This window comes from Gymnodraco acuticeps, unplaced genomic scaffold (assembly GCF_902827175.1).
Source record: "Gymnodraco acuticeps unplaced genomic scaffold, fGymAcu1.1, whole genome shotgun sequence".
NCBI classification, from domain to species: Eukaryota; Metazoa; Chordata; class Actinopteri; order Perciformes; family Bathydraconidae; genus Gymnodraco; species Gymnodraco acuticeps.
Window position 1 is genome coordinate 4,869,334 of NW_022991180.1, and position 144,179 is coordinate 5,013,512.

Below are 144,179 nucleotides of genomic sequence, written 5' to 3' on the forward strand. Positions count from 1 at the left end.
AACACAAATATACACTCCCATAAAAGGGGGTTCAAAATAAACACTTATATATTACAATATATATTATAAACTAAAGCTAGAGAGTCTGAGATATATTTGCACTTTTTGGTTATCAAAAGTATCAATAATTATTAATTACGGCTGCACTAGCATTCATTCTCACGATAGTATCATATGGCGATAATTTGCTAGAATTTGTTCAAATGTTTGAAAAGCTGATATCATTAAATGCTTTATTTTCTCAGTCTAAAACTCAGGATATTTAATTTATTATGATATAAATCAGAGACATCTCCACATTTGGGAGGCATAGCATTTTTCTGCCATTATTGCATGAAAAAATAAATATTCCGATTATTTATTTTTCTCAATAGTTGGCGTATATTTTTCTGAAGATCAGCTAATCATTGCAGCTATTAGTAGTATTAAGTAATACGCTCCAGAACACTGGATTATACCTTTTCCTAGACCAAAAACGTCTTTGTTCAAACCCCTCTCTCTTTCTAAACCAACAACACTTGCTTTTAATGCAGGCTATTGTTAATTGTCAAGTCTCAAACACAAACGATTCTGTGAAAAGATCAGGTATGTTATAATGAAAATCTTAAGGCTTATAACTCCATTCTATAATGTATTTGATTATTGTGTAACAGGGAGTCTTTTTCTTCCACGTTCTAATTATTCAAAGTCATTTAATACAACCCTGTGTAATAACTGTTAGTTTGGTAGACATTATCCATTATTCCAAACCACAATTAACATAACCAGAATTTCCACTGTAACAACATTATCTTCAACATGGGGATTGAAAGGCAGCTGCTGGGAGAGAAGCACAAGCCAAGAGGTTACGCAAATATCCTCCTGATAATTAGGCCAAACAACAAACAACACCCTGCAAAGCTCTCTGGCAATGGACCTGCTGTGAACTTGAAACACACACAAAGAAGCACATATACACAGAGGCATGTACACACACAAGGAAGAAGTTTACTACATGGTTAATTTGCAGGTTTAAAATACGAGTAGATTTCTTTGGATAAGCTCAGTACTGAAATTAGGTCAGATAAAAAACCATAAAGGTCTCTGAGGCAAACGGACCTCCAACAGGCAAACATTTATAAAACAAAGGAGATGGCAAATGTGCAAGCAAAGACAGGAGGACTTAACTCATTCCTGATCTGGTTTCTGTATATGTTTAGTTTTCACAGTACCGCAGAGAGAATGCATGGTGGCAGATGTAAGGTGCAAATTCCAACAGGTAAGAAGAAAAATGAAAAAACATGATACATAAGTGAGATCAAAGAGCAGATGCGACGCCATGCTGCAGTTTGGTGATGCTTTAGAGAGCACTTTTGGGACAAGTCATAACATGTCTTTTAAAAAAATGACAAGTGCCGTTCCACAAGACGCCCACCTAGGTGTTCCCAGAGCACCTGTGGGGCTCGACGCTCAGCTATGATCACCATGTCTGCCATCCCAGGAATGAGAGAGATGAAGAGAGGAGGAGCTCGAACCGGGGCCAGCGAGAGGATATTAATAGAGAGGGGTTTGACTGTCAGCTTCCCTGATAAAATAATACCCGCTTTCTTCACACTGCCATTCCTCTCCTGAATGCACAAGCAACTGCACACACACACACCACACACACACACACACACACACACACACCACACACACACACACACACACACACACACACACACACACACACACACACACACACACACACACACACACACACACACACACACACACACACACACACACACACACACACACATTTACCATCTAAACACCTCTACTGCCAACAAAGCAAAGCCTGTTTTGTTTTTTTAAATGTATGCCTGAAGTTTTCATTTGTACTGGCACTGGGGCTAGAAAGATGACACAGGCCGTTTCCTCAAAAGCATACTCTGAGCTGAGTAAACAAACATTCAGCAAAGTGACGGACAATCTAGAGATAACATTTCCCGTCTGACGGTTTGCTACACCCAGTATGAAGAGGGTAAAACAATAAGGAGCTGAGGAGAAATGTCAGTCGGGGATACAAATGTGGCAGTGGACAAAGTAGTGAACTGATTCGCGGCCGACAAGGAGGACATTCAAGGAATGTAGGGGTTGGTTTCACGTAAATCCTATCGGTAGTCGAGCTATAGCTTATTAGCATGTCATACATCCCCAGAATTCACACTTCATTGACGTGGTGGAGGAATCTAAAGGCCATATTACACCATGTTCCACTGACAACACACCCGAGGGGCTTGTCATATGTTGACCCGCACAATCAAACCTTAACCCCCTGAACCTCCAGCAGAATTAGCAACAACCCTCTGCATTTGGATTGTCTAACACATAATACAAATAAACACATCTGTACAGGGGAGAGAAGACCTTCCTTTGGGTGCAGAGACACAGTTTGTTGGGACAAAGATGCACACAGTAATTGAGCTTTCTTCACAAGGACTGTATTACTCATCCTCACACCTATTAAATGGAGTAATTATGATGGCTAATGTGCGTAGGTGTGAGAAGAAGTGATAACTCTTAATAAATACCCGAAAGGCAGAGTGAGACGTGGGAGTGTTGTGATGAAAAAGACAGTTATACAAAAGGTGTGCGGCATATAGCCAGCGGTAAACTATAAAGATCGTCACTTAAATCACACAGATTCACGGCGGTCCGTTCAAACATTGAGTTTGCCCGAAAGCAGCTGAAGAAAAAAGCGGTGGTAATGTGTGATGGCAGTTCTGACATATTTTTCAGTGGCTTCAAATCCCTTCCTCAAATCACGTAAAGGATCAACCTTCAATAAAGGGCGGTAAGATCAGATATGTTTCCTGATAGCATACAGATACAGCACCGGTTGTAACCAGCTAGGCATTTCCACATTATCACCTTCTTTTCCAGACAATTTGCCAGCTGCGAGAGCTTCCCCTTGGCTCTAAGCAAGAACACTTTTAACTTGGGACAACTACGACAAACTTAAAATAGGTGATTTAATTGACATGTCATATAACAAGTTAAGCTTCCTAATCACACTTAAAGCCAGACTTTAACCTCGGCCGATGAGATAATATCATGTTAAGCCTGAGTAGCGCAGAAAGAGGAAGAAGTGACAGAGTTTATGTGTCCTAAATCAACCTGTATGTGCTGTGTTGCTATCCTCACACCAGGCATGCAAGACAATGTTGCACAAGTAAACAGTCACAGGAGATTCTGAAATGATAAACTCTAACCTGCACAACCTGACTCCTTTCAGCAGTGCTGAGTGCATGCAATCACTCATTCTGAGGTGAGAAACAATGGCACCACCTGTTAACTGCTCAGAACAGTGACCACGTATACAGACATCTGCAGAGGTATGCTCCTGCATTCAAGCAGTGCAGCAACCTGAGGTAACGTACAACTGACTCCATGTGTGCGTTTGTGTATCAGTGCATATGTGTCTGATTTTCCCCTCTTAGCAGCTGGCATGACTGGAGGAAACATGCTCGCTAGGCTCCATTACTAAAGCCATGTTGATCCAACCCTGGCTGGGTCCTGAGGGTGACTGGCTGGGAACACAACTCTTTGGGAAGAGGAAGGGAGGGGAAGGGGCATACATTGATGGTACTGTCTAATAAGAGAACAGGAAAGGGACCATATTTCCGTGAGAGTGGGTATGACGACGGAAGATTCTAGTGTGTCATATGCATGCTACGTGCTGGAAAGCAGGAATAAACGGAAGTCAGGGAATAATTCGGCTTTGATATCAGGGCCTGCTGTTTTTGCTCTAGCTTCGTTGCGGAAAATCAAGATCATTCGAACGAATAATGAAGCAGGATGTGAAAAATCAACATATCTGGTCTCTGTAAAAGAACCAGAGCAGTGCCAAGCATCAACACATTACATGTCATTAAAATACATCTACAATTTCTATTTTGGGTTGGTCATTTCTGTTCCACTGCATCTGCTGACCCTACAAAAAACGAACAAACTCTTGTTCTGGGGAAAAGCAGCATCCAAATGAACTGTGAGGGGTCCAACCATCAGACGGACTGTTTACCCAACAGAATAAATGAAATGATAAACCGGAGCCGGGCTTGCTAGAGCGTGGTGCTAGGCAGCGTGACCGAACAAGAGGAATGCTTCTTTCGTGAGCAACACTCCCTGAGCTGGAGTGAGGGAGGCCTGAGATCAGTTAGCCCTGAAGCCTCGGACCGTCGACCCAGAAAACTTAATTCAGCCTAATTTAATCCAGTCCCGATCAGACTCAGAGAGAGAGACAGGCCCGGTTATGTTTGAGGATCCCATGAACTTCCCCTTGGTCTCAGAACAAGAAAGTGATTGTGTGGTAAATAAGTTTGATCCAGGGTTTAACTGAATGTAATTGAAGACATTTCGCAGAATCAAAGCAAGATTACGAATAAGCTGATGGTGATTTATGTTCAAATCATTCAATGAAAGTAATACTGAGCTATGTGAAATTAGTCACTCTATAATACCACGCATTTCATTGATTGTGAATGTGAGTGCCTGTCTGTGCGTGTCAGGAACAAAATGAAAGCTAACCTGAGTCATCTTTGCCAGGTCCAGTGAGGGACGCTGCTCCTGGGCATCTTCCGGCCGCCTGCGCTTCATACCGATCTTTTTGTCGTTCAGCACGCAGGGGTGGGACTTGCTCCGAGACAGACCCCCCGATCCCCTCGCTCTCAGGCCGGCTCGCCTCCCCAATTCTGGAGTAGAGTCTGGAGAGCTGGCCTCCTCCCTCTGCAGCTCTGGGAGGCTGATCTGCTCGTGGGAGAGGGACAGGGGTCTGAGGAAGTGGTGATGATGCGAGGGAGGAGAGGTAGGGGAGACTGGAGAGGCGGTGAATTGAGGGTGGGGAGGCAGTCGCTGGTTGAAGAACGGCAGGTCCAGGGCTCCCTCTATGGGGATGCTGGAACGTGAGGGCAAACTGAAGCTGGAGCTACGCTGCATGGCAGGAAAATGTCCTCCAGAGAAACCCCCTCCTCCTCCTCCTCCTACTCCTCCTCGCACACTCCCTCCACTGTGGCACCTTCGTTTCTCCACCGTCGTCCACACTCGGGAGCCTTGAGGCCTCCAAGATGAGCGGCACCCGCTGAATTCATCGGAGAACGACAGGGAGCGGCACTGACGTTTGCTCGGGGGTGCCGTGGGAGCTTGGCTGGTAGCTGTAGTGGTGTGGGGGTCAGTGGTGGGTGTGGAGTGGGGGGAGAGGGGGCCGGTCATGCCAGCGTCGCCGAGGCTGAGATCTCTTATCAGCGTGGAGATTGCCGTGGCGCTGCCTGGCGAGTTGGCCCAGTGCCAGCCCCCCGGCTCCGGCATCACATCCCACAGCCTCTCCAGACCGGCACCAGGCTGGCAGGGGGCTCTCTGCTGGACCCCACAGCTCTGACCCAGGTCCAGCCACCTGTCTGCCTCTGTAACATCCAAAGAAATACAAACTCACTCTCATGACCTCCAAATCAGCCACTTTATGTTCCTCTACATGTAACTACAGCATAAAAAACGAGTTAAAAGAAAGGCAACAATGTCTCAAAGGAACTTATAATATGTAACCACACAGACACAAACAAACAGGGACAAGCTTAAGGTCACAGGCGATGTAAGGATAAACTGGAGATTATTGTCTGGTGACTGAAGTAGGGGAGAAACTGAACATACATTATTATTATTATTATTATTATTATTATTATGAAGGGCGGTTACACAGCACTAAGTACAGAACTCCACACAAAATCATGAGCTTTGATGTATAAATTTGTTTTTGAAATGTGTCATCAATCTCTCTCCACATGATCAATGGCAGATGAACTAATTAACAATGCAGCTGCAGAGTTTTACTGAAAATGACATTCAGTATTCAATGCATTTCAAAGACATCTGGTTGTTTTGTATGAATATTATGGTACTCGACTAGTGCTCATTGTGGTACGTCGATGGCTTAGTTGCTGACAGCATGACTCAACAAGATCACGATGTGTGATTATTTTTCACATTAACAGCTGGATGACATAAAAGAGGAAACATCAGCTGTAAATCATAATGGCGCCTTACTCTATGTCCATTTATTTGATAGTTACGGACAAAAAACTGAAATCCTAGATCATGAAAGAATTGCCACTGTTCCTCAGTACAGAGCAAGTCGGTCCACCAAATGTTATAGCCGCTGTTTTTGAGTTATTGAGCACACAAACAAGCAACATTCAATCTGCTGACTATCTTGAACCTGGACCTGCAAGACTGTTGATTACAAAAACATGAACTTCATATTACAATGAGAAATCAGTGAAACAGTTGGCACGCTCTTCCACAAGTCAATTGGTCAGCAGGATGTGCTTTGGAAAGCTGTGTATCTTGCCAGCTGTCTCCCTGTCTGTACAATAGAGTCTATCACACATTTTTGGGAGATAATACACCTACAGCAAAGTGCCCAAGTGGCTTGAAATACTAAGCCAAGTGGTAAAGTCGTGAATCTGTTGAAGCTTTTGGCAAAAAGGGCCCTTTGCTGATCCAAAACCCCGTCCTCTTGGATGCCTTTCTCTAATTTTGGCATTCTGTCTCACAGACTGAAGCACGGAAATCATTGTTTTGAGCGGACAAACAATGTACGGGGGCTACAGTGACGACCTGACAGGAATGTTAGGAAAACAACTTGACAAAGGGAGAAAGGGATGAACTTCAAAAGGCCACCCTTTGAAAGCAAGAGACAAAGTGCTGGTTGAAATAACAAGACATGTGCGACAATGTTAACGTCAACATTAACAGTGGAAACAGCACGCCACGCTTCTTTCTGTAACGTCACCACACCCCCTTCTTCCTCAAAAAAAGAAAGGGAGGATGGTGATTGATAGCGGGTGCTTGAATTTACAGTAGCATGTCCTTCAACACAGGGGGCAATTACTGTAACACTAAGAGAGCCAGAGGGAAATTGTTGACATTGGCAAAAGCATATTCAATTACAGTTTACTCCCATGAGAGTGGTGTGCAACGTAGTGTGGAGGCAGGTGCACCCTGATCATGAGAGGGGGACGAGTGACTGCCAGAGAAAGGGAGAAGTGAAAGACAGTGGATAAACAATGAGACATTTATAGTGGGGGGTCCCTTTCTTACTTCAATTTATTAAAATATTTGAAGAGCAGTCTAGTAGGCTATTGCATTTGTGAAACAACGTTTTGACAAATGACCCCAACTGAACCGTCATTACGGCAGAGGAAACGAAGATAGGATTTCAATTATATATATTTAAGTCTCATTGATATTAAACTCTTTTAAGAGTGACCTGACCCAGAGGGCAGCATGACATTTTGTACAATAATAGCAAACAAAACTCACACAGTACACATGAATGAGCACAACATCCAGTTATAATGCATAAGGTAGATCAAGGGCTATCATATCGACAATCTTTGCATGTAAGAGGAAGCAAAAAAGGAATGACAAATAGAGATAACCCACCCACAGTTCCACAGGAGACGAGGGTGGTCCCTCTGCTCATGGTGTGGAGCTCACGCTGTGGAGGACAGGCAAACACAGGGACCGAACGTCAGCGAGACACAAAATAAACCAAAAAGTGCGACCTATTTGCCATTACAAGAGGATCAGAAAAATATATCAATGCCGATTTCACTTTTCAGCTGCTTTATAAAACCACTCCACTACCTAAAGTATGTAGTATATATAATCCACTACCTTTATTGTACAACACATTTTACAGTACATTTAAAAAAGCTTTTATGAGAAGATGAAATACTTATTGTTGTCTCCCTCAACCAGATACCATTTTGAAACGCTAACCTAAAGCTGCATTAAAGAATATCTTTGATGCCGCTTCAGCTTTAAAACAAATTATTTTTCATAGTCAGTTTTGTCTACACATGCCCATTTTCTAATCCGACACCTAGTTCACTTTTAACTACAGGGTGGTGGCTACCTGCACAAAGGACAAAAGGAAAATGCCATGATGCAATGCTCTAACTCAACTTAAAGTTATCACCACAACAAAACAATGTTTTCTAAGATACAACTCTAAAAAAAAAAGCTATTGTTTTGCAAAATATGATTAAATTCAACAATTTGAAACTAAAACTTCAGATCTTGTGAAAATGTAATATTAAGCTATAGGAAACCGACAACTACACCAAAGAATATATTGACAGCTATATATTATAGAAAATGTCTACAATAGTGTAGAAAAAAATGTTGAAAAAGAAAAAAAAGCAGGAAAATATGTGAGAGATTTGCAAGGCCTGCATGCTATACATGATCAGGCAAAGGTTATTGGAGTTTTCATTATATACATATCTTGATGTTAATCTTTGGTTAAGATTTGTTCTGTTGCACCTCCAGTTGAGAGGTTGAAGGAGTATTTAGATTTCAGATAGACACAATCTTTACAATGATTTAAAGTGTTTTTATAGACAGGGAGATAACAGCAGGGAGAAAGAAAGCTTTGAACGGATTATAATTTTAAGCAACTCATCTACTCTGCTATCTGTATGGAGATACAAAATCAAATGCAAATACTCGTCACTTTATGGCATGATCTCTACCAATCTCTTCAGGTTTTTCCATTCATCTGTAAGTTGTCATAGGCTTGGGGCAGGTCAGCCTTGTTTATCAGATGTTAATCAATGTACAAACTGACTTTGGACTCAGCTATTTAATGCTAGCTTTTTCCTTGCTTTCAATTTAGTGTTATGCTAGGCTTGAAAAATCCTGGACCTCTTGATACTGAATGTGAAATTGATGTGCATCTTCTCACATGACTGTGTGTACAGCAAATACATTTCAAAAAAGGCTGCTACCTTCTTTCACTGTTACACTAATCAAATCAAAAACAAAAAAGAATGACTAACTAATGAACAGGCTAATACATTGTGGTCTGGTATACATTTATTGTGCCAGTGAGTATACCTGAATCAATGTAGCATCTGTGGCTTGTCGCCACGCCCTTATGTAATATAATCACTGACCTATTAATTCTGCTGACTACTGCCTAAATTGTGAAACACTGTGCAGCTACTCACTGAAGTAAAAAAAAACAGTGTCCTTTGGGTGAAACTCAAAAACATTCCCTCACCAGCCGTCTCTCGGTGTTGTTGGACTTTACATCATTGACACCCTTCTTCTTTTCCAGTGTTTTCAAGTAAATGATCACCATGGTAGCATGCAGCTCTTTTCCAGTCTGTTTAGATGCAGGAGAAGGCCAAGGGCAGCCATCTTAGACGTGGAGCCGACACAGGTGCATTTGGGCGAAACAAACGACCTGTTGGTGACCTCCCATCTACAGTGGAGCCCTCGAGTGCTGCTGGTGGCGGTGATGGAACTAGGAGGGTGTGTCCAACACTTCAGCTGATCCCTGTCTTTAGAGGAAGGGAAGAGTAAAGTCAACAAGAAATACAAATGTACTGCCAATGGGTTCATTTCTAGGACACATGCAAAACATTGCAACATGGCTAGTTTCCACTTTGCCAAACTGAGTCAACAGGTAAGAAAGTTGGAGGATAAAGATTCCAGGTTTGGGTGTGTCGTGCCAACAGATGCACCTAAACACAGCTCAGGCATAGCCTACAGCCGTGGTAGTAATTAATACTTTTATATGTTTCACATATATACTGGGGACAACAATCTAATAAAACTAGGCAGAAATCCCTTTTAATGTACAATCAAATACTACCCCTACGTGAGGAGAAGCATGCAAACTGCAGATCATGTACCGGGCTGTTTGGTGCTTGACTGATGTCCAATAACACATAGTCTCACATAGCCATACCTATCTCTATATCACTGTGTCAGCGGGGTAGACAAGTCTGGCCCCACATATTGTCATTTTGGTATAAAAAGGCTTTATTATATTTCTTTATACCATTCACAAATGTTTGGGCGACACTCAGCACAGGATGAAGCGACGGTGCCCTTGCAAAAGTAGCGAGCGCCGATTGCAAAAAGGAGATTGACGTGTGAGATATGCTTTCAATGGCTTATACCAACACACAACATCCTACTCAGAGTAAATAAAACCATTTAAAGAAGGCACATAAATAATACAATCCAACTCATTATCTATGCAAAGAAGGTTATGTTTTAAGTTCAGTTTGTTGGTTCTTTGTCTGTTTGTCAGCAGTTTAATGGAAGAACTACTGTCCTGATTTTAGTGAAATTAAGTGTGTAACATGGGCCAAAAAAGGACCCATTACATTTGTGAGCGGATTCAAATCACAGGGTTGACACATTACTTATGGAAAATAACTTTTCCACATATTGAACTTGATGAAGGAAAGAGACTTTACACTGAAAAGAGCACTGAAAACTAAATTAACTACTGACAGGCATAGGTTTACTTCATTACGTAACAAAGTAACTCAAACAATCAGAAAGGCCAAAGCCAACTTCTTCATAACAATAATTAATGAGGCAAAAGGTAACACTAAAATAATTTGGGAACAGATTAAAACCTTACTGGGAAGCACAGGCCAAAAAAGCAGCTAGAACTAAAAGAGAATGGTAACCTAGTGCAAGACCCAAAACAACTTGCCATAGATTTTAATACATATTTTATCAACTCTGTAGATGAGATTGCACAGAACTTCCCTTTGAGAGCAGAACATATTATCAAAGTCGACGAAAGTAAGATGTCCTTTTGCATTCAACCCATATCGGAATTAAAAACCAAAGCAATTATTAATTCTCTTAAAACTTCAACAGCTAAGGACACATACGCTATGGATTCTACAATGCTTAAATCACTGCAAGATTACTTAGTCTGCCCTCTTGCCCAAATCATCAATTCATCTGTATTACATGGGACATTCCCAAGTGCATGGAAGACTGCAATTGTAACCCCCATTTTCAAGTCAGGTGACCCTCTGAACATCAACAACTACCGCCCAATTAGCATCTTACCTGTAGTATTCAAGGTGGCTGAGAAGTGGGTGTCAGAACAGCTTGTCTCCTTCTTAAACAACAGTCCATTTCAACTTCATCCCATGCAGTTTGTCTTCAGGGCAAATTATTCAACCAAAACAGCCAACTGCTTTTTTATAGAAAAGGTCAAAGCAATGGTTGACAAAGGAGGTGTTGTTGGTGCAGTATTTCTGGATTTACGCAAAGCCTTTGATACAGTCAACCATAAGGTCCTTCTGTCCAAATTGTCGGCTTTTAACTGCTCTCCATTAACACTCAGTTGGATTGAATCATACCTTACTGGTAAGCATAAGCATGTTATCGTCAATAATCGACTCTCTCCAGCTCTAGACTTAAGCACCGGAGTACCACAAGGTTCAATACTTGGTCCACTTCTTTTTTCCCTATATATTATTGACCTGCCATCTGTCTGTCCTGATGTGGAAACACAGCTATATGCCGATGACACGGTGATATATGTGCATGCCAACACAAAGCAAAAGGCTGCTGATAAACTGACCTCAGCTTTAGTGCTGATCACTAGCTGGCTACACCGCTCCTGTCTTCAGCTTAATGTCAACAAAACAGTTGGAATGTTTTTCACAAAAAGAAAATGCAACATTGTGTCAAATATAAGCATCTCAGGTGAACATATTAACATTGTGCCTCAGGTTAAGTACCTTGGAATCATTATTGACTCTAATTTAACATTCAAAACACAAGTCAAAAAAGTGACCCAAAGAGTCAAGTTTAGCCTAGCAAATTTTAAATACATAAGAAACACAATGACATTGAATTCTGCCAAATGATACATGAATGCCATGATCATGTCACATCTTACATACTGTCTCACAAGCTGGGAGCAAATTAACAGCTCCACACTGAAGCCACTAGTAACCCTGTACAAACAAACCCTCAAAGTACTGGACCAGAAACCTAACCGCTCCCATCACTGTACCATCCTCAACAAGCATAACATCCTGAGTTGGGAAGATTTAATAAAGTATAGGAACATCGTTCTGGTGTACAAAATCCTGCACAATACAGCCCCTCCACCTCTTAACTCATTGGTTACTCAACGTAACAACACCAGACTGACCACTAGAAGCTCCACACGTGGCGACCTATCAGTCCCATTCAGGAAGAGTACTTTTGGTCAGTCATCATTCTCGGTCATAGCAATACAAAACTGGAATTCTCTACCCACTCAAATCAAAGACATACATTCACATCCCACCTTCACAGCTCACTTAAAAACATGGTTCACTGAGAACTACACCTGCACACACTAGTCTGTGTTGAGTATGGCGTGAGTGTTACATGTTGTGTTACATGTTGTGATCATGGATGTTGCCCCTCGTTTCTGTTATGTGATTGTGATGTGCTATATGAGACATGTACTATATAGTAACGTGTGTTGTTTATTGTTCTCTTTTATCCTCACACCGGTATCTACTTGTCTTTCATCCTTTTTATTTTATTTTATATATTTTTTTATAACTAATGCTGTTGATATATTGTCATTTTAAGGGTGTCTATTACCATCTGGCCGGGGACAACAGCTGGAAATTAGCCATGTCGGCTAAAGCTGCACCATTTACTGTTTTTGTGACAGTTCATCGATGGGGACTGTCCACGACACTATAAATAAATAAACTAAACTAAACTAAACTTGAACTCTATAGTACTTAAAACATTTGCTTATAGTGGAGTTAGATGTTTGAGCTTGAACCATATAAGCTGGATTCTCTAATAAGTGAAGCAAAGCATTTTAACTACCCAATTGAACTATTCCGTGCAAGATTTTACTGCTGAGATAGTTGATCAAAATGAGTGCCGACTTCTGTTTTTCCATTCAACACTTACCACCATGACTCTCATAGCAACGGATCCACTCAGCTCTCCTTATAGCGAAACGCTTATAAAAATACAGTCTTTGTAAACAAAACAGGCTGCCATATGTTAAAGAGTTTCTCTACCCCAGTACATAATGGAACATTTGGCATGCCAACATAATCTACGGAACATATAGGGATCTAAACATGCTGCAACAGAAGGCCAGCTCAGCTAATCTGGGAAAAGGCATCACTCACAGCACATGACTACAGATGTGGCTAAGACGCATGGATAGAAAAGGAACATATATGGAGCTGCGGTTTCCTCATCGACTGCCTTCACCCGCAGATGGAAGAGCACGGACAGTAGCTACTGCAGTAAACACAAACTCTTAAAAACACTTAGATATATATATGCAAGGCAGATGGGCCATATGCTAAACACGCATCATCATGTCTGCTCTCCTCAATCTCTCAGATGTTAATGCATGGGAAAGATAAATGACAGGCAGGTCCATTTATGCTTACATTAGCCTTGGAAAAAAGACTACAAATGTAGAAATAGCTGCCGTGACCTTCTCTCCGTCATTAGACAACCACCAAACACACCGATAGCATCCAATTAGAGAGTACCAGCATGGTTCAGATCAACTGTTGGCTAATGACAGCTTTCTGCTGTGGAGCAACACATGAGGCTAATGGATCTTCCAGGCCTACTATGTTATCCGGCCCGTGTAACATGTGGTTTCATGTTAAGTGAGGGTGGTTGCACTTATATAACATGCTTCAGAGAGACAGTTGCAAGTGTGCACTGGGTATTAAATGAGTCTTGTGGGAGAGTAACGAGTCTAGAGGGGGGGAAAAAAGAGGGACACATCATGAAAAATAAAAATTGGACAGGTTGTTCACACAATAATTGTCATATCTAGTCATGTTGCGTTTCTTCACTTTGTCATCTCTATTCCTTCCCTCTTGTTGAGCCCCATGACTACATGAAGACTATAAATGTTTTATGTAGGCCTGCCCTAAACCAACTGCTAGCATATGACTCCTATTATCTCCATTTATCCCGGAGAGTCATTGGAGCACAACTGGGCCTCCGCAGGCGAGAGGGACTGCTGGTGGAGGTGGGAGTCAGAGGAGACAACCGGGAATGTTCTTCTTGATCAGTTTTGCCGATTACTTTACTGATTAGGGCTGACACTGAGTAATGGGCAGGCCAAAGAAGCAGCATTTGTGTGAGTGTGTGTCTTTGTTAGACAGGGTAAGAGTTGAAGAGCATGACGGTCACGTGTAAGGGTTGTTACAGTGTGCCGTTTGACTGAAGTGTGACGCGTTCCACCAGGGCTCGAACAGCTGTATTAATGCGTGTCTGTCTATGCTGACGTGTACTTGTGTGTGTGTGAAGTGGGGTCATGGGAGAGGGCAAACCGAGTGTGAATTCAACCACAGAGCCATGCTTACTTAATGATCCGACTCTTTATGATGGGGAAACCAGAGATGAATGAAGAACTGTGGCGCACTTGTGTGCAGACTCTACTGATCTGATCAGATTTTTTTTTAAAGTTTACTTTACTTTACTTTTTCTGTGTTTCTAAAGATCCCCAGGATATGATCAGGTAGCAGGACACCTCAGCCCACAAGTAGTCCCTTATATTGTACACAATTATTTAAAAAAAAAGGCAGGATTCATAAAACGTTTTAAGAGTAAAAGTCAAACATTTTCAAGTATTTTAACCAAACATTTACAGACCATAGAAACCCTGATCGTCTCATCTAAATAGATACAAATGCGATTGCAAAAAAAAAAATTCACAAAATTCCTTTATACCCACTGCAATTAATATGTAAAGTCTTTCCTTCTTACTGGCTGTTCTTTATAAATGTGCATGTTTTTGTTTAGATCAATATTATGTATTGATAGTGTGACACCTTTGGACAGAGCCATTTGAGGGGATTGTTTCAATTCAGTACTCTTTTCCTAAATAATCATGTATATTCAAATTTAAGGCAAGCATATTTCTAACCTTGAATATATAACAGTTAAAATTAAGCAATTTTTCAAACTTTGCAAGACTTTAGTTACTAGAAACTTGAAATTTTCTGGACATATGCCATGTTTTCCTAGCATGAAAATCGGCAGATAAAGTCAATGAACGCTGAGAAAGTAGTAATCTGTAGTAAGGGTGAATAATTTAGTCATGCATATTTATTTAATGTATATGTAAAATATATATATTTACAACGCCTGTCTCAAACAAATGTCTCCCGCGATGTAATGTCAGGTTTGTGCAGTTGTCATTTTACATGAGATTAAAACTAAACTGAAGAAAGGCTGCACTATCAAAATGGAAACGTGTTATTGTTTGGCCTGTTCTAGGTTCATGTAACACTATTTCACCTCCATTGTGGACTCAAATCAGATGGTAATTCAAGTCCGATGTGTGTACTCTGGGGTGCAGACAGCAGCTCTTGGCTCACAATGGCCAATGACTTAGGAGGGCACTAGAAAGGGCAGCTAAGATAATATGGCTCTTTGCCCAGGCGGTGATTTGTACAGGCAGATGAATAGAAGCCTATTTGGGGCCCCCTAAAGTTCTGTGACGGGGTGTTTGGTGTCCATCACCAATTGGCTTTGGTTACTGCATACTTGTGCGGAGCGCGTCTGGTGTCAGGACTTTGATCGGTGGCTGCAGCTGAAGAACTCATTTCATACTAATAAAATGATGTACAAAACACAGCATGGGCGATGCAAGTGAAACACCTTGTGCATATCATTTAAAAACGTTTAGTGTTAGTGTCAAACTGAAAATTGAAAATGTCTCTCTATTCAGACGTGATTTTATAACACAAGAGACTTGAGGTTGATCTGTTTTACATACTATTAATGGTCATGGGAGACAAAACTGAAGATCAAAAAGAAAGGTTTTGCACTGTCCGGTTTTTTTGTGGTCCGGAATGAATAAAAGTAAGGGCAATTATTTTGTCTAAGTCTGCAGTGTCGATTGTTAATTCAGGGTGAACACACAGCCACCCCTCTCTCAATGAGGCCGGGGTCGTAAAAATTGTCCTAGGGAGGTCAAGACATACCACTGAATCCTCTGGTCATCACCCTAGTACCCAGTGGCAAGGGAACACTGGCCAAAAGCAACACGCCATCACACCACGAGTTCTTCAGAAGTACATAAACAATGAAGAGCACATTCAGTCAAACTTTATGCGTTGTCAGTAGTCAGGTTCTGGCCTCCTGTTGCAGATTCCCCCGCACGTTTCTCTAACGACAGTGACCATCAACCTCTGCATAAATACAGTCAACTCTTAAAGTCCTACTTAATGAGAGGTTTAAAAATATTTACTTTGAAAAGGGAGCAGTTACCTACAACAACTCTGGAACGAAAACAGAGGCAGGAAACATAACTAAAAATAATTTCTTGGGAATAACCCTTCCTTAAAGTCAACCTGATAGTCCAGTTAAAGGTGGGGTAGGTAAGTTTCAGAAACTGGCTCGAGTGCACTAACATTTGAAAGTACACAGCCGAAAAGAATCCGCCCCTTCCTTCAGACTTCCTTACAGAGCACCTCCTCCAACACACATGAACGCGCACATGACGTCAGCAGACTGGTGAAAGTGGCCGCCTGTTGCTGGCGAGTCATTGAAGTACTGCTGCAATGCACGCCCAATGACGGCACGCCCAATGACGGCACGCCCAATGAGGGCACGAGATACATTTGTGCGTGCACGAGATGGAAGGCTGACAGACAGGGCGGCAATCCAATCCGTTTAGCCGGGCCGGCTAAACGGATTGGATGTACTTTTTACAGTACTACGGCTTCCACAGATTACATTTTTTTATGGATTTTTGGTCAAAGCACTTCAGATATTCATTGCTATCGGGATGTTAAGAGCATTCCATGGAATATAACAAAAAGTGTATCTCGAGCCGGTTTCTCAAACTTACCTACCCCACCTTTAATACTGCCAGCCTAGTTTTTGAGAAACGAACAAGTACAGCACACATGTGAAAGCTCACTTCCCTTTGCAGTGAACGGGTTGTGCTTCCCTTGTGGTCGAATGCTGCTGCTGAGTTGGGTGTGGAACGCAATGACTTTATTACCAAATACATTGAGTGAGACAACCACAAGTGATATCTACAAAGCGGTGTGACATTTAAAATGCCTTAATTACCATTCCTGCTTTGCCAAAAAATGATTTCACAATCACATTTAACATAAGTAACCTTCCTCATGAAATAAATAGAGACATGGCTTGTTCCCTTTATGTTTAATTATGTTTGATAGCTTTAAGAGATGGCTAACTTAACTCATGTGCTTTTGCTACAGTTACTGTCCAAAAGCAGATTAGTAATGTGCAACAATTACTACGATTATGTAATATCCAATTATCTAGCCACGCCACAAAGCATTACAAATGTGTTTTTAAATCAATCCAAGATTTTTTTGATATTTCTTTGGGTTCATTACCTGGCTTTCTTCAAATAAATCGTTGCGCAGTAGTACACTGTTTGTAGGAATTGTATAGGCAGCCATAGCAACCAAAAAAAAACAGAGGATAACAGTGACAACTGGTGATGTGGTGAAAAAAGCAGACATCACCCAAACATGAACAGCTCATCATTTCTTTATCAGGGAGTCTGTTTGTTATAGGAAACTGGACTATTGAACAGGGCCAGTTTACAAAGCTGCAACACGGTGACTTCCAACCTGCAAACACAGCGTCTGTATATTAAGGCAGCATTCAAATGTATTTGGGATCGACCCCTGGATCTCAGAACAGGACTTAGTTAACCGAAGTCTTAGGAACCCTGACAGGCGTAGGATCAGGTGTTTCAGTTTGAGTAAAGGGAGGTATGGGGCCTCTTGCCCCCTGGAGTGACCCTCGCATGCCATGACTCCCCATACATCAGGTACCCCACTAATTACACTAACCCCCCACTCCTCCTCCCTATCAATGCCTGCCTTTCCGCCTGTGGTTTCTTCCATTATCCATGAGTGCCTGTTCTGTTCTGCACACACTAAACAGAGCCTTAATCCATCAGGGATACATTACATGGGAGCCTCTAGCAATCCCAGGCAATTGCACAGCTCTATAAGGGCGACCACTCCTATATTATGCAAGCAAGTGATGTTATACAGATTGTCACTACCAATCAACGAATAAAGTGACATTATTGCCGTTACGTAATGTTCCCGATGTGGAGCTGTATGATATATGAGTTTAGAGTACGTACGGCTGGGAGAAAAAGAAAACTGTGCAGCATTCCACTGGTCCATTCATTCATTCATGAGGGGCTCAGCTCACCATATGGATCCTCTGACTGCTCAGCATAGTGTGTGTAGAGAGAGAGTAAAACAGATGCATAGATATGAGATGTGAAAGCCAACTGAAAGTGTATCATTTGTGGTGTTTTCACTGCATAGACAGCTAGGGCAGAATGTGGGATTTTATCTAAACTTTGCACTAAACAAGAATCAAATAACTGCCGCTTCAACCTACCTACCCAATTATTGAATCAGTTTATAAGTTGTAATAAGAGTGAGATGTTTCTAGATAACTCACAGATTTAACATTGGATTGCACCCCTCTTAATACTCCACTTAGATCCCCAACAGTACCATCCTACATCCACTTCTTGACTTTATGAATCAGCTGATCTGCAGCGAGTCTAATTGGTTGCAAATCTTGCTGGTGTTCAGCCTTGTGCAGTTGTTTGCTATGACCTGCAGGTGTATGTAAAACAAGCTGACGGACTTAAACACAACTACTGAGAATTAAAATATACCGCAGAGGCCAATAGCCGGGAGTTATGACACATGTCGGCATGATAATTAGGAGTTTTGTGCAAAACAGCATTGTCAAGACACATTGACTCTGTTCTCAGGCCTTGCACAGAATGAAAGCATGAAGGATGTTACATATTAGTTGTCTTTGTATGAGGAAAATATATTGCAGTTAACTGTAAAAATCCTACAACTTGGAGGACATGCAAGGTTTGCCACAAGTTTGGAAAACAGGTTCTAAAAATACAGGCCGTCTGTGCCAAACACCAACAGAAGCTTTCAGTTCTCCTTTTTTCTAGAGATTCAATTTAGGGATAGTTTCAGACTGTTTCAATGCCATCTCCGTACAACATGATTCAGCCAGGAGCTATGTGACATCTGACATTTTATGGAAAAGCCAATCCAAAGCAGCACAGGAAAATAAACAGAGATGCTAATAAAACCAAGACCCTGGGGATATAAAGTCTCATTTAGAGTCAAAACGCAACAGCAGAGGAAAATTCTTCTTTTGTTAAAGTTGATTTCTCACTATAGCCACATAGGAAAACCACAGTGGGTGTGTTGATGGGAGCCTTCCTATTGCATCCCAGAATGCTTTTCATCTCTAAGTAGAGTGTGGTGCCTGTCTTTGGGGGTTGGGGGAGTCCTTCTCTGGTGTATGTGAGAATGCCTCTTTTCTTTTCTTTTCAGCTGCATGTCTTTGGCTCTGTGGGCGTTGAGACGCCAGACTTACAAATCTATCATGTTAATGAGGAAGGAATATACAAAATGAGGGATAACAAGTATGGTGAAAACATGAAATAATAAAGTATTTGTTTTTAAACTCCCTGAATTCAAGCGGTATGAAGCGGTGTGTGTGAAGCAGTTATGATCGCAGGTCACGGAGAAGAAAGGGAAGCTTCTGAAGTGAATAGAGAGTAGCATGGAAGCACAGAGAGGCAAGGCTAACAATCCTTTTCTGGTAGCTTTGCATAATGCCTTGGGCCAGGGAACAAGTGAAAGAAAGAGAGCCACAGTATTAGTTGAACAGAAAGATGAAGCAAAAAACACGCAAAAAGTGAGATTGAAATCTACAGAAAGTCAGAAAGAAAGAAACTGACAGAGTGGAAAGTGGCAGAGTGTGTATGGACTGAGGGAGTCGTACACACAGACGGAGAATGAACCAGAGGCTCGCTCAGCACACAGCTGCCCACAGACAGAATGGAGCTCTAATAGGGCCTTTCGCCTGCAACACAAAGACGTTGCAAATGTACGCATCTTAAGCACACACTGGAGTGCAGAGCAATCCCCTTTAAAAACCCACTGGCCTTAATTGCTTCCATCAATTATGCCTATAGTTTGTCCAAAACAAGTCTACAGACCAACAGTGCAAGCCCTTTTGTCGAAGAGTACAATTGATTGATCAAAAGATAAAAGTGATTAGCAGCAACTGTGATGAGAATTTGTTACTTCTTAGTTTTTCATATAATGCACAAGTTATCAAACCTCTATAGAACAAGACTGAATGTTCCCACAACACTGCCTTACATTACATTACATAAAAGCACTTTGATCTGACATAGTTGTATGTGTGAATATATCAGATGCATTTATTCAAAAGGGCTTTGGTTTGTTGTGTGGCCGTATTAAACACTTAATGATAATGCGTTTGGATTTTGGCGATTATAATTAAGATTGAAAAAGGGTAAACAGATGTATATATTTGTCAAGGATAAAAACATTTATGAAACATACGTATTGGAATAGATATGTATGCCGTTGTTGACAGCTACAGCAAATAATACATTTGCAGGTTGATAGAAACTTAGAGATAAAATGTGTTTGTGGTCACCAAGCTGTAATCAAGCAGTTGTTTATCTTCTAAAATCCAAGCCAGGTGTGGTGGTTACCATAATCTTCCCAAAAAAGGCAGATCAGAAAATATTCAGAACAAGCCTCCTCATCCAGTAATGCATCTATCAACACTCGCTTTGTAATTAGTGACTAGAGCTGACATGTGAATTAATCTTTAAGCCGAGTCTACTTCACCTCCAACCTGAACTCCAGCATTTTCTGAGCAGGATTCTTGAGAAAAACTACAGTCATTTCCTGTTTAGTTAACCACATTAGCCAGCCATCCCCTCAAGTCAAGGACTACCGCTGCCATGGTGGCAGCAAGAAACATTTCCATGTATTTTCAATTAGGGAACCCTGGTACCAAACCAGTTTTCCATGGTATTGTGTTTATGGTGTCCACAAAGATCAACAAACTGCCGTGCAATTTTCGAGAGGGCAAAACATAAAGAAACCAACAGTTACTTCCTAACCCACATAGGAAAGGAAACAACACTGACACATAACAAGAGTAGTGCCTTGTATCCATAGTGCTCTTATTCAAAGTGCTTAGAAGGCAATAAAGAAGTTCTGAAATGAACCGGTGCTGTTCAAAAGACACAAAGCCAGCAATACATCCACCCATAGATATAAAAAGACAATTCACTTTATTGTTTATGTTTTTATCAGTATCTTATCAGTATTTATAAACTTGGGGAAACTCAGTTTTAGTTTCTTATATGTGTAATAACAATAACTCAGGGTGTACAACCCAAATGGTCATACAAATGTACTATAAACAGTGTATATTTTGATTGGACTCCAAGGATGCAGCTTTATAGCTTTGCTCTGAGAACAGAAACCAGATTGATGAGAAACAAAGTAGCTCATAGTTTAAACCTCTTTTGCATGAAAAAGTATAAACTATGCTCATATAAGTACGGCAATCAGTAATTACAGATCTCAAGACGGAAAAAAGTATGTGGTTAAGATTGGTGAGAGATATGCAACCAGGCGCTATGACTCGAAGCCCTCAAGCTGCTCTCAATCTCTTCTTACCGGTTGTGGTGAGGAGCTGTATCTCAATATGAGCTGCAAGGCACCCACACTGCCTCTCTCGCCACCTACACAGGTACTGTGACAACAGCCTGGACTTTATTACCATAAGTGATAGATGGAGGGGAGTTTGCTGGCCCACAGAGCTTAGTTAATGTGTGCAGTTCCCGCTACGGCAGGTTATTAAGTAGTAACTTTTAATGAAGCAACAGGTTTGCCAGGCTGGGCAAGGAATTTGATTTCCAAACTCTACAATAGCTGATTTAGTAAAATAAAACTTGTAATACAAACATTGGACATAATGTGACATCTTCGAAGTGTGCCACATGGCACAAAGTGCACATTTTTGTGGCTACTCTGGCTTAATGGTAGCAGATACTTGGGCTGAACACCATAATAAGTTGTTCAACAAAAAACGACATTTCTGTTTTCTGATGAATGCCCCAATGTAACCTATGAGCATGAGCAGACAAAGTAGCCTATAAACTCCACAGCAGGGAAATAATGATGCACACATCAACACAGTTATAACGATCATGTATCCCAACAAATATCCTACCTGGCCAGCAGAGGCTGTTTTAAAGTTAGCTCATCTTCAACAAAGGGAATGCGAGAGCAAAATCACCAGAAGTTTCTCGCAGTTGCAGCCGACAGTTCAGCGTCGCCAGCGCAGGACTGACCGGACTGCGAGCAGCTGAGAGCTCGCTGCTTCTTTCAGCCTTCAGCAGTCATTGTAACAATATCCGCGTACAGACAAACCATGTGGACGGGGAGGCAGGAAGAACGGTGACCGACTCAGAAACCTATTCAGCACCGAGAGTACTATGTTACTCTACATTAAAAATCTTCCCTAAGTAATACTTACATTAACTGAACACAACAAACAGTTTAAGTGCGTTTGAACGAACATCTCAAAACTTTATTTGAAACAAACAACCCCACCTTTCCCCAGTTGGTATATTCCACTTTGGTTCTCCCTCAGGCATTTACAATACTCATGTGCTACTTTGTATTATGCTTTTCATTGATGTTATTGAAGCAAATATGCGTTGACATTCCCAGTATTACAAAGACAACTACATTTACACGAATTAACCAAGCACACACAAGATCCTACCATGCCTCGTGGTTCTTCCCGTCCCTGTTGTAGTCGTAAAACAAACTAAAACAATGACCCAGACATGTGCCGAAAAAGTAAAACCGATTAACAAAAATGTGTTTTAACTGCTGTTACCAAGTCAAGCTAGTCCTTACTCAAAAAGGCAGAGTGTGAAAAGGTTGGAAATCCCTTGAAAGAGGAATTTTCCCACTTCCACTTTGGCACTCCTGTGATGGAAAACGTAACTGCTACATGGTCTGGTAATTAAATAAATCCAAGTAAAATCCTATTAGAAAGACTTCAAACATGTTTCCAGGGAGATGGGAGAGAAAAAACATCAATATTTGCAGTACACACTTGAGAGGTTAAAATGAAAGCATGGTATTCACGCTGGTAGGGCAGCCAGTGGGCTATGGCATCACGTCTGAAACATTATAGGTTGATATTATGAGTGGAATAAAAGTGTAGCTTCACATTTATGCCAACCCAAAAGCCATAAGTGCTGACGGTGGTAACAGCTCAGTGCAACCCAGCAAGATCCACCGTTTTATAGTGAATGGTAATAAAATATTTGTAAAGATTATATAGTTCCAATGTCCCCTTTAATTCAAATAAGCCCATTTTGTAAGAAAGCCAGTTTTGACTTCCTGAATAAATCAGGACCTTGCCTGGGGGTCCTAAGCAGGATTTGGTCTGAGGACCCCCCTACTTGTAAAGTGTTGCCACTTCATATGGCACTGAACCAACCTGTTTATTGTTGGTTTATTGTATTTGAAAACTGCTCAAAAAACGGATGACTTTACAAAGGCCAACAGGATTGTGGTGTAGTCTATTTCTTAACAACAGCAACTGTTCAGGGAAACTGAGCAGGCAGCAGTGCATTTAAGTGCAAGGTAACTTCAGTTCATTTAATAACTAATAATACAATAAAAACACTCAAAGATCAGCCGAACGAGATGAATTGTTTTTAATTATAGTGAACTTTGATCAAGCTAAAGGACAACATATTGAATGGAGGTTTCAATTCATGGGAAAATCTCTGTGAGTTGTGAATGTGGGCATGATATGCACATACAGGCAGGATATCCAGGGCCTTGTAAAATTCCAGGCAGTAATTATTGTAAAGCTTGCATGTGTTTACTCAACATCCACAGCTCCCATTGGACCACTGGCACAGCTTGCAATTAGGATCCTTAGTTTGACAGATATTAATGACGCCATAGAGAAAGGAAATGGCAGACAGGCTTCTCTTCCACAAAGATTGGCCTCTTGTTTATTCTTTAGGTCAGATGTTTTTAATCATGGTCCTCAGGACCCCAAGCTCTGCTGGTTTCTAGTTTAACCAATGATGTATGGGTTACTTTTCACATGACATGAAAGACGGATACAATTAACTACCTGGTAACAGACAACAGTGGTTTTCAAACTGTGGGTCAGTCCTCTCAACATGTTCCTTGCAAAGTAATTTGAGGGGCTATCAGATGTTTTATTGAATAAGGAATAAATGATCTGTACATGTTATTGTGTATCTAGTTTCCCTTCTGTAAAATGAAAACAAAAATACATGTTTTCCTCTAGGGGTAACACATCCAACAAACTGAATAAATGTATGGCTGAAATAGGACTACAGTTAGCCTCGGGAAAGTAATATTACAGTCAAATAAGTGTCATATGAGAGAGGGTAAGGAGTTTACATATGGAAGTCTCTTGATAGCAAGAACATTAACTGCAAAACTGTAAAACAAACTAAATGAATATATTGAACAGGTTCTTTAAGTTCTGAGGATGAATCCCATCTCTTTCGACTCCACTTCCAGCGATATAATTACTAACAAATAATTGCTAACAAAGCACTTATATACTAATAGAGGACAGGTTTATCTAAAGCCAGTTGAGTAGCACTTGAAATGTTTTTTCTCAATGAAGCCTGATGTACTTATATGATTCTGTTTTCTTCAAGTTTGTATCTTGTTGGTCGAACGCACTTATTGTAAGTCGCTTTGGATAAAAGCGTCAGCTAAATGCAATGTAATGTAATGAATGCAAGAAGAAGGCAGCAACAAAACAAAAAATATTTATTTAAAGAAAAATGTCCCACTAAGTTACATTGTACATCTGCTACATAACACATTGTTTATCAAAAATGAAGGAGGTATGGCATAAAAAGTCTGCAAAATGTAAAACAATTTCCTATGATTGACAGAAAACCTGCAGAATAGATGGCACAATAAAATATCCTCCGGGGACTTGTGAATCAATGTACTCTCTTGAAGATGAGTGCTGTCACACTGTTGCCAGTCTTTCCTCCAAATTGAAAACTAGGTGTAGGCAACTCTTGTACATACTCAAATCCTGTGAGAAAACAGAGAGAAAATGTGCAGTTTAAGAAATGCAAACTACCGGAACAGCAACATTTTCTTGTTGACTAGGGCTACAGCGGGGTTAGAAGAAGAACTGGGAGTCAATAACTATCCATCCACCATCTGTGGTGCTTCCTGGGACCCTGTAAAGACAGCCTGTCAGTGTGACGGATGAGATTTCAAGGCCTGTTGGCCCCCTGCAGGCTCTCTGGAGTGACTACACTGAGAGGAGTGACAGCTAGTGGAAGCTTGCCCAAATTCTGACTTTACAAGGCTGTTGTTGCCTGCAGCTTAACAACCTGCCAGGTAACTGGAGCAGCTGTTTAACTGTGTCTGCGTCTTTGACTGCGGGTCAGACAAAAAGTGTTCCCATTTTATTTAACCGATATACAACACAGCACATATCCAATTCAAAAGGTGCCCTGTGGAGATTTCTTGTAAAAAAACAAAAGTTATATACATTTGGCGTTACTCACCAAAACACATTGTGTGTATTCTTGAGCTCAAACAGAAAGTATTTTCTTCCTTTAAAATATTGGCAACGTTTTTTTAAAGTATTTCAAATCAAGGATTGTTTATAGCCGTGTTTGCTAGTTAATCTTTTTTCCATGCTTGGTTGGTATATTGCTGCATATCTTGGCATGTTATCAAGTAGCTATCGAGATTGTACTGTAGCACAAGAGTGCACTTCTATGTCAAATTTCCAAAAGGAGGGGCTATGTTTGTGTGTTGTTTTTTTTAATATCCCTTACCTCTTAACTAAAGGCAATGTTGGCCATAACAGCATCAACCAGGGTACGTTTGTACACATATTTACAGGCTCCTTGTATCAATGAAAAGTCCACTTAGCTATTGTCTAACATGGGACCCTTTTTTCTCTGATTCTGACCCAAAGCTCCTTCATTGCTTCAATTGCTAGCCAAAGTGGGTGTCCCTTTTGAACAACAGTAGCTGACACTCTAAGAGACAGAATACCAAAGTACTGATCTTTTGGGATAGTCAAAACAGACGATTAAAATGCTGCAGGTAGACAGAAAATAATGAACTAGAAACTGCTTGAGCAATGCCAAGGCTGAACCAAAACTGCATCAGGAAGGATTTGAACTAGTGATTTCGATTTTTTAAACGTCCGATTAAAAGGTTCAGGTTTACAGTAAATTACCTGTGTTATTGGGTTGGTTTTTGGAAAGGCAGTGCCTTTTATGACTGTTAGAGAACTGCATTATGTGATTACAAAAATCCTAAGCACCTCTCATCAATTAATTAACAACATTTAACATAATGTAATGAAAAAATTATCAGTAATTTACCACTCACCTTCACTAAATCGCTCTAGCAGCTGCTCCTTTGTCCAGTTACAGGAAGTGATAACGAAGAATCCTTTGTCATTGACAGCATCTTTTAGAGTTTGGACATAGAGTTTTTTGCCGTCTGTGGAGTCGTCCGGGTTTAAGCTTATTGCATCGAATGTTCCTTTGTCAATGCAGACATCAAAACCCTTTAGCTCCCCTTGGCAGTTTAAGAAATCCATCTCCTAAAATACAGAGTACAAAGTGAGAAATTAAGAAAAAGTATACCTGTTGATCAATCATAGAAAGAACACCCTAAACGTTATTCTTTATGTGTAGGGTAAATAATATGCAATGTGTGATACCTCACCTGTCAACTTTAAAGGTGGGGTGGGTAATTTTGGAGAAACCAGTTCTATTGCGCTAGAATTTGAAAATACACAACCGGAAAAAATCTGCCTCTTCCTCTCGAGCCGGTTTCTCAAACTTACCTACCCCACCTTTAAAAGTAAATTCCAACTGCTGACATGACAGCAGTTAATTCAGTGGAGGTTGCTGACCCACCATACCACCAGTGAAAGGATTCCTTTATCTGCAGAGGGCAGAGCACCAGATCCCCGGGGTGAGTTTAAGAGCCACATTCTCACTAACCATGGGTCACAAAATGTGTGATTTATGAAAGACGATCAACAGTGATTCACTAGAGACAGAAATGCTTATGTATTGTTGCAAAGTGCGAGTTCAATTTGAGTGTGAGGCTGTAAAATGGAAAACTGTGAATGTGTTGAAGGAATGCATGTGTCAAAGGAGCAGAAGGTGGAGAATTATGTAAATGGCGGAATGGCTTGGCATAGATTAGAGACAAAGAATGACCTTTGAAGTAAGACCTGTCAAAGGATCATGTGGCTGCAACTCTGAACTCTGTTCATGCACACATACACACATTATTTTTGCCATGCTGCGGCATTAAAGAAATACCAACATACCATCTCTCTAACACACACAAACACACACAACTTCTGTGCTGCCTCTGTCCAGCTAAGGTCAATATTGACTTCAGAAGAAGCCTTTCTGTCCAAGCAAAGCACACACAGTCATAGGTGCGTGATGCATAACATAGGAAATAGGAGAGGAAAACTCACTCATCATATCCCTTATAGACCGACCAGCGTTTGTACCTTGTTTTTCTTGCATATACATGTTAGAAAGATGTGTGAAATCCTGCCAATTCATTTCTGGTGGTTTATTCTGAATGGTGGGCAGACTTCCATCGCATCCAGGGACTTCTTCCTATCCAACTCTCCCACATAGTAAACACAGGAGAGTTTCCTCTAACCTTCCCAAGCCGCCACACGCTATGCTGAAGGCTATATTGCATCTTTGGCATTTGGGAATAGTGGGAAATCATTTTGTATCAATGAGTGGTTTGTGCATGGTATAACATCCACCAGATACACTATGATCTTTCGTTGCAGCACTTACATTGAGAGAATTAAAATTTAGCGGAAAATCGTGATTCATGCCGTTTACCAAGTACTATATATACATACATAGCATAACAGTAATCTATTAAAAAGTGTAAATATCACACTATTGTGTGGGGGGGGGGGGGGGGGGTGTGTGTGACAACCCTGTGGTGTATGGTGCTGTTGTAACCTGGGTTTTTCCTTACAGAGAGTCTGGAGGTGGGTCAGGTCCTGTAATCAGGAGAGATGAGACCCACCTGTGGCACCTGGTGATGGTATAAATAAATGATTGTTTTGAGCAACTTTTGTTTGGATATTCTTTCCTTTTGTTACAAACGGAGCCAGCTTGTAACAGTACGTAAACACACGTGGAAAATTATAATAGTCTAACATAGCGTAAATGCTCCAGTGGAACAAGTACAGCCATAATTTATCACCCACAAAGCCTTTACATTTTCTTGTGAAGACTGTATCCATTTGTCGCAGCCAAAAGTGTTGTTATAACATGCATTAACCCACCTTTACAGGGACATCTGTCAAATCCTCTGCTTTCAGAACATTTCTGGACAATTCTACAGACGCTGGAGAATAATCTATACCGGTCAGATTGCTGTATCCGTGTTTGGCCTTGACATGAAAAAAAACAAAATACAGCAATTAAACAACAATGCTAATCAACTGTTATAGAAAAGATAAAGTAGTTTGATAAGGAGGTCATTACAGTAAAACTAGCTATCATATACAAACTATCTATTAAAGGCTCAGATCACCTAATTGTCTCATGATAATAATGCATTATTTGAACTGTATGCTATAAGTTTTGCAGAATCTTTGTACCACACAACGATGGAGTAACGATGATCTGAAAAGCTACATTAGCAACAGTTATCACTGGAATTGTGTTCCCACGTTATATATAGACTTCTTTATATAAAAGCAAACCTCGTTCTTGATTGGGGGGATTGTGGTGACCTGACCCTTTAACAACACTCTAATGAACTGCCCGTGAAATAAAAATCATCAAAAAATATGTGTACTCTGTTCACACCAGTTCAACTAAAAAGGCTCCATTTCCTGTGCCAATGTCAAGAACGGAAGCATCTTCTGGAATCTTAGCTTTGTCCATCCAACGCAGCACACGGCTCATGCTCTCCTCACCAAACCTTTAAAAAAGAAAACACAAATAAATTAGTGAAGACATAGGCTATTGTCAGAAACCAAAAATAATGCATTCAGCACAGCTCTTACTATGCATATTCACATTTTGCATGTCACTTTTGCATGTACTGTTAAAACAAGTAGAAAAGTTGGCTTTCTTGTGAGAAATTACCATGCCAGCATTTGATACTGCGTATAGGATTACCATATCTCACCAACATCCCCAATGTCTGTGAATGTCTCAAGTTCTCTTTGGTATGCCTCTTCCCAACTGCAGGAAAAGGACAGAAGTTGACAATCAGTTAATCACATACTATTCACATGCACGTTGCTATTTTGGAAAATGACAAACTGTAGTGCAATGAACGTAAGTAAATTAGCTTAAAGGTTAAAATAAGTGTATAATATGCTAATGTTTTTGTAGCTCCTGTCTTACTTTTTAAGGACAACCACAAGACAACCCAATTACAATTCTACATCTCCAATAAACAGGAACTACACATCTGACTGTCAACAGCGCTTGTTTTATAGCTAAATAATAATATAATTGCTCTTGACACCAGATGTTGCACGTCTAGCTCTGTTTGTGCATGTTGTAGCTATGCTAACGCTAGCTGTGAAGCCTGGTGAGATTAACAAACCATCATTAGTTAACGTTAGAAACTGATCACAACACGTACTACTCTTTCGTTCCGAGTATTGAAGGTCCAAAATCGTTATCCGAACATCTGTCGTCCCCTGGGTCAGAGGCATTTCCACTTTTCTGTTCCACGCTATCAGTAGGGACTTCCATGCTGGTTAGGAGGAGACTGTCATTCGTCGCCTACAGTTCCCAGAATACTTTGCGTTGGAGGAGCGTGCTTGCAACCGCAGGGGGCGCTGGGATTGATAGGGATGTTTCCATCATGGCGGCATCCATTTCAGGTTATACTTTTAGTTCTGTGTGTTATCACAGCGCCAACAGCAACTCAGATCATGTAAGTACTCAAAATTATGCTGACAATATATTAAGGAAGTGTTGCTTAAGTATGAGTTGCTCAGTAATGTGGCTAACCGTTCATTAAAGCCTTTAATTAGTGTTGTTTTCCAGTGTCATCATCATCCTGTTGCTGGCTAGCTAGTATTGGTTGCGTCTATTTACCGGCAAGCATGGCTAAATCAGACTGTGTAGCTGCAGTGACATGAAGACCGTAACAGTATTTTAATGTTGATCTCATGTGGAATACCTGCACATCTTTGATATGTGTAGGTATAACATTATGAGACATCCACACGATTAACGTTACGTGCGTTGTCAGTAGATGAAACGGTATTGGGAAAGTTTGAGTTCCAGGAAATAGTCAGTACTCAGCTACTTAGCATGTTGGCTAAGATACCAAGTCGAGTGACTTCCGTGTGCCGGTGCTTCTAATGTCTGCAGTCACCTTCGACCTGTCATCTGATATCAGTTTAGTATGTCATTACACTGTGAAGTTAGCACTGTGAATTGTAAAACTAATCTACATTAAACTGTATTGTTTTTGTCGTTTCCGTGTTGCTCGATTGGCTTCTTAGCCACCTAGCTAATGTCAGTTTCATTTTATGTCAATACCGACCAACAAAGTGAATTGCATGCGTACAAACATGTTTATTTCTCTTTTATATTGTGTAGTTTATCGTTTAACTGTCAATATGCCGTTGCCTCTTGTCAAGACTTTAAAAGTCGACATAGACAGGTGGAGAGTTGCTGACTACTAGTTTGCCTGCAGTTAACGACTATAATAACTTCTGTAAACAAGATGTAATTATAGTTGTGTGCTTCTCATACGTTTGTTGTTGTTGTGTATGCACTCCATTGAGTTAACATCAAATCCATCTGGCTTTTTGAAATACTGTATAGTATGCCACATTACCTTATTATACAGCTGCGGTCAATGTTTTTTGTGTCTCTTTTCATTGATAAGTACATTGTTCCCGAATTAATATCCCCCCCCAAGAAGGTTAAAATGTCTCTTTCCCAGATTCCAATGCCTTGTTTGAAAGGGCTTGTTTTGTTTGACCAACAGCTGCTAAGCCTAAAGATTTTGCTTTTTTCATCACAAAAAGTAAATCCTCACATATGAGAATTCAGAACCAGTATAAGTTTGGCATTTGATAAAACACTTGTTTTCTTGTAGTCAGTTTTCAGATTAATGAGATTAATTCAGGTCTACATTAGTGCCCTAACCCCAGTTTTGTATTACCACAGGAGGGCTTCCTATTAGGAGATGTAAGGCAAGAAGAGACTGTCAGCATCACTGACGCACAGATCAGCGCGGCAGAGTTTCTCCAGGTAGTAGGTAAGCCCCAAGACACAAAACCAAAACCAAAGTGTTGTGACATCCCAGCAATAAGTAGCAACTGATCAATGCCATTTTCACTTTGATTTTGATACTTAAAGGTGGGGTAGGTAATTTTGGAGAAACCAGCTCTAGTGCGCTAGAATTTGAAAATACACAACCGGAAAAAATCTGCCACTTCCTTACAGAGCCCCTCCTCCAACACACACGAACGCGCACATGACCAATGAGGTCACGAGATAAGTTTGTGCACAGATGGAAGGCTGACAGGCAGGTAGGCCATCCAGTTACTTTAGCCGGGCCGGCTAAAATGATTGGTCGTGCTTTTTACAGCGCCACGGCTTCCACAGATGACATTTTTTTATGGATTTTTTGTCAAAGCACTTTAGATATTCATTGCTATCGGGATGTTAAGAGCATTCCATGGAATATAACAAAAAGTGCATCTCGAGCCGGTTTCTCAAACTTACCTACCCCACCTTTAAAATGAGAGAAATTAGTCATCGGAAATCCACTGGAATAGGTATTGGATTGTAATGTGCCAAAATATGTCAACATATTCAAAGTAATCGAGATAATGGACATGTACATTGTTATGTTCATATGTATTGTCCAGTTTTGTGGGTTGATTGGTTTCACTGCTTCTCAAATGTCTCCTTTAAAACTCCAGTCCACTCCACAAACATGCCTCAATGGATCTGAAAGTGAAATGTAATTAGTTGCATATAAGCAGCTTTTTGCTGAGCACTTATTCCTTTGCTTCAGTCACAGAAGTGTGCAAATGTATTGCTGATTACTAAATTATTTGAAGCGGTTGGAATAAGTCTGCTTAGTACATGATTTTGTATTGTGCCAAACTAAAACAACTGAAACAACAAGCCAATGTAAATCAGTCAGAACTTGTCTTCTTTGTGAGCTCAGTTGTACTGTTTGTGTGGCCTTATTGTCCAACTTTTGTTTTAGTCCTCTGCTTTTTAATTAGAATTGTCCACATTTTGAATATCTTTTGAATATATTGCATATATGACCTAAACGCAGGTTTGTTGTCTGTTTTTTATCCCAACAGAAATCCATAACCATGATCCTTGTGCACAGTTATTTAGGTAAGATGTGAGTTTCTATTTTCAAACGGCTACTATTATCATCAGTTATAAATACACATGGTGAAATGTGCCCGATGTGTGCAATTTGAAGAACAGAAGTAGCTTAACGGAGACAATAATGGTCAGCCAACATTTTTAGCCATGATCATTTCATTTAGGAAAATCTGACATTATCTTTGTTGAAACAAACACAATATGGCAATGCAGGATAACGTGGCATCTTACCATAGATGGTGTTTAATGCATGGAGAGAGCCTGAGATCTGAGCATGTATTATTGTTTTTGTCACTCAATAAAAATGCCTTTTTGCAGAGTAGATTCTGGCGTCTTAGTTTTAAGTCATTATACACATACAGACAATTTAAATGCATACATAAATTACCCTGCATGCATTTCAGCACAAGCTGAATTTGACATTGGACAGTAGATGGCCCCATCTGACAAAATTGGGTAAAGAAGTTGGCCAAGGCAAATGAGCAGTAGGAACACGATGATTCAGTCTGAACTTACTTGATCTGTTTCTTCCCTCTCAACAGCTTTTATGACTACGCAGGCAAACTCAATGAGGAAAATCTCAACAGCATACTTAAAGATAGGCGGAAAGTGAGTGATTTTTAAAAATAAATATATATTGTCATTTCAACGTACATTGTTGGGGAAAAAAAGACACTGATTGTTTACATTTCAATTACATTTTTATGATTATGTACCTAAAGGTTCCATTATTATTAGTGTTTGCTTTGTTCCACATGATGCATTTGTATGTGTTTCAGTCCACATATGTTTTTACTTCATCCTAAATTGGGTTGGATTGTTACTAAATGACACGCATTAAGGAATTTTTGTTATCTGCTGTCTAGAACGTCATTGGCTGGTACCGGTTCCGGAGGAACACGCAGCAGCAGATGTCTTTCAGGGAACAGATCATCCACAAACAGCTGACTGAGCTTCTTGGTGTGCCCGACCTCGTCTTCCTTCTGTTCAGCTTCATCTCCACTGCCAACAGCTCCACCCACGCACTAGAATACGTGCTTTTCAGACCTAGCCGCAAGTAAGAACTGCATATTGACTAACAATGACAAACATAGAGGTAGTTCCCATCTTGTCTCTTTATTCTAAATCCAAGATCTGGTTTCTGGACACAATTATACAAGAAGTTTCTTCATCAATGTCATGAAATTCAAAAGTCATTCAGGCCCCTTACTCATATAAACAATCCCTCAAAACTCACCTTTTCACTCTTGCCTTCAACTCCTAATCAACTAACCCCTTGCCCTTATTCCTCCTAGCTTAGCACTTTCTACTTTTGTTGTTGTTTAGTTTTACGTAAGTGCTTTGAGCAGCAGGAAAAGCGCTTTATAAATGTAATGTATTATTATTATTACATAACATCATGTAAAAGTGATGCGTGACCTCATAAGTCAGAATCCTTCTTACTAAATAAAAAAATGCTAATTTTGGGTTAAAATGATTTTGTTGTGATATAATAGTATGTTTATACTCTTAATTTCCTTAGAAAGTATGTTTTAATAGTGCTAACTGGTCATCTTTCCTCAGTAGGTTCAACCAGAGGATAACCCTCTCAATCCCAAACCTTGGCAACACGAGCCAGCAGGAGTACAAAGTCTCCTCAGTGCCCAACACCTCACTCAACTACACGCAGGTCATCAAAGAGCACGGGTAGGGTTTCTCAGCGTTCTCTTTGCTATGCACCCATGCCGCTTCTCACTCCCATTTTTAGGTTGCTCCTGTTGTTGTTTAGTCTTGCCACTGTTTGTTAGTGGTATCAGCATACATTGGTGGGTGACTGCCTGCAGGGGGAAGCTGTTATGTGACTGCACCCGTCTGCTTATATATCTGTGTCTAAACTTAGACCCATTCTGTGTGTCAGTGATCTAAACTGCTGGGAGTTTAGATCACTTTATTTAAACCACAGCCCTTTGAGTTTATCATTTATATGACAGCCTGTGGCGTTTGTTTATGATATAAAATAAATTAACACATTTACCAATACACACCTTAACTGCTCTTATGCCTTTGAAATGTTTAATATAACAGAACAAACTGGATGAGCTTGTTCTGTGTGATGTGAAGAATTATGTCTTGAATGATATAATGGATGTTAATGTTGGTTAATATCATTCCAGGGCTGAATTCTTTGACAAAGATGGCGTGATGAAGGATATCCGAACAATATTCCAAGTCTACAGTGCACTACAAGACAAAGTGCAGGTGAGCTGGCTTGTAGTGAAATAGTTTTCTGACTAGATTCCTTTTTGTTTTCCCTTTTTGTGTGAGTTTTTCACCTGTTTGTCTGGTTTTCAGGCTGTGTGTGGAGAGGTAGAAGAAAGTGAACGTGTGAAGGAGAAAATTCAAGAGGATGTGAATCAACTCAAACAACAAATTGCTCTCAGGAAACGCAAGACAGCAGAAGAGGAGAGAAGTACGTGCCTGATTCTAAAAAGTGTAATGGTGTAATTAAATGTAATATATGGTTTGAAACATTAACTTTCCTTGGATCAATAACAAAGGTCATAAAACAAAAATATATTACACTCCTGAGTCCATGCCTTTCCCCCAGGCCTTTTTTCAAACATCTTTTTGTTAAGCCAACTTGATTTCCTCAGTTTTTACGGCTAACATTTAGCAAAATAGCTAAATGCTTTACCTTCTTCACCAGTTATAACTTTCTCTCTGTTCCACAGGGCTGCGGGAGGCCCAAAACACAGACTCCCATCCCACTCCAGAGGAGAACACGGAACCCTCTGAAGCTTCCTCTCTCTCCAGGATAACGTTTCCCACCCCCTCTGCTCCGGAGCGGCCCAGTACCTCACCCAACCCTCCATCTTACACTGACCTCTTGTCCCAGGATGACTCTCTGCTCTCCTCCTCTTCCCCACCCACCAGCGCTGCTCTGCTGCCCCGACCTCAAGCTGTGGGCTCCCCGGGACACCCCCCCCCCGGCCCGCTGGGGATGGGCCTCGGGTTGGGCCTGGGGCTCGGTGCCAGCTCTAAACCTGTCGCCACTCCCAGCACCCCGTACCTTGGCAATGGGGACGGGTCAAGCTCTGACTCGTTAGACAGACAAGCTGCGGGGCAGGAAGACGACGAGGAGGATGATGACGAAGCTGAGGATAGTAGCGAATATGAGAACTTAGTGAGTGAAGCTGCTCATCTGCCAATAGCCTCTGGCAGCGTTTTAACACAAGGCAGGCCGGCTGCCCTCGGTCCGGACGGGGACGCTCGCGGCTCACAGACAACATAGAACCATGCCACAGGGTGTGTACAGGACACAATTAAGTGACGCACCTTGATAGGAGGGCATCTCAAACAATCAAAGATAGACAAATATAGACAAAAAGTAGTGCCAGTCCTGAAAGTGAAAGGCATGCACAGGTGGTGTCCCTCTGCGAGTGTTTCTTGTCTTAGTCTTATCTCCATTTTAAGGGGAAACTTTGGTATGCTTTGCAGGCTTAACAGATGTGTCTCACTGGGGGAAAATATGTCTGTCTGAAATAGGGTCGGTTTAGGTACTTCAGTGCGGATGTTTTGGCTCTCTAAATGCTCCATGCTTTCTGTATCTTTTGTTTCACATTTGCGTCACCAATTCTAAGCACCCACTTTTGCATTACCTCTTGCACTATTTGTTTGCCTTCTTTTTAAACTAACGATCGAAGAAAAACAAAAGGAGAACATGTACATTTCCAAAAAAAATGTTTAAGTAGGTAAACAATGGTTAACTTTTTATGTTTGATTTGAAAAAGAGATTTCAATTATGTAACTAGAACTCCTTGAAATGCAAATGTATCACGTTTGGATTTTGAACTTATTGGTTTTTCATTTGTATGTTCCACGGTCTCTAATTAATCATACAAAATTTACTTTGCCACTTTTTAAATGGGTGCTTTAAATATACATAATTATATATATATTTTGTCAGATTAATAATTAATCTAATTTGTTTGACAAAAATGTCAATGTCTTGTTCCTTTTTGGTTTACACTGAAATTGTATGCGCTTTGCTGCACTTAACAAAATGTAAGATTTCTTTTTATTATTGTGCTATACCAATGCTGTCATGTTGTGCCACTTGAGTAGTCCTCTTCCAGCACCCTGAGCCAAACTCGGCTCGGCTTTTGTGTGTTGTACGAGGCTCCCAGGGCAACACGATGTACTGTAGCTTTACTAACCAGATGCTTAAGGTTCCCTCCTGCTGCTGCAACACAGAGAGCTACCACTAAAAAAACTGCATCCGTCTGTTCAGGTAAAACCCTGGCTGCTACTTAGTTAGTCTCAAATACTACTGACCATGAACATATAACCTATTCAAGCTCACTTCTCACTGACTTGTTTTCTATTAAAGTCATAATGGAAGGCTGACACCCCCTGTAGTGTGTGTGAATTGTAACCTTGTGAACAACGAGCGATCACCTTCTTGTCTCGGCATAGTCGACAGCAGACCTCGTGTATTCGGACCTGGTTGGGTCAATGTTACGTGTATGGACCTGGATAATGTGATGAAAACATCATGACCTTGCTTCAACATACAGTGCCTTCCACTCAGGGCAGTTTCTATCTGCACACGGTACACATTCACAGATCTCTCTTGGGGGGTTCAATTATAACAAATGTGTTGCTTGCAATATTCGACTTCCAGCTTTTTTTTGTTGACTTTCCATCATGTGATGTTTTCTCTAGCTGAAACAACACCTCACTGCTTACTAAAGCTGGTTTCCCTTTTTTAATACTTAAACGGACAACTTTCTAAATGTATCTGCAGCTCTTGTTTGCAGCTGTGACTTTGCTTGCTCTATTATTTTTCAACTGGAATTCTAATGTAAAGTCCGTGGCAATCTGATGGATAACTGATATTTGGTATGGTGAGCATGACTGACATGCAGATGACTTTTGTTGTTGTATACATCTATCCCATTGAAGACAACGGATAAACAAGGTTTAGATCGATAGGGTGCTGGGTGAATTCCTCTTGCATGAATTGGTAGATGGACACCGTTTTGATCAGCATGGACAGATATTTGCACTGCACATGGAGAACGTCTTACATAATGATCAGCAGGTTGCACTCAAATGAAGACATTTGGTGGTGGGAGAAGCGCTGCCTTGTGAACAAGCTCCACTTTATTTACATGGCCTGTTTGTTTGTTTTTTGCCTAATTTGCCCTGATGTGTAATGCCAATGCATAACTCGGGAACTGGCACTCAAAATGTTACTTTATAATCACCCAGAGTAACGCAATCACACAATGTTAAATTAAATGACAAAATAAATGTGTTAGGAATATGGTTTCCTTTGAGTAGTGGAATATACTAAGGAAATATATAATGAATGTATAGTAGAGAAGTGGGGAGGGGTAGCATTTAAAAGGCACTTACTGTAAAAGCTTGTCTAACTTGATTGTTGTGGTGGTATAGATAAGCAGTTCTCAATGTTGGTCCTCGATCTTAATCCTTGTCCTTAGTACCTAGATGATTGCTTTTTAAGTCTCTCTTTCTGGCATCCCCAGGTATAATCCTGACTTGATGGCCAGAATATAAAACAGCAAGGCTCTGGTGCTGAGGGCTCCTGGAATGAAGCATAAGGACTAACATTGTTTCTATCCTACCTTTCAAGTTCCAACATAGTACACATATACACTTATGTACTCTTACTGTATGGGCCGTGGTGACCCTTCCCTGAGTGGGCCGTTGCAACATCAACACCTCCCTGAAAGCACAAAGTCCAGTGCACAGCTACGAACTTCTCTCGTTTATCTGGATGTGTGTACTTGGACGAGCAAAGATAATATTGTTCTTAAACTGGGAGATAATAAATAAGACATGCATATGTGATATGATGTGCCTTCGTTTTCTTATCGTTGTAAGTGGAGTACTTTTAATGTGCAAATCATTTAAAAAAAACAACTTGTATGGCTACATTTATTCTCTTATTTTGAATGTTTTTTTGCTGGTTTAAGATATTACATAAGGGTTATTTTATAAAAGAGCCTTACATGGTTAAAAAGAAATCGTAGCTTCTTCCAAAGTCTTGCAAAACCACATCCAAAATATATGTTTGGGATGTGTATTTCTATGCGCAAAATCTAGTGGTGTTTGTTTCAATGACATCACCTGGAAGTGGGACGGGCTTTCCTGTAAACTAGAGTTGCATGCATGCATTTTCGCAGGTGAACAAATGCCAAGTAATAATTATGGTGCACATCAATGTTTGTCCTCGGGTATTGTAGATGTCCGTCAATAACAACAACAATTGAGCGCTTGGAACTGTTGCACAAGCTGTCATGCATTACTGCAGACTGCTTGCTGCAGTATTTTTGTACGATGACATCACCCTGTTATCCCTTTTGAGAGGATACCACGTGGTTGCTTGGCAAAAGATGCAGCAAATTACGATGCACGAATTAAAAATAACATGTTTTTACTATAAGTAACTAGACTCATAGCATAAAAAAGGTAACATTTTGTCGCTGATATTACTATGACATTCGAGCCTGTTTTGCTTTCACTGAGCCTTTTAACAGTTGGAATGAGATACGTAGAATCTGATTGGTCAGTGTCAAGGGATACACAAAACACAACCAATCAGATTGGTTGGCAGATTCAGGTGGTAAATCCTGATCCTGCCCCTGACTGTAACACGGCCCAGAGCTCTGTGCTCTCCCTCGTAGTGTATTTTGTAGCTCTGCTTCGGTTGCTTCCCTTCCCCTGTGCCGCCATTAAAGCCCGTCAGCTTCGTGTTTGGGAGTCGGGAGAAGCATGAAGATGATTTAAAGCGTCAAAACAACCGAGCGAGGGGACGGGACTAGGGGGGATTTGTTGTTCCGCGGTGTGTATGGACCTTTAACTGCCAACTAAACGGCGCCCAAATAAGTAAATATGCGGTTAGTGTCGTCCAAGTGAGAGGAGCCCGAGTCCGGATTGGAGTGGGTTTCTCTGCCTTTGGGGGGGGCGAGGGGGCTCGCGGAAGCTCCATTTGTTTTGGCTGCAGTGGTAAACCGAGGAGTGTAAACATAGCAAAGCAAAGGTAAGCGATTACGCGATCTTCTTGTAGACTTGATAAGGGCCTCCCTCCAATTGGTACAGGCAGACAGGGGCAACACATAATCCCGTAATGGTAGCTGCTAGTTTGGCTATAATTCCTGGCTGGCAACCCGAACCACCTAGTTGTCATGTAAAATAACAAAACAGCTAGTTCGCGCCGTTGGTCTGTAAACACTTGTTATAGAGTCAGGAGCTAGTTTGTTAGGTAAGAACTGTCTTCTGTAATATCAGTGGTGTATAGTAACTAGGTACATTTACTTATAAACAAAACAGGTAATGTATGTTGTACTGAAATTGACTGCATAACACATACTTTTATATATTGATGCGATGCCAATGCTTTTTTGTACTTTTACTTGAGTAACGGTTTGAATGTAGGACATTTACTTGTAACATAGTAATCCTACAAGAACTGAGTACTTCTTGTACCTCTGTGTAATAGCACACATGACACTAGTCGACTGCTCATTTGAGTGTATTTGTTTATTTCTGGCGAATGTATGAATTGCATGCATGAAACTAGTTGCTAGTCACGAGAAACAGGTTGAACGTGACTACTTTACCTTCAAGGCAAGGTTCCCATAGTTATTTGTGTGATCTTTGCCTAAACGTGCAGCTCCGGAGGAATCGTGTCTCTGAATGTGCTGAATACCTCGCAGTGTGTTGGTAAACTTGGAGGCGTGGTATAAACACAATCAGAGCCAACTCTTCTGTGAGCTTCCCCAGCGAGTTCACTTTAGCTTATTAGCCTTTGTCTAGTAAATAATGTTCACATTGTAACACCGGCACATGTGGTTTGGATAATTCACTTTCATATGGGGGTAAAGGGCTTTGGGGCGAATTCAATTCCAGTGCATCAGTAAGTGTCTTAACCAGTCACGCGCCTCCCTGCTGAGTGTCTGGTTTCATATGTCCTTGTCTCTTGTTACCCAGCTCGGTTGTAGGGCACATTTGCCTGGTGTGTATAACTTACAGTATGTGTTTAAAGCCGGTGCCCGGTTTTAATACAGCTGCGCAGATTCACTGTTGCCATCCGGCTCCGTCCTGGCACTTTGCTTTCAGGGTTTCTAAACATTGCTCCCTTGGATTTCTGCAGCAAATTAGTGCCAGAGCAAACAGCACTGTAGATATTTTCAAGTGTTTGTCAGTAAGGCCTGAGTGCCACTGGTGGTTGTAATAAAGCATGATGTTTTTTTTTTTTTTTTAAATAGTGCATTATCTGTGAGATTTACCATTGGAAAGCTGAACTCCATATTTGAATGCAGAAACATTTGTAGTTGAATGTGTATTTGGCATTCCATCTAAGTGTTTTTCACCAAAATACCCTTCTTTTTTTCTTCTTTGTACCCTAGTGTACTGCTTGCTGTGTGATCTCCTTAAGAGTGTGTCTGCCGAGCTGAGGATCCCTCTGAGCGGCAGGAAGCCTCCCTCAGCGTCAGTGCGACGATGACCGAGCTGGTTGCCAAGTGGCCCTGTGAATACTGTACATACGAGAACTGGCCGTCAGCCATCAAGTGCACCATGTGCCGCGCTCAGAGGCCCAGCGTGGGTGCTATCATCACTGAGGAGCCCTTCAAGAGCAGCCCCCCTCTGGATGCCAGTCTGCACCAGTGGGACCCTGCAGGCCTCAGCAACAGCCCAACCCAGGGGGGATCCAGCCTACTTATTTGCCCAGACTCCAGTGCCCGACCCCGCGTTCGCATTGCTGATGTACCTGAGACTAGTAGCAAGTGGTCATGCCACATGTGCACCTACTTGAATTGGCCTCGGGCCATCCGCTGCACCCAGTGCCTGTGCCAGAGGCAACACGCTCAACACCAAAAGCATGGGCAACACAGAGCCCATCAGGGACATATCACCCAGCACCCTCGCAGCCCCACAGAATCACCCCAGAGCTCAGGCTCCGGATGCCGTCCTGCTCCCTCAGCCACCATTACAGACCCCTGTGAGGAATATAATGACCGCAACAGGCTCAACACTCATGCACAACACTGGACCTGCACCGCCTGCACTTACGAGAACGGGGCCAAGGCACTTAAGTGTGTGGTGTGTGATCACCCCAGGCCAAATAGTATGCTGGCTGAACCCATTGAGCTAGCATCAGAGCCTGAGATTCACCAACCTTCCTCAAAACGTAATGCACAGGAAAGGGACAACAGGAGGGGTGTCATTGGGCATATGGTCGGGCAAGGAGTAGGGGGCGTGCTAGGGGGGGTAGTGGGTTGTAGCAGCAGCAGCCAAAGAAGGTCACCTCCAACCTCAAAAAGGGAGTCAGAGGTGAACATGGACTTTCAGAGGATTGAAGTGGCATCAGGAGCTGGGATTGGGATTAAAGAGGAACTGGAGGTGGATTTTAAAAAACTGAAGCAGATTAAGAACCGGATGAGAAGGACTGATTGGCTCTTTCTCAATGCCTGTGTTGGTAAGTTTCAATTATTTTTATGTAGCATGTATTGCATTTTAGGTTTTTCCCTTGTGTTTTGTTATGTTATGAGGTTGGCAATGACTCATCTGAGTGATGTAAGATAGACCAACAGAGAACTGGGTGACTGTGAAATGGGATTCCCCAGAATGTGTGTGAATACTTGATATGTTTTACCCTCCGCGTTAGGTAAATGGTTAAAAACAATTCAGCCAAGTCCAGGTGATTCTGATTGGCCTCCTTTTGATGCTGATATACTGCATATGTTCAGAAATCCCCTGCATTCAGCTGGTGTAGAACTCCTCTGCACAAACAGCGAGAGCAGCCCACACTGTAGACTGGAGAATGTGGAGTGGGAGGGAGGATGAACATTTAAGAACAACTAGTGATTGTTTTTTCCCCACCATCACGCTGCTATCTCACTCTTCCTCTTGCCTTCACCATGCCTACGTATAGTTTGTTCTGAACACCCACTCAACCTCCAGGCCTTCTTCCTTATATGGATCTTTGACAGACAATTCTTTTGTGTTAATCTGACAGCAACAATTTGACAGCCATGCTTGTATTTGATATCCCAATGAAGCCCTCACAGTGATAGTCATACGGCTTTTCATTACGCTACGTTCCTTAAATCAAAGCCGGGATAATCGGGTCTGACTGTCACACAAACATCACAGTTTGCTTTAGGTCCTACACTTGGTCTATTGCTGCATGTGACAGGGTGAATTCCCTCATGCCTGTGTGGCTTGTCCCCTTGGGACCAAGTCTCGTCTGGTCAGAGTGGGTCTGATTTCTCTTTTAGCATATTCAAGTGTTGGCTTTCCTTATCTGATCAGACATCTCTCCATTGTCCCTTAGAGGAAGTGAAATCCAAGCACTGTCCGAAATCACTCTCTATTTGCCAGAAGACTCATGACATGTATTTTTGTGAAAGTGTAGGTTATTTTCATGACTGATATCTGCCTATTGTTTCCTAGTCATTTGCTCCTGGGAGAAGTGCCCATTATATATATGTTGTATATCTGTTTCCCAGGGAGGATGTAGACATATGCATATTGATTGCGTTATTTGACCAACAGCAAGAAACCCCGTAATATCCAACTGACTGTCTTTGTAAACAAAAACAAAACCAACAAATATTTGCATTTGAGGAGAATCATTTGGAATTTTTGCTTGCTAAAATCATATTTTATTACATTATTGTGAGCACACTCCTTCTCAATAAAACCTCAATGCAATGTTTAATCTTTTGCTCATGAACTGTGTCAGCCTTGAAAAGTGAAAAGTATATCTTTGTAAAGTATTTGGCAATAGCAATGACCTTCGCTCCTATATTCAGGATGACCTTATATCAACTCTCTAAATTCAACCGGTGTGGCTTACATGTGTGGTTACACCCTATCAGGAAATGCTTGGTTGTAACTTCTAGCTTTATAAATGGCTCTGGTTCATTTAGGGTCAGTGAGCCCACACACATAATAATACCACATAACGTTCCTAGCTGTTCTGTGTGACAATGTCTGATGTGAAAGAAGACTATATTCTTCTTGTTTAATTCATAATATTTGTGCCTGTAAATTAGGAAATCCCTGAAGATGTCTTTTGGAATACAAGAACTTCTGGTAATGCTATCCTGTCAATTAGGTATTGGGAATGGGTTTGAATACATCTTCACTACTTGTAAAGATTCAGCCCTCAGGACCTTAGTTCTTACATCATTCCACTTGTCTGCAGTGCAGGTTTCAGTCCGAGTGATCTTATTGTGTAACTTGAGAAACGGAGGCAGATGTCTACACTATTATAAGGGAAAATGATTCTGACAAAACATTTACATTCTGGCTTTTGCCCAAAGCAACTCACGAATAAATCCACTTTGTGTGGAAAGAAATAGTTCTAAGAAAATAAAAAAGGGTATACTCCCACTTTTGCAGTAGGAGGAAGAAATGGAAGACACAAGACAGAGATGTTGTTGTTGTATCTATGAAGCGCTGTTTTAATGTTAACTGTGATGGTCATGGTTGTTTTCCATGACAGAAAACCCCTGCTAGGCAGACACATCTTCCAGTGTATGATAGATTTACATTACCACTGACTATTGATCCTTTTCGTTTGACAGAGGTCACAACAGTCTATATTACTGAAAGAAAAAGCACGTACTGAGTGGGAGAGAAGATACCAGCATCACTTAGCCTGACCCATCCCCTATCTCCTCCTCTGTCTTTAAGTGTATGCCATTTTGCATATTTCCCACTGTTTTTGTTCTCTGAAAGATCTGTGGGTACAGTACCGGCTGCAGGGCAACAGGCACACCCACACTGTGTGTTTTTTGCAAAGTGGTTGTGATCGCTCTTCATCACACTGCGCTGCTATTGTGTAGTTCCTCTCCTCATCTCTCACAGTGCTAGCCAGCTCCACATGGCACAGCGAGTCCTTCCGCCCACTCCATGTCTCTCTGAGTCTCACTCACACAGATCATGCAGCAGAGCATTGTGTGTGGTCCTTTGACGCGAGAACGAAAGCTCAACAGTGTTTGATGCTTTCAAAAAGTACGAGAGAATACTACATGGGCCTTTACTGTACATGCTAGAAAAGGAAAGAGACACTTTGTGTTGCTGTGTGGCATTGGAATTAATTTACACTTTGTTGTTTGAGTTTATTTATTACATCATGATCACACACTTGTCGAAATAGTTTGCCCTTCAACAGCTTCTAAATGTGTATTCATCTCATTGCGTCTGCTGCCATTTTGATCGCAGTACTAACGGCTGGCATTGGTCGGAGCTTTTTCTGTGTCTAATGAATCATACGACCACCCACATATCCATGTCAGTCCACCTTTAATCAGTGTGTGCTATTGCTTTGGTTTAGGAGTTGAATCAAAGACATACCTAGCAGGACAATTCACTATTACAGCCACACACTGCATGCTCACAACCTTTGTTTCAATCCTTTTTACTTGAAGGCACAGATTAATGGCGCGGTCTGGAGCATCAGATGTGTATGAGTTCATAGGATTACTAAAGGAAAGCTTACTTGGCATAATAACTTCAAAGCAAACGACTGGTTTATTCTTCAGACATTCAAATATGTCTCGACAGTTTGAATGTCTCGTTGAATAGATCGGCGCTTCGAGTTTGTGTGCTCGTGGTTGACATAAATAGCTTTCGTCAGATGGTAATATTTGCACACTGTGCCAAAAAAGTAAAGAAAAGCAAACACCTGCATCTGTCAGATCAAACACATCCTCCAACCCTCACGCTAAAATCTAAGCCTGGAGATTAAGAGGGGGGGGGAAATATCTGGCAGATTACAACGTGGCCCCCTATTGTCTTTTTCTCTTCACTTCAAAGTCAGTGAAGTCTCGAAGCTGTTACAGCTGCCACAGAGATAAAGCACATTCTGCTCTCTAAAATGTTATACTTCATGGTTGAGTACAGAATGTCCTCTGCACACGCTTGTTCTTAAGATGAGTCATTTTTGTATCTATTGATGTGATTTTAGTACAGATATCACAGTTGTCAACAAGTACAATCCTTAAGGCTGCATGATGCAATTGAAGTAAACACATTTTAACTTTTCAGATCTTTTGATTTATTTATTATTAATGATGTTGATTTGGGTCAAATGCACAAACTGCTTGATTTTGTTCTATGTCTTTTATTAAAAAGTATTACAAAAAATGTTTCTAAATGTGACCGTTTCCCTCTCTCTTTGTCCGAAAGGTGTTGTGGAAGGTGACCTGGCAGCTGTGGAGGCCTACAAGTCATCGGGAGGTGACATCGCACGGCAGCTATCATCAGACGAGGTGCGCCTATTAAACCGCTCGTCTGCATTTGATGACGGCTTCACGCTGGTTCACCTAGCCATCCGCTTCCAGAGACAGGACATGCTGGCTGTGTTACTCACAGAGGTCAGTGCAGACAACCAACAGAGTGTGAGTCCAGTTCAGGAACCACCTGTATCAGCTGATGGACGCCGGGGAACCTTCCAAACACACGGCAACCACCAACTACACTCTGCCATCTAATATCTATACTAGGCAGATTATAGATCAATGTGGATCATTCTGTTCAACAAATGCAACATTTAAATTGTTTTGCATCATGGAAATGTGTTTTCATAATCCCATTTCGCCTGTTATTTAAAAAATAAATTCAAAGCCATGGTCTCCAGTGGAAATGACCCCCTTGAATCAGGGTTGTGATTGCAGCAGAGCTTGTTTCTGGGTCAGCGTTGATGCAGCTTTTTCTTGTGAAGTCGCTTAATCTCAACGTCCAATGAGATCAGCCCGGAGGACTGACAAGGGCAAATGGTCTGTAGAGAGGAAGGAGACACGCTCCTCTCTCTGTGCCTGCGGGAGTATGATAGCCGTTCCTTTATTTACAACGTTTTTAATCATTTTTATGAGCATTTTGATACAAATGTGGGTTCCCTGGTGTGTCTGTGCAACAAGACGGCTGATGTATGTGTGTGTTTGTCTGCAGTGTGCTTGTGCTGAGGTTGGCTGCAGCTCGCTTACCGTCACCACTGTGATCCCAGGTTATCTGTAAACACACCTCTCCTCCCACACTGTCTGTCCCAGTTCTTTTTTCTAAGGGGGTCAGTGAGTAACCGCTGGTTCATGCCCCCGAAAAAGCTCCAAAGCTGACATCTGCTCGAACACCACACATATATATACACTTCTATTCTGAGATTAGATTAGTGCAAGTGAAATTAGACCTCTGAGTCAACTGTGCCGGAAAAGGAATTTACATTTATTTTTGCTATATGTGCTATCAGCAGCCATCACTAGCTTAAGCCAAAAGGCAAATACTTTCATTACTATTATTACTTTTATTGGTATCTACAGGAAGCTTCCTTATTTCCAAATTGTATTTAAGCACCACGACATCTGAGATTCCTACCCAGTTATATTCTCTTTTAAAGTGCTTGTATCTTCCTCCCCTATACCCTCTCTGTGCAGGTGTCCCAACAGGCAGCCAAGTGTATCCCTGCCATGGTGTGTCCTGAGCTCACGGAGCAGATCCGCAGAGAGGTGGCAGCGTCTCTTCACCAGCGCAAGGGAGACTTCACCTGCTATTTTCTCACTGACTTGGTGACCTTCACCCTGCCTGCAGGTCAGCACCACAAACACATATGCAATTCTCTTAAAACAATAAGCATGACTGTCAATAGCATGAATTCCAGCAGCTGTCCCGAAAGTATGGTTTCTGGGTTTTGTGAAAACTCTGTGGTTGACAGAAACCCAGTCTAGCCCTCCCCTCTGGCTTGCCAAGTGTGTGACAGAATGCTTGTTTTGTTTACTTGTGGCTTGTGAAATTGCTAGTTGTTTGGATGCTGATGGGACATAATGCTATGGTTGTCTGATTCCAACTGTAGAAGATGGAGGCTACTCCTGGCTCACTGTTTGAGTATTGTTCTTGCATACCGAGTATACCATCACCGCAACAATGCATGTTTCTTGTTCATTACAAAGATATATAGCAATTTTGCCAATGAATGTGTAAAATGTCATGCATTCAGTGCTATTTCAGTTGAGCTTCATTGTGTGGAATAGCTATTTATGTTCTAGTATGTTGCTGGTGGTTAGGCTAAAGACTGTTGTTATGTGTTGACAATGCAGACCTTGGCGTATGGCCACTATAGAAAGCCATTCTGTTCAGTTCCACAAAGTCACTGCATTCATTTATTTTAGCTGAAGAATAAGCCTCTGTGTTGACAAGAGCAACGAGCATGCAGTGGAAGCCAGTGGCCATTGTGGAAAGAACAAATCATGGTGGCTTGAGTTGAAATGAGCCATGCCAGAAACAAAAAATCGAGTTGGCCTTTAAATCATTTCAGTTAAGAATAATAGCTAGTTAAAAAAAACCTCAGACTGTGCTCTCCGTGTCATTTCTTATAATACTCTTTTTTTGTGTCAGACATCGAAGACTTGCCCCCAGCAGTTCAGGAGAAGCTGTTTGATGAGTTGCTCGACCGAGACGTACAAAAAGGTGAAATATTTACTCTGTCCACTTCCTGACTTTGTGTTGCAGTTACACCAATCACACGCTGTGCTTACATATGGATGCAATTGCTTGGAGAAAGAGAAACCCGATCCAAGATGACTACAATAGAGGGGAATGGCAAACATTGGGAGCCCCCTCACAAACTGTGTACGATAGTGGGAATACGGACAGTGATATGTAACTTGTAATTTCCCTCTTGCCAGCACAGCGTTTTGCCTTCCTGCTTGTCACTCTGCCAGGCGCTCTGTCCTTATCGTGTGGAGCCGTTGCCTCTGCCTTAATCAGCCTAATTGAGTTTTAGGGATTTCTCTGATCCCCATTTCATGATTTCTATTTAGCCTCAGCCCACACATGTACAAATATAAACAAAAAGGCATCGTTTTGTATTCAAAACGGTTCTTTATTTAGTTTCTTGCTTGCATGGGTGTCATGTTAAATGAGTCACCTGGGCCTTATTTTTGGCACTACAATATATTTCCAAAGATACAAAAACCCTTATTTCACCTTGACTCAATGAGACACTCCTTAATCTCAACCACAGGTTTTCACTACCCTTTGAATGACACAAAACCAACATTATTTTTGATTCCCCTGTGCTAACTTGCCCCAATTAGTGACATTGCGCTACACAAGTATAATAAATGGATGTTCCAAACCTTTTCTGATGACCTAGTGACGAGCTTTTGAAAGATATTGAACAGACATTAGACTTTAAAAAAAGAAACTGCTGAATTCTTATAACAATATTCATATATTCTTTTTATATATAAGCACTTTGAGCACCAGGGAAATCGCTATATAAAACACATGTATTATTATTATTTGTATTATTATTATATAATAAAATAGAAAAAGCACCAAAATGTAGTAAGAAGATGTTTGTCCTGCTTTTACAGTGTAGTAATACAATGCCACATTGATTTGGAGGCACTGGGTTAGAGGTATCTTTGTATCTACTTGGACGTTTCCAGACTGTCTGTTTTGTGCTGTACATGTATACAGCTATTTGGACATCCTCATGTCAAGTTTTCATTCACAACAACAGTCCTTTCACATGCCATTACATGTCTTGTAACATGGGGGAAAGAAACTATGACCTTTTAACAACCTTTGCACATTTCTTATTGAAATGTAAGTCAACAAAAACACACAAAAAGAAACGCAACACCAAAGTGACACTGATACACACAAAAAGAAACCGATGAATCCTAATACACACAAAAAGAAACCGATGAATCCTAATACACACAAAAAGAAACCGATGAATCCTGATACACACAAAAAGAAACCGATGAATCCTAATACACACAAACGATAGTTACGGCTGTAACTACGGTTCTATGAGTCCCGGATGACCGCCAGAGGCGGTGCTTTAAGCACTGGATATGTCCATCGCGCGCATGCGCAGCTCGAGTACCAATAACAACAAAGTCAGCTGTGACCCACGTGACACCGGCTATATCAGCCGGTGTCGTCAGAGGATCAGTTCCCAGAATCTTCTCGCGAGCACACAAGAATTCTGAGTGACAGGGAACTCTGGCGGTCATCCGGGACTCATAGAACCGTAGTTACAGCCGTAACTATCGTTCTATTTCGTCCCTACTGACCGCCAGAGGCGGTGCTTTAAGCACTGGATGACTTATACCAACAATGTCATGAAGAATCCAAGCCCTTGCTCACCACTGGAAACAGCGGAGCTCGGCAAAAGGACCACGCCCAAAGAATGGGGAGTGGCGACATTGACCTGATGACAACTGGAGAATGTGCCAGAAGACGCCCACGACGCCGCGGCGCAGATGGTCTCCAGGGGCACCACCCTCAGGGCAGCCCAAGATGTTGAGATGCTCCTTGTAGAGTGGCATCTCAGCCTGATGGCAGGGGGTGGCCACTGGCCCCGTAAGCCTGTGAGATGGTATCGACAACCCAGTGGGGCAGCCACTGGTTAGAGGGCATAACCTCCTTTAGTGCCGCCAGGGCAAAATCAAGAGTTGCTCCTACTGCCGTATACAGGCAGTAGCCTTGATATACGCCCTTTGGGCACCCCCAGGGCACAGCAACTTCGACGTGCCGTACTCCTGAATGTCAAAGCGTGCCAGCTGGGCAGGCTGATTGAAGTGGGTTTGTGGAAGGATCCCGGGCAGGAATGCCACATTTGCCCAAAGGGCAACGCCTGAGAGTCCCACCTCGGGCATGTATTGTTTATGGAGAGGACATGCAACTCCCCGACTCGCTTCCCTGAGGCTATGGCAAGCAGAAATGCTGCCTTCGTGGGCAGCCACCTAAGCCCCACCTGGGCCAGGGGCTCGAAGGGAGGAGATGATCGGGCATCCGGCAGCAGGGGCAGGTCCCAAGCCGGAGCCCTCGGGGTGCTAGGGGGACGCTGCCGTAAAGCCCCTCTCATAAAGAGGGACACCGACCTGTGGCACCCCGCCGTGGCGCCGTCGACCCGAACATGTCGGGCAGAAATCGCAGCCACATAAATTCAGAGTGGAGTGAGAACGTCCACTATCTAGAAGGGACTGTTGTCTAAGCAACAACATACATGCTGTCCCCAAGGAACACGCACATTCTTGCCCCCCAGTTGGGGTAGAAAGTGCGTGAGTGCAAGCTGCACAGCCCGAAGCTCTAGCACGTTGACCTGGCGCGCACTCTCCTGGGCTCCCGCTGACCCTGAACGGTCCTGCCCGGCGGCCCGCTAGCAGCCCCTACACCGGGCCCAGGCTGAAGGGCCAAGAGGCGACTTCATCATGCCCCTATCGGCAGCTAGCCGATCCACTTTAGAGGACAGCCTGTTTCTAGTCCTTCTATTGGGGGGAGCACACATAGCCATCGCTCCCTCAAGTCGCCGGGAACGGCGGAATTGATATGGAGGAGGATGTGACAAGGAGAGGTGTCTGTTGGCTGCTGCCAGACGTTCCACCTCAGTGATTCTAGCCACTCTGAGCGCCCGAGGCATGCAGCTACAGCTCATGCAGGCGTTTGCCGTGAGAACCTCCCTCAGATGCTCACATTTCGTCCCCACTGACCACCAGAGGCGGCCGAGGCAGGAGGGGCAGCGGTCGTGGCCGTCCTCGGGCTCAAAAGAAGCCATACAGGCGCTACATGAATGAGCCATTCTGTAGGTAGCCAGATGCAGCGTAGCCGGGAGCGGGTGCGGGAACAAAGCCTTCACCAGCTACCTGCTTAATGGAAAGAGTAGAGCGTTGCTGCTACTCGCCGAACAGAAAGAGGGATGTAATTACACCCACGTTACTGGCAGAGGGAGCGGGAGCGAGAGCACTGCCTTCACCTTGCTGGATTAATAAACACGGCAGTTCAGCGTCTACCAGGAGCGGGGGTGAGAACACTGCCGGCTGAGTTAGAGACGAATGCCAGATGCAGCATAACCGGGAGCGGATGCGGGAACACAGCCTTCACCAGCTACCTGCTTAACTGAAAAACAAGGTAGTTCCGCGTCTACCAGGAGCGGGGACGAGAACACTACCTTCACTGGTTGAGTCAGAGACGAATGCCAGATGCAGCGTAACCGGGAGCGGGTGCGGGAACACAGCCTTCACCAGCTACCTGCTTAACGGAAAGACAAGGCAGTTCAGCGCCTACCAGGAGCGGGGGCGAGAACACTGCCTTCACTGGTTGAGTCAGAGACGAATGCCAGATGCAGCATAACCGGGAGCGGGTGCGGGTACACAGCCTTCACCAGCTACCTGCTTAACAGAAAAACAAGGCAGTTCAGCGTCTACCAGGAGCGGGGGCGAAAACATTGCCTTCACTGGTTGAGTTAGAGACGAATGCCAGATGCAGCGTAACCGGGAGCGGGTGCGGGAACACAGCCTTCACCAGCTACCTGCTTAACGGAAAAACGAGGCAGTTCAGCGTCTACCAGGAGCGGGGGCGAGAACACTGCCTTCACTGGTTGAGTTAGAGACGAATGCCAGATGCAGCGTAACCGGGAGCGGGTGTGGGAACACAGCCTTCACCAGCTACCTGCTTAACGGAAAAACGAGGCAGTTCAGCGTCTACCAGGAGCGGGGGCGAGAACACTGCCTTCACTGGTTGAGTTAGAGACGAATGCCAGATGCAGCGTAACCGGGAGCGGGTGCGGGAACACAGCCTTCACCAGCTACCTGCTTAACGGAAAAACGAGGCAGTTCAGCGTCTACCAGGAGCGGGGGCGAGAACACTGCCTTCACTGGTTGAGTTAGAGACGAATGCCAGATGCAGCGTAACCGGGAGCGGGTGCGGGAACACAGCCTTCACCAGCTACCTGCTGAACGGGAAGAGTAGAGCGGTGCTACTACTCAGCGAACAGAAAAAGGGATGTACTGTAGCTACATCTGCATTACCGGTAGAGGTAGAGGGAGCGGGAGCGAGAGCACTGCCTTCACCTAGTTGGGTAAAATAAAGAAGCTTAACAGTACACGCAAGACGTTAGCCGAGCAGCTGCTGCTATCGATCAAGCGAGATCAAGTCAAATAACACACATGTTTAAGACCAGATAACTAGCTTCTAAAGAAGAGAACAGCACAGAGCCGTAGTTACAGCAGTAACCTGGCCAGTGCTCACACGGCATATAACCGTAGTTACAGTAGTAACTATGGCCAGTACTTACACGGCTTAGAACCGTAGTTACAGTCGTAACTATGGCCAGAACTTACACAGCATAGAGCCGTAGTTACAGTAGTAACTGTGACCGGTGCCTAAAAGTGTCAGCCAAACGGCTGCCTACTAGATAATATAATATTGGGAGGATGAAATCCTCCTTAATGGCCACACATGCAGAGCACACAGCACACACAGTGAAGATTGTTCTCTGCATATCGTCCTAGTGCTAGGAGTCTAGTACTAGGAGCAGTAAATACAACGATATAGCGCTACTGCAACCATACCATGCGTTTACCGGGAGCGGGAGCGAGTTAAATAATTAAGCTTAACAGTACATGCAAGGTGTTAGCCAAGCGGCTGCTGCTAACAATCAAGCAACCAAGTCAGAACACAATGTTAAGACCAGATAATTAGCTTCTAAGAAAGAGAACAGCCCGCATAGAACCGTAGGCCATGGTTACAGTAGTAACCGCACATGCGGAGCACACAGCACCCGCAGTGAAGATGTTCTCTGCATATCATCCTAGTGCTAGGAGTCTAGTACTAGGAGCAGTAATAGTTAATAGTTAAGCTTAACAGCAAGGTGTTAGCCAAGCGGCTGCTGCTAACAATCAAGCGACCAAGTCAGAACACAAATGTTAAGACCAGATAATAGCTTCTAAGAAATAGAAAGTACTTACCTTACTCTCTGCATCTAAACGAAAAACGGGTTTAAAATATGACACTCTGGGCTTTCCATACTAAATTGAATGAGGGACACAGCCAAAGCTGGGACTCAAATGCTAATGATAGCTCGGGCACAACGCCACAAGCAGAACTTTCAAAAGAGCATAAGGGCAACTTTATGGCAGAGGAAGCGGGAACACTGTCGTCACCTGAAAGTCTAAGCCAAACAAAAAATAAGACAGCAATCAGGACAACTTGGCTGGGAGAGGGTGCGGGGACACAGCCATCACCAGCAACAAGCTGACACCGACCTGTCTGTCGAGGATCTGCACAGCGCACAGCCGGCCACAGCTCCTGGAGGACGCGTTAACGACCCGTAGCTCCGACTGTCAGTCACGAAGCTGCACGCGGCCAGCTGCTTGCAGAGAAATCCCTCAGATCAAACGTTCAAACCTGAACGCTGTAGGCTACAAAAATGTAGCCACGGTACCCTCGCGCAGCGAGAAGATGAAAGTAACTGATCCTCTGACGACACCGGCTGATATAGCCGGTGTCACGCGGGTGACAGGTGACTTTGTTGTTATTGGTACTCGAGCTGCGCATGCCGCGATGGACATATCCAGTGCTTAAAGCACCGCCTCTGGCGGTCAGTAGGGACGAAATAGAACACATCACATCTTTGCAAGCCTAAAAATAACAAAACCTTAAAGATAGTATAACATTACAAAATAAAACAAATGAAGAAAATAAGGCCCATTTCATTATTGTATGGAAGAACTGTCTCTCAGGGTGATTACAAAAGATGTGTTCCCTTTGAGGTAAAAAAAACTGTTAATACCACTGAGTTGTTGCAAAGACAAACGGTATCAAACCCCTGCTTCATCCTTGTGCAGAGCTTGAAGAGGAGTCTCCCATCATCAACTGGTCCCTGGAGCTGGCCACCAGGTTGGACAGCCGGCTGTACGCCCTGTGGAACCGCACGGCCGGGGACTGTCTGCTGGACTCAGTGCTGCAGGCCACATGGGGCATCTACGACAAAGACTCAGTGCTCCGCAAGACCCTCCACGACAGCCTGCACGACTGCTCCCACTGGTGAGACCACCGGAGCACAGATACTGAGTGTTTATAGTCCTTTAAGACTCAACCTGTGAGCATCATGGCGTGCTGACCTGCATCTAGTCTCAGGCATGTTTAGGAGACTGAATGACACAATGCACCAAAGGTAGAAAAGTGTTTTTAATTAGCAAACATCTTTATTTGGGCCAAAGGCATATATGCTGCATTTCTGTATACATTTACTGCAGACTGAACAATAGGTGTTTTTTTATACAATTCTAGACCATTGCAGTTTTAGCAAAACATGCGTGTGTCAGCCATGTTTAATCTTGTTCTTTAAACATTTAGCTTGGACTGTTTTACACAGTAAGGTTAAACATTTTGCAGGTTTAGTATTTTGGTCAAGCACAAAGAAACAGCCTTCAGTGGTCTCAAGTTATGTTTAGCTTTCTTTGGCCTTGCACGACCATGTTGGAAATTGTGATTTAGAGGTCGGGATGTAGTCCAAGAATCCAAAATCTGGATTGCCGGCTCATGCAGAGATCTGAGAGGCTTTGACTGGGGATTTAGACCAGTCGCACACATTTTAGAGGAGATTAATGCTCTCTTACCCCAGTGTAACGTCGGAAGCACTGCAACAATTTAAGGCCGTGTTCTACAGGAACACAACAGCCCAGTGTGACTCATGTCTATTTCTAAACTCTGGGATTTGCAGTGAGAAAATTACTATTTAGATATAATGAGTAATTGCCATGCAACCTAAACCACAACAGGGATGAATAGCAGTCACACGCCTTTCTGCACAGAGAGGTCAATTAATGTCAACAGACAAAACTGTGTGTGGTGTGTGTGGTGTGTGTGTGTGTGTGTGTGTGTGTGTGTGTGGTGTGTGTGGTGGGTGTGTGTGTGTGTGTATGTGGTGTGTGTGGTGTGTGTGTGTGTGTGTGTGTGTGTGTGTGTGTGTGTGTGTGTGTGTGTGTGTGTGATGGTTGTGGTGTGTGTGTGTGTGTGTGTGGTGTGTGGTGTGTGTGTGTGTGTGTGTGTGTTGTGTGTGGTGTGTGTGTGTGTGTGTGTGTGTGGTGTGTGTGTGTGTTGTGTGGTGTGTGTGATGTGTGTGTGTGTGTGTGTTGTGAGTGTGTGTGTGTGTGTGTGTGGTGTGTGTGTGTGTGTGTGTGTGTGTGTGTGTGTGTGTGTGTGTGTGTGTGTGTGTGTGTGTGTGTGTGTGTGTGTGTGTGTGTGTGTGTGTGTGTGTGTGTGTGTGTGTGTGTGTGTGTGTGTGTGTGTGTGTGTGTGTGTGTGTGTGTGTGTGTGTGTGTGTGTGTGTGTGTGTGTGTGTGTGTGTGTGTGTGTGTGTGTGGTCTGCAGGTTTTACACGCGCTGGAAGGAGTGGGAGTCGTGGTATTCCCAGAGCTTCGGCCTGCACTTTTCCCTTCGGGAGGAACAGTGGCAGGAGGACTGGGCTTTCATCCTTTCCCTGGCTAGTCAGGTACATGCACATGAAAGCTAACACGCACATACATATGGAGGACAGGAGCTTGATGTGCTTCAAATGTGACACACTAATGATGTATGAATTATGCAAGAAGCTTTACTGCTCTTACCGCGGTATACTTAATCTGTTCTGCCCTGTGAAAGTGCATCCTGTCTGTCATCAGCCCTTCTCTGCCTCTCACTGCTCTGTGTGACCTCACTGACTAAGTATTTTGGGCGGGTTGTTATTATATCTGGGTGTGAAAGCGCAGTAATTGTGAGTTTTTTCATGTTTTAACACTTGCTGGGGTAACTTGGCAGAGGGAATGTACAGTATTCATGACTCCATGCCTTGTAGGTTAAAAAAAAAACCCGGCTTTTTAACTACATGTTCCCCTTTGTGTCGTACTTTCTTTGCAGCCTGGATCCAGCTTGGAGCAGACCCACATTTTTGTTCTTGCACACATACTTCGTAGGCCTATTATCGTCTATGGAGTGAAGTATTACAAAAGTTTCCGTGGAGAGACGCTTGGGTACACCCGTTTTCAAGGTGAGGAGATCTTTCACTGTCATGACAAATAATATTTGAATGTGGAGTGCAGGCCGTATAAGGACTACACTTCTTCTGTGAAACAGCTCCAGCCTACATGTGTCTGCATTGCTTACATAGCAGACATAACTGCCCCTCTGCACTGTCACAACTCTACAACATGTTTCAGGCTGTTTCTTTCCTTAAGGAAGTATTTGGGGCTGTGTGACTCAAAATAACATAAACAACAGAACACGCATGCCTATTTATAGGAGGGAGTGGTGGAAAAAGTATTGTAATTATTTACTTAAGTAAAGTACTATAAATACTGTACTACAAGTAAAGGTCCTGCATTCAAAACGTTACCCAAGTAAGTAAGTCAGGTCGTGCTTAATTGTATTCTCTTTGGTTGTTAAACACACAGAAATGCATCACATTCTCTAATATCATCATTTATTTGTAGCATCTTTGTCTGTGCATCTGAGAGAATAACTAGATTATTTAGCTTAAGAGTTAGGAGAGTTTTCCCAACCCTTCATTTTCTTGTTTATCAGAGTATATATTTAAAGTTTGCAAATTTAGAGATGCATTGTTGTCACTGGACAGGAAGAAAAGTGTAATCTTAATGTTCAGGTAACCAACGCTTCTAGACAAATGTATTTGAGTAAAAAGCACATTTCTCCCTCTGAGATGTAGCGGAGTCGAAGAATGAAGTTGCAGTTAAATACCTAGCATAGTTTGAACTTTAGCGCGGTACTTAAGTAAATGCATTACACTGTGGATGCTGTGAAGTGTTTCACACACACATCCAGACGCACGTGAACATGTGTAAACCATCAGCCCCTGTGAGCGTGGGGGGGGGGGGTCTTGCAGTAGTAACAGCCTGGTTTCAGTTTGTCTGCTGCGTGATGTTGCACAGGGGATGGTGGAAGTGCTCTGTAATGGACAGCTGCCCGCCTGATGGATCCCTGATTTACTGTTGCTGAGAGCCAGAGTAAAACACACAGGGGGGGGTGCACCTATAGAGAGGGGGGGGACCAGTAACAACAAACTGTTATTACTGGGAGACGAGAGAAGCTAAACTGAAACAAAGGTGTGCATTGTGGAACCAAGGACATATGGAATATGAGCACATGTGTCGTGCAAATCCTGTATGTCATTCTGTAGTTCACATTGACTATATGTTGTGAATGTAACAAAATAGTTTGCTGAACTTTAGTTACTTAGCAGATCAATCATTTTAACTACAAGACATACAACCAGTTGTTATATTCATTTAATGGTTTAAATAGAATGCGTGTATACTTATTAAACAATGCAACAGTATATACAATGTTAAAGTCAGCAATACCTCGACGAACTTTAACATTAAAATGTTTTTATAAATGTTACTTAATCTGTGAAAACAATCCCATACATTTTGAACATATTACTTTTGCAATTCAGATTTTGAATGCAGGACTTTTTATGGAGTACACTTTTGTTATTGATACTTTTTACTTACTCAAACGCAATAATTGCTATAATTTGGCTTTCTTACCAAATATTTATTTGTTTCTTATCAATATTATCCCTCTCTTAACTTTATCAAAGAACCTGTTCATCATTAGTTTTATTGAAAGAGGAAAACAAAAACACAAATAAGTACAGTTTATGAAGATTGCGTAGCTGTATTGATTTACGACCAACGCTAAAGCAGATTTTTTTTTGTCCTTTTTGAAAGTGTGATTTAATACATCATTGTTACCACAGAGAGAAGCCTGAATCTGCTCATGACAAATGCAAAACAATGTTTTTGAAATGGTAATCAACACTAATTAGCCTTTCATCGTGCCGCTGTGAGAGGGAAAGAGATTAATTCTGAAAGCATTCACGAACCAAACAGTCATTAAAAAAACAAGCCATTGTTCTCAAACATTTAAAAAAAAAAAAGCATTTAATTGAATTGTACTTCTTCCAACGATGTTATACACTTTATATAACTATGCAGTTTTAGTTGTTTGTCTAAAGTGCATTACTATATTTACGTCGTACAATGAACTTTTTAATGACATTTTTAAAATGTAACTGCTTTAAAAAAAGCAGTTTTTGGATTTTCATAAAGACATAATTTCCCCCCCCCTTCAGGTGTGTACCTGCCTCTTCTGTGGGAGCAGAGTTTCTGCTGGAAGAGCCCCATCGCCCTGGGTTACACGCGGGGACACTTCTCAGCGCTGGTTGCCATGGAGAACGACGGCTTCGACAATCGCGGCGCGGGCGCCAACCTCAACACTGACGACGACGTCACCGTGACGTTCCTGCCGCTGGTGGACAGCGAGAGGAAGCTGCTTCACATCCACTTCCTCTCAGCGCAGGAAGTAAGGCCCCCCCCTTTAGTGTCTACACATTTCTTGTTTGTCTTGAATTTATCTTTATTTATTTGTTTATTCCACACATGGCAGTTATTTTAAAACAAAAACATGTACACTTTACAAAACATGTACACGTACATTATACTGGTTGTTTTTTTATAGCGCCTGGTGGAAAGGAGCAGGGAGAAGAACATCTTATTTGACCTGCCCTTCTTACAAAAATAAATAAAATAAAGTAAACATAAAAGCAATATTCTTTCAGCCACAGTTGCTTACAAATACTGAAACATAAAACTAGAACACAATCAAAAGTCAACTTCATACTGTCTAATTACGCTTTCTTTATACATTTTCTTAAACATAAAACTTTGTGGGAAAATAGAAACAAACGGCTTCTATCTTTGACTACGTGACATGTGTCTTTTATCAACACAGCTAAAGCTCAACAAGAAAACCGTTGGAAGCAGTTACTCCCAGCATTCTGTTTCCATAGTAACAAACTGTTAGTGTGAAAATAGTACATCACAGAAAAGGCTCATGAGTGGATTGCTAGTGTTTAACCTCACAAACTGCTGAATTGCTCCCTTAGGGTCCGCTACAAACGTATCTACTTTAGTTTGTTTGTTACTCTACTACAGGGGTGCCCAACCAGTCGATCGACCGGTCGATCGCGGGGAGATTCCCAGTCGATCGCGAGATGTTTCTAAAAACAACAATATTCTGTTTTATCGTTAACGTCCTATAACATAATCTTCCTGTGCCAGAATAATGCATTTGAACGCATCAAATCTTTGTGATTGGCCGGCGTGACCCCATGTGTCGGGGCGTGGCTGGTGGGCAGTGGGCAGTGCACTACTTCGCTAACGTTGTTCGTGTCAACACAGGAGTGACAGTCCGCACACACACAAGACCGCAATTATGGTAGAAGCAAAAAAGCCCAAAATATATAATTTTCACTCCGAGTGGGAGGATGAATATTTTTGTATCTATTCCAATTCAAAGTCCATCTCTCTCATTTGCAATGCGAGCGTGGCTTTATCGAAGAAGGGTCATTTAGGAGCGGCATTTCAAAACAGTGCACAAACGCTACGAGACGGAATTCCCTCCTAATTCTGCCCTATGCTCCAAAAGGGGAGGGGCCTGAAAGGACAGCTAAATGCACAGCAGTCCATTTTCACCAGGCCCAACAACAAGAGCAAGGCTGCTACCAGAGCATCTTATCGTGTCAGTCACGTTCTTGCGAAACACATGAAGTCTTTCAAAGACGGCGAAGTTGTGAAAGAAGCTTTCCTGGAGGCTGCTGACGCGCTTTTTGGGGACGGTAAAAATAACAGAAGCATTTCAACAGGTTTTTGATATAATAAAAACTCAAGTTAGATACCGTTATTAATCAGCTGTAAGCTGTTTGAACTTATTCATTATAATTATTGTACAAAATGGTATAAGAATTCAAACTTAAATTGATAATAGTCTATTATCAATTCAGGTTAAGAAACTAGTGTTGCTTGCATCCTATTTTAAAGGCATTTATTTTTATAATCTACTAAAATGCAACAAAAAAAGGGTTTGATTCTATTAATTTTGTCTTTTTTATTGCACTTTGGCAGCAGATTCCTGTGTAGCTTCAGATCTGAGTTGTCTTATTAGTAAGCGTAATTTATACTTTTGTAGCAACACTATTTTTATATAATGGCAAAGAAAGGGTTCAGAGTCTTTTCTTTTTTCCCTGTGTCATATGTGGCAGCACTGTTCAATGTTTCTTTTTTTTCTCACTGTAGTGACGTGTGAATAAACTCCAACTCTATATCAACAACACTATTGTGTAACTTCAGTTAAATACTTGTATGTGTGTAGATTAGAAAGAGGTAAGATAAAGGATCTGCAGTATTTTATGAAGTATTCATCGTACAAAGGTCAGTTTTATACAAGTAGAAGTGTGTATTTACCTGGTAGGCTGTCAGTAATGGCTACGCCTCTCTATTTGGACTGGTAGATCTCGGCAGACTGGCAACTTTAAAAGTAGCTCTCGGTTCAAAAAAGGTTGGGCACCCCTGCTCTACTATCAATGTGGCTCCCTGATGGTGGTGTGTGTCCCCCTGCAGATGGGGTAACGAGGAGCAGCAGGAGAAGCTGCTGCGGGAGTGGCTGGACTGCTGTGTGACGGAGGGGGGGGTGCTGGTGGCTCTTCAGAAGAGCTCACGACGTCGCAACCACCCTCTGGTCACCCAGATGGTGGAGAAGTGGCTGGACGGGTACCGGCAGATCCGCCCCTGCGCGTCTCTGTCTGACGGAGAGGAGGAGGAGGACGATGAAGACGAGTGACAGAACTGAAGCGAGGCGAGGGAGGCGGTCTGCTGGGGGGGGGGCAGGACTCCTCCCTCTCCTCTGTCTTACAGTTTTTTTTTTCTTTCCTGACACGGACAAACTGTGAAAGCCTTCAGGAGAGGACAGGGAACCAAGCCCCCCCCCCCCCTCCCCCACTGACAGGAGACACTGCTGCTCTTCTATCACACGCAGGCACTCGGACAGACACCTAAAAACACGTGCAACACTTTACTCTGAAAATGCTGAGACTGACAAATTGCTGCGAGACAAAGGTTTACGAATGCAAACGACCTTTTGATTTGTTTTTCAAATGTAAAGGAATAAAGGATTCTCGATCCATAGATGTAAATGCATGTGGTTGTTTTAAAAAGAGTATAAGGAAATATACCAGCATTTATATCTGTTCAGTGTGGGCACTGAGAAAAGCACACTTCCAAATTGATCTTTTTGATGTTTCTTTTTCCATTTTAAGACTTGGCTTGTTACGTTTTTTTTCTTCTGAATGGGCAGGGACAAAGCCAATAAATATTATCTGTAGAAAACCAGAGATTGTGTAATACTAAATGACTTTAATCCTTATTACTAAGCACTGCACATTTATTAAAAACATTTCTATATAAATACAGTATCATTGCTTGAATTAAGGTCATATATGAAGCTCTTGAAAAAAGGAGATTTTCCCTTTACAAGTCAAATCTACACTCAATCTTCGCACACAAACATTCATGTTGGATCTTTGGTTTACCTTTTTCAGACTGATTGAAGTTGTGTGCGTGTGTGTGTTTTATCTTCTCTGAAATTACTCTACATATTTATTGTTTGGAAACTTATATGAGCTACTAGGATCTTTCTGTATATTTTCTTTCTCCTTTCTGTGGTTTTGTTAATTATTCTCTCTCTTGATGAAGACACGTTGCACAGAAACACTGTTGCTGTGAGGAAAGAACCAATCATCACCATCAGTGAGAAGTTTACTTGCGTTATTGCGTGCGATTTAGTAACTCATCTGGATGCCTAGAATCTGGTGCTTTTCTTTTGGGCAGTCGAGTGTGAGACACATTTAATGTCAACGTAACAGTCACAGCGTTGTTTGTTATTTCCTCTTTGTCCCTTTTTCCCTCATAGCATTTGTTGTCAAAGTCATGGTACACGTCAGTTCACCTCCTGTTTGTTGTCCTCCTTTAAGTTTGTGATTAAGGTCATTGTGAGACTGCAACATATAAAACCAAAGCTGACAGAAGAAAAACAAGTTACTTTTTTTGCTGTGAATGTTTTGCATTTCGTTTTTTTTCCTGCCATTGCGTACTGTAACCTCTTTCCTGTTTCATTCAAACTCACGTTTTGAGCAGTACGTTGCTTTGTATTTATGCAATAGTTGCAGTTGTGACTATGATGGTTTGTGGATTTAGGCCTGACTTCACTATACAGAGTGTAACGCAGTGAACGGCAACATAAGGAAAAAAAATAAAGGAAAACCTATTTGAATGTCCAACTAAACTGCTTCCTGTCTGATGTTCTTAGAAATCAATTGTTAGTTCATGTTTTAGTTTATTCTGTGATTTACATTGATAAAAACATACTATAGTTAGTTAATCGTAAACAAATGTGATTCAAAATATAATAGTGTAGTCATTTCAACTAATCCTAAAAACGTCATAGTATATTATGGCTTAACATGTTATAGTAAATGTTCTATGCAGTAAAACATCATAGTACAGTTTGTCAAACATTATGAAAGATTGTCACAACAATTATAGAATGGTATGTTCTGTAAAAAGTACATATGCTAGTATGTCATAAAAATGTTGTCATGTATTGTTATCTCTTCATTGTATTTGTTTAAACAGAGGTAATGAGATGATTCTGACAGCATTGTCAGAGAAGGCCACAAGATTCAGATTGGCCACTGCCTCCAACATCTACAAATATATCGTAAACATACTGTATGTAGACTGTGTTTAGAGTTTAGATAAATACTTCATTTTCTCAATCATAACGCTCAATGTTTGCTATTTAAATGTGTGAATGCTTATGGAGTCAAACACATCAATAATAACAATTTATATTTTGCACTAGGAAGGCAGAAATAACTTCTATCTCATGCATTCAGATACATCCCCTAGAACAGTGATTCTCAAATGGGGGTACGCGGACCCCTGGGGGTACGTTGGGGTACTGCAGGGGGTATGTGAGATTTAAAAAAAAAAAAGGTGAATTAAAAAAATTATCTTAGTAAAATAACTTAAATAGAAAACACAATTTTATATAAAACATTCCTAGAACCACCAAGGGGGTCCTCATATAAACATGTCAAATGTGTGTATTATATTTTATAGTTTTTCACAATAACATATTACTTAAATTGAAAAACTCCTTGGAAAAATCTGTTTTATAAAAGTGTTATGTTATTTTTTTTCATGCATAAAATGAAAATATCCTTAGTTTGTTGTAATGCATACCACGGAGGAGTTAATACATCACACACTGAGGGAACATCACTATATTGTAATTATTTAGATAGGCTTTTTGGATCAAAAAGTTCGGGATCGGTCAGGGGGTACTTGGCTGAGAAAATGTTTCAAAGGGATTACTGAAAAAAGTTTGAGAAGCACTGCACTAGAAAATACAGAGAATATCAGCGTTTACACGTAAAGTTTCTTATAAAGATCATACATACAAAGTAGAGACGTGTGAAAACTAATTAATGGAAAACTCTTGGGTGTTTTTATATCCTCCATATCATTTGACTTTATGACTCCTAATCTATGTAGCATTGTATAACTGCAAAAGACATCTGGGACACACCTTGTTGCATCATTTCAATGCTGCTTCTATTTTATATGAACATTTTAATGAAAGAAAACAGCAGTTTTTGAATCAAAATCTCTTTGATTTTTTTTCGATATCACGGGAACTTATAAACCAAAATCAATGTACCATTTTTATTAAATGTTAGTCCATCTTATACATTAATATTGTTGAACAAATCAACAGTCTCAATCCCTTCAATAGCTTTCATGTCAAGTTACCCATTGACTACCAATCCATGCCCTATGTTATAACTACATTGGACAATTAAGACATACATCTCTCGATAGGAGTTTAGTGCTTCTTTTATATTAAAATAATATTTTAAGGAAAAAAACAGCCGTCTGTTTGTTCAATGTCGAATTTATTTTCAACAGTTTCAACGCCATGTGACCGAGTGACATCAAATCAATGCACCGTTGTATTACTTAACTCAACAAGCAGGACACACCTTTTCATCTGATTTTAATGCTATTTCTATTTATTATGAATATTATTATGGAAATTCAGAAGTTTCTGTGGTTCAGCGCGACGGCTTGGTGACATAAGCGTCGTCTTCGGACTGGCATATTTTGCAACGTAGCAAGAAGGAGCAGCCAGATCCAGGCTGAATGTCTGTCAAATATACAACAACTCATGGATTACACATCCTGTTGAAAATAGGACTAATAGAAACAGTATTTCTAAAACCTGTTGCACAATTAATATTTTCCGACATTGACAGTTCCAGACTTTGAAACCCCTTTCAATTGTTTTTTAAGCAAGTGTTAAACATGTCCAGAAAACAAACAAATATCCCACACAGGCAATCATCAATCAGAACAGTACATTTTATTTATTGTTTCCAGCTGCACTGTATGCTATATGTTCACCTTGTACAAGAAACAAATACAAATACTCACACTAAAAACCAAACAATCTGCTAGCAGCCGTCTCTTGCTAACGTCACGGGGCTAAAAGGGATGATGTGGCGGCGGTTGTTCACGGAGGACACTCTGCCTCCGAGAACCACAGCTGGATTTCATTAGAGCAGAAAAACAAAGAGGAAGAAACTATAGGAGGAGAGGGAGTGGTCGCTCACATCAGACTATGATTATAAGAACATTTAACAAGGCAATACAAATCTAACGGAACAGAAAACCATGAACATCAAAAACGTACATTTGATATAAAAAAAAAAATAAAATACCACAATGGAGAAAGAGGTGGAGTAATGGAAAGTAAGAATCCAGTTTTTCTTTTAATTCCGATATGGACAGATTTTCTTTTTCCTGAGTCAGTAAGCTGTTTTAGTTTTTCCTACTTCGCTAACTGGAGCTGTAACGTACTGTCGGTCCTTTGGGTGCAGATATCTGGGACACTGTTCAGGCCAAATATCGTGGGTACCTCAGTTCAGCCGCGTTGGAAAATACCACAGCTAAATGTAATTGATGTTATACACTCAACGTACAATATCTAACCACAAATGGCAGTCTGCTTTTTTTCCTTTTTTGGTTTCAATGGGTCATTTTTGAGTTAATGGGCTGAAATATTCTTTCTGGAACTGGAAACCACATGTCCTGGCACACACCTTGGCTCTACATTCAGGGGCCACCAGCCACGAAGGGAAAAAGCAAAAGATGGAGTCCAGATTTCTGATGGAGACGGCAGATTCTGCTGTTGGTCTGCTAAACATACGTGTAACTGTAAATTCATTCATTTTCAAACACTGAAGAACAGAACAAACTGATATTCACTTGCAACATAAACACAGAATATAGGGTAAACAGAGGAAAGTAAAAAATCAAAAAATCAACACAAGACATGTTTGCGCTGAAATGGGCGAAACTGAGGAATAAGGGGAAGTTTATGAAGTCACTGTCGCTTCAAGTTTGTCCTTTAAATCAGGGAGGGGGGGGGGGGGGGGTCAGATGTCCATCCTGCATGTGGAAATGTCAACATGTCCCAGAAATTAGGAGGAATCTCCCCTGAAATATACTCAAAAATAAAGATTAAAATATCACTTAAATCAACGAAGAACAGAAACAGATATGGGGGAGGGGAGGTCTCAGATCTGCATGAGTTTGACGGTCAGTCCCATCTCAGTGTGGCAGCTCAGGTGTGTAATAACCATCTCAGGTGTGTTATAACCACTGTGTGTCCACTGTCCTCACTGGGGCTGTGGTTTCATACAAAATAAATTGTTGAAACGTTGCCCTACAGGCAGTCTGCTGGTGGGTTCAGATGGCTGAAGTCAAGCGTACAGTCGGATGGTTCGGTTGGTGGGGTTGCTGGGTTTTATTTATTTTTTTGTTGAAGTTGGTTTCAGCCCCCTGCTCGGTAACAGCAGCAGTCCTAAGGCTCAGTCATGTGCTCTCTCATGGGGTCGCCATGTTTGGAGGGTCGGTTGGGGGAGGGGGCCTGTGACGGATGGGTACCGGGGGGCAGGGTATGGGCGATGGGCACCCCCCCAGGCACCAACCCCTCCATCGGTCCGGGGATCCCGCCGGGGGCCACGCCCACCACACCGGGAGGGAACCTGGGGAGGGAGAGGAGAGGATCAGCTGGCGTGATGAAGAGCAGAGGGAAACCACCACAAAGTTGGACAACCTTTTTTTGCACCTGATCGTTACTGTGTGAAGTGAGGCTTTATAGTGACAGCTAATAAAACAAATACAGAATCAACACATGAAATCTGATCAATGGTATTTATTCAAATATAATGTTGTACTTAAAGAGCCTTACATTGAATCAAAACACATTTTAAAAAGGGACAAAGTTAAACATGTCAGGGAGCTCTGCCGCATAGAGGCAATACATGATGTAAGAGGTCCAAATCTGGTGTAAGGAAGGACTCTTAAGGGTCATTCACCCAAATGATAAAACATGATTCCTCACTTTCCTTACCTTGCAGATAGCTCAGATTTAGTTTGCTCAGCTCTTAAGATCTCTGCTGAATTTAGTTGATTTATGGTATAGATGCAAGACATTAAAACAATAATAAGTGATATCTCTTTACAAATAGTGTCCCTAGTGAGATATGTTTTCATCATTTGGGTGAACTGATTCCTACATACAGAGAGCTGAAAGGAAAAGTGTCAGGGAAGGGGCTGTCACTGCAAATAAAACCCTCAGCAAGACGCAAAGTTTCAGAATTTCACTTCCTTTCTTTCTTAGATGTAGTGACATAACTCTTTCTGAAAAAACTCCACAATTTTGTTCGTAACCTGTCACTTCAAAATTACAGTTGTAAAAAAAACAAGGAAAAAAAGTGCATTATTTAGATTTTTACTTTTTCTACTCCTTATATCAGGTGTGTCATCCCTAGCTGAACATGTGTGTGAACCCTTGGTTGTGTTTAGGGAATCGATGAGAGGCAGGGTACAGTGGGTTTCAGGACATGTGGGTCAAGAGTGTAAAGCAGGAAAAGGGGCCACAGATTTAAATGGGATTTGGTTTATATTAATGATGGTATTCATTTGCTTTGGCCTGTGTGCCAGCAGTGGTAGTTTTCATTTACCTGGTTGAGAATTAGGTATATAATTTGTCCTGCATTCCCCCCGTTGCTATGGCCTGTACCATGGTTCGGTTCATTTGGCTGTGTGAGAAAAGCAGTTCATTCTGGTTGAGACAATATAGAGACTGAGAAACCAAAAGCCTAAACTGAACAAGGGATTCATTCATTTGGGCCAACTACTATGTATTAATACGCCACAAAAACTAGGACCCAGGCTAAATTTCAAGAATAAAGAATTGTGACACACATAAGAACATCTAGTCTAAGCCTGATCTACGGCAGGTGCTCATGTCTCTCAGGTGGTCTCCTGTCCCCCCCCCCCCTACCTGTAGGCGGCACCGTTCATCTCAGGGTGAACTTGAGGCTGCTGCTGCTGCTGCTGCTGCTGCTGCTGCTGCTGCTCCATCATTCCCCAGGGGGCCGAGGTGACAAAGAACTCTTTGTTGACGCAGTTTCGGAGGCTGTCAGGAATACGGCCTGGGTCGGAGCAAGACAAAACATTGGTGAGATGAAAAAACGAAATCTATGGCTCCAGTCAAAAACTATTTTTGCTTAGGAATGTTTCTAACTGGGTAAAACATGTTGGAAGTATCTATAAGTATCTATAAGGCAGCTTCCTACGTTTAGGAAATACAAAGCTGGTGGTACAAAGAATACAAATACAAAGCTGGTGGTACAAAGCTTCCTTTTTTTAAATCTCCTTTAGCATAGGGTACACTGGACCATCTATTATCCAAGAACAGGGGATAATGCCGTCCAACAACTCCTTGTTGCAACAAAATTCAAAGTCAACCTAACCATTAACCTCATGTGCTGTGGCTGTTTAGTTGTAAAGGTTTGATTCTTTTTTGGACAGGATACCTTACTTTGTGTTGTAAATAATGCTTTTTTTTCAAAAAAGAAACATTAAATCCATCATCACATAATTATCATAGTGTAAGAGCAGTTGTACTCCCTTAACACCATGGTTGTCTTTTCCTAAGTCTTCATGAATTATCTTACAGATGTTTCTTTTGACGTCATGATGGAGGATAAGGAAAATACCTATGCCATACTTTTTGGACTGCAGCTTAAATGTGAAATGCATTTAGAGAAGTCAGTGTACCAGTGATGGCTCTGCGTATTTCTGTGGCGGCGGCCTCTCTCATCTCCAGTGATGCCTGCTCGCTGTACCAGGCGGTGTGGGGGGTGCAGATCAAGTTGGGGGCGTCCTTCAGAGGACCTTGGGAAAAAACTGCTCAACAGAAATATGGAGAGAAAAAAGTAAATAAGAGATGAAAAAGAAAGTATTTTTCTAACAAGATTGTTTTGATTTCATTTAGATTTGGGCATCCATTTCCGTCACTTATTAGGGTCTATTAGGAGTCGCTATGTCCTATAAATGAGCGATTCTAGCGATGAAATACTAAAATATGTTTTAACAGTCAGTTGAATCACCTGAAAGGCTCCGACTCGTGGACGTCCAAGGCGGCCCCCCGTATCCGGCCTTCCTTCAGGGCCTGAGCCAAAGCTTTCTCATCCACCAGACCCCCCCGTGCCGAGTTGACCAAGAAAGCCCCTTGACGCATCTGCAAACACACACAGCAGAAACACTCACAATAACTCCAGACATCAACACGTGTGGCTGTGAGATTGCAGAAGGGCTGTCATCCTCTAAACGCTGCGTGGGAAGACACACACAGCGCCAGACAAACACTTACAATAAAAGAACGGCAAGAGTACAAAAGGCTTTTCAAAGACAGTTGACATTTAAATGTCAACTAGACTTTCATCTTCACAGAGGCTCTTTATTCAGGAAGCGAGCATGTAAGTGATTTTTTAAAAGCAGCTTTAAAATCTTACATATTTATAAGACTACTGAATTTAACTCAAATAGCAGTCAAATTCAAGATATGATAAGACTTCTTTATCTCCATATAGGAAATGCAGGTGTTACAGCAGCACTAAGAAAGTACAGATAAATACAGAAGTAGAAATTAAAAACAAGTTTAAAAGAAACATGAGGTGTATAAAACTAGTTTAAGAGGACTAAGAGTAGAACATATACAACAAGTATACATGAATTAGGAATTAGAGACAGTGACAGCACAGCAGTAAGTCTCAGTAGTATATACTGTATGTTAACATTTCCATTTGTGTCCTCCAGGTGGCAGCAGTGCTTCAGACTCAGAGACGAAGAGGATAACTCGAGAGGGTTTCTTGTGTTTATCATGTGAGATGAGCTGATCCTTAAAGCCTATAAACTATTACACTGGGGGGTTAAAGTGCATGCTGTGGTTAGCTTAGCTGCTGATTCACCACTTGGCTGCTCCATAGCATTCCTCAGCTCGTCACTGACTGCATTGTAGGCAACTCACAATAGATGGGGGGTGCTGCATAAACATATCATGGACTCTGAAAACAAACTATGTCAGATTGCATTGCGGGGAAAATGTAAACTCTTATGCCATCTAACTGCTGAGGTAATCTTATGTTTCCTGGTTTTTAATATAAGGAATGTCAGATTACTGTATGTCAAAATGATTATAATAATTTTCACTAAAAGAAAAAGGATATGATTCATATTTTATTCAATGTGACAGTCGTTATACTTGGCTGGTTTAACACACACACACACACACACACACACACACACACACACACACACACACACACACACAAACACACAACACACACACACACACAAACACACACACACACACACACACACACAACACACACCCCCACACACACACACACACACACACACACACACACACACACACACACACACACCACACACACACACACACACACACACACACACACACACACACACACACACACACACACACACACACACACACACACACACACACACACACACACACACACTGGCATGTGTGTGTCACGCTGACCTGAGAGTTATGAAACTGTGAGGAAGAACAGACTGATTACAGTGAATCTTCCCACTACATCGCAGACAATGACGCTCCACCATCCACCCCCGTATGTACACCCCTCTCATTCTGGATCCACAGAGGTTTTCTGTGTCTCTTTGTTTCTCTCAGTATCTTACCACTCATTAAAAGGTTGTTTAAACAGCCTATAATTGGACAGAGGAGCGCTGGCAGCCGGGGAATGTTAGTGGCAGGCCAAGTCTTCTGCAAGTCCGCTGGGTTAAAGCCGTGCTACCGATCCCCGGGAATCATTAGCCGAGTGAGGAGAATGTGCAGCTTGCTATGGAGGGGAATGAGAAGAGCTTCTGCCATTTGAGGTTTATATGGTTTTAATAAGTTGCAGGTTCTGTCAGTTTCTTAGACGATGTTCAGTTTCTGTAGGTACCAAATGCTACTTAGTCTGAGTTTATTATTATTTGTTTACGTCACTTTTATTTGTTTGTTGAGCACTTCCGGTAATTGTCACATGAGTGTGGTTTGTGTGGGTCCCCTGTTTCATGTCGAGTGCAGATGACAGAGGGTGAGCTTGTGCTGTCATTTTTTCTGTTGACCGTTTTTGTCCCTATAGTTACTGTGTTTTGATTTTGTTTATTAAATATCGTCAAACTATCTTACTTCAGTATGGACTTTCTCATTGAAAACGCGTCGCAGCTTACAGCCAAGCTTACTGGACTGTAAATTGAGCCGCCACAGTTTCCTTTCTTCCGTCACTTCATGTCAGAGAGATATACAATTATCTTTTTTCTGCTTGTTCAGCACCCTTACCTGTTTGATGGTGAAGTCGTTGATGAGGTGGTGGTTGTGTTCGTTCAGGTTGCAGTGCAGGGACACGCAGTCGCTCTGGTAGAGCAGGTCCTGCAGCGTGTAGACCCGCTGAACGCCCAGCGAGCGCTCCAGCCCGTCCTGGATGTACGGGTCGTAGAAGATCACGTTGAAGCCGAACGCCTTCGCCCGGATCGCCACCGCCTGGCCCGAGCGACCTGATGGAGTCACCAGAAGGAAAGGAAGCACGGATTCAGAGATAATTCAGATGTTCTAAACATTTTAATACTAATTATTTTAGATTGATTAGATCAGAGTCCTGGACTGGCTTCAATATCCTACAAAAAAGTAGTGTATAGGGTGAATTCACAGTACAGTAATGGCCATGGCAGAAAATGTATCTAATGTGGTGGAGGGGGGGGGGAAAGCAGAACAAAACACATCTGTTTAAAAAATCTAAATCATTTGATTATTTGATCATAATAATAATCGGCTGCTGAAGCTTATTCTATTATGAAAGCCTGGAACTGCAGAATTATTTCAGTATTAATGAATCCCTAAACAGAATTATTTATTGAGATATTTGACAGATCGAAACAAATCGGGTTTTTTTATAATAAAAAAAAATTTGCGAGTAAAGATGCCAAGTACTCAGTAGTTTAAAACATTCATCATCAGAAACACATTTATATTTTTCTATACTTGGTTTATGACGAAATAAATACACATAATGCTAACACCATTTCTCTGTGTTTTGTGTTAAATGCTTATTAGCAAATGTTAGCATCCTGACCCACTACGCTAATTGGGTTTTACCACGTTAAACATGAGTCTGTACCTGCTAAACATGACGTCAGCCTTGTAGTTAAGTCTTGCTTCACAAAGTTAGAAATTCAAATTCACTTTTTATGGCATTTAACAGACTAAAAGCTATGAAAATTACATAACATTAGTCTGTATTAAAAACAACATTTATGTGCAGCACTATTGAAAAAAACAAGTACACTGAGTAAACAATCTGACAACTTAAGAACAACAAATTCATATTTCACCTCGCAATGTGATTAAGCCAGTTAAATTAAGATACATTTAAAAATTGTTTAAAATCTAAAAAGAAGCTCACCAAATCCGATGAGGCCGAGCGTCTCTCCTCTGATCCTCGCCGCCCCCGACGCCACCTCCCTGATCTGCTCCACGCTCTGGACCCGCGTGCCCTCCCGGAGAGCCTGGTACAGCCAGGTGTTCCGCCGGTACAGGTTGAGGATGTGACAAAGTGTTGAGTCTGCTGTCTCTTCTACCGCCGCTGAGGGGATGTTACACACCGCAATGCCTGGAAAAGAGAAGCAATGAAGATAAAGGGATGAAACATAGGTACTTCAAATGACTAGTAACTTAACTACTCTACAGATTTAATAGTTGATTCTAAGTACAGAAGCTGTTTTCAAGAGGGCATAATCTAGTCGTTTTTTAGTTCAGAAAGTCATTGACAGGAAAATTATTTCTTTATGACCCTCTACAAAATAAAAATGCACTGTGTATGAAACTGAAGAGGATAATTACAATAGCTAATTATGGCCATGAAAAGAACATTTCTTAAAACATGCACGTCAGCGCACAAAGATGAATTAGCACAAACGACGATAATTAGGACATCACACTAAATCCTGCTCTCATACAAACATATGCCGGAGGGGCCAAATGGGAATCAGAGTGAGAGTTTCATATCAGTTGGAGCATCTGCTCTGCATTTACAAACAGCGCCATTACATATTCTGTTTACAGTATGCAATCATTCCTGTTACATATGTTATTTATGTTAAGTCAATAGCAAGCGGAGTTTGCTTTGGCCCCCATCCAAAAGTGCACTGTTCTTATCCATAATGCATCATTTTTGTTAATTTATTCTTTTTTTATTATCATGCAGGAGTGAATGAATAAGCCATATTGGCAGATATGACCCCAACTACTTCAATATTCTCAGTATAGGATTACTTCTGAAAAACCCTTAGTTTTAAACATTTCTCAACAACTTTTGTCATCCCTCAGTCTAAAAATGGTATTGTTATATTATTCCAGGTGTTGATAGTTGTGCTACCTCCGTTTCACAGGGAAAGAAAAACCTTGAAATAGTCAAATAAAAGGTTAAAAAGCACCGAACAGCAAGTCTTCAAATCAAGCACATTACATTTACTAAATGATCTACATTATAGGACTATTCCGATTTAAAAAAAAATATTATTTGGAGTCCATCAACACCTGTCATTTGTTAAATATCGTTCTTTCAAAAAAAAACTTGTTCCGTTACATTTCCAATAGAGGGAAAATTGGTAGAATTATGTTAAGAGATGACTATCCCTTTTTTTGTAATACTAAGAAACTTTCACCGCGGGAAAAACGAACAAAAAAATACCCTGAAATGTTTTATGTCATATTGTCCTACAGTTACATTGTTCCTTATTCTCAGTATTTTCTTCACCTTAAAATATAATACACTGTAGTTTGCTATACACACTCATTGTCCGAGGTGTTTTTATTTACTTAGCTTTTAAGGTTATTTGTATAGTTACGTTTACATTTGGTGTAATACTTGTCTTTAGCATCCTTTTTTAATGCTAAATAGTTTCTTAAAAATACTTATTTTTTTATTATCATTATATATATTTATTCTTTTTTTCTACCTACTTATTTTTTTCAGATTGTTTATGTTCGCACCAGCAGATACCAGAGCAAATTCCAATAGACTTGATTCTGATTGTGAGAACGTCACAAAATGATTTTAAAAGACATTTTGAAAAAAAAGTCAATTCTGAGAAAAAATGCATATTTAGAAGAAAACAATTCAAATTTGAGATGCATTGTGGGACATGTAGTTTATGGGCAACGTGCTTCTGTAAATCGCCATGTAACCGTATTACAAACATATTATATTATTTGCAAGCTCTTGTGGGGCCACATGAAATGAAGTCGCGGGCCGGATTTGGCCCCCGGGCCTTGAGTTTGACACCCCTGCTCTACATCTATCCTCCTGCTCTGTGTCTGCTTGCCCCTCAGTCTCACCCAGGTCCCCGGCAGCCTTGATGTCGATGTTGTCGTAGCCGCTGCCGATGCGGATGATGATGCGCAGCGACTTGAACTTCTCCAGGTCCTCTCTGGTCAGGGTGATGGTGTGGTACATCATGGCCCCCACGGCCTCATTCAGCACCTGAGGGACATCCTCATCATCACTGTCTCATTACATCATCAACAATCATTAACAGCCTTTAGGAGTCAATCTGCATTCACATTATGATCAGTCATTATTTAATCAGTATCATCCCGATATTCAAATTCCTGCAACATTATGTATGAATTGAATCGGAGAGCATTCACCACCTCACATTTTCCTGCAGCTTTACATCCCCTTTTTCTTCATCTAAATGCAAATTGATTGTTTATGTGAGCCCTGAAATATGAGTGCCTGTCTGTGTGTTTATAATGAGTGCTTTCGCCAAAGCTGCCTTTTGTCACAATCCATTCATTCAGACTGTAGACAAACACAGCTGAAGTAGATGCAGGCAGGACCATAAAGTAGACGGACAGCTGCTGAGGAACCCGGAGAGAATCAGAAAGTAGCTGCCGCCGCACGCCACGGCCGCTAAATCACACGTTAGAATTCACAACCCGCTCACTGAATGAACCTAACCGAGCCAGATTAGCATAGCCTTGAATTACCATGCAACATTTGTATTGGAGCTTGTTGTAGTGAGAGCCAGATGCTAAATTCAAGGTTAAAGCTCTCTCCATGCATTTATCTCATTACTTTAGAGAAGCAGGCCCAGCAGCAGGCTTGGCTGGAGACGATGCTGGAAAATTCACTAAAAATCACATGAACACAAGCGGAGAGTTTACATGAAGTGGAAAAAGAGAGAAAATGGGTTTTGTTTTGTGTGATAATTAGTTGAATAACTCATCTGGCATGCCACAGTGCATCTTTACATTGTTTTTCACAAGGCTATTACCTACAGCAAGGGATCATGAATAATGCAAAGCACATAAGGTCTGTGAGTATGGCCTCACAGTACACTTATTCTACACCAGCGCAATGGAATATTTTGAAAGCTTTAACAAAATACTTGAACATGGGGATTGATTTGTGGATTCAGAGGTAGTGACATAGTGTGAAGGTATACAAATAGCTATAAATTAGGTCGGTTCATGTGTGTTGGTATTATTTAGCTTTGAAGAGCGCCAGGCTAGCTGTTACCCCATGTTTTCAGTCATTATGCTAAGTTAATCAATAGCCGGCTTCACAAAATATTTAAATTTACCATAAAAGTTATGCCTAAAAGCTTCAACAAAGACAAACTATTTTTCACATTATTAGCTTTTTTTATTATTATCACACATCTATGATCTCCTTCCACCTAATATGGTTCTTAAAAGCCTTAGCTATTGAGGACAGATTGGGGGTAACCTGCTTTGGGTGGAGGGAATCACAGAAAGTCCAGAAACATCATTTTATAGATGTATATCTTTCTTATTGTTCATATATGTAAGAGTTATTCAAAACACAGCACAATAAGGACACATAAAACACAACCCCTCTAATTCTCTCTCTTTGTGATTCAATCTCTCCAGTCCATCATACACTTTCAAATAGCAAATAAAGCCCAAGGGTGTCAGAAAAACTGCCATTTATGTATCACAAAATGTTCCTTACTCTAGATTGATCGTGTGATTTGTGCATGAGTGAGATACCCATCATTTTCACAATTACATCTTAAAACATTGGTTGAGCTTTTTTGAGCAATTTAACTTAACAGCTGCACTTGAGAAGAGTGGTTTCTGATACAACGACACTTTAAAAACAACACACTTTGTTTCTATCCTACTTCAATTTTCTGAGTCTTTTCCAAGGACAAAACTGGATTAGTTCATAGACCAAAAGCTCTTGTAATACATTTCCTTTAAGGTGTACTCAACCGGGGCCACAACTCTCTTTCAGCTGAACTCTGGCTTACAGTTGTGCACTTTAGGCTCACAAGTAAATTGTTAAATTCTCCTCTGAATCGTTGAGTGACAGATTCCTTAATCACTGCATCTGCTCACTTCCAGGCAGTGCATGCAAAAAGACAGCAGTGTGCTTGGGTCTGTTTATATACCCATCATGTGTGAGCATTACTTCACCACTAAAACTTGCAGTGAGGTTGTTGGCAAGTCTGTGTGTCTGTGTGTGCGTGTGCGTGTGCGTGTGCGTGTGCGTGTGCGTGTGCGTGTGCGTGTGTGTGTGTGTGTGTGGTGCCCCATCTGTACCCTCTGCTGTGCAGTTATAGTTGTGGGAACGCTGCCAACATCTCTTCTCCCAGATGGGTACTCAGTATTTGTAATGTATTCACCACAAGAGCATCTTACTGAACAGAGATTGCCGTGTGTGTGTGTGTGTGGTGTGTGTGTGTGTGTGTGTGGTGTGTGTGTGTGTGTGTGTGGTGTGTGTGTGTGTGTGGTGTGTGGTGTGTGTGTGTGTGTGTGTGTGTGTGTGTGTGTGTGTGTGTGTGCAAGGAAGAACTAAAGTGTTATAAGCAGAAAATTACAATATTAACTTTGCATTTGACATATAAATGATTATATTGGCACAAAAGTTAATCTGACTACTTTTACATTGCATATCAAATTCACCAAATATTTGGAGAATGTGCTGTAAGGAATCATTTTCACTAAATGAATACATCTTGAAGTGTTACCCTTCCTATTCTCTTTATATGTGTAACAGACCCTGCGGCTTTGATTGTAAAATTGCTCCTGACTGGGTTCAGTGTATCGGCAGTAAAATAAGACAAATGTTTCACCCACTCTGGCTCAGAACAATCATGCTGCCTTACTATTACCAGCCTCCTCCTCCTTATTTAACAAAGCAGCACTTCAGCACCCAGTGGGATTACAGTCAGTGATGAAACCATTAGAATTGAACTGGGAGAGTGGAACAAGCCAGTGGGCTGAAATATTATTAAAGCATCACAGAGGAGGAGACGCAGAAGGAGAAACAAGACGACTCTCCTGCACTCAACTGAGGACAAATTATTCCAGAGTCACAGTCAAAGTTCATATTATGTCCATATCAGTGTGTGTGTGTGTGTGTGTGTGTGTGTGTGTGTGTGTGTGTGTGTGTGTGTGTGTGTGTGTGTGTGTGTCTGCTCCCAGCACACACTGCCTCTACAACATTTGTTTTGTAAAGCACTTTGAATTGTCGCGTACAGAAAAGTGCTATATAAATAAACTTGCCTTGCCTTGCCTTACTACCACAGTACAACTGTTACTGCAGAGATGAACACAGACTGATGGTGTTGCTAAAGAGTAATACATTACATAGTCTGACATTTTCCAAACATATACTGCTTATTAAAACGTACAAACACTGCTTTACATCCTGTCTGCACATCTTCTTTGTTTGATAAATGAAAAGAAGAGTGGTAAAGCAAGAGCACACATTGGCTACAAATAACCTGTGTTGAGGGAAAGTGAGCTCTGTGTGAGGGACAGCAAAAGGAAGTGTTGCATGTAACTCAAACTGAAAACTTCGCTTAAATCTTTCTTTTTTATATATTCAAATTGTATTCAAGTTTCTCTATGCTTTAAAACACATTTAACATTAGAATTTAATACAGTTTGTGTTTATTTTATTTCTTATTCCATTCTATGCATTTTCTAAATTGTATTTCTTTAACAAATCATTGAGTGAATTATTTCAGACATGTGCAATTATATATTTTATTTTACCCCCTTCTCTATTCAGTAGTGGAGAGGATTTTAAATATATCCACTCTACTCTATACTTGACGTCTTAAAGAAACAGACTGCTTGAAGCCAAGTTAAGTAAACATACAATTAACACAAACTAATTCAAGTTAATTACATGCATAAACAAAGGCTGCTTAAATGAGATTATAAATAAGGAGCATTCGTGGCAAACATTTGAGATTTAGGACTTTGACGAACCATCCCAGAACAGTGGTCTGTTTTTATTAGGGGTTAAAAGGTCAGTGCTACAGTTTGTTTAAATGTTAAGATATAAAAATAAAGGGGTGGAATCCTGTTATTTAAAGAATTGAAGTTGTTTACTTCTCCTAACATACAGGTGAAAAAGGGAGCATTCTGAAAGTTATTATTGTACCTTCTCATGTATCTCCTGTGTGGACTGGGCGTCACAGAAAGCCACGGTGGCCAGGTCTTTGAGGATGGGCATCTCCACGGTGCAGTCGCGCCCGTCCAGCAGCGCCACCAGGGGGCGCGGGTGCATAGGCCCGTTCATAATCTGGGGCCGAATACCTGCAGAGGGGAGGACAGAGAGAAAGGGGGGGGGGGGGGGGGGGGGGGAGTTAATTATTTATAAGTGGCACACACAGTCAGCGAGCCGCAGAAGAAACAGTGAAATGTAGGAAAAGCATCCCGCAGCAGGAAGTGTTAACACAGCCTGGGACTGTGTTTTACCTGTGCGCGCCTGAATCAGTGACACACACACACACACACACACTACTACACACACGCCAAAGTGTGTTAAAACTATCATCGTCTCCCTTACCTGGCAACACTGGGCAATATCACACACACATTCATTCACACACACATACACACACTAGGGATGCTCGATTATGGCAAAAATCATAATCTCGATTATTTGGGTCAATAATTGATATCACGATTATTAAAAACGATTATCCATTTACTTTGAAAACATCAATTTATTGGAGAAAAAAAATGTGAACAGTATGTTTTTAACAGTTGATTACCCTGAACTTTAAGTATAACTCAACTGAAAAAAAATAAAATAAAATTAATAACAAAAAAAAAAAAGATTAATAATAAGAATAAAAAAATAATCGTTATATTTCGATTACGTTGTTTTCGTATCCTTGCAAGCCATAATCGTAATTGCGATTACAATACGATTAATTGAGCAGCCCTAACACACACACAACGCTGGTGATATGAATACACCCCTCTCTGGCTGTTATCCACTCTGTTACCAGGCAACAGGTCCTTTCACCCCATGAGGTCATCACCTCCATTATCCTATCATCGTTCAGGGGCCGGCAGTGTGTGTGTCTCTGCACACTTTACACCATGTACACACTGACGCTGAAGGAAATCATCAGGTATTAAATGGAAAGATTCAAACTTGAGGTCGTCTCGAGGTTTGTCCTTTGAGTATTTGGGTTTCTATCTTTGCCCCCCCCCCCCCCCCTCCCTCCATCGTGATGCCCTTCAGGTAGAAAAGAGGCAAACAAATAACAGCTGGAGGCTAGAACTGTGTCAGTATTGATGAAAGAGTCACTGATGGACTGATGGATTGTCACGATGAGCCAGTAAACTAACTCCATCTAAAATCAATGTTTCCTTTAGGTGTGAGATCGAGGAGAACAGTGAGGACCCAAATTCCACTAAAAAGAGGGAGAAGGAAAAAGAGGAAAGGAGGAAGGAGGGAGGGGGTCCACACACCACCACTCTCCGGCTCCCTGCTGCCTGTTGTCATGGTGATTAGAGGAATTGGGCAGGATTATGAAATATTTTATTTAGTGACATCTGCGCTGCTGGAGAGGACATCCAAGCCTCCTCGCTCTTAGTCTCTCTAACTCCTCCAGTTTTGGGAAGCATTGACGGTGTTTGTGACCTACACAACTACAACATGCTAACATATGTACTTTATGTAGATCAGGTTACTATAGTGATACAAAATACAACAAAGAGATGCATGTAAATGTAGCAGAGTCGCAATTAATCTGTGCTTCAATTCTGCACCGGTAGGCTCGTCTTCTTGTATGCACCGTTAAGGGGAAAGGTTGCATTGACTATGGTTAATGTTTGAAGAAGCTTCCCTTTTCAGCCCTAAAAAATTATGTGCAGAATCGTAGATGAACACAAATATTTCTGCCAAATTAAGCTTTGGCTATTCCCTGAGGTATTTGTATACATGAGATGTTGTGTGTGTTCCTCACTGATTTGTCATGGGGCACGTTTCATTTAAAAATTTGGATTTTAATTTTGATGCCAGGTGTTGGCTTGTCGGTTTAATTTGCCAGGCCACTGTCAATTAAATGTGATCACTCCAAATCCACACAGTACCAACGGAAGATTTTAAGTGACTTAAAAAGATATCCCCAAGTCATTTTTCAAAAGAAATAGTTGCTTATTTTGTCATGAATACTTTTTTTTGCAGAGAAATACTTACATTCAGGAAACTTAGCTTAAGAGTTTCCTGAAATTAAAATAATTAATAATCATAGCATCTTTAAGAATGACATCTCAATTAGGTTTAACAAAAGCTGTTCTGCGATATTTATAAAAAATGTTTTGCCAGTCAATATGACGTAGGTTTAAGCAAAACAGATCTTTTCAGAGAAGGTTCTCAATGCACCTACAAACTTGAATTTACATTGTACCTCTTGCAAGCTGCATCTCTGTGCTGCTATACAATCTGAAAATATCCAGCGCTAGAAGCATGCTGAAAAAACATAGGCTGTAAATTATGTAGAGCTCGATGCTGTAACTCAACACACAGAACATCTGCGCTTTCCCTATCAGAAAGAAACCACGGATTCATTCAAAAGAGAGCTTATAGCATGTCATTAATATCACAGCATTGACAGAAGGACATCCAACCTGCATTTGTATCAGGATTAACTTCTGTAATGATTGCTTTCTGTCTCTATTTGTTTCAAACGGCGGAGGAAGGTGAACCACATTCAGACATCTCGGAGGGGAGAACATTGGGATGAGGGTTTGTATTATAGTTTCTCCTAAACTCCACATCTCAGGTGTGTTGTCTGCTTGCAGGGTTTATAGACACAGATGAGCGATCACTTTTTAAAATGTGGATGGTCCTTTAAAAGGTTATTCAACTGAGTGCACCATGATTGCTTGTCACAGCATTTTTTAACAGAAAAGCTTCTAACTAGAATCAAAAGTCTAAAAGATGCGAGCATTAGGAAGGCAGGACAGGCTGTTATGAAAGAAGCTATTATTCCCACATTGCATTGTGGGAAATGTAGTGTTTCTGCAGCTTCAGCCATTACAAATGAGGATATCTTTGCTGCTGTGTTTTTCAATTTGAAAATTGCTTTCGAAATCTGTCTCTCGCGAGTTGCACAACCTTTTAAAGTGCAATAACTCCTCACAGCTATCATTGAGCAGTTTAAAGCAGCAGAGTGAATATTATTAAGTCAAATATCTGCTTGCAACTTATTTTAATGAAATTATGCTTTGATAGTTATTACTGACCTTTTCTTCCAGTTACTTTTATTATTATTGCTTTGCTTTTATGTTTCCTGATTACCATTTTTAGTGTTTGGTGTCAATTTCCTACGTAGTATAACTGCCTCCCTGGCCTTTTTTTCAAAATGATGTAGAGATTAAGAGAGAGTGTTTTTATTATATTACACTACATTACAGTCATTAACAATATTATTATTATAGTGCAGCGCCCATAATAAAATCCTAAATGGCAAAAGAGAAGAATGATGAGCAAAGAAGAAACACGCATAAAAAATAAATGGTGGAAGTGACCTCAATCTTTCCGTTCTTAGTATAAGCTGAATGCATGCTTCACTCTCACCCGAGGCACTCATGGTGTGTGTGTGTGTGTGTGTGTGTGTGTGTGTGTGTGTGTGTGTGTGTGTGTGTGTGTGTGTGTGTGTGTGTGTGTGTGTGTGTGTGTGTGTGTGTGTGTGTGTGTGTGTGTGTGTGTGTGTGTGTGTGTGTGTGTGTGTGTGTGTGTGTGTGTGTGTGTAGAGTTGTTGTGTGTTAGCGAGAGGAGACGGGAGAGGTCGGCTTGCCAAACACACCTGTGGGTCTGCAGCTCTCTCTGTGCCCTCTCATCACCATCCTGCAGAGTTCAGTATCACAGCTCAGACCGAGCAACAAATACTTCTATCGTCTAACAGACGCCGCGTTGTGTTCACACATGAAAACACACACTCTTAGATGAAAGGATAGAAAAAGCAGCGAAACTCCCTTCCTTGATACACACACACACAAACAAGAAACCGCTGGTATAAAAAAGAAAAGAAAGCCGCATCACTTGTCGGAAGTATGTCAAACTGCTGTTGATTAATTATTTCCTAGTGGCTAATAGCCTTTCTAGAGCCTAATAAGCCTGAACGTGGCAGTGCATTTAACACATGATGAATCTGTGGATAATTAACGCCTAACAAGGCTGTTAATGAAGCTCTTAATGACTCAGATACCTGGCCAGTGATTACAAAGAGTAAAACAATCCCCTCAGACAGAAAAAAAAAAAATGAAAATGACAGTATGTTTATAATACATGATGACAGGTTCAGACCAAAACAAATCCACAGCTGATGTGTATTCTCAAAGACATAAACACACACTGTTGGAAAGGTGTTGTTGACTGAGGCTCTGTAATGGCCTCTTATCAACATCCCTCCAGGGAATGTCTGTCACATCACAGTTAATGAGTTTTGGGGCTTTAGTCTCTATTCTCACGCTGTCAGAACACTACACTACATTTCCTCTTGCCAAGTCAGGTTGAGGAGGAGCCATCATCATTTTGAGGATAAAAAAAGAAAAGAATCAGCAACAAGGTGGCGGGAAATGTTATTTAGAAATAGGGCTGAGTCTTCGACATATGGGATGACTTTCTTAAGGAAATGTCTGATCGTCCAAAGAGCTATTCTTTTTCTATAATGTGTGTATAAGTGTCTCAATACTCCACTTGTTCTGGCAGCACACAGCTCAGGATGGAGGATGTATTTGTTGTACGTTGCACATGTAACAGCAACTTATTTCTTTTTCTTAAGTGAATGATAGCTTGCCGCTTTATTTCTTAAGTGACTTCTTATTTTTGCCTTTTTTACAATTGTAAATGACACCGCTTTGGGACAAATCAAGGTTGTCTGATTCTGATGGAAAACTAACAAAAGCAACACTTTACGTTGATTTAATGAGAACTGTTTTGAGGTGGGTTTTTTAAAGAATACTTTTAGAGCGCTATTAGCATTGTTTGTTGACTGCTTACACTCTAATAAGACTGTAAGAAATTATTATTCGTCTTGTGCATTTTGTATTTCTGAAATCCCCCCTATCATTCATTTGTTAGTGTGTGAAAACCCTAATGTGTGGTTTGTTATAGAACCAGTTAAGGTTGATGTGTGTTTAAGATTACAGCCATCAGGAGAGCAGCACACATTGCATATCTTGGTTGAAAAGGAACCAACATAAATATTTCTGAAAAATAAACAGAAACAGAGCTGAGCTTTGTGGTGTATCGACACAAATTAATATCACAATATAGCAAGAGTAAACTAAAACTTCTGATGCGGTGAATAATTCATAATTGTATTGGTTGGCAGAATTACGATGGTTGTGAACTGACCACACACGCTTTTTCAGTTCCGTTAGTATCAATATCACACTGCCCTACTGAAGGCCTTATTTGGTTAGAACAGTCGTAAACTATGGGGTTGATTACCTCACTGACATTATGGGTCATCGGGGAATATCACAGAGACACAGGATTACATTGCAGCTGCAGACGACTGTAACAACACTCATCTATAGATGTTGAATGAAAGCAGTAAGAATAGCTATGGTTACCTTTTTGTTTGTTGATTTAAGTTGAATAACTTCAGAACACTAGGGCACATTTTTATCTTATGATTAGGCGATTTGGGTTACGTTGAGATCATGTAATAGTTATTAGCAAAACTTGTTGATCATGAAATCATAAGAAACCAAACAATGACTCCCTACAGACATCTTCTCAGTTCTGGATTTCTTAACTGGCAAATAATGCCAAAAGTGAGAACACACACGAGTCTGATCCCAATAATCACCCTAGGGTGGCTCCCACCTCCCCCACCGTCACACAGCAGCTGCTCTCATGCCAGCACTTGTAGACCAGAGGTCCAGCTGCTAAAGAATGAAGCAATGATTGCATCTGGCTCTTTTTTTAAACTTAACTGGTGTCCTGCCACTTTCTCTCTGTTTAGATTCAACTCTCTCTCCCTTCCTCCCTCCATCCATCTTTTTATTTTCTCCCTCCAGCAGCTTGCCAGCCGCCCCGCCCGGCTGCCAGCTCCAGAACCTGGACTTTATGAAACGAAAGCAAAGCCAGAACACTTCTTGTCCAAACACAGAGTCCCACCCAACACCAGACAAAATACCAGACTTATTTTCAGTCGGGAGGGGAAAATGCATACCGGAGTCGATATTAAAGTGCCTATTTACTGTTACGTAAACTATGAGCAGTAGAAACAACATCACTAAGATGGTTTACATTAGGCGCTGAGATATTTTGGCTGGTACTCGTTCGGATAAAAATGCAAATAGCTTGTGTCAATTTCCTGTTATTGTGCCCAAAGTATTAATCATTGCAGCACAACAGCCAGCATTGTTCGCAGGCCAGCAACTCATAAAGAAACAAAGCCCACAGATTGACTAAGTAAATCTAAACCATGTTTGGTGTGACAGCAGATAGTCTCATCAGTGGAGGTCATGTGTTGTTGTATCCCTCAAGGGAAGCTTGAATGGACTAAGACTGATATCATCCTTTAGCCCATGCTAATCACAAACTGAACAATTCTCCAGGAAGTATGAAAACTTTTGGCAGAGCTGGCAAGAGCGTACTGTTTAAACCACAAATGGATTACAGATGTTCCAACTAAAAAGCCTTTTTGGATTCTGACAACAGAAATAGAAGTCATCTTTTCAAACGCTTGAGAGGAAAAAAAGCTCATAGAAATACGTCCTCTCCTTAGTGAATATGATCTACGTCTAATTCTCTCGTTTGGAAGGAGAGATCTTGGAAAAGCAGCTCAGAAAGCTTCGCTGCCAGGAGCTGTGAGTCAGAGTTTTTCAGAGGGAGAAGGATCATTTCCTAAATAGAGCGCAAACAATCAATGAAAGAAAATAAACAACGGCTCAAACCTATATTTCTCCTCTATGGTTTGAAAACCAATCTTTAAATAGTTATTTAATAACATCAATTATCTTCGTTTCTAAAGCTCCATTTTCTGACAGATGGTGCGCTCTGGTTTTGTGGTTTCATGGATCTCCAACACGCCTCGGGTAAAAAAGAGGGTTTCATTTGGAAGTTAATGCACTCCCAATAGATTTACTTGTGGTTTGTTTGTGAGTTCATCCCACATTTTGAAAGCTAAATTGTCCACTTGAGGGACTGCAGAGTGGTATTAACTTACCTGCTCTGTTGTGATTTCCTGAATAATAACACGTTGTTCTGTGCCATCTCAAATATCTCTTAATAGCCTTCTGAGACAGTTTAGTATCCTCATCTCACAGAGGAGCTACACAGCAGTTTCAAAATCGCGTGTCTTTTTTACTTGGTTCAATATTACAGGTGAATCTCTCTAGGAAACCCTCGCCACTCGCCATCTCATTCCTTTCCCTCTATTTCCCATTTCCTTCCTCATAGTTTAAAAGGTGATGAAATGCTCAAACTGGTGGGATACTATGTGGATGCTCCTACATCGGCCCCGCATCAATGGAACAATAGAACTGTAAAAACAAAAGGAAGTGAGGAAGATTTTCCATGGCACGATGATGTCAGGGCCACAGCGGCGGTCGCTGAGTTCACAGCGAGCTTTTAGAGAAAACTACTCCGCAGTTGACGCCGAGCCAAAACGGGCTAAACGGGCTTAGGACCAACAGCTGGTTCTGGTTACCTAGCAACTCCCAAGCTGGGGGCCTCAGTGATGGGGTAGTCCGAGGGGTGAGAAGAGGAGGGGGCCCAGACGATAACCCAGTGGGCTCTCTTTGTGGCAAGTGCAGCGGTGACAGGAAAAGCTTGATTTCATGATATTGAATCTTGCCCCCAAAAGGCAACGTGCCTCAGGCCACACAACCTGGCAACCCAAACACAGAGCGTGAAGTGGCACGATCGGTGTTTCTCTGCAGCATTTTTCTAGGAGACTTCAGGAATACCAACGTGCTCGCTGTGGTACTGTGCACACACACACACTGACAATGAGTGTGGCTGCACTTAGCTTCACACCCACCCACAGATGATAACCATAAATGACCAGTGATAATCCAGGATGTCATTTTGTTGGATAAAATATTCAAGGGCATTCACAGCTCTCAATTCTCCCTTCTACTCTCCTTCTGCTCTGTAGTGCATGTCGACCTGCATGCTACTTACAATAAAAACAGCAATGTTGCGCTCTTTAACTGTGCATACATCCTAACAAGAAACTGGCGCCTGTATTCTTGGGAGTGTCTACTTTCTTAGTGTGTTTACGATCCCTTGGCATCTGTAGAAAAAAGAAGGGAGGTGTAATCTTTTTTTTGGCAGACTTGCCTCCTCCAGGCCCCCACCGGACCCTATCAGCGCCCGGCTACACCGCCGCCACCGCAGCCTGTTTCTTGTTCCACTATGTGGACACACAAAGACTTTGTTTGTCCTCCCTCCGACTGCCCTCCTCCAAACTTATCACCACCCAACGCCCAGCCAAGAGGGGCGAGGGTGGGGAGAGATAAAAGGATGAGAGAGGAGGGAAGGGTGAAATTACATGTACAAGTGGATAAGGAGAGAGGAGGAAGAAAGGGGGAAAACATTCATTGACATAAAGATATCACAGGTGGTGTCAGTGGTAAATACAACACAAAGTGAGGGAGAGGAGCATCCATCAATCAGCATCTCCTCTTTAAATGTTTTCTTTTGTGCTTCGCTTGCAAGGCCTGAAAACAACCGGGGTCCTGAGAGAAAAGCAGCTGTCAGTGCTGATGAACAGTGCACTCGAGCTTTAACACACACACACACACACACACACACACACACACACACACACACACACACACACACACACACACACACACAACACACACACACACACACACACACACACACACACACACACACACACACACACACACACACACACCACACACACACACACACACACACACACACACACACACACACACACACACACACGTCAGGAACAATTACATACAACCAACCAACATTATCAGCAGGTTTTTTTGTATCTATGCATAAGATATTAACTGCTGACACAACTGATTAGTTTAAGTTGATAGTTAATATGGTATTTTTTGCGATTTGGACAAAGGTGAGAAAAATGAGGAGAAATTGCAAATCAACTGCCAATTTGAGCCCCACTATTTAAACTAATCGTTCTTGGGGAAATCAGATTTTTTAATATAATTTTCAACTGGAAATTACTGATTATTTTTACATTATTTCAATTTTTAAAAGCATTAAAATGACCCCGGATAAATCAGATTTATCTAAAAAAAACTTGCTTGACATACATCATTATTTTCAAAGTGCACGCCTGAATACACACCCTGTGACAGACAGCGTTCACACACAGGAGCGCCCATTAACACTCACACAGAGCCACTCTGATGCCCATTCTTCTGTGACCTTTGACCCTTTAAATGACAGCCCGTCTAATCTCGCCTCCTCTCGCTGCAGTGCAGAAGTCTGTGGTTTAAAATCAAGGAAACACTCACACACTGATGTTGCCCTCATGCACACACACACACACACACACACACACACACACACACACCACACACACCACACACACACACACACACACACACACACACATACACTGATTTCATAACACACTTCATTGCAAAAACATAAGAGGCTCATTAGCCTTAAAGCCAAACCCATCTCCCTCCTCCCCCACCTCTCGCCATTACACACGCGCGCGCACACACACACGCACTACACAATGTGAAACATGCTTCTTGCCTGGGAAATGCTGTCTCCACATTCTTCAAATCAGGAGCTGCACATGGCAGAGGAAATGTGGTGGAGGGACAAAAAAAAAAATAGAAAAGAAGTGGGATGGGGGGGGGGGGGGGGTATTCTCACACAGTATGCCCGGGGTTATCCTCTCCTCTCTACCTCCTCCTCTCACCTCCCTCTCTCTGTCTGTCTTCTCTTGATCTCCCACTGCTTGTTTCCAAATCTGTCCTCCTTCATCACCTCACTCCCAGAAGCTCCATTTCTCTTTCTCAGACGACTGGTACTCTTGAGTTGAACGAAAAAATGGAAGGTGGCACAGGAGGGCAGTGGGCGCGGGGGGAGAACTATGATCGTAAACCCTCTGTGTGGCTAAAGCAGCGCCGTCAACTCCTTTAATCTCCAATGAGGGGGGGAGGAAAATTGGATCTCTATTCGTCTTCAGCCGGAGATCGGCACTTCAGAGCGTCCTCCTCCTTCCGCCTCTTCAGTCAGATCACTTATATCTTCTTTTTTTTCTTCCGTCAGCCGCTTCTCTCTCGCTCCGTCTCTCTCTTCTTTTCCCTTCACGGCAGGTTTGGGCTATTCATTCAGACGTCAGGCTCACTCCGTCAGCCTTTTGTTGCGAGTCACAGAGAGACAGAGTGAAAGAGAGAGAGCGAGAGAGCGAGAGAGAGAGAGAGAGAGAGAGAGAGAGAGAGAGAGAGAGAGAGAGAGAGAGAGGAAGGGTTGGGGGGAGAAAAATGGCAAAAGGCGAGAGAAAAAAGACAGAGAAAACAAGCCGGTGCCACAGCTATGCAGGAGAAAAGAAAAGAGGGAGGTAAATAAAAGAGACGGGGGGGAAAAAATCCTTGAAGAGCACCAGTCACAGCGAGAGGTGCCGCGCTACTGGCACACGTTCGACTCCCTCTTCCATTCTCTCCGACCTTCCCCTTTCCCTCAACATATTTTCCTTCTCCCCTTTTTTTCCCTCCCCTCCTTCCGTCCCTCCCTCCCTCCCTGCCTGCCTTTCTGTTTTATTATTTGTGATCTGGCCTTCACGGTCCTATAAGAGTGCCAGCCCCCTTTCCCCCCTTCTTCTCAGTCTCACTTCTCCGTCTTGCTCACAAACTCTCCCTCACGATCTAAGTGTGTGATTTTTATCCTCGCTCTTTAACACGACTTTGATTGGTTTCGCAGTTCAACAAGCCATTGAGTGCCACATTTCTAGGCTTCGACAAAGCATTCGCCTCGATACACAAAGGATCAGGACGCGCGAGCATATCCAGAGACACAGGTGATGACTTCTTCATAAAAGGAGGCATGTAGGTGTTCATGAAACCACACTGGAGGAATGACATGCAGACAAAACTCAATCTTTAAGTGTTGCACACAAATTCAGTGAAAAGTCCTTTTAATAGAAAATCCTGCAGTTGATCAATTATTTCTGATGTCTAAACATATTTCCACACACCTGCTACTGAGAACAAGCATGAAGCCTGTCTCAGATTGTGTGTGTACTTGCAGACTTGAGCACAATCAATTCCCAAATGTGAACTTAGGGTAACAATCAGGAAAATCCCTCCCAGAGTCGTATTGATCTGAGAGTCAAACCAAAGCACAGAGTAACATATTAGCATGTTTACTACTCTGAGAGGGCAGCCTGACACTTTGTCTCCGTCAGGCGCCTTAAAAAGGATTTTGGTAATGAGGGTTAAGAAGAGCTTCCAGAAACAACACCGTGTTAGAGTAAACATGCTCTCTGCCAACTGGTACAGTTCAATAGTGCAACTAGTATTTCATAATTGACATAAAACATTATCAATCAATCAATGTTTATGTATATAGCCCAATATCACAAATTTGTCTCAGTGGACTTCACAGTTTGTACAGAATATCAGTATGACAATACGACACCCTCTGCCCTTAGACCCTCACATCGTACAAGGGAAATGGGAGAAACCTCAGGGAGAGCAACAGAGGAGGGATTCCTCTCCCAGGACGGACAGACGTGCAATAGATGCAGTGTGTAAATTGAAAAGGACATAGGTAGAACAAATGTTTGGAAATGCATGTGTCTATAATAATAGATTATGATTTTCTTTTAAATGTAAATATTTGCTTGTTTCATAGAGTTGCATCATAGTAAAGAGAATACTTTAGCGTTTGGGCTGTTGATTGGACAAAAGAAACATTTAAGCAGGGGAATTTGAAATCCACATTTTTCACATTTTTCAGATTTCATAGACCAAATACTTGATTACTTAAAGGTGGGGTAGGTAAGTTTGAGAAACCGGCTCGAGATGCACTTTTTGTTATATTCCATGGAATGCTCTTAACATCCCGATAGCAATGAATATCTCAAGTGCTTTGACAAAAAATCCATAAAAAAATGTCATCTGTGGAAGCCGTAGCTCTGTAAAAAGCACGACCAATCATTTTAGCCGGCCCGGCTAAAATAACTGGATGGCCTACCTGCCTGTCAGCCTTCGTCTATGCACAAACTTATCTCGTGCCCTCATTGGTCATGTGCGCGTTCGTGTGTGTTGGAGGAGGGGCTCTGTAAGGAAGTGGCAGATTTTTTCCGGCTGTGTATTTTCAAATTCTAGCGCACTAGAGCTGGTCTCTACAAAATTACCTACCCCACCTTTAAGCAAAAATGTAATCAGTAGATGAATCAATAATGAAAATTATCAGTTAGTTGGCTAGTAACATGCAATTCTTGCTATTAGTGCATGAAAGATATTACATAAACAGAATTAGCAGATACTATAGATCAGATATTACAGTGCATGAATGTTGATAGGCTGCATTTAAGGTAACTCTTTCTTATTTCAGGTTTAAAGGTCCCGTCCAAGTTTAAGGAGTGGTAAAGATAAACCAATTGCATTTTTTGGCAGTTTCCTTCATACACTTCTACACTTTTATACAATTAGTTAAAAAGCGAATCAATAGATTAATCAAGAGAACCAAAGCTTTCCCTTATAGTATTCTGCAGTATTGTACATACTGTGCGTATTGTGAATGTACTGCCTGTATTTACTGTAAGTTCAACAGGAGCGTAGTGAGTTTAAAGGGCTCATTGAGGAGGTTTGGTTACACCATGTAACCAGAGCCCACAAACCAGGCCTGGAGTAAAATAGACTCATTCATGAAAAGAAAGCGCTTGAGGGAGAAGGGGTTTAAAGTATAATTTGACCTCTAAAATTCACCAGCCCATCTGCCTCCTGTGATCTACATGATGAGCTGCAGCCAAACGATTGAAGAACGAATGACGGTGAAAGGAGGAGAGGGGCAGTGAGAAAAATAACAACGAGGGAGACACAGAGATGGCACAGCTGCAGGTGGACAACAGATGTTGAGGGGTTTTTTCTTTTTTCTTTTTAAAAGGGAGGCGATCACAGCACATAAATTCTTGTTCTCCCATTCATTCCCCGTCTGTGCATCGCTCCACCTCTCCAACACCATCACTCTCCTCCTCCACCTTTCTCTTTCTCTGTGGCTTGGGCCAACTGGCCTGATTATAGAGAGAAAGAGATATAAAGGAGGATGTGCAAGAGGGTGTGTGTGTGTGTGTGTGTGTGTGTGTGTGTGTGTGTGTGTGTGTGTGTGTGTGCGCACGTGGGGGGGGGTTGAATGGGGGAAGGCGATGCTTATTACACCCCCTTATGTATGCTGCAGGCTTAGACAAATAGGGTGTGAACAGGCATCCATGAAAAATGAAACAGTGAACAAATACATGGGCAAATATGCGTGCACACATACCCACACCCACACACACAGATATTGACTCATCCGCTAACTGGCTGCCTTAAGTTCAGCTTTCTCAGAAATGTGTATTTTGGCAAAATATGGCAAAATATCTGAAAAAACAAAATATAAATGTTGGATCAAATATGCGGTGATGGCTGCTCACACACATGTAGACACACACACACACACACACAAATCCTGCTGCCTGAATGGGACTAGAAACACTGTGAAACACAATCCCATTTACAGCCCTGTGTGATCCTGAACACCACTGACATGCCTACTGAGAAATGTATAATATTTTCCTAGGGTGCAAATGAGATTCATCTGCACCTCTAAACATATCCCCACCACGCTTTTGTTAAAACACAGCCAAGCAAAGTGTCATGTTCTGCAACGCCTGGTCACACACACAACCACACACACGCTGCACACAGAGAACATGGTCAGCTCTGTTTCTTCTTCACTCTGGTTTAACACCCGTGAAGATTTCATTTTCTCAAAAATGAATAATTCAGGATTACTCCCCAGTTGGCACATGGAGAAGAAGGAAAGGAAGGAAGGGGACAAAAAGGGAAATCAAAGGAAAAAAAAGAAAGAGGAGGAAATGAAAGGTAAAGAGAGGATAGGAAAGTAATGCAAATGAGGGGAATTGAGAGGAAAGGAAGAAGGTAGTAGAGTCTACGAGGAAAGTTGGAGTCAGGTTCTCTAAGCCTCTCGTTCCGTTGCTTTTTTTCCCCTTCTTTTTTGAGCTACAAATGTTGAGCATGTGACCTGTTGTGTCTGTCTTTCTTTGCTTCTGCTCGCATAACCTGAATTTCAAGTCTGAAAGGATGCAGCAAACTGCCAAGAAAGAGCTTTTTCAGCTCCATGATCAGGCTTTACCTGTCAAGGTCCACTTTCTTTTCACGGCACCCATACAGTTGCTTTGTTGTATATTCTGTACACACAACTATCGAGACAGAAACAGCAGTCACTTCCACACTATCTTATCTAAAGCATCTCTCTGTGCATTTAACTCCAGTCCTTGCTCTTTTTTGCTCAATCTTTTTCTCTGTTCGGCCCGTCTTCACTTTCCTCGTTTCCCTTGTTTCGTGCAGACGGGCTGAAACCCACAACCACAGTCATGAATGAATTTGCTGAGCTGGGTATGACGTTTACATATTCCTCCCTCAAACGTCTTCTTCCCCCCACTCACTGGTCTCATGAGGGTCATAGCCAAATCATTTCCAAAAAACAATTAATTTGCAAAGGGAAGGGGGACAAAGAGAAACTGGGATCAATTTACACAAAGAGAAGAAGAACAACATATTACTCAAGAGTTGTTTATCTAGTCCTGGCTGAGTATTACCAAGAAATGTATGTCCCCATGAGGGAAGGAAATCAGTGCCTGATATTAAGTGGAACATCTGGTGGGGAGATTAACTCTGCACTGTGCCACACACACACTTCACCTGTTAACAGCAGTTTGCACATGCATACACACACTACAAGCAACGCTCATGGTTCTACGTACAATGGGAGCCAGAGCCTTTTCTTATCAAGCTCCACATTTGTGGAATCAGCTTCCAGTTTGTGTTCGGGCGGCAGACACCCTATCCGTTTTTAAGAGTGCGCTTAAGACCTTCCTTTTAAAAGCTTATAGTTAGGGCTGATTAGATTCAGCCCCTAGTTTTGCTGATATAGGCCTAGTTTGTCGGGGGACATCTTACTTCTTCCTTCTCTCTGTCTATACCTGTGTACTCTCATGTTCCGATTAACCCAGCTTCCTCCAAATTTCTTTCTTTTTGGTGTCTATATACGCCGGGATCCGGAGACATGGATGATCCTGCGGTCCTGTGTCCTGGATCGCGAGCCCTGGATCTTGAGTCGTGGCTGTGGTCCTGGATCATAGGTCCTGGATGGATATCCTCGTGGATTCATCTTCCTATTATACACACATGCATTTCCAAACATTTGGACTACCTATGTTGCAAATGTATTATCTCTTCAATTTACACACGGCATCTATTGCACGTCTGTCCGTCCTGGGAGAGGGATCCCTCCTCTGTTGCTCTCCCTGAGGTTTCTCCCATTTTTCCCTTTAAACTGTGGGTTTTCTCTGGAAGTTTTTCCTTGTACGATGTGAGGGTCTAAGGACAGAGGGTGTCGTATTGTCATACTGATATTCTGTACAAACTGTGAAGACCACTGAGACAAATGTAACATTTGTGATATTGGGCTATATAAATAAATAAACATTGATTCTACACACAGGCTGCATAGAGTGTGTGATGTCGGAGGATTTTGAATTATTCTGGTTATGGTATCCTAAATGTTTCTCAACATCAAGTACAGCTGTATCCTTCATATTTAAACGACAGGTTTATGTTATGGCAATCAGCTTTAATTATTCAGAGAAATCTCATTTTTACCACTAAATTGGTTTTGCTCTAAATACTACAACACCCATGAGCCTCAGCCAACAAAATCCTGCAACATCATCGCTCAATTGATCCAAATTGACCCAGTATCTGAATATGACTCGATTAAATAAAAGTCTCCTTGCATTTTGATGTACACAAACGTATACCTTAGAATCAAACAACCAGGTATGAGAGACAGTTTGATCTTTGTACAAATTATTAAACCAAAAGAGTTTCATATGCATCAAAGCATTGGATGAATGTCAACTGCCAGACACTTTGTATGCAATTATAACTGCAAATAAATCAACAGTAGTTTCCACAGATTGAAACGGCTGAGGCTGTAAATGTCAAAAAGTACAATAGCGATAATGTTCATGTCTATCCATAGTTGCTTTGGAAATACCCGAGTTTAATCCAAGTTCTGCATTTTTCAAGGTTGTGGCATTAGTAAGCCAATCTCGGGGCAGAAGGAAAAAAAATATTTTACTGAGTGACCAGAAGCATAACAAAAACAACCTTTGACTGTCAGCCCAGATTAAGGCCAACGTTTGACCCTCAGAGTGTAAATGCCACATTGACAGCTAGCCTCGTCTAACATGGAGAGTCCAAGGTTGACTGACAGCTGTCAACGCCCCGTTTCCCCTCCCCCACCCAGAGAGCAGCAATCATCATCCATCAATCGTAGCTCTCTTCTCTTCCTTAATCCCTCACTCTGTAAAAAACGGCCTGAAGCTTCGACCTGGACCCTGTTTAATACATAATCTGCCATCTCCAGATCTAATATGCCACGACCCTCCCCCATCATCCCGCTAGGATTCGGCAAGTCCAAACAAATTGCAGTTAGTATAAGCCACGCAGAGCAGAACTGACCTGAGCTGGCATCAGGTCGCCTGGCTGGAGTCCACGGAGGGAGAGCTTACACACTGTGCAGGGTAGAGGTTAAAGAGTGGACGTGCCACAGTATCATATATGACGATTATGCCGGTGTGGGGGATGGGGATGCATAGTTAGTCATGTAAAGGCGGGGGCTTGCTCAAGGGTATTCCACAAAGCACCATATAGTGAGGTGGGCGGGGGCATGCCATCTGTATTTACACAAGAGCTTTTAGTTCACAGATAAATTATTTCCGGTTGTTGATGCAACTCGATGCCGTAACTGATGAACCGTTAGAGGGTTGTCAGAATATCAGGAGATATCATAAGCTCATTACTAATAAAATGTTAAGCAATGAAAAATGTGCTATTGCTGCCATCAAATATAATTATCCGACCTGACAAAATATTCTAAAATCACATCTTCATTTGAAAACCTCCCATTTTGTATTCATCCCTCAAGAAAATAAGTGCATGTTATTAATTAATACTTTCTTCCAAATGCATCAGCTCAGCCAGCCGTCTTGTAGAAAAAAAGAAGTAACATGTACATTTGCAGTGTTTCCTGACAATGGACCGACCCTTTAACCAGAAACAAATCTGCCTACGATTACCACCAAAACCCACGTTGCCTAGCAACATACAATTTAGGAATATGCTTTCAGAGCAGCTTTGCGGCTGTGTCCATTAACAGATGAAATTACTAAAGCAACAAATGTCAGCCACATGCAAATGAGGTCTACTCCGCCGACTGTGTGTGTGTACTAACAATGTGATGTGTGTGTTCGGGGCAGACTCGAAGAAATTATTTTCTAAAGCATGTGTCTGTCTGTGCAAAGAGCAGAAATCTGTTTTGACAGCCAAGTAACAGGGACCTTTAAATATCGGCTCACTTGGGCCTTCAAATCAGAGAGACGACAAAAAAAATGCGTCAGTTAAATACTTTTGCTCCCTTTGCTCCTGTTAAAGTCCATTTCAACCTGTACAGTAGTTCACAGTCTAACAGTAAGCCAGGAAACTATCTGAACAAAAGCAGAATATCTGTGGATTAGTGCAGCAATGGAGGATCTAAAGGATTAACCCCCCCACCCCCCACCCCACCCCACCCACCCCCTCTTCTCATTACAACCCGCACGGAGAAAATGACACAATCACACATCGGCCATCAGCCCTGTAATTCGATTTTATCTGTCCAGTGACGCTGCCATCAGCCTCTGGTGAGCGGCTGTTGATGGGGAAATCTGCCCTTATTGCCCAAAATGTCTGAAATATTCTTTTGTCAGGCCCTTGGCATGAAAAGAAAATACTGTGATGTAGCAGATTTTATTATGCTGAATTAAGATTAAATCTGGCATGGGTTTGATGATTCAGGTGATTACACAATATACACGCATTGACTGAATGCATTTCATTTTAAACCGGAATCGAAAGAAGAATTTGAGACGCATATTAAAATTCAACAGTCGGCTTGAAAAAGAGATGAACCAAATAATGAAAAGTTTGCCTTTTACTCACTTCCTCAAATGTAGGGCCTGATCCCTGTGAGCAAATCAGTTCCAGAAGAACTACACAAAACTAATTGCTATTTCAAGCAAGTCAGCGTTACACCTTGAAAGCAGCAAGACTGAAGGAGAGCTGTGTAGCTGTGTAGCCTGAGTGGCTGTAAAGCCTTTCTAGGATACAATGATGCACCCTTATTATCATAATGCAATAAGACATCCATGTGGGGAGATGGTGTGAGGCAGAGCAGAAAGGACTTCATCAAAAACAGCTGCAGTAACTCTACAGCTAAAAAACGACATACCGCTATGGCTGAAAACACCATTATGCACCTATATGAATACTGTAAGGTTGAGGCAGATCATGTGATTTTAAAAAGTGCTCTGAGCTTTTGCTGTAATTACTAACCAATGCCATTAAATACAGTCACTATACAAGCTAAATGAGAAAAATCTATGCAAATAGACTGAGGCAAACCCAATCATGCATAGTGTTCACAAATGCAGAGTAGCACACTATTGCCAACTAACACACAATCTAACATGCATGTCAGAAAACCATTAACATTCACGACACATATCCGACTTATCTGGTCAGAGAATCCTTAATGTGTACTGTTCATAAATGAATGCAGGAACTGACAGACTGTAACATGAAGACAGTGCATGGTTGTTAAAATCTTAAAGGTATCAGAAATTATGTTGACAGCTGTTCCGCCAAAATACATATTTCGCCTCATCAATGCCATTTTGTGTTGTATTTAATGGGGCGATATGTCATTCTGACAAAAGAATTGCATGAGATTACAGAAATAATAAAAGGACTTCACACAAAGTATATAGAAGACTGACAAATCTGGCTCCTACAGAGATAAGCAGACAAGAAAGCTGGATTTAACTATCCTTTTATGATCATGGAAAATGCAGAAACCAGAAGAACTGGAAATGGATTGCCATAGTGTCTAAGAAAAAATTGTCCTTTTAGGGTTTATGAATAATAATAAGTCAAAACATTCGAAAAAAATAGAGGCAGCAAGCAATTTATTTTTTGCTCCAATGGAGTAGATAAGAAGAAAAACACACCATGTATCAATCGCTGAAGAAATGAGAAGAAACTCCCAAACAAATGTCAGCACTTACTGTACCAGGAAGATGAAACAATTTCTTTTTTAAATGCTTTTTTTAACATTAACATTGTGTTTGGACTTTCTTAAGGTCAGGTATCATGCATTACATACCAGCAACAAACACATTCAGCTGAATATATCTCACATGTTTCTCAGCTGAATGATGGTTTCGGATAACCAGAATACAAAAAAACACTAATTTGACAGAGATGTATGCACATACCAATGATTCATCACAATAAAGGATGGAAATAAAGCTCTGGTATTCCTATTTTTCAAAGAAAGGCAGCAACCTAATACTGAAGTTGTTGCTTTCAGTCTACTTCATGGCTCTAAGAAATGTAAATTGTGAAAGCATGATCTGATTCTTAACAATGCCACAGCTCTGCTTTGTTGAGCTGTTCAAAGACAAGATAATGTTGACTTACATAAAGCATGCCAAATATGAGAACCTCTAGTGCAAATCAATTTCCTTATCTATTAAAAAAAGTTTGAAATAGCCAAGAAAAAGGATAAAGATAAAAGGCAAAAAAAGGGGATTTACTTGTTTCTGGAGACGCCATAGTGGACACGATGACTGGTGGACCTGTGCGTCGACTTAGCTTCTGGTTAGCAGCCAGGGCAACTTGTCCTTGACCTGGTGGTCCCATAGAGACAAGGGCATTGTCCTGTACAGTACCCCCACCCTTACGCATCATCTGAGGACTGGGGTGAGGGCTGTGCATGGGTGATAATGGCATTACATTCCTGTCCCTCTTCATCAGCTCCATGGGCACTGTGTAATTGGTAGAGTAGGCTTTTGGTACCTGTTGTGGTGGCTGTGGTAAAACTGGCATGGACACAGGCATATGCTGTGGCATACCTGACATGGAGTGCATAGACCCAGGCATGGCAGGCATTGACCCAGTCATTTGCTGTGGCATTATCTGCATACCATGCATGGGCATCCCAGAAGAGTAGGCGGACATGGGTCTTGATTGAGCAGGCATTAGCGCCCCTGCATATGGCCCCGGGGAGCGAGGGGGTTGGCCTGGGTAGCCTCCAGAAGCTTCCATGATGTGCTGAGAAGGGGCACTGTTGGGCCTCCTACCCATTGCTTCTCCCATCCTTGGGGAGATGGTCTGCATGGCCCCAGGGGTCTGTGGGGGCATCATGTGAGCATCCACATTTAAAGCCTGTAACGGGTGGGTTGGATGGTGGTGCTGGGGGGGCTGGTGGTAGATGTCCGAGCGATGGCTAAAGCTATTAGAGCGGCCTCGCATGGGTGTCTGAGGTTGGGATGGGGCTGATGTCGCCTCATGGGGCCGCCTGCAGTTTTGGACCACACGAGACAGAACGCGAGCCTGGCCGAGGTTGGGTGCGACAGTACGGATATCGTTGTCCTCCATAACAGCTAGCATGCTAGCGGAGTCAAATCCCTGCTGGATAATTGAGGAGATGGAGCTCTCTGAGATGCCTTCGTTTCGCAGAAGGGCAAGGAACTCAGGATCAACGGTTTTCCTGGGGTCCACAGGCAAAGGTGTCTGTGGGGCAGTTTGGGGAGGAAGAGCATAAAGTGGAGTGGTTGGGGGAGGAGGGAGTGAAGTTTGGGGAGCCTGCACAAGGACAGGTGCAGCTGGAGCAACTGCGGCGGGCTGCATTGGGATCGGTGGAGCAGGAAGCGGAGCCGTCATAGAAAGGCTAGGGTCGGAGAGGGGCATGGTAGGCGGAGGTTGCAGGGGTTGCTGTTGCATATGTGGCTGCAACTGATCTTGTTGAAGTTGCTGCTGCTGTATCTGCTGTGGTTGAAGCTGTTGCTGTTGTAATTGCTGCTGTTGAAGTTGATGTTGCTGAAGTTGCTGCTGCTGTAACTGCTGTTGTTGTATTTGTTGCTGTTGAAGTTGCTGCTGCTGTAATTGTTGCTGTTGTATTTGTTGTTGCTGCTGTAATTGCTGCTGTTGGGCAGTGTAGGGTGAGGCAGGATCTTGCCTCATTATCACACCTTGACTGGCAGGATCTACAACTAGACAGGTAGCAGCCTGCTGCTGCGGATCCAATGGTCGGCCGTTAACATCAGTATAGATAACCTGACCAGCAATGGGTGGAGGCTCACTGGCATACCGAGGAGATGCTTGGTCCATACTATAATGAGAAGGAGATGGCTCTCGAGAAGGGACCCGCTGGCCATCTTGGGTCATTTTGGCGGCAGTTACAGCTGCTTCCCTATAAGCCCGACTCATCTCATGAGCTGTTGGAGGAGGTGGAGGAGGAGGCAGAGGCGATGCAGGTGCTTGAGGTCCAGCTCTCCCTCCCTGACCCTGATCCCACCCTGCACGAGCCACAGGTGCCATTCCATAATGAGAGCCTGATCTACTAAGTGGGTGAGGCGGCTGAGGCTGGTGTTCTGGCCGGTAAAGCCCTCAGGTGGCCGAGGAGTCATGGCCGGGTCAGGGGAATAGTAATCCTGATGTGGAATGGATCCTCTGTGAGCCATTGGTGCTCGTTCGTAGTTGTTAAGATCAGGCGCAGAGCCCTTCCTCAGTCCCCGTGGGTCCTGTCGCTCTGCGTAAACCTGTCCGTACAGAGAGTCTTGGTAGGAGTATGGCTCACGTTTCAAATCCAGGTCAGGGGGATGCACTCCTGGTGGAAGCTCTAACCACCCTGCTCCCTCTCCGTATGACAGAGAGCCCCGACGACTGGCTAATCTTGCCTGCTGCTCGTAGACACTATCAGACCTCTCCCATTGACCCTCATGCCCCCCTAACGTGTCCCAACTGTGGGAGCGACCAAGGCCCAACTGTTTGTTAGGGACAAGCATTGGCAACAAAACAAGAAAAGCAGAGAAACTGTTAACAGATCAAAAAGAAATTCTCAAAACTGAAAAAATAATCCACTTGTAGCTCTCTTTGTGAAAGTTATCTTTCAAGTCTTCAGGTATAGAGGCACCAAAAAAAAGGCAAAGAAAGGTAGGAGGAGAACAAGCAGAAGATGAAGCAACCGTTTCACCTGATATCAGGTTGTAATATTGTCCGTACTATCAGGTGACTCTCCCTGTAGCAGGCAGTCCTTGAATAATTAATATCCGGTCATGCTGGCTTGTTGTGCGCGAGGAAAGAGGACACTACACACACACACAAACAGATCACACCATACCACAGAAAGTACACTGCAGAGGTAGCACAGCTACTCCATGAAAGACAGAGTAACAGGGTGCATGAGATGGTGGCCAAACGTAAATGAAAAACACAAAAAACGAAAGGAGTGGATAGGTTGAGTTATAGGTTGGGATGGGCTAGGGCTTTTACTAATCCAATGGGGTTTATCTCTGCCTTCTCTTTGGACATTTTACGCGCTCTGCCGATTGCTATGAGGGATTACAACTAGATAAATACCGTTTAACTCCACGTCCCAGTGTGACGTCAAGTGAACCAGATACAAGTATATTTGGTTGATGATGACGATGATGCCAATGATTAAGACCCTACCCCCAAACCAATCAACCTCTCCCAGAGAGCCACTTACCTGAAGCTGTTGATGATGCAGCGTCTTCAACAGGTTTCAGTTTTTAGTTCACCAGATGCGCCGCACGGGGAGGGGAGGCCGGACAGGGTGCAAAGCTTCATTGAATTCAAATGAAATACAGTTCTCTCAGATAAATCCCATGTGCTGTCAGTAAACATCAAATCCACTCTGATTGGACACTAATCCTCCAGGCCCCACGCTAGCAGCAGAGGCTCCACGCAACAGCAGCCCAACTCACTCTGAAATGTCCTTGCTGCCTTTGTGGCGCTCACCATCACTGCACCACTCAATATGAGATCACTCAGACCTGCTGTTTGCATTTGAACTGAAGAACATCAGAAGTGATAGTGCATGGTTTAACAGAGATTGCTGAATGCATTCAATATGCTAAAAGATCAATATTACTGTCTCTCTTGTAGAATTCAAGTGTTACAAGAAATATTTGTATAGAAAGTTATAATCTTAATTTTTGCCAAATCTATTACTAACCTATTTCGATCCAAATATATCCTACTGTCTGTAAAATAGAGCACCTTCCCCCTCTTTCCCAAAGCTACCCTGATCTCCCTCACTTAGAGAAGCTCTGTAATCTGGATTTTCCTCTTTGCAAAGAAAAGTAAAACACTGGGGGAGTGTAATGTGTGTGCATCTGTGTGTGCGTGTGCGTGTGCGTGTGTGTGTGTGTGTGTGGTCTAGCATTACTATACTTGTGGGGACCTAAATCTGTTTACATAGTCACGTGTGGGGACTGGCTTCCCTTATGGGGACAAATTGGAGGTCCCCATGAGGGGAATCATTAATTTTAGGGTGAAGACTTGGTTAGGTTTAGGATTAGGGTTAGGGTAAGGGTTAGGGTTAGGGTTAGGGTTAGGCATGTGTTGGTTATGGTTAAGGTTAGGATAAGTCTCCAGGAAATGCATGTAAGTCAATGTAATGTCCCCTGAGGTGATGTATACATGGTGTGTGTGTGTGTGTGTGTGTGTGTGTGTGTGTGTGTGTGTGTGTGTGTGTGTGTGTGTGTGTGTGTGTGTGTGTGTGTGTGGTTTTTGTTACTGCAGTTAATCCAAAGCACCGACAACCTTTGCCTTACAACAACACTATGCTTATTGAGCTGCAACACAACATGAACTCTTTCCACTTCATTCAATATGCCATAGTGATAAAGGTATTTGCTGGCATGCTGCAACATTTTTAATTCTTGAACATAATCCACATGAAGATTTAATAAATGGAATATATTTATAATTTTGTTCAACAAAGGCGATGTTCATAACTCTACCTAGCTAGCTGCCTGCATGTCACACTTCACGTGACAGTGGCTGAAATCTGATCCCTTCTGCAGAGGATCCCCGTTTATTAATGCATGAAAACAGATGTAAATTGAGGAAGTGTCCGTTTCTATCCAAATCTAATCTCAGAGCTAACCACAGCAAGGGGAGGTAATACATATTTTAGACTGTCAAGAACATATTTGTAACACTGTCTTGGCATATGGATAAAACTTCCTGAATATCTTACAGAGGGCCTGCAGGAACTGTGCAGGCTTGTCCTTCGTTGGCGCTAATATCTTGTTTAATCACAGTTGTGTAATTAGAGTAGGAAGAGAATGAGATCAGAGTATTCTGCTGTTTGACAGAACAAATCTGATGACAGCAGCTCCAAAACCAATTGTGCAGATGACTGAGAAGAACGTTTTTTCCTTTTGGTAAGGTCACAGGAACATTAGCCAGCTTGATGTAAAAGGTAATTAAAATGGAAAAGAGAAGAGGCGAGAGCGAGAGCAAGCCCTCACAGAGATCTAAAACTGACAGCAAAGATGAATTGTAATATCAAAGCTGAGGGTTGCAAATCATTTTTGATGCCTCCCTTTTGATTCATCCGGGTTTTGCTGCTATAAAGTCAATCAAATGTTATGGTCGTTTCTAGTATGGGTTTGATTATCGCCTCAAGGCACACAGACTCTCCTGTTATTTAGCCTATTTTTATATTGATGCAATATAGAAACACTATGTGCCAGAAATTCTGCATGTATATAATTCCATATTTGAAAACTAATATCATTGCAAGGTGGATTAAGGAAAAAGAGGCAATACAAACACACACACACACACATTCATGCGAAGGAAAACAGCCTATATAGAGTTGATGTTATCCCTTTGCTTCTTTTCTCTTCACTCCTCTCATTACGTCTTCGAGCCCGTCTCTCGAGAGACTCTGGCTTTCAGTGCAGCAGATCACTCATCCCCATAAAGTCATCCTCAAACATGGAGGCAGGGGCAGAGGTGTGTACTCAGGGTTTGCCGATCTAATCCTGACAGGAAAGTAAATCACAGAGTGCTGTTTGCCTCCAACTAAACAATGTTTGACTTTCAAATTCTAATGTTCCTCCATTTGCCATACTTGCCAGACTGAGCACACAACGCCAGATTTACTGTAACAGAGGGATTTAGGAATTAAGCCGGGGATTTTAGAACAAATATAATGCCACCCCAGCAGAAGCTTATGAAGACTTTACATTGAATAAGACCTGACTGGTGAAAAATGTGGAGTAAAACTTATAGAAACCTCGAGTTAATGAACCCAGTGTGAGGATGCAATTATGTAGGGTTCTTTTTTTCTGCTAATAGATTTCAGAAAACTCTCAGCCTGGTATAGTGTATTGCTTTTCTTTTTTAAATCTCTCAGCATTAGAGAACATTTAATTAAAGCAGTGAGTAACAAGAAGGACATAATGTACAACAGTGAGATCTGTGGCTAATCTGTCACACAAAACGCTTGCCCTTATTTAATAAACACGCCACATATTCCTGTCACTCAGCCCTCTAAATCCCTGCCTGCAAAATAATATGACAGCTAAGTCAGCAGGAGATAGATGGATTTTATGTGCATGAGTTAACCATGTAAAAGTGTTCGCATGCTTTACTAGCAGCTGGATGTGAGGGTTTACATTTGCGGTCATTCACCCGTTCACCTATCTACCCACGCGGAGCACACACACATTCAGCGTGCACGATCCAGCATCCCCACTCAGCCTTTCGACCCTCTGCTCCTCTCCTGGCGTGCAGCAGAGACAGCAGCGGCCCTGATGCTTAGTTAATGTCCCATGTCATTCACACACACAAAACGCAGCTAAAGCCTTGGCCTTGGTCTGACGTGCATACATGAATAAAAATCACACGCTAACTCAAAGTGAATGCTGCACTGCAATAGAAATAAAAACAACTGTCTCCTACACTGTGACACGTCATGTACTCAAGGCATGATTTGAATGTTAAACACACATTGACTTATGCATGAGCGTGGGGCAGGAGGCACTAACTGGAAATGAGATTACAATGCCAATGCGGCAGAATGAATGTTGTCGGATGAATTGTAATGCACACTTAACAGACATTATACATGGCTGCCTTGTAAGTGCTTCCACTGGAATTCTTCTTCTCTAAAAGCATCTCCATAGGGACTAAATGGACTGTAAAATGGAGGTTGATGGCAATGAGGCTAGTACTTATCCAAATGGCAATCAAATACTTAGTTAGCGTCATATTCTGAATTCACACACTGTATTAATTTTTGCATTTTGCTCGTTTACATTTTCTATATAAATAAGCACTGAAAGACAACACATTTTCATCAATCTCTTTGTTCTACTCATATTCCATCTCCTTTGGGCGCATCCTCTTTTTTTTTAACTCATCTTTCATCCAATCTCCAGTCTGATCCGGAGAAGCCACAGGTCATTCAAATATTAAAATATGGTAGCTTTGTAGCTAAAGATTTCCTTTTGAATCTACAATTTTCCAATAACTAATTTCCAATTTCCAATAACCACTAAGCCAGATGCCAGCTCAAACCCAGGCAAATGCTGACACTAAGAAGAAAAGGAAAACTGTCTCATGCAGGTGTCCACAAGAGACAGGCACACTAATCAAAAATAATAACACCATCACACCTGCAGGTTTGCAACAAATTGTAAAAAGAATTTCACCACAAAAATAACCGTTTTTCATCATCTGCAATTTTCCTTCTCCTCCCCCAAAGTTCTCCATGCCCCTCCCTGCCTCTCCACAAAGCCTATAAAGGGGTCGTGGGTTTTGGTGTGGAGCCTGGAACGAGCCCGAGGGGGGGTCAGACCCAGAGACGCTCAGATGACTTCATACCAGAGCTGGATGCCAGAGCGTGGGGAGAGGAGTGGGAGGGAGGGATGAAAGCAGAGAGGTGGATGCAGCAGAGCCAGGAGTCTGTGCTAAAAAGCTCTGGATGTGAAGACCTCCCCCCTGCAGGGGAGGATGACATCAGGACACCCCCTCCCTTTTCCTCCACAGCCTCTCTATTTATTATGAAGCTTTTTGTCATAAAAAAGCATACAGGTCCCTTAAATGTGACAATATGAATAATTCACAGGCAGATTTGTATGGTGTTTTATCTTGACTGGCCACATTATTTACTGTCCACTCTTTAAACAACTCCTCCCGTTGTACACATGACAAAACAAGATTTGTTATCAAGGATTAACGTATTTATTTAACTGCCAACTAAGACACTTGGACTAGCCATGACAAATTCCACTACCCCACCTTGTGGTGTTTGCGTCCAAGCACAGATTTACAACTTGTAAATCAACATTCAGGAACATGCTGTCAGTGCGACCCAGTTCACGTCGCAGCCACGCTCACATCCCATCTCTGCCCAGATCAGTCGGTTAGCTCTGGCTAAACGGCAATGGCAACGACTTGTGCTGCTACCCAAGCCAATGCATGCTGGGTACACAGATGGAGTGGACAGAAGGAGACACAGAGAGGGAGACCGAGTGAGAGAGAGAGAAAAGAAGGGGGGAATGAGAGAGTATGGGAACTGATGCTCACAGCAGATGTTTTACACAGTTCCCTTATTGCAGTTACACTCTTTTTGGCATTTCATCAAACCCACAACAGAAGAACGAGTTGTACCAAAGACATTTGGAAAGCTGATATGTAAACTAAACAATGCTGTTAAGCTTAATAAAGAAAGAAGTGTCATATTTTTTTGTAAATCAATAAAACGTTCTTTACTGGTGGATAATAAAAAATCCAACCTAAATCCTTTTGACAAGTGATGGTTCATTATTTAATTAGTCACGTTAAATAAAAAGAAATACTGCAATTAGCAAATATGTTCATGGTTTACCATAGTTTTCTTTGCAGGGGTGAGACATCTTGTCTGAAACATAGACTCTTGCATACAAATTATTTCCATAACTGATCTATCTGGCATCTTTTTTATGCATAAATCTGTATATTATTTTGCCTACAGCTTTTGGCAAATGAAAAAGCAAAATCTAATTTCTGTCAACTGACTATTTGTTTTAGCTCCACATTTTTAAAAGTAATACATTGAGTTTCAGGAGAAAAGCAGATTTACGATTTCAGCAAATGTCATTAATGTTTAGTGTGGCTGTTGTTTAGAGCGTCCTTTGCCACACACATTGATCACAGGACATGATGTGTCCACAACTGGGTGGTTTTCCAGCGTCGCCTAAGCTATTTCCAGGGGAAACTCCTAACTTGATTATGGATTAACTATCAAAAGTAGTTTGTAGTAGTAAAAAAAGACGCAACATGTGTATCCATTTTTCACTTGGCTGCTTTGATCTGTTCTATTTCCATGAACGTTGCAATGTATTGTTGAACAAGACAAAGAACAGCAGGAAGTTACTTTAGATTTACAGACAAAATGACTAATTGATTATTAGAAATCAGGACATGAGACAATCGCAGCCTTATTTTAAAACCAGAAAAACCGGAAAACAGTGAATCAGATATCCTCAGTGGTAAAACATCCACCGTTGCGTTGAAATCAACATTCCTGCACTGTGACTGCGTTTGATCGGAGTAAACATAAGATCTCTAGCATCTAAAGCAATATTGGTAAATGATTTAATATCAGATTATAATATTGATATATGCTGTCTCACTGAAACTTGGTTGAGACATGAAGAATATGTCAGCATAAATGAGGCCACTCCACCCAGCCATATCAATAATACAAGTTGTTGATAGTGCTATAGATGTGCTGCGAATAAAATTAGACTCTGTTGCTCCTTTGAAAAAGAAGAAAATAAAACAACATAGATTAGCTCCATGGCATAATGCCGAAACCCGCAAAATAAAGCAAAAGTCGAGACAACTTGAAAGGATATGGTGTTCCACTAAACTTGAAGAATCTCGTTTAATTTGGCATATTACTCTCAATGAATATAAGAAAGCACTGCGTAAAGCAAGAGCAGCCTACTACTCTTCATTAATAGATGAGAATAAGAATAATGCAAGATTTCTTTTCAGCACTGTAGCCAGGCTGACAGAGAGCCACAGCTCGATTGAGCCTTCTATTCCCATAGCACTCAGTAGTAATGATTTTATGTGCTTTTTTAACGATAAAATTGTTACTATTAGAAACAAAAATAAATGACCTCTTGCCTTTGACCAGTATAGTGTTATCAACAGCTCCCGGACACGTAAGTTCTAATATTACACTAGATAGTAAACTAGAATGCTTTTCAGCCATTAACCTTGAAAAATTAAAGTAAATGATTCTCTCTTCTAAACCATCAACGTGCATGTTAGACCCAATTCCAACTAAGCTGTTGAAGGAAGTTTTTCCATTAATTTGCACTTCTTTATTAAATATTATGAATATGTCTTTATTATTAGGCTATGTTCCACAATCATTCAAAGTAGCAGTGATAAAACCGCTTCTTAAAAAAAGCACAACCTCGATCCAGAGGTTTTAGCCAACTATAGACCTATTTCTAATCTTCCGTTCCTCTCAAAAATTATTGAGAAAGCGGTCGCAAAAAAGCTGTGTGATTACTTAAAAAACAATGATTTATTTGAAGATTTTCAGTCTGGCTTTAGAACACATCATAGCACAGAGACAGCTCTGGTTAAAGTCACAAATGACATTCTAATAGCCTCAGACAAGGGACTTGTCTCTATTCTTGTTTTGCTCGATCTCAGTGCTGCATTTGATACTATCGACCATGATATCTTATTGCAAAGATTAGAGCACTTAGTTGGCATAAAGGGAACTGCTTTAGGCTGGTTTAGGTCCTATCTATCTGAACGCTCTCAGTTTGTACGTGTCAACGATGAATCTTCCACGCAAATCAAAGTTAGCCATGGAGTGCCACAGGGCTCAGTGCTCGGACTTATTTTGTTCACATTATATATGCTTCCGTTAGGCAATATTATAAGGAATCATTCTGTAAACTTTCATTGTTATGCGGATGATACTCAACTATATTTATCAATTAAGCCTGATGAAATTAATCATCTAAATAAAATTCAAGACTGCCTCAAGGACTTAAAAACATGGCTGACCTTAAAAAAATGTATGTTAAACACGACCAAAACTGAAGTTATTGTACTTGGCCCAAAGAATCTACGAAACAAATTATCTAAGGATATACTAACTATGGATGGCATTAATTTGGCCTCCAGTGAGACCGTAAGGAATCTTGGTGTTATATTTGATCAGGATTTATCCTTTAACGCCCACATAAAATCAATTTCAAGGACCGCCTACTTCCATCTGCGTAACATTGCAAAAATCAGGCATATCTTGCCTCAAAACGATGCAGAGAAACTAGTCCATGCATTTGTTACTTCAAGGCTGGATTATTGTAACTCCTTATTATCAGGGTGTACCAAGAAGTCAGTCAAGTCGCTTCAGCTGATTCAAAATGCTGCAGCTCGTGTACTAACCAGAGTTAGGAAAAGGGACCACATTACTCCTGTTCTGGCTGCCTTACACTGGCTCCCTATAGAACACAGGATATAATTTAAAATTATTCTTCTCGTCTACAAAAGCCCTTAATGGGCAGGTGCCATCTTACCTTAAATAACTCATTATACCCTACTGTCCTACTAGGGCATTGCGTTCCAAGAATGCAGGGTTGTTGGTTGTTCCTAGAGTCTCTAAAAGTACAATGGGAGCCATAGCCTTTTCTTATCAAGCTCCACATTTGTGGAATCAGCTTCCAGTTTGTGTTCGGGCAGCAGACACCCTATCCATTTTTAAGAGTGCTCTTAAGACCTATCCTTTTTGATAAAGCTTATAGTTAGGGCTGATTAGATTCAGCCCCTAGTTTTGCTGATATAGGCTTAGTTTGTCGGGGGACATCTTACTTCTTCCTTCTCTCTGTCTATACCTGTGTACTCTCATGTTCCGATTAACCCAGCTTCCCCAAATTTCTTTCTTTTTGGTGTCTATATACGCCGGGATCCGGAGTCATGGATGATCCTGCGGTCCTGTGTCGCGAGCCCTGGATCTTGAGTCGTGGCTGTGGTCCTGGATCATAGGTCCTGGATGGATATCCTCGTGGATTCATCTTCCTATTATACACACAGGTATTTCCAAACATTTGGACTACCTATGTTGCAAATGTATTATCTTTTCAATTTACACACGGCATCTATTGCACGTCTGTCCGTCCTGGGAGAGGGATCCCTCCTCTGTTGCTCTCCCTGAGGTTTCTCCCATTTTTCCCTTTAAACTGTGGGTTTTCTCCGGAAGTTTTTCCTTGTACGATGTGAGGGTCTAAGGACAGAGGGTGTCGTATTGTCATACTGATATTTTGTACAAACTGTGAAGACCACTGTAACAAATGTAACATTTGTGATATTGGGCTATATAAATAAACATTGATTGATTGATTGATTGATTGATTGATTGAGTAAACAGCCACACTTGATCAGCCTTTTCGAATTTGATTTAGGCCACAGGCGCCGCTCAGTTAGCCACTCACCACAATGAGTAAAGATGTAATCAATGCACTCCACTGTGAAACAAGTATTGGATTGACACACTTATCCTCAGAAGATAAATGGAGATTAGGGAAGCCTCTCCTGCCGTCTCGCCTTGTTCAACCCACGAAGGCAGTGCAATCACAATCACTCCACAACGCTCTTGTTTTGTCAATACTCACGTTGCAAACTTTGATTTCTATTTCACGCCTCAATCCTAACACTCTGTTTATTGATAATAGTGGGTGGCTTTGACATTATGTTGCAGAACACCCCATGCCTCTGGTTTTAAAATACCATTTTTATATGGTTGAGGAGATTTTACGCTACTGTGAAAACAGCATGATTCACCACCCTCTGATCTTTCAACTTCCTCGATGTGAATCACCCTCCTCTACACATTTTTAAGAGTCATTGGTGAAGAATGACTTCATTTTCGATAAGCTTTAGATGTCTTTTGGACAAATGGAGCACTGCAGAACAGAAAATATTGTCTTGTGATGTTTAACATAAAGCCTGCTCCGACAGTCATTCTTTTTGTATAAAAAAAGAGGGAAAAAGCGTTTTCCAAGCGAGCGGGCTGGTGGTTTGGAGAGCTCTGAGATGCCACATGTGGCTCTCATTCTGAGGGTGGAAACAGACAGCATCACTGCTTCATTTATGCTTCATTATAATCTTTTTTTTTTTTTATCTCAATGGGATTTTCCTTCGAAACGAACAAAGAGTAGCGTTGAAACTTGATACTCTGAAAATCTCTCTCCATCTTTGAGAGCTGAAGTGAAAACTAGAACTTCTGTTTTCTATTACCGTATATGAGTTAGAACACCTAAATAATTTGAAATAATAAAAAAGAAAACCCTGAAACATAACTATGCTCACACAGTTCACTTCATTTGCGATATTAATGTTCTATTTTATATAATTGTTCCCGTAATATGTCTGTGTGGAGCAAACATTTTCCGCATGAATCCAACACAGGTTAAACATCATAAGATTGGCAGACCCAGGCCAGCTGAGTGATGGGTTTTAAGAATGGACAGTCCGGAGAAACAGGATAAATATCTTTCCGGCAGCAGAGACAGCGGTGAGAACGATCACAATGCCAGAGTGTGTGTGGGTAAATATGATGGACAAGGGGGAAGCAGTTATTGCCAGGGGATGCTTCAACAAAACTTGTGTATATATTGTGTTGTCCAGCGGTGTGTAAAGGCCGTCTAAAGTGTTTATAGTTGTATATTATTTTGGGGCGGCTGTGGCTCAGGAGGCAGAGCTGTCGTCCAATAATCACAGGGTCGGCGGTTTGATCCCTGGCCCTTTTTTTCCACATGTCAAACCACAAGTTTCTCCCAATGGACAGGCCAGTTCCTCACAAGGCAGCCAACTCCAACATGGAAAGGTGTAAGTGGGGTTTTCAGACCCTGTTTGACCAGCAAGCACTTTGTTGGAAGCATTATAACAGTCGGTATATGACCAGTGTAATTGCATGGGAACTGTAGTAATTTTTAAGGAAAACTCATCAGTAGTTGGTAAATGGGTTAAATACAGAGGTACAATTTCACTGTGTGTGCTATGCTGTGCCGTGTGTGCCAAATAAAGAGGGTTTCATCCGATTCCTCCGTTTCTGTTTAACTTGCTGAACAAACCTCAAAGAGAGTTTGAGAGTTATAGAATCTGGTGGAAAGCAGCTTTACCCACGTTACAAACGGAAAAACACAAAAGAATAATCTCGTATTTTACAGTGGGGTACATGCTGGTGTAAAAGCAAATGTTTGGACCTCCGTACACACACTAATGCCTCATTTCCACTGCAGGTTTGGCTCAACTCTCTCACCATTTCAGTGCAGAAATTCCCCATTTAGTTTAGCCTGGGTTCTCAGCCGATGGCCACAACATAGCCTTGTGAAACGTCCTTGACATCATCTACAATACTCCTTTTAAAATCAGCAACCGAACGGAGGAACGTCTGCATTTTGTCCAAGCATAGTTTTGTGGGCTGCCATTTTCAAAAATGTGGGATAATTGTGTACAACAAAAAAAAGTTTTGGTTACAATTGACAGTAGCTTGACGGGTTTGTGGTGATTTGCTCTGACCAATAAGTGGTTGCCATGGTTTTAATTACACTTTCCAGTATCGGCTCAGCTTGCATTGAACTACGAGGTGGTATCTATCCACAACCTTTACTAATAGAAAAGAGAAAGTAGAGCCATGCTTTAGTATGCATTGGAAATGTGGCACAAATCAACATTCAGCGGCTCGTGTCAGGGGTTAGGTACAGAAATAAGTGAGAAAAAATCATATCTTTGCTGTCTTTCTCACACAAACACACACACAACCATTAATGCACATACACACACAAATCAATCCCACTACCCGCTATAATCAATTCAAGAGCTCAGAGGAGTGCTTCACTTTATTTCAAACTCTCCCTACTTCATCTCTCCAACAATCTGGAAGCAACGAACTCAAGCCTCACTCAGCCATCAACCCAACCACCCCTACAACACACACTATTTCTCCCTCCTAGGCAGCCTTCAAAGCTGAAGTTTGGAGCCTCGGCTGGTCCCAAGGCTCCCTTTTGACACACACAAACACACTTATGCAAAAGATCCCACTGGCTTTTCACTGAATTTGTAGCAGCAGGCTGAAAGGCTTAAATACTGGTGGAGATTTCCATATAACAGTGGGGTGAGTCTTTTATAGCTTTGACATAAATCTGTGGAACTAAAACTCAACGTTGCACGTACACACACAAAAACACAAGCATCCCACAACCAAAATAGTTCATTTCCAGTGACGTAATAAAGTGAAACAAGCGTCTCAAATGCACATAAAAAGCAGAAAAAGGATTTAACGGACACTGTCTCACCTTCACAGATCTTGTCGAGTCGCTGGCGTTTTACTTTATGTTTGTCGACCAAAGCCATCCCGTCACAGCTTCAAATTCTCTCTTCTCTTGATTTTTTCTTTTCACCCTTCTCCTCCTTAAAGTCTCAAATGCTCCAATCCTCCAGTTGTTAGTGTGACAATGATTTAAACCTGAAATCCAAGAAAGCATGGGACAAAGATTAGTCTTACAGTAACATATCTTCCCAGGAAATCGTGCAACTTCGTTATGTATGTTTATTAATAGAATTGTAGGTGATTTAATAACTTAAATGTACTGTTTTGTAAGATACAATTTACTGTAAAGTGTAGATAATTGTTGCCATTTGATGTACATGTCTGAAGCTAATGTACACATGGAGTCACAAATAAAATACATTGCACAAAACAATATACAACAAACAGAAAAGGTCACATTATACTAAATGATGCGCTGATGTAACGTATTTATAATAAAGTGTCATTTGTGCAAATTAAAGACAAGGTATGGTAAGTGAAATGGAAGAGTCAGTGTTTGGGTATTTATTTAGCTACACCTCTAATTTTGACTTTAAAAGCTACTGATATTTTGTTGTTGTAGTATAGTAGTAAAATGAGCTGTGGCTTTAACAGACATGCTATTTCACCTCATGCTCATAAGGAAGCTGAGGAAGTTTGAAAAACGTTTAGTCACTGCAAGACAACAACACAAATGTAGTGTCACTTCCTGAAAGTGCATTACTAAGAAAAACTAAAAATGTCTGACAGCGTCCACACACAGTTGTTTCCATCTCAGCAGAATCAGTAATATGGCCTTGCGAAAGTCAAACATTTACCTTGCTCAGACTCGACTCTCCACTAGAGGGAGTGTCATCTCAGCGAGCACCATTTAATGAAGAAATGTCACTTCTGCTACCAGAGCCCCCAAACTGAGTGGAACACAGCGAAAAGCAGACAAACACCGAGTGAGTAAATGAGGCGTTTTACCAATCATTCATGTTCTGTGACTGATGCTCCTCTAAAGAGCAATCTTCTAATTGGTTCCTGCTGAAGCCTGAGGGACACGGCACCGTTTTTTGGGGGGGGGGGGGTGGGGGAAAGGCAGCAGACAGAGATAGACAGGGGATGGCCCAAAAAAACACACACACAAGATGACAAGCAGAAATGTAGCCTTGCACACGCACACACACACACACACACACACACACACACACACACACACACACACACACACACACACACACACACACACACACACACACACACACACACACACACACACACACACACACACACACACACACACACACACACACACCACACACACACACACACACACACACACACACACACACACACACACACACACACACACACACACACACACACACACACACACACACACACACCACACACACACACACACACACACACACACACACACACACACACACACACACACACACACACACACACTCGAAGGGCAGCGTGTCACACGGAGGAATGTGGGTCAGTTAGTCAGCAGGCGGGAGGGGGTTGTATCAGCAGTATAAAGACATAAAGGGGGTTGGTGGGAGGGAGTGGAAAGTACTAGAAAAACATCGTCTAACAGGATGAGTACGCTGTGACACCATCCTCTTCCTACATCCTAACTGTATCTTTTTCAGCACTTCCGCACTTATAACCCATACCCAATTTCCATATTGCCTCTGGGCCCAATCCTAGAGTGCTGCACTTAGGGAACAGCTCTCACTTTACTGTGTATATGATGATGTATTTATACGATGATATATTGATATTTGCGCTGTTACTGAAATTACAACTGCTATGTTTTTGGTGGAGTGGAGGGCAGGCTAAGCAACGAGGTTCAATTATGAATTGATGTTGTGTTTTTATTTGGCCAGCTGTTGCGGCAGGAGGTGGTGCGCTGCTGCAGCTGAGAATTCAAAAGTTTGTAGGTGTTAAATTACTCGTGCATTAACGATCTATGAGCTCCTGTCTTTATCTGACACTGATAAACACATTTCTCTTCAGCAGTCAGCTGTGCTTCAGCTCGCCTCCTCCACAAGGTAAAGAGCTGAAGACCCACATGTGGGAGTCAGAGAAGAAGTAATTGAGAAAGAGGAACGGCAGGAAGCAGTCAGTAAGAGGCGGGGGGGTCACACCGCCTTGGCTATGAATAGACTGGAGGAGACATGCATGGGCATCTCCTAGTCTGAGAGCATGAGCAGCAGCACTACGGGTCATGAGTGCATCTGGCCATTTAGTCACTTCACTGACAACTGCCTCTGTACAGTGATGCAGGCTAGTGATACATGCAGATGTAGGCTGCAAAGGTGCCTGCCAACAAATAGTGAAAATGAAAAAGTTCAATAACATGTCGTGGTACAATATTAGGATGGGAACTTATTGATGCTCTATCAATCCACTAGACTTATAAAGTCATTAGTTTATGTTTAAACTGGGCTTGAAAAGGAATTAGACGGGTTTTTGTAGCATCGTGACCCGATTCAAGCTTTAATTCGGGTATATAACGATGAGTTGGACTATATCACTGAGCACTTGAATGAGGTGTGCATGTTCTGTAACCCACATATAATGTAGGTTTATGTGTTTGGGATTAACTGATTTAATGATGTTAATGATAATACTGAATATATAATAATAAAGTAATCAATACAATCAATACGAAATGTAGAAGGAATATCTCCTCCCAAAAATGTTAGAAAGACTATATCCCCTAAAACTCTCTGAATAAGATCAATGCTCATCTTCTGTTTCCACTCATGGTCTCAACATGGAGGGATGGCAGAGCCCACCACCATCTTTAGAGCTATTTGACCAAAAACCCAAATATGTGGTATACATGACTTCATTTCCATAAATTAACTCCAGAGATGTTGACTCGTGCAAGAAGGAGATCCACTTCATAGCCAGAGAAAATAGAAAGTCGGCTGCACTAAGCGGGTTGAAAAGTCAACAGCAACTTTGAGAGGAGCTCTCAGACAGAGAAGTGCCGGAGAGGAAGTACAGTTATCCAGCAGCCCTTAGCCCCACCGCTGCTCGATTGTTGCTTGACTAAGTGCTGTTATGTAACTTAACAATAAGGGGATTGACCTGAGAGAAAATACATGCTCAGTGCTGGAGGAGAGGAAGGGAAAGAGAGGAAAGTCACACACTCAAACACACATGCAAACAACCGAGACACACAACTCCAGGGATTGTCTGGAGAAGGCATGCACTCTGCTCCACACACACACAGTATACATCACTTCAGGGGACATTACATTGACTTACATGCATTTCCTGGAGACTTATCCTAACCATCACATGCCTTACCCTAATCCTAAACCTAACCAAGTCTTCACCCTAAAATTAATGATTCCCCTCATGGGGACCACCAATTTGTCCCCATGGCGAGTCCCCACACGTGACTGTGTAAACAGATTTAGGTCCCCACAAGTATAGTAATGCTAGGCCACACACACACACACACACACACACACACACACACACACACACACACACACACACACACACACACACACACACACACACACACACACACACACACACACACACACACACACACACACACACACACCACACACACACACCACACACACACACACACACACACACACACACACACACACACACACACACACACACACACACACACACACACACACACACACACACACACACACACACACACACACACACACACACACACACACACACACACACACACACACACAGCACTGTGCGACATGTGGCTGGGAAGCAAGGGCGCCGGAAGCGGGGGGCCAGGGGGCCATTGGCCCCCCCACTTTTTCAGCCCTGCCCCACATTTTCGCAGCAGCAGATGCCGCGAAAACTGTACAAATCCCGTTTCAATAATTCCCCTCTACTCTAAAGTCGCATCTAAAACGCGATCTGATCTAGCTGTGTATATTTTGTTATTTTTGATTGTTATATTCAATCTCACTAGCTACAGGCATGTTTGCAGCTTGTAAAGTGAAGATGACAGCTGGCCTCTCACTCGCCACTCTGCTGTTCCTCAGCGCCGCTCCCCCTCCCTCCCGCTGAAATTATGAATGTAAGGTGTATAGTAATCATAGATAACACGGCAGGGTCTGTTACAGTTTGTTTTTATCTGATTTCAAATAAGCAAAGTCTTGGCTTTCAGAATATTAAACTTTTTTCGGCAAATTCAGATGATAAATAGGCCTACAACTTTGAAGCTTGTAACGGCATAATTACAAGCGGAGAACGGAGTAATTTAACGTCACTGCAGGGATAACAACAGCCGGTGTTTGTCGTGAGTGTTTTCCCCGGGAAACAAACACAATACACACAAACGCAAAAATACACAAACACACACGTATACGCGGCGCGGAACACTGTACAAATCCCGTTTCAATAATTCCCCTCAAAGTCGCATCTAAAACGCGATCTGATCTAGCTGTGTATATTTTGTTATTTTTTATTGTTATATATATATATATTCAATCTCACTAGCTCCAGGCATGTTTGAAGCTTGTAAAGGGACGACCACAGCTCGCCTCTCACTGGCCACTCTGCTCTTCCGCAGCGCCGCTCCCCCTCCCTCCCGCTGAAATTATGAATGTAAGGCATATAATCATAGATAACACGGCAGGGTCCGTTACAGTTTGTTTTCATCTGATTTCAAAGAAACAAAGTCTTGGCTTTCAGAATATTAAACTTGTTTCAGCAAATTCAGATGATAAATACAGGTTCAAAGCTTGTAACGGCATAATTACAAGCGGAGAACGGAGTAACTTAACGTCACAACAGGCATAACAACAGCCGGTGTTTCCCGTGAGTGCAGTAATCCAAACGAAAATATCTTCCCTCCGTAGTATTTTGATAATTTACTCCGTCACACCATTCTAATGTATCCATGTAAATCACAACCAATAAAAAAGCTTAGATTTGTTTATTTGTTACATTGTTTACTTTATTTGTTACGTTATTCTGTGTGTGTCAGCCGTTAACCTAGAGATAGAAAGAATATATACACTTGCAAACATGTCAGAAGAACCAGCGCAGAAGAAAACTACAGTCAATCTAAACTTAAATTGAACAACTAAGGTCACATCCCTGACATCCACATCTCCGGAGCCTGGACCTTCTTCAAACAGCGAAGCCAGATGAACCCAAAATGATGAACCCCTTTTTTTAATTTTCACAAATAGAATTAAGGTTTCACAAATCTAAAACCGTGTTATAAAGAATCTTTAGAGTCTCTGAGATAATCTAGTCCAAATAAATCGGCAATGCAGCGATTTAAGAGGTTCAAACACGGAGGATTGTTCGCTCAGCGCTGTCAATTAAATGTCCCTTAACTTTCCCCTTAACTGCCGAATCGGATGCTATGCTCTGAATCGGAAGCCAACTTCAGCGTCGTAAGCAGCAGCTCTGCGGCCGCAGAAACTGTCAAAACCGCCGCCGCCCCCACCGCCGCCGTTGTTGAACCGAAATAGGCTGGTTCCGACTGCATGGAGGTTTGTTGTCGGGACATTGAGGCGGGTAAAGCATACTTGCCAACCTGGAGACCTCAGAAATCGGGAGCATTTCAAAACCACCGCGGGGGAGGCGGGTGCTAGTGGATCGCCAGAGCTGGATTAACATTAACATGCTTATTGTAGTTGTAAGTGCCTTGCGGCCTGTAGCACCATCCTTTATGGAGCATATGTGAAGGACAGGAGTGAGCAGAGTTGTCAATTCTTGTTCTATTTTCTGTGACTATTTTCCCCACCCTCTCAGACTTTCAGTTGCGTGCGCTACTAAAGAGACGCGCTACCATGAAAACCAAACAATGGTGTAGCTGTATTAAAGTCCGAGTGGAAACTGTCCTGAGTAAATCTGATTTTGTCAGAAATCGGGAGAAATGCGGGAGAAATATGACCCTGGGAGGAAACCGGGAGAGGGCAGTGAAATCGGGAGGGAGGGTTGGCAAGTATGGGGTAAAGCTGTACAGCTAACTATCGGAAAAAAGGAGACCGCTAGTAGATTATTTGGGCAAAGAGAAGGTACTTCAACGCAGAATGGTACAAAAACAGAGAGTGGTTAATTATTTGCAAAACCACTAAACGATAGTTAGGGATGGGTATCGTTTGAAATTTATCGATTCCGATTTCGATTCCGGTTCTGCTTATCGATTCCGGTTCTTATCGATTCCCCGTTTCGATTCCAAAATTGTAAAATAAAGAGGTCAAACGTTTAGATAACAAAAATATATTTATTCTTAAAAGCTTTAACTGAAATTGTTACTCAAAAATATACATGCAATACAAATGTATTGCACAATAGCTGTGCTTTATTTTAACTGAGCTATGCCTGTGGCAAGCTATTAACAGGCATTACACTTTGCCTTTTCTTTTTCTTTTTTAGTGTAGTGGAGCCTCACTTCAGAGTGTTTACCGCGACCTATCTTTGGTGTTATGAAGTGACTGAGCTCGTGAAATGTCTACGGGAGGGCGGGGGGAGCATCGCTGCGGGGCAACTGTGGACCTCTGTCGCCTGTCAGCGCAATTTATATGATGCCGTTTAAAAAAATGAAGGGCGGTGCCGGCCGTCAGCGTACCGAGCCGGCCGTCAACGGCCCGCTGACGACCGGCCGTTCTGTGATTCTCCAGGTCCGCCCTTTATCCACCGGGTCACCGCAGCACCGCGGTGCAGACGGACCCGCTGGAATACAGGGTCTACCGCGTTTAGGAACCGTTAAGCAGAACCGAAATTGTGTATTTTGTATGGGTACCCGGTACCCGGCATTTTCGTATCGGTTCTCATCTGGAACCGAGTTTCGGTTCCCAACCCTAACGATAGTGATACATTGCGATGTTAACAACCTCATGATAACCTCATCTTTTTTTAACTTAGGATCATACCTGTGTTTAGTCTAGAAAAAGGTAATTGTGTGCATTTTATTATAAAGTTGTGTATATTTACAGACTGTTGCAAAAACTAAGAAACTATAAACATCAGGTTTAAAACTAAAATAGCTTTACAGAAAAGTAACACAATTAAAGATGTTTGGAGTTGTATTTGAGTTATTAATTTACATTTTTTGTCAAAGAGATGCTGATTTGAAACTGTTGTTAGGCCTACATACAGTTACGGCATTTCCTGTTTCTGCCAGAGAGAAGGGAGGCCGTCCCAAAGCTTGCTGCTGTATTTACTCCCTCCATCTGACAGGAGGGAGCTTAATGTGTCACTCCACGGAGTTCACTCCGTCACGGAGGGGGAGTGTGTAGGGGTAGGGTGTAGGGCGTGGTTTGGGATTGGGCCATACACACGCACTTTTTTTGGCCCCCCCACTTCTAAAATGAATCCGGCGCGCCTGCTGGGAAGTTGTGTTCACAGGTTCTCTGACAAGTCTGTGAATGTTACCAAGTCAGATTGTGAAAAAGTAAACTGTTGTTTGAACTGACTAATGATGCAAAACTCACAATATTCTTATTAATACAAGTTTTTGTCTTATCTTTGTAGAAATATATACAATTCTGGTGTTTACGAGCTACAGTAGGACCTAAAGTTAAGATATCAGACATTCAGTTCATACCACTTGTTGCCAAATGTTGTCATCAGTGTTACAAAAGTAACGGAGTTACAGTAATGTATTACTTTTTGCTGTAACGAAGTAATGTAACACATTACTAATGAAATGTGGGTAATATACTACCCTTTACAATTCACAGTAACGTAGTTACAACACATTTTAACCCAAAATGAAATGGTGTTTTGTTTTTTAAGAATTTACCAACATCGCAAGACATTCCGACACCAGTGAAAAATGTTGCGGGTAGATTAGTAAACCTAGTGTTTACCCTTCAGGCTCATCAAGATCCCTCCGCTTCGCGTCAGGTTCCCTGATCAGCCTCTCGGGTGTTCTTTTCCCCATAATGACCGCCTCGCTGCACATTAACCCGCTTATTACACGGCCATATACTAAACAAACTACAGAGCCCATTCCGTGTTCCTGTTATTGTTTACTTCCTCTCTGCCTTCTTCTGGTGATTTATCTGACGTCCAGCGCTCCGTCTTTTAACCTATTTTCCTTTCTCTTTCTTAATCCTCCTTAGCAACTTTCATTATAGTCCTTGACAGTGGTCTGTACTACTATTACTATTATTATTATGTACTATTATTGTATTACAACGTGTCACATGTTAAGAATTTACAATCAGAATCGAGTATTCAACTAAGCCGTGTAATAAAAGTTGTTAGTAGCCTTAAGGGCCTACACAGTTGTTATGCTACAGTATACCACATTGCCCTTCACTGGATGTATAACGAGCTGCACTAAACTACATTTTAGCATTTAAAATACCTAGCCATTCTTTTGCGGTTATTTTGGTAAAGTATCTCAAAAGTTATATCAAAGTAGTGTAACTCATTACATTTCAGAGACAGTAATATTGTAATGTAACTTATTACTTAAAAAAGACAGTAATAAGTCATATGTACTGTATTACATTTTGGAAGTAACTTGCCCAACACTGGTTGTCATGTAATTACATCTCCCCTTTCTACTTAGATGCATTGCACGCACTGTTGGACTCTGTTGTGACCACAACCTGCAGTGAGCCATAATGCCTGAATGAGATCAAGATGTTTACAGAGTGGATCTACATAGTGTGTAGAGAGTGGATCTCTACAGTAGATCATCTACTGTAGAGTAATGTCTATTTGTTTGTCCTGAAGTATCCCAAACAGTGAATGCAACCCCCTGTTGTTCCTGTACTACAAATACCAGTTATGTTAAAAAAAAAAAAAAGATGGACTTTTATTAATCCCTCATGGGGAAATGGTTTCTCTGCATTTGACCCATCCTAGTGTTAGGAGCAGTGTGCTGCCATTTTGAACGGCACCCGGGGAGCAGTGTGGGGAACGGTGCCTTGCTCAGGGACACCTCGGTAGCACTTGGTCTTGCCGGGACTTGAATTGGTGACCTTCCAGTTGCCAAGCCAAGTCCCTATCGACTTCGCCACCACCGCCCACTCAATGCCAATGTAGTTTTCTTGTGCTTTATTTTCACCTAAACAAACTTCTGCACCTTATAAAACTGAAAAATCAAATCAAATGTCGAGAGCTGAAATAATTATCTGACTAATACATTATTAATTATCACTGTTTGAATAATAATATAATACATGAGTTAATACATTATTCAGTAAAATGTCAAATACTTGTTATTGATTCAAGCTTTTCCAAAGTGAGAATATAAAGCGCTTTAAATCATTGCAACAGAATATGTTGTGTACCATTGGTTAAATAAGGACAGACAATTAAAACATTTATGAATTTAAAAATAATTAATAATAGAAAATACCAGACAGATTAATCAAGACTTAAAATAGCTCTAGTTGCAGCGATGTCAGGAATAATTCATGTTGAGATATGTCATGTTAGACAGGAAGTGACATGTCAAATACAAAACTGTCTCTTAACCAGCAGTAAGAGGAAACACTTAACTCCCCGGTGATGATTACAACTTGCTACCAACACTTTTTCCCTACCAGCATTCCAGCAACATGCAATACTAGCCACTAGAAATAAATCATGCACGCATTATGAGAGTTATTCATGTGATAATGCAAAGCCCTTTAAAGCCCATTAAGTCCACTAGAAATCCGCACTGTGTTGCATGTATTGGCTACAGAAGCATGACGTCTAAATGCAACTCACATGATTCAATTAGAGCTTATTTATGCACTTTAAAAATGGATGGATAGTTTGGTTTAAAGTTAAAAGCTTTAAACACAGTAGCAGACGTACACCACAGACGTGATTTAGTCACATCTTCTTTACTGTGTCTCTCAAACAGAAGTAACGTTTTCATCGAAGTGCCACCAAATAATTTAGAGTGCCGCGCGACACATTACATTGCATTGTTGCAGCTGTTGCATCACTCCAAGAAGTGTTGCATTCAAACAGTGCCTCTGCATCTTACACCCTTACATCAAGACATTTCACTAGCAGAAAGAGACAGTTTTACACTTCAGAAAGATATCTGCTTTCAGCTCTGTGTGTTACATCTCTTTCACTCGCGCTCATTCTTGTTCACTTCTTTTGTGATGAACGATACATAACAAGGCAGGCAGCCCAGGAGATCATGTTTAAGTTGGTAATGGCACAGAAGACTCAGAGGGAGGGAAGAGAAAGTGAAAGAGGTCTTTTTCTGACTGAGGCCATCTCTCAGAGGAGCCCTCTTGCCAGATTAAGAAACCTGTGGGTTTGGTTAAAGGTGAAAAGGCAAAGAATGAAGTTAAGCCTCAGCTTTGACTTTGTCTTAACACGTGTTTGACTGAAATATCTGTGGAGGCGTTTCATTACAAAGGGGGAGTTTCATCTAGAAAATAAAAACATCTTTCTTTTTTTGGTTCAGCTGAGCTTCCAGCCCTTGACCTCAGTGAACTAGTTTAACTATGTGAACTTGATGACCACCCCCACACACACACACACACACACACACACACACACACACACACACACACACACACACACACACACACACACACACACACACACACACACACACACACACACACACACACACACACACACACACACACACACACACACACACACACACACACACACACACACACACACACACACACACACACACACACACACACACACACACACACACACACACACACACACACACACACACACACACACACACACACACACACACACACACACACACACACACACACACACACACACACACACACACACACACACACACACGACTGAGCTGTGAAGGTATGGCTTTGTAGTCAAAGAATAAGCTGAAGGGAAACCTGGTGCCCTGTGGATAAACTGAAGTAACCCTTTTGACTCTTTACCATCAGTCATTGTTCGAAAGTGCAATCGTCTCTCTTCATGTGACAGCCATCACATTATTAAAAAAAGGGAAAAGCTTTGGGAAAAACAAACATTTAGTTCTTACGCTTCTGTACTTACACAGATTAAACACATTTCACATGATCTGACAGGGTGATATTAGTACCTTTGGACAGAGCCAGGCGACACATTTCTTGTTTTTATGCTAAACTAAGCTAATAAATTGTTGGCCCAACATTACATTACATATCATTTGTGAGACGCTTTTATCCAAAGCGACTTAGATACATTCAATACTGTGGGCAATCCCCACAGGAGCAATTTGGGGTGAAGTGTCTTGCCCAGGGACACAACGACATGCTGACTGCAGTGGGACTCGAACTTGCTACCCCCTGATTCCAGGTCCAGCACACTCGCCACTGAGCCACAGCCTCCCAAGCTTCATGTTTACTGAACAAACATGACGGTGCTATCAATATTCTCATTTACCTCTTGGCAAGAGCGAATAAGCGCATTTCCCATAATGTCGACTAATTCCTTCAACAACTGTGAGGAATGCGGTTCAATATTCTAACTAGCTACAGTAAAATCTCATTACCGCAGCACATCATAGCACAGGGGTGCCTTACAGTCAACATTTTGAGGAAGAATTGTGAAGCAGCTACCCAAAGTGACTGCTTAAGAGTCTATGATTTATGTCCCTGAAAGTGCAAGACAGCAGAAAAAGAAGAGGCAGAGAGGGGTAGGTGGTTAAGGTTTCCCTTCTCTCATTAATCGGATAGTTTGGGCTCCGAGGGACACGTAAAACTGTCGCTCAGACTGCTGATTTACACCTCCCTCCTCCCTGCCAGTCTCTTTATTCCTCCAACCCTCCCTGTCTAATACACCAGTTACTGACAATTACAGCCCTCCTCTTTCTACCTCTCCATCACTATCCTCCCCAAGTCTGTCAGTCCATCTGTGCCTCTCCATGTATCGTTTTTTCCTCCTTTTGCCTCTGGCAGACAGCGTCCTTTTTATTCCCCATTTCTCCTTTACATTGCTTTTTCTCTGAACCATTTGTCCCATCCTCCCCCTCCCTCTCTCTCTCCCTCCTCCTCTCACATTCTCGCCATCTTTCTCTCTTCTCAACTCTGAACGAAATTAGACTGCAGCAGCACTAACTGCTGACTTGGGCTAATGCACCATTTTGTAATAATGCCTATTCGTTTAAGTCACCAAGGAAACGCATAATGGTGACATTATTGTGCACAGCAGCCTGTATGTCTAACCCAGCGAGGCTCTCAGCGTGGCCTGCATTCCTCCTCTCTCCAGCTCTTTACATCTAATGAACTAAAACAAAGTCTGGCATGAAATCTCTGCTGAAATAATTGGCTCGTTTTTTCACAACACAGGCCACTGAAGACTTAAGAATAAACAGACTATGCTCGAATTTAATGACAAAAACGTTTAAAACACTTTGCTTAATATCATGTGGTTGCTTTTAATCTTTACCTGGTTGACTAAAGACTGGATTTACTCATCTTAAAAACCACAGATATAGCTAAAAGCACACAGGCAATCACACCAAAACATCTGGTACTTAAGCTGACAGATAAAAGGACGTGTCCAAGAGGGTTTTATTGTGGTAATAAATCTGTCTTTTCCCATTTCCTGTTGAAGATCTTTTTTATCTGGAGTGACAAAGACCAGAATGGAGTGTTAAACTGCAGACACACTAATCCTATATAAGGAAAATACATTTGTAACAATTGGACTCACTTCTGTTCAAGGTCAGCCTAGGAATGGTGAAATCATAATTAAAGCAATTTAAGGACATGCGGATGCTCACAGCTAAGAAGGATGTACGCAAGGTTGGTTAGGATGGCAAGTGATATGTTGTCATGGATGCAGTAAAAATAATTAAATATGAGTCAATACCCAATTGTCCTGAAGTTATCATTAAGGCCTATTTGATTAGTACCTTACATACATTTGTTGTGTTTTAGAAACTCTTAAACTGGAAGGAACTCTACGTGATATATCATTTAATTAATTTCCACCAAATCCCTTCAGAATAATTTTAGTATAATTAGATACACTTGTTTTGTGTTGTGAGGTTGGTGAGTGCCAGTTTTAATTGTTGAACTCGATGATCTGTCTTTTCCTACCAATTAACGACTGAGCACCTGATGCATATGCAACAGCTGTAAAAGCAATTAAACTTCAAATTAACTGCAGAGATTAGTTCACGATGTAAGTGCAAACGCTCATATTTTAAATGAGCTTCTGTTCCCAAATTTATGTTTTCTAAAGGAGGTTAATCAATATACAGAAATATAATCCTCACTACAAGTGAGAGAGCTTCCTGAACCACTTGGTCATATTAAGTACCTCGTTTTAACCAATCAAAGCTGATCTTTGGCATGTCAAGGTTTAGAAATTGAGTTTCTATTTGCATCATTGAATAATGGATTATTGAATGTTTTTTCTCTTTTCATAAAAGGAGTAGGTTACAAAAAGGGTGAGCAGATGTTGCTGTGCCAAGCATGAAACACAATTTGTTCTTTCAGTTTTGGGGACAGATATAAAAGTACACATATTGGCTCAGGCCTATATACATTTTATATTTACACTTTTGGTTTACAACACAAAAATGACAATGTTTAACAACCTAATAAAGGAACTGTCTAACAAGAAGTGTTTGCCTTTGCATGTGTGGATTGAAGGTCAGCCTGGATGCCTACACATCTTCCGCCGCAGACTGAAAACTCATATTTTTTCGACTCCACTTTGAGCGATATAATTACTAACAAAGAATTACTAACAAAGCACTTATATACTAATAAAGGACTGGCTTATCTAAAGCCAGTTGAGTAGCACTTGAAATGTGTTGGCTCTATGAAACCTGATGTACTTATATGATTCTGTTTTCTTCAAGGTTGTATCTTCTTGGTCAAATGCACTCATTGTAAGTCGCTTTGGATAAAAGCGTCAGTTAAATGCAATGTAATGTAATTGATGACTTTTGGTAACATTTCAAAATGTTCAATATTGGTGCAAACCAGGAACAGCAGCAATCTGCCCAACACTCACAATACCTTGAAAGCAAACAACGTGGAAGGTAAGTAGACTGTAAGTTAGTTGGGTAAATGGGGTTGAGTGAAAGCCAAGCTTGCCTCCGAGGCCGACTCGCTGTGAGCTGAACGCCACTGACCTAGATTAATACCAACCACAGCAGCGCCAGGACTATTAAACACACCCCAGCTTCCTGTATCCTGCCTTTCTGTCGGTGTGTGAAATGATTCCATCTGTCAGTCTCAGCTGGGCTGTGAGAACACTGCTGAACGCTGCTGCCCACACACACACACACATATATATATATATACAGACGGACACAGACGTGGCGGCTGAGAACTGGGGCCAAGGTGGGTGTCTGGCTGCATCCAGCCTCCAGGGAGGGGGGGCTCAGAAAACTCTGCCCAGCATGGAAGGCTCGAGGATGGGGAGCGAAACGGGAGATAGCGACTGTGATCAGGAAAGCAGCAAACCATCATATAAACCAGTGTTCCTTTACAAGGCGTTATACTTGAGTCAGTTCAACCTGAATAGAGCTCTTTTTAATGACAGCAGGCTTTGTCTTTCTACTCCCCCTCTGATGAGTACCTTGCTTGGTGTAATCTCTTTTCAGCCCATAATAGGGCCAATGTATTATTAAATTCATGTGTCTTATATAGACTATTTCTTTATGTGTGTGCAGGTGTGTGTGTCCCTGCTTTAATGTATATTTAAGAGTGCATCAGGCAGGTTTGTTAAACCGGCATGCTTTCCTACCAAGGACAGCATCTTGTATTCTATGGATATTACAGAAAAACAGCCAACCAGCACGCCCCTCAGCCCCCTGTGAGTAAAAGCACACAGAGATGAAGCTGAGGGGAAATAGAAAAGAGATAAGGGCACAGACGGATTAGGATGCACAACTGATATTCAGAATACAATAAGAGAAAGAGAGCGTAGCACTCTACATAAAAGAAAGTAAGAGAAAGGTCGGAGAAAAGAATCGAACAAGTGGGTAAGATATGGAACAAAATGCTATATTTCCAAATATTTTGGGAAAACACCATGATAAATATATTAAGACATATAGTCTCCGTTCAAGACTTTGTGCAGTGAAATGAAAAGCTTTTCTCATTACACATTAGACAAGATTAATATGAAAAACAAATCTCATAACAACAAAAGAATCTGCAATAGTAACAACAGCATGAAGTGACTGGTGCATAGAGCACCCAATAATTCCCTTGGTACATCAAGACAAACATGAGAAGATCTTCCAGCAGTGCTGCACTGACTGCATGTCTGAATCGGATAATAGGACCTTTCTCTTTCTTCATTCAAATGTGGCTATGCTGCTCTTTTTCTTTCTAAACAGTGAGTTCAGTATGGCTGTAGGTAAAACATCAATCTTGTGCTTCAGCAAAACCCCTGACAGGGCAATACCAATGAACTGTAGCTCTGGTATCGTACTAATGCACTCCTCGATCTACTGATGGCACAAAACGTCATTATTGGAAAGATGTTCACCTTAGGTCAAAAGATGTTGGGAGCTATAAATAAAAAACAACATGCACTTTCAGTCTGAGTACACGATCCTGTTCAGGAAATGTTATAAAGAGAGTAGTGGTGCACGATAATTATCGGCCCGATAATTATCGGTCTGATATTAGGAATTATGACAGCATCCCGATAAACCCGATAACAGTATTAATAGCCCCGATAATATACAATATATTTTTTGAGTAAAAAAAAAGAAAAAAATACTGCGGTGTGGGTGGATTGGGATGAGGGGCGCTTGTTTTTCACTTGGCTCCTCCCGTTTTGCCAGTACTGTGGTATAAGTGGTTTAGGAAGAGGGGAGTTCTTCACAAATCCAGCGCTCCCTAACCTGGCTGTGACGTAAATGGTGTGCGGCCGTGAAGCCAGGACAGTAAACAAACATGTCGTCGGTAGTATGGGACTATTTCAAAGTTTCAGAGTTAGATAGTTCGCTTGCTATTTGTATTAACAAATGAAATGCAGAAGTTCCACGAGGGGGGAAAAAGGCAACGAGCTATAATATTTCCAACCTGATTAGTCACCTGAAACATCGCCATCGCTACGATGGTGTGTTAAAAGCGTACGAAGACGCCTGCGCTGCTAAACTAGCGGCGAATCCAAAGCCAGCTGCAAAGGCACCGGGGCTTTTACCTATCGACGAGGCTTTTGAAAAAGGCAAGAACTTTATTTGGGAAAATAAATATGGTCACTTTGAAGAGTCAAAACTGTTCTTGGCTTTGTTTTGTTCATAGTAGTAATGCTCATGTCATTTGCTCACTACTAGTCTTTTTTTTACCACCCGGTGTGCAAAAACTATAGGTACATTTAATATATATATATATTATATTATTATCGGTTATCGGTATCGGTCTTGAGAAGCAGGAAGTTATCGGTATCGATTTCAAAAAACCAATATCGTGCATCCCTAAAAGAGAGTGACGTCTCTGCCAGATTTGTAGTATAAAAAATGAATAGGTTTTGGAAAATTGCACCATACACGTGTATAATGCCTTAAAACAGCATTTGCCAAAGCTGTCTGAATACCCCAGAGACACATATTTCTAACCTCACACAGAGTCCCGAGGGGGGAATACACAGAGGACTGAGTAGGAGGGACTGAGAGTCTGTGGCTCCGTCAAACATTAACCCACTGTAAATCCTTTTTGTTCAGGATCAGGATTCAAACATCTCCATACGGGTGAAAATCAAACATGTCTTTGTGCGAACAAGCTGACAAGTTGAAAAGCCAACCATCCCACAGAGCTTCTCAGCAGCAGGAATCAAAGAATTAGCCTCGGGCTCGACAAACATTGGTTATATCCATATTCATAAAAGAGATAGCTGAGACGATAGGACTCCATCGCTCAGCTCCGCCACTCACTTTGTCAACACTTCCACAGCTGCTTGCAACGGAGTAGATAATATGCCACAGATGAGTGATGAGAATCAGGATCACAGCACATCCTGTTTATCTTACTGTACAGCAACAAGTAGATAACTGCTTTTGTGTGTGACATTGTGTAAGCTTTTGTGCGCCTACGATGCTCTGTAGCAGCAACAATGCGGATATCCAATGGTGATTTAAATCAATGGGAAGTGCAGCCTCTCATTTAACAGTGTGGTTGAGGAGTCAAATGGTTTCATGGACATCTGCCAGATTTCCCTGTTTGGACTCCTGCCAGTATTTATTTATGCAAGCAAAGCGGCTGTTAGATGCATGAAAGTGTGGTGTGTAGGCAATTTTAACCTGGACCGCAAGGATAAACGTACGGCATTACAAAATAAAGGTTGTGTTATCCTATTGGCCCGAGAACCCTGCAACACAAGCATTGAAACCGCGAAAGTAAAATAAAATTACTGCAACATAACAATCGCCAATATCAATGGATTTTCTTGCGGGGGCAGTAACCCATACAAATCTTTCATGTCAAAGTTAAACTTACTTACTAAACTTGGTAAACTTTGGCACACAAACTCACAGAAAGCAAGCTGGTTTTCACACTACTGACTTCTGAGTGCACAAAGAGCTGAAAAGTCCATAATGGAGGAAGGCCTCAGGATGACTTTAAGACGTCAACATGGTCTTTTTGTTTTGTAACATTAAATAAAATAATACAAATATTTTATAAAAAATCCAGATCCCCGATTTTTTTCTCCCGATTCCGATCTTTTGAAAATCACGTGATCGGCTCCGATCCCTGATCACGTGATCGGATCGGGACATCTCTACTTTTTAGAAATCCAGAATTACACCGATGACATCCTACTTCTTTCCCCTTAACTACAACTTCGCCTGAACAAATGAAACAATCACTTAATAATACTATTATTGAGAGTGATACTAATACAAAGCATTCCACATCTATGATTTAAGTCAAATGTCCGATAACTGACTCAAATTCAATACATTTCAGCTATTGACATCCTGAATTTAAATGTGTCCATACAAACTCAAAACTAGAGCGCTAGCAGGGCTCTGAGAGCAGAAACTTCACTAGTAGGTCAAAGTCCAGTGAGAGATCCATAGCACTTATGGCTACTGGGAACAAACAGCTCATAATAAACCAAGGTCTCAACGCCTCACTACAGGGCTGCCGAGCCAGAGCCCCAGGGGCCACATCTGAGATGAGCAGCCTACACAGCATCAGCAAGCTTGTAAAACAAGCTGTTAAACTTTATCTGCATCATAACCGTCGTGATAATATACCACAGATGCCAGATTGGAAGAAAAAAAAAAAAGATTTCCCTGAGGTTTGTTTTTCTGGATACAAGTCCATTCTCTGTGCCTCTGTGTTGAGAATCTCAATGCTGCCATAAAGAAAAGTGATAATTTTTAAACTTCAGACTCCACATAATCAGTTAATAAAATGAGCTGATGCACCTTTCAGATCTATTAGAAGTAGCACTCAGACAGTGTGCATGCATACTGAAAGTGTACTGCACTACTCCAGATTCAAACATCCTATTAGCCTGCACATTCACAGAGCCATTAGCATTTCAATATGCAGGAGCTGTGCTCCTTTCAAAATGCCATTTTCACTCTGCTGCAAGGAGAGTTCTCCAGTTGTCATAAACAACTTTTTTTTGTATCATTCAAGGACCTTTTCAAATGTCAAGGCCAATCAAACACAACACGACAGGTCTCTGGGTGAAGAGAAAAAACACCGCACAGAGGGCAGAGAAGAAAAGCAGACTTATCATGCATATTCATGTGGCTGGGAGGTTCAATGACTGCTGTCTCTGAGGATTGTGAGGAGTGGTAAAACAGTTTGTGTTGTAGGAGACAGCTGCAAAAAAAAGTAAGCTTTTAACTATTCCCCCCCATCACCATGTCCAAATGTCAATGTAAAAGCCCCACAATGGGCAAAGCTCTGTGTGCCCACAAGTGACTCCCAAAACCCCAACACCAACTCTATTCCCCCTTTTCTCCCCGTCAGCAATTTTGGGCCGAACGCTTTCTCTGTGAAGTGGTGCTCAGCAGAATGGCAAACAAACAGAGCCATCCCTCCCCTGGCCAGGGCCCACTTCAGCATTTTAGACATCTCTTTCACTTTATAGCTTGCCTCACATCAGCAGGATGGATCCTCCTGACACAAGTCTATGTCAGCTGGACTGGAATATGGGCTCTGCAGAGACACAATGGACCCCTTCCCCCTCCTCCTCCTCCTCCTCCCCCTCCTCATGCCCACCTCCCTCCTGAGACACTGAGGCAGGAGTGAGCGAGAAGGAAGGAAGAAGAAAAAAAAGAATGAGGAACTAAATCACAATACATATGCTTGTACTTTCAGAGCTGCACGCCCCACTAGTATCTTCCTCTCTATCCGTTCCTGTCTTTCTCCCTTCTTCACTTCCTGCCGCTCTTCATTAGTCTCTGTCTTTTCTCTCTAGCTACAGCAAGGCAGTCACCCAGGAGGACATTATTAGCTGTCAGCATTAACAACCAGCGTAGCAGCAACAGCAGCAGCAGAGTTGGTTTCATAACAATGCTCACAGAGAGCCTCTTCTCTGCCCAGAGAGAGGAGCAGGCAGTCAGGACAGCCTGCTGCGTGCAGATGGTGCTTTGTCTCTGCTAGTTCCTACTAAAGTGACACGCAGACACAAACGCAGGCACACATGTACATGCACACATAGTTGGAAGAGGGTGCCACTATTCATTCCTAATCCTCTGTGGTTTGCATGAAAGTTAATGGCAGGTGTTTAAAGCTCTGCCTTTGCCAAGTGAAGGAAGGGGAGGTGAGTGGGAGAAGATCAACTCTCTTTTTGTCTATGCTGGCAAAGAAACATACACATGCTTTGAAAGAGAGTGTTTTACATCCCTATTAGATCTGAAAACTACGCCCCTTCATACACCCCCCCCCTCCCTCCCAACTCGATCTATCTCCGGCATAATATCCATGCATGCAGTTGAGAGCAATTAGGACTTCTTTAGAGGAAAATAGCCAGTCATTAAGGAGGAGCATGGACTCCAGTGTGATGGGTTATGCCAGGTGGGAGGCTATTAGACAGCCAAGTGGTGTGAGCAAACTCCCATGGTCATAAATACAGGGGACAGTAAACATTCTCCACTGCAGCCAACCACTTTTCTCCAATAATATAATGAGTTACTAATTTAGAGAAATGCACATGTATGCAGCCACAACATACTGTACCAACACTCACTATACTTAAAGGTGGGGTAGGTAAGTTTGAGAAACCGGCTCGAGATACACTTTTTGTTATATTCCATGGAATACTCTTAACATCCCGATAGCAATGAATATCTGAAGTGCTTTGACAAAAAATCCATAAAGAAATGTCATCTGTGGAAGCCGTAGCTCTGTAAAAAGCACGACCAATCATTTTAGCCGGCCCGGCTAAAGTAACTGGATGGCCTACCTGCCTGTCAGCCTTCCATATGTGCACAAACTTATCTCGTGCCCTCATTGGTCATGTGCCAATGGGCTCGTGTGTGTTGGAGGAGGGGCTCTGTAAGGAAGTAGCAGATTTCTTCCGGCTGTGTATTTTCAAATTCTAGCGCACTAGAGCTGTTCTCTACAAAATTACCTACCCCACCTTTAAAGGCTACAGTCATTTAAAATGTAACAGTGGATCTTCTTGCACAGGTGTCTTTTCGCAACCATTCATGTTGCTATTTATACCTGTGCTTTTCGTATTGTGACATGTCAACATGACTTTATGTACAAAAACCTAAACTTTTACATTATAAAACTGACAGTTAGTTATTGATTAGTTGAGCAATTAGTCAATGACCCAACAATTAATGGACTGCAATTTGTATAATCAAACATTTACTTGTTTCACAATGTCTTGTTTGCTGCTTTAATAGGTTGTATATTATTGTAAATTGAAGATATATTTAATAACAGGGCAGACAAAACCAGCAATTTGCAGACGTCACCCTAAGTGAAGTGATTTGTCAAAACATACAGGATCCAAAGATGTGTGTTCTTCAATAACACATCAATGTCTTTTTTGAACTCAAAGAGAAAATTCTTCAAAGATATAAGATCTTAAAGAATTAAGATCAAAGCTTAAACGTAATTTTCTCCCCAAGCTGCAACACTGAATAAGCCTCCAAGCCATTTAGCACCAACATTGATGCAGTGTTGGTCAGATATAACAATCCAAATCTAATAAAAGCAAATCTATCAGTTTATCACTTTGGATTTAGTATTTAACATTTGGCATCAAAGTGCAGGTACAATTGGGTAGTTTTATGTTAGATTGTCTGAATTAAAAACCTTAATGCTTTCAAATGCAACACTGGGCTGTAATTTACTGGCTTTCTAGCCACTGAAGCAGCTGAACGGGGAATGACTAACAATAAACCACATCAGTTTGGATTGGCAAAGATTACAAACAAGCTTGTAGGAAGCCAATGTTACAGAAGCAAGCTTAAAGGGCGATGTGAGAACATGAAAAATTACTTTGGCTGCACTTAAGAGCAAACTTCCCTGGAGGTATCTATTTCTCCATACTTCATATATCATATACGAGTGTAGTACACAGAGAAAACTGCTTAGAGCTTACTCTTCCTAAACTGTCCTTCACAACCACAAACAAAAATGTACTCGGGGAACTACTAAGACACAACATAGCAAGTTATAACAAGCAAGAAACAGGTGCTTGAAATGTGTAGAGTGCACCAATTACACCTTAGATTTCAAAGTGTCCTCAAAGTGTTCTTTAAAACAAAACTACCACTAGCAAGCAAGAGATGCAGTACTAGTTGCTCAAAGAATAATTGAAGAACAGTTGTTCCCTCATCATTTGAAAAGCCTCTGAAGCTCAAAGTTCTTAAGTTGCAAAGTGAGAAAAATCTCTGTTTTCAACATCAAAGTCTTTATACTTGCTCAGAAGTAAGCTTCTCAAGATCTCCTTGACAAAAATACAGACTTTTTTGAAACAGAGAACTGGAAGTATTGCTTTATGAAACTAGGAAAAAAGCAATGAATTGCAATGAATGTATAAAACTCTTGACTAAAGAAAAACCTAAGAATTACTTAAAAGAAAGTTGATTGCAGCCACGTCAAAATCTGTCATATAAATGCTCTGATTTAGCAAAGCAGTATGTCTGAGTGACATCAGGCTGTACATTTGCGGCCCCTTGCAGATGGCTCGGTGTAATTTCACACCCATTACCTCCTCTCCACAATACATAGCACAATCACATGACAGTAAAATCCTCTCAAACCAACTCCTATGGGGACTTCTAGAAGCCGTTAGTGGCCTGGCCATTATGGGAATTCTCAGAAGAGCTATTTCAGCAGCGTCCAAATGACTGTGTTAAATGGAGTATTAGGCTCTGAAAATATGATTAACCAATTGTAATTGCTTTTCTTCTGTGACTTCAAAACAGGCGTACAATGCACGGTTTCGACTCTTCTCTGTTGCTGTGCTCCTCTTCGTTATGAAGGAGTCATGAAAGCAATGCTAGACATTCTCACAAATAAACATAACATGCATTCACTGTCCAAAGAAAACCAAGATGGTGAGCGACAGTGAGCGACAGCACCTGTGCTTTCAAAAACCATCATCTCTCCCTGCATCGATGCACTTGCTCTCCCAGCTTGCCTCTCTCCGCTATCCGGCTTGTTGTAAAACAGCAGAAACGCACAAATGAGTCCCTACACAAGCATGTTGTGCAGCAGATCAGCCATGTACAACAGTGCTCTGTACAAGAACAAATCATGTTTGTAATCACAGTACACCGACTCCACCAGTCACCAGGGAATATCTGTTCAGGCAAATGAGACTCCAATACAAACATATGCACACACACACGCCAACATTGATAGCTACCATCAAGCACAAGCTGTATGCATGGAATCATAAATATTAAAGCGTTGGTTTTGCATTTTCTTGGCATTTTCCAACTCGGAGATAAATCAAAAAGCCTGATAGGAGCTGCCATGTACATTGCAATGCTGCCTGGGATGCATCTGCCTAGGGAGGCCAGCTTTCATATCTGAACACATGCAGGCGTGAGAGGAAGTTCAACCCCCAGCGGAGTTGAAGGCGACGGATGAGGGGAGGGATAGGGAGAGGCAAACAAGAATGGAGGGTGTTGTTGCAGGTGGGAAAAGGGAAATCCCAATGACAAAACTTAGCAGTGCTGTCGCCGTTACGTCATCAGGTGTGTGCTTGTGATGTAAAGACACTATGATCTCTTTTTGAGGTGATCAAATGTTCTAATAAACATTAAAGGCAAGAATATGTCTCTGGCAGTGTGTAGGCCAAGGCCTGCATATCATTAACAAAAGGCCTTTTCTCTGTGGGCAGGCTCCACTTTAAGTTCCCTTGCCTGTTGTGACAATGCCCATAGGGGGAGAGCAGATGTCCGTTGCCAGCAGCACATCTGCATACAGCCTCAATCCCCACCCCTCCACTGGCCAGACAATGGAGCCGCCCTCCTCCCCTTCCACTTGAATCTTTCTTCCACTGGGGCATCCAAGTGCAGTAAAAAATAACAAAACAAAAAAAGAAAGGGGGAGAATAGAGACTCAATGCGGGTCGAAACTGTGAAATAAAAAGGAATTATCCTCCTATTTAAAGTAATATTCAGAGGTTCATATGGATGCCTGATGGTGCACTAATTAATCACTCATTAATTAGTATAGGCCATGAAGCCAAGTGCAGTTCAAGTGAATTTGTTTGGTATGCAATGCATGCTAGCAAGAAATGTTGCACAACACACTAGTGCCAAACTTTTGATCAAACTCTTGAAGTCTATATGTCTTCAAATGTATCTTGCAAAACAATATTGTGCAAAAAGACATTCTCTCAGTGGAGCTTTAATACATTCACAACACTACCTTGTAGCTGCACAGCTCATTAGCAACTTAATAAAGCCTATTCCCACATCACTATGAAGTGTATCGGATAATGTCTACTCCTTCTCTTGTCCCTCCTTGCTGATGGCGCAAGGAAACACATGGACAGCGACTCGAGTATAGCTTTCAAAACTATACCCCGGTGGAGCACACACTGACATTTGTACACCACCTTTTGCAATAATCTTGAATCCTACCTCGACTGGATGTTTACTGAGAGTTCAAACGTCGGCTTTTGGGGCTCCAGAAATAGCATCGCAGGCTACGCATTTCAAATCCGCTTGTTATCTCGGATTTAGATAATGATCCACCTTTAGATGACATAAAAACTTAATCCTGAACGCAACGGGACAATCTCCGGCGCTGGGAAACGGTGCCTGCTGTCGGTTTTACGGGGGGAAGTGGCGTCGGATCTCGGTGTGCCTGGTTATCCTGCTGTTTACTTCTACGGTTCATAAACACTCCTATTCTTTTCCTCCTGCCAGAATTGAGAGGTGTGTATCAGTTTGCTTTTCCTTTTTTTCTCTCGCTTTTTGAGTGAGGCGGAGCCTTTGCCCACTTCTCCCTCACACACATACATACACACACACACACACACACACACACACGCCACCCACACGCACACACATTACTTTGATGGAGATGGGACAGTGGGAAATTGCGAGAAAGGCGATTTGTGATCTGTCAAAAATGACTAGATTGTTGCTATTTTGTTGTTTTTTCTGTTAATTTCACATGTTGACCACTCGAATGGAATTGTGTGCTTCTCAAAACCTTATTTAACCAACACTTTAAAAGGATTAAGATTGTAGCCTACTTACCTACACTATGTTATTGGGTCCTATAATCAACGCGATTTGTGAGCTCATGTTTTTTTTTTGTAAGGACCAGCAGCGTTGTGTAAATTTGTGCTAACTTCTAAATTACTGAATTGGGCTGAACCTTCAAACCAGGAGGCGTGTCTTTGGCCAGTTACAGTTACATGTCAAGTTGCCTCAAAACTCCTGAAATAACCCCTCCATCAAAAAGCAGTAAATAGGCTAGGCTGCCTCAGCTAACACTAAACACTCAAGCATCACGTGTGCAATGTAACACACTTTTTTATTTAGTTTTGTTGGCCAAGCAATATATATATATATATATAAACTGATGCCTCGTCACAGTAGTTATAAGACTGTCGGCTTACAATATTAGTGTTTCTGAGTCAGCTGTTTCTAGTAGGTTAAGGGAGAAATGTTGCTAGCTCAAATGTAGCTAGCTAAGTTAACACTACTTAGGCTACGCTATTTGGTCATTTAGCTAGCATTATTAGCATAGCGTTCTTCAATTTCACGTATATTGTGTACTTTTTAAAAATGTTTAATACAATATATAAACAACATTTTGTATCAAGTGTCTTATCGTGTAAGGACCAGATGTAATATAACTACTCTCCACGTAAACTGGTCATAAAGCAAGCTAACGTTAATTTGGTCAGTTGGCAGTGGCACAGTTTGTTAAAAACTATTAATGTGAGGGAAAACTTCTTAGCTAAGTAGAGGTGCACTCCATTTTAACATTGTGATATTTTAATCAATCTTAACACGTGTTTAAATGTGGCTTTTGTGCTTTCCCTTCTTCTTCTTGCTGAAAAAAATAGCTAAACCATCTAGGCCTATGGGGGAAATAACATTTCACATTTAAAGTTACATAGCCTACCCCTTTTATCTTACAGACAATTTCCCTATTTCCCAACTTAATTTAATTTGACAAGATTGATGCTGATACTGTTACTGTGAAAGAGACTTGCGAACGTATTCAAACCCCTCAGGGATATAATATTTACATGTAGTTAACTGAATAAATAAGATGTGAAAAATAACCAACAGTTTTATTTACAAACTTTCAATTCAGACAGACAGAAATACAGACCCCCACAAATCTGTTAGATTTGGTGCTCAACTACATGTTTACTCAGTTCATTCTTTCTCTTCGTGCCACAGGTGCTGATCGCAGCATCTGCAGCTGTGCCTTGATGTCATGCTTAAAACATGCAATCTGTAACCTCCCTATTTTTTTTTTTAGCTCTAGTCTCTGCAGTAGAATAATTGTGAACCCTACATTTATTCACACAGCAGTTGTTGCCATGTATAACACGGTACAGATGGCATAGTTGGATTTCCTGGTCACTTCGGTCTCTGCATACATTTCCAACACTTCCAGCAAAGCTTTGAGTAGAGCTTTCAACTAAGACAAAGGAAATAACCGTTAGCAATGGATCGTACCTTCTATTCTGAATCTTGTGTACCATGTGCCCTCTGTGTGTGGTCTGAGGCCTGGGGGCTGTTGGCCCTGTCCTGAGTGCATCTATCCCTGTGGTCATTTAGTCTCCAACACAATGTAACTACTGGGCACCATCCCAAACACTCCAAAGACCAACACCAGCCGACGGGGGACACCAACTGAAGCATATGTTTGCAATGGGAGCAGTGGGGATGGAAGAGACAGAGACAGACTAAAAAGTTTGAACCCCTGCCGTTAGGTATAATCTCCAAGTCAAACTTTCGATTGAAATGAATGCACCCTTTTCTCCCAAATAAATAAAGCAGCAAATTCAAATCACTTTTAAACTCTCTTAAATATAAAGATTACTGAGCAAGAAAATTGTCCTGTATATTATTCAATGTTGTAAAATTACACAATTGATTTAGTATATGTTTGTTTCCTAAACTCATTAGCCATGCATATGTCCCCCCCTTTCTTTCAATTTGAATGAGAGTCCTTTATTGTTACAGCTTTAATCCTGTGTTTGTTCATTATAAACGTAACCTCTATAAGTAATTTAGTAAATCACCTTCCTATACTTTATTTGTCTCTGCACATTTCAAATATAAACGATGTTATGTAACTCAAACAATACTTCCCTTTTTTATTTTCATTATAGTCCAGTCAATCTATTTGTACTTAATCAATACAGCCTGGAAAACATTCAAATGTGCACCACATTAGGGTTTGATATTATGATTTTCCTTTGTTTATAGTTGTTAGAGGATGATAGTGAACACACACACGCACACACACCTCTAATCTCTTCACTGTACACTGGGTATTTGAGAGGATCAGTAGTGTGTGAATGCATATTTCTGCAGAGAGACATTATTTCTTCCCTCAATTCCTCCTGGCAGAGATCTGAGTGTTTGACCTTTTTAAAATGCAAAGCGATTCTTCTACTCCAGAGAGTGAACGGGAGGCTCATGATTGCGCTACTAAATTTGAGAGACTTAATGCAGTAACTCACAGAAAAGGAGAGCTGTTCTGCAACTGCTGGAGTCTTGACTTGGTTACGGGGATACAATAACACCTCCAAGGGTTATGTTAATCTTTAAAGACGGGTTAAATTATGCCGCTCCACTCTTTACCTCATTTGATGGAATATTTCACTGCAACCTTGAATCAGTCTCCCATGCTTAAATCACCTTGTTGCATTGGATTTCCTTATGCGTATAGCACTCTTTTGCTTTAAGTCTTTAAAATCAAACACACTGTAAAGATGTATTAATTCGGTCCAATCATTTATCAATTTGTTAACTACCAAATAATCTTTTCAATGTCATTTTAAATAACGTTGTCAATGTGGAAAACCTGACTATCTCTGCAGTGGCTTCCCTTGTGATTTTAGATAAACATCTCACATCTTTTCACATGTTTCCTTCTTCTTGCAAAAGGGAAGTGCAGCTAATTTAGCATCAACATCACTACCCGAAACACTTGTGATTACCAATAGACTAAAGTGGAGATCATGTTAAATTGAGAATGTAACAACTTTTGACACCCACTACATTGTAATGGGAATCTCACAGGAGTTACATTTACAATTGATAATGATGTCAAATTGTTAAGAGTGTGCCATTGTACTGCACGTACCTCCTCCACCAAGTGTGTATAGAGTGAAGCAGCATACTATCGTTTAACATTGCTGTTAAGATTATATTATATCATTATTCAAACAAAGCCACACAGTACCAGTTTGTCCGCACTAACATGTAATTATATTCCACCACATAAAGGCCTCTGACAGAGCCTTTTAGAAAACAGGGATGCCGTCATTGGCTCATATGTATCTTACAAAATGCAAATTAAGAAGATACACCCCTTTGACTGGAGAAAAAGTGTGAAAACAGTTCATTAGACTTGTTGTGAGGTCTATGGATGTCTTTGTTTTCTCCCTTAGGAAAAAAACTGTGAATATGTATATGAGTCGAGATGCTGACTATATAAACTGTAAACAGGGTTTGTAATCGAGCTCAGAGCAGGAGGTTCTATAGCCATGAAAACAACAGCAGTCTCTATACTGCAAGCACAGAAAATATCTACTGAAGGAAACAGAATTCAAGCTTGTCTCCCACAATTAGAAGCCCCTTTCAAATGTAATTAACTTCATTTGTTGATACATTTTTCATCCACCTCTTTTTAGTAAAGTGTGGGAGACAGTGTAAAGAAGCAGAATATGTGGGGCCTGTGGGTCCAGCTCCTGATCTGCAAATTGGAATAGATGTATCTATTTAACTTAATACGATTACAATGATGCTGAGGTTATGAAAGAGCAGATGAAACTAAGAGGTGGAGCTTCTTATAGTGATGAAATACTTGGTAATATTTAAGAAATGTGGCAAGCCAAAGTGAACGACTGTTTAAGCTAAGAAGTGTGTTTCAGAGCGGAGCCATTCTTGTTGCCTTAAGGTTGCCACTGCATTGTTCGTGCAAGAATAAAACAAAAGATCAGGAATCCATAATACTGATTCTGCCTTAAAAAGCTTGAACAAATAGCTAATTTAACATAGGACATAATAGAAACCAATGTTTAATTGTCATTCTTATTAAACACAAGTGTGCTGCTAAATCATTGCTACAACAGCAATGCTTACAAATGGACACAGTCTTGAATACAATTTTCCATATGTACTTAACTATTCATGATCATTTCATCCATCCTTTCATAGACTATATTTTCTTTCTTGCGGGTTAGGTATTTGAACTGACTGCTGCTTGTAGGTCTTTGTATACAACCAGCCTAATGTAATTATACTCACCACCTACACACAAATTAGCATGCAAACTGTGTCGGAGGTTTAAAAATTACATGGAGGAATGTGATTTAGTACAAGAAGAGGTCTGATCTTTGAAGCAGTATTTCTGCTGCGCTGCTCGATGCCACAATGTCAGGTCAGCAGACCTCACTGCTTCAACATGGGAAGCAGGACTACAGCTAACAAGCTCCAAAGTACTCAATTTAAACACACATGTACAGTGCAAAGACACACAAACACACACCCACTGAGCTTCGTAACTGGGGAGCTCTTATCTCCACTGAACAAACTCTTCGAGTGATGGGAATGTTCTCAGGATGTTATCTTGTCCTCTGTGGAAATGAGATAGCCAGCCACCTTTATCACCACCCTCAGACTCTGGAGGGCCCCTGACCATTACTGCACAAGGAGCACTAGGCTGCCAGGGGACAGAAACCAACTGAAAAAAAGAGACTGCCAGGAAATTATAAGTACGGCAAGTGGAATGACTGACAGCAGATTGGAAGGGGTTTCACGCTTAGATAGTCCTAACCCAAATCAAAGCTATGTCTTGAGGGCCTTTTTGGACTTTGCAGTTGTTATTTGCAGATGATGTGAACAAGATGAGACATAAGAGAAAGAGTCATACTGTGAGCCTTATTACAAATAATATAAAATAAATGAGAGAGAACAAATTATCAAAAGAATCGGGGAAGCTAGACATTAGTTATAATTGGCACAAGAATAAACAGAAACATATATATCAGTGAAATATGAAATTTAATTGAAACATCTCCATGGCAACTCTCTTTTCAAGTCACATCTTTAATGAATGGGTAATGGACAAAATGCACAACGCACAACTTCAGATTAACGTCAGAACAGATGCCAAAAGAAGTCAATTTTGTTGGAGAAAAGGTGGTTTTGCAGTGCGCACAACAGAGTATGTCAAAATAGAACAGCAGCCTTTTTTTGACACACATACACACAAACGTACGTACGTGTTCCCTCTGTTGCTGTCATTTTGACTGTGTGGCAAATCCACCTCTTGTTTTCAAAGCTTTTTTTTCTCTAACAGGTGCAAAACCTCTCAACTCAACACATCAAAGAGACACATGCACCTGTGAATAAATCACAGTGAATGGTAAGAATCCAGACTAGGGCATCCTAACACCAAAGAGGTAGGATTCAAAGTGTCTGATTTAATATTCATGAAGTGCAGGGCTTTGGTGGTTGAATGCTTGTTTACTGAGATGTGTCTTTTGTCCTTGGGAGAAGGTTTGATATTCCACCGAGCAGCTGTATTTACATATACTTGCTGTTTCTTCTTTACATGATACGAAGACACACATCTCGCCTGACATGCCACATACGTTACACAATACCACATACCGGCTATGATTGACACGCAATTTCAGTGTGCTCTCCTCTCCCCTGTGAAGTATTAAAAGCTTTACTGCTGTTCTGACAGAGCTAATGAGAGTTTCTGATTGTGAAGTGTTGGTGGCTTCTGTGCGGAGGAGTTGTTCAAGTTGAGGCAGGTCCAAAGCAAAGTCTGCAAACTGCACCCACAGGGACAGAAGTGGCAGACAACCAGTCAAAACCAGAAACAACCAACTGTCAAACACTAAAGCAGAAATGTTTTTCATTAATTAACATTTCTTTCACTCCCCAAGACCACTGTGCCTTTTTTTTTTTAAAGATGAATGTAGGTTTGATTTGACCAACAGAAACACTTAACAGATATATACTATAGGTTTCTGTTTCAGTAACATAGCAAATATAGGGTTAACATAGAGCCAGTAACCCTTTTTCTTCATCTTTGTATCCCTTTTTTCTGTTTTATCAAAGGTGGTCATTACAAACCCATGCCCTGCAGCCTAGTGTCAGTCATGCACCTGCATCAAGGACTCTGTTTTTGGGCAGCAACGTGTGAAGATAATCTCAAAGTGAAATCAGAAGGGGCAGCAGTTTCCAGATGGATGACTCACAGCTTTCTTCTCTTGCTATATAAAAACTGTGGGCTGTAATGTCACTTTTTCTAAGTGAAACAAACTCCTACAAGGTCGGGGATGTATGTGGAACAACTAATTACTAGAGCTGAAAGAAAGCATGTGAGAAAACCCCATCTCCCCCGTGGGTATATTAAAGAAAGAAAGCAGCTGGTCAGAATACTCTGGAGAAAACATCAGCAATTGAAGAAAGTGGTCGGGGATACTCTTCACTTTAAGTGCTTTTCTCTAAGCAGTCTGTTATTCTCCCACGCTTTCTGCTCTCTTGCAGTAGTGGCATACACACATATCCATCTTTTTCATCCCCAAGGGTGAAACAAAGCCATGCATTACGACTCAAACGAAGCTGCTCAATTTATTTAAAATGCAATAATTCAATGTCTTTATGTTGATATGCCTTAAAATAAGAATAGCTCGAATTATTTTGTACTCACCATATACTCCAAATCATGCACATTACACAGGGTTTTTGGTTGTTACATTTCTCACACAGTTTGGCTGTTAAACAAATCGATAGGTCTGTAGGACATCAGAGAAGTCATGCAGACCTGCTGGCATCTGCTGGTCAAACTGTGAACTACCAGCACTCTTCACAGGGCTATAGTTCAGACTATAGTACTCTGAAATCAAGACTATGACATACCATGTGTATTAAAATATTAGCAAGAATATCAAGTTGCACTGAGGATTCATTGTTATAACATCAAGTGTGCTTCTATTTGCTCTGTCTGCAATACAGCCTGCTCACTACTAAGAGAAAATGCTATCTGATGCTTCTGATTCAGTTCTTTATTTGACAGCTGGACCCTCTTGAAAGTCCCCCTCACCCTCTCTATGATCTAGTGTCCTACACGTTGGGGCCTGGATGGTGTTGAGCTGCCAGCACGTGCAGGGTCTCCGAGACATTCAAGTCGTGTCGTCCAAACCACATGACATCCTCCAGAGCTGCCTCTGCAGCTTTCTGCTTGTGGTTGTGGGGGAACCGCCTGGTGCTGCTGGGAACATTAACAGCCTGCTTCACCGTGAAGTCAGTGTGTTGGACCGACATGTTCCCCTCGGTTTCTTCAGAGCTGCTGTAAGCTCCGTCGTGGGACAGGCAGAAATGGGAGCGTTGCTGTC

The 144,179-nt window shown here is 41.7% G+C and overlaps 6 protein-coding genes and 1 long non-coding RNA gene across 13 annotated transcripts in view; 3 read left to right on the forward strand and 4 right to left on the reverse strand.

Moving 5' to 3' along the window:
* The window catches only part of LOC117560863 (protein FAM53B-like), a 24,696-nt gene extending 2,557 nt beyond the window's left edge, over positions 1-22,139 (reverse strand). Inside the window, exons 1-4 of one of the 4 annotated variants that reach the window (XM_034237953.1) lie at positions 22,036-22,139; positions 9,086-9,368; positions 7,462-7,516; positions 4,552-5,423 (exon numbers count right to left, since the gene is read on the reverse strand). In XM_034237953.1, coding sequence (XP_034093844.1) covers positions 4,552-5,423; positions 7,462-7,516; positions 9,086-9,166 — 1,008 coding nt within the window. In that variant the 5' untranslated portion in view covers positions 9,167-9,368; positions 22,036-22,139. Of the gene's footprint in view, positions 1-4,551; positions 5,424-7,461; positions 7,517-9,085; positions 9,369-21,969 lie in introns of all 4 variants that reach the window. The other 3 variants (XM_034237954.1, XM_034237952.1, XM_034237955.1) reach the window with 3 other exon arrangements.
* A 2,428-nt stretch (positions 22,140-24,567) lies between these two features.
* Positions 24,568-29,669, reverse strand: eef1akmt2 (EEF1A lysine methyltransferase 2). The gene is made up of 6 exons (XM_034237902.1): positions 29,463-29,669; positions 28,988-29,053; positions 28,673-28,787; positions 28,144-28,251; positions 26,187-26,403; positions 24,568-24,861 (listed from the first exon to the last, which is right to left on the reverse strand). The coding sequence occupies exons 1-6, from the start codon at positions 29,573-29,575 to the stop codon at positions 24,764-24,766; spliced, it is 717 nt and encodes a 238-aa protein (XP_034093793.1). The 5' UTR covers positions 29,576-29,669; the 3' UTR covers positions 24,568-24,763.
* On the forward strand, positions 29,613-38,053 carry abraxas2 (abraxas 2, BRISC complex subunit). The gene is made up of 9 exons (XM_034237901.1): positions 29,613-29,759; positions 31,010-31,100; positions 32,167-32,203; positions 32,740-32,806; positions 33,064-33,254; positions 33,761-33,883; positions 34,351-34,435; positions 34,529-34,646; positions 34,909-38,053. Exons 1-9 carry the CDS (start codon positions 29,688-29,690, stop codon positions 35,466-35,468), a joined length of 1,344 nt encoding a protein of 447 aa, XP_034093792.1. The 5' UTR covers positions 29,613-29,687; the 3' UTR covers positions 35,469-38,053.
* A 790-nt stretch (positions 38,054-38,843) lies between these two features.
* On the forward strand, positions 38,844-62,188 carry zranb1b (zinc finger, RAN-binding domain containing 1b). Of its 4 annotated transcripts, none has more exons than XM_034237875.1 (10): positions 38,844-39,245; positions 40,615-41,684; positions 45,407-45,594; positions 46,648-46,801; positions 47,606-47,677; positions 53,854-54,052; positions 55,382-55,502; positions 55,907-56,036; positions 58,143-58,392; positions 60,469-62,188. In XM_034237875.1, the coding sequence occupies exons 2-10, from the start codon at positions 40,709-40,711 to the stop codon at positions 60,686-60,688; spliced, it is 2,310 nt and encodes a 769-aa protein (XP_034093766.1). In that variant the 5' UTR covers positions 38,844-39,245; positions 40,615-40,708; the 3' UTR covers positions 60,689-62,188. The 4 variants fall into 4 exon arrangements, with proteins under 4 accessions (XP_034093766.1, XP_034093764.1, XP_034093762.1 ...); XM_034237873.1 differs by having other exon boundaries at positions 45,407-45,489; positions 58,143-58,372; positions 60,360-62,188; XM_034237871.1 differs by having other exon boundaries at positions 38,845-39,245; positions 58,143-58,372; positions 60,360-62,188.
* Positions 62,189-64,308: 2,120 nt separating this feature from the next.
* Positions 64,309-99,864, reverse strand: LOC117560772 (ataxin-2 homolog). The gene is given in 10 exon segments (XM_034237786.1): positions 64,309-66,017; positions 67,322-67,472; positions 68,101-68,228; positions 68,433-68,563; positions 70,700-70,914; positions 71,820-72,026; positions 73,754-73,898; positions 77,844-77,998; positions 97,612-99,462; positions 99,465-99,864. Coding segments are annotated over 10 exon segments (3,567 nt in total). The 3' UTR covers positions 64,309-65,833.
* A 36,369-nt stretch (positions 99,865-136,233) lies between these two features.
* LOC117560776 lies at positions 136,234-144,031 on the forward strand. The gene is made up of 3 exons (XR_004571242.1): positions 136,234-136,497; positions 142,127-142,192; positions 143,861-144,031. It is a non-coding gene; the product is annotated as an uncharacterized LOC117560776 (long non-coding RNA).
* The window catches only part of tex36 (testis expressed 36), a 3,104-nt gene continuing 785 nt past the window's right edge, over positions 141,861-144,179 (reverse strand). The window contains exon 4 of the mRNA XM_034237790.1: positions 141,861-144,179. This exon is cut by the window's right edge and continues 34 nt beyond it. Coding sequence (XP_034093681.1) covers positions 143,908-144,179 — 272 coding nt within the window. The 3' untranslated portion in view covers positions 141,861-143,907.

Bases quoted from the DNA above. Each gene is read 5' to 3' on its own strand.
- abraxas2 (XM_034237901.1), top strand. From the start codon at position 29,688: ATGGCGGCATCCATTTCAGGTTATACTTTTAGTTCTGTGTGTTATCAC. The intron at 32,807-33,063 runs GTGAGTGATTTT...TCTGCTGTCTAG, and splicing joins TACTTAAAGATAGGCGGAAA to AACGTCATTGGCTGGTACCG. The intron at 33,255-33,760 runs GTAAGAACTGCA...ATCTTTCCTCAG, and splicing joins CTTTTCAGACCTAGCCGCAA to TAGGTTCAACCAGAGGATAA.
- zranb1b (XM_034237875.1), top strand. From the start codon at position 40,709: ATGACCGAGCTGGTTGCCAAGTGGCCCTGTGAATACTGTACATACGAG. The intron at 41,685-45,406 runs GTAAGTTTCAAT...TTTGTCCGAAAG, and splicing joins CTTTCTCAATGCCTGTGTTG to GTGTTGTGGAAGGTGACCTG. The intron at 58,393-60,468 runs GTCTACACATTT...GTCCCCCTGCAG, and splicing joins GTAAGGCCCCCCCCTTTAGT to ATGGGGTAACGAGGAGCAGC.
- eef1akmt2 (XM_034237902.1), bottom strand. From the start codon at position 29,575: ATGGAAGTCCCTACTGATAGCGTGGAACAGAAAAGTGGAAATGCCTCT. The intron at 28,252-28,672 runs GTGTGAACAGAG...TTTCATGTCAAG, and splicing joins GAGCCTTTTTAGTTGAACTG to GCCAAACACGGATACAGCAA. The intron at 24,862-26,186 runs GTGAGTGGTAAA...GTTTTCTCACAG, and splicing joins GCTAGAGCGATTTAGTGAAG to GATTTGAGTATGTACAAGAG.